This window comes from Chenopodium quinoa, unplaced genomic scaffold (genome assembly GCF_001683475.1).
Source record: "Chenopodium quinoa cultivar QQ74 unplaced genomic scaffold, ASM168347v1, whole genome shotgun sequence".
NCBI classification, from domain to species: Eukaryota; Viridiplantae; Streptophyta; class Magnoliopsida; order Caryophyllales; family Amaranthaceae; genus Chenopodium; species Chenopodium quinoa.
In genome coordinates, this window is record NW_018744092.1 from 3860967 (window position 1) to 3971732 (window position 110766).

The 110766-nt window shown below is 36.3% G+C and overlaps 8 protein-coding genes across 11 annotated transcripts; 4 read left to right on the forward strand and 4 right to left on the reverse strand.

Moving 5' to 3' along the window:
• Positions 1-4958: 4958 nt before the first annotated feature.
• LOC110692034 lies at positions 4959-5571 on the reverse strand. The gene is made up of 2 exons (XM_021869027.1): positions 5352-5571; positions 4959-5308 (listed from the first exon to the last, which is right to left on the reverse strand). Exons 1-2 carry the CDS (start codon positions 5569-5571, stop codon positions 4959-4961), a joined length of 570 nt encoding a protein of 189 aa, XP_021724719.1.
• Positions 5572-33777: 28206 nt separating this feature from the next.
• On the forward strand, positions 33778-58108 carry LOC110691919 (callose synthase 7-like). 2 transcript variants are annotated; one of them, XM_021868900.1, is made up of 42 exons: positions 33778-34415; positions 35189-35289; positions 36115-36224; positions 36479-36566; positions 36686-36796; positions 36880-37035; positions 38923-39012; positions 39095-39186; positions 39316-39439; positions 40524-40658; positions 40742-40818; positions 40890-41010; positions 42573-42704; positions 42821-42938; positions 43610-43941; positions 44065-44117; positions 44257-44317; positions 45094-45175; positions 45269-45318; positions 45413-45499; positions 46079-46183; positions 46296-46393; positions 46498-46579; positions 46684-46847; positions 46967-47090; positions 47349-47458; positions 47800-47920; positions 47987-48138; positions 48948-49057; positions 49731-49850; positions 49933-50001; positions 50101-50287; positions 50369-50480; positions 51109-51231; positions 52529-52647; positions 52737-52820; positions 55064-55176; positions 55250-55479; positions 55953-56750; positions 56837-56887; positions 57198-57383; positions 57736-58108. In XM_021868900.1, exons 1-42 carry the CDS (start codon positions 34211-34213, stop codon positions 58006-58008), a joined length of 5856 nt encoding a protein of 1951 aa, XP_021724592.1. In that variant the 5' UTR covers positions 33778-34210; the 3' UTR covers positions 58009-58108. The 2 variants fall into 2 exon arrangements, with proteins under 2 accessions (XP_021724592.1, XP_021724593.1); XM_021868901.1 differs by lacking the exons at positions 33778-34415; positions 35189-35289 and having other exon boundaries at positions 36132-36224; positions 36484-36566.
• Positions 58109-59243: 1135 nt separating this feature from the next.
• Positions 59244-63119, reverse strand: LOC110691921. 3 transcript variants are annotated; one of them, XM_021868903.1, is made up of 5 exons: positions 62935-63119; positions 61402-61601; positions 60577-61022; positions 60384-60464; positions 59244-59908 (listed from the first exon to the last, which is right to left on the reverse strand). In XM_021868903.1, exons 1-4 carry the CDS (start codon positions 63032-63034, stop codon positions 60425-60427), a joined length of 786 nt encoding a protein of 261 aa, XP_021724595.1. In that variant the 5' UTR covers positions 63035-63119; the 3' UTR covers positions 59244-59908; positions 60384-60424. The 3 variants fall into 3 exon arrangements, with proteins under 3 accessions (XP_021724595.1, XP_021724597.1, XP_021724596.1); XM_021868905.1 differs by having other exon boundaries at positions 61402-61582; positions 62935-63067; XM_021868904.1 differs by having other exon boundaries at positions 61402-61629; positions 62935-63067.
• Positions 63120-65315: 2196 nt separating this feature from the next.
• Positions 65316-71169, reverse strand: LOC110691920 (peroxisome biogenesis protein 7-like). The gene is made up of 2 exons (XM_021868902.1): positions 69984-71169; positions 65316-65554 (listed from the first exon to the last, which is right to left on the reverse strand). Exon 1 carries the CDS (start codon positions 70975-70977, stop codon positions 70018-70020), a length of 960 nt encoding a protein of 319 aa, XP_021724594.1. The 5' UTR covers positions 70978-71169; the 3' UTR covers positions 65316-65554; positions 69984-70017.
• A 3391-nt stretch (positions 71170-74560) lies between these two features.
• Positions 74561-81915, forward strand: LOC110691923 (50S ribosomal protein L7/L12-like). The gene is made up of 2 exons (XM_021868907.1): positions 74561-75444; positions 81551-81915. The coding sequence occupies exon 1, from the start codon at positions 74859-74861 to the stop codon at positions 75441-75443; it is 585 nt and encodes a 194-aa protein (XP_021724599.1). The 5' UTR covers positions 74561-74858; the 3' UTR covers position 75444; positions 81551-81915.
• Positions 81916-82133: 218 nt separating this feature from the next.
• LOC110691922 (two-pore potassium channel 5-like) lies at positions 82134-85206 on the reverse strand. Its single transcript, XM_021868906.1, has 2 exons — positions 83728-85206; positions 82134-82665 (listed from the first exon to the last, which is right to left on the reverse strand). The coding sequence occupies exons 1-2, from the start codon at positions 84834-84836 to the stop codon at positions 82470-82472; spliced, it is 1305 nt and encodes a 434-aa protein (XP_021724598.1). The 5' UTR covers positions 84837-85206; the 3' UTR covers positions 82134-82469.
• An 8329-nt stretch (positions 85207-93535) lies between these two features.
• LOC110692069 (taxadiene 5-alpha hydroxylase-like) lies at positions 93536-95957 on the forward strand. Its single transcript, XM_021869058.1, has 3 exons — positions 93536-94667; positions 94889-95079; positions 95449-95957. Exons 1-3 carry the CDS (start codon positions 93674-93676, stop codon positions 95743-95745), a joined length of 1482 nt encoding a protein of 493 aa, XP_021724750.1. The 5' UTR covers positions 93536-93673; the 3' UTR covers positions 95746-95957.
• An 11526-nt stretch (positions 95958-107483) lies between these two features.
• Positions 107484-110452, forward strand: LOC110691925 (protodermal factor 1-like). Its single transcript, XM_021868908.1, has 3 exons — positions 107484-107863; positions 108756-109278; positions 109870-110452. The coding sequence occupies exons 1-3, from the start codon at positions 107686-107688 to the stop codon at positions 110213-110215; spliced, it is 1047 nt and encodes a 348-aa protein (XP_021724600.1). The 5' UTR covers positions 107484-107685; the 3' UTR covers positions 110216-110452.
• The last annotated feature ends 314 nt before the right edge of the window (positions 110453-110766 follow it).

A 110766-nucleotide genomic window follows, 5' to 3' on the forward strand; every position in this document is an offset into this window, starting at 1 on the left:
ATAAGATTTTAAAGGTTTGTTTAAGTAGGTTTGAATAAAGAATTAATTTGTTGATTATATCGGCTCTTTTTTATTTGTTCCGTTTAAAATATTATGGAGTATGATATACCGGTAATTTTTTGTTTGTTCTGGTTATATTTATGTGCAATATTAGATGAAAACTCGTTGTACGATTTATTTGTATTTATGTGATAAAATTTGTTATTTTTTTCTTTTAGCGTAGTATATTGTTTTAATATTTTTATTTTAAAATATATTGTAAATTTCCTCTCATTCGTTAGTATATCATTAACTATTTTTACTTTAAAATAAACTAGATGAAGCGGTTTATTTGTAATTTTTCAAATTAAATATTTTACTAAATATATATTTATCTAATAAATTTTGTGATACTCGCTTTCTTACTACTTGAATTTTTTATTATAAAATGAATTATTAACTTTGTTTCTCATATTTAGATAAAATTCATAATATAAAAAAGATAATATTTTTTTTCACAAAGTTTCATATGTGGCTGGTCACACCGTGTGGTCGGGATTGCTTGGTCAGGAGTTACTTGGTTGGTCAAGGGTTACTCAATCGATCAAAGGTTACTCAATCGATCAGTGTTTGGGTGTGTCTCAACTGGCCACACGATATGGCCAACCACACAAAAAAACGTGCTGATTTTATTTTTTATAATTAATACTAGTATAATATGCTTGATCTAAAATAAATTGCAGTTCTTTTCTTTTTTTTTTTTGCTAAAATATAACATTTTCCTATGTGATTCTCTAAAATTAATCTTATGTGACATAATCCTATTGTAGCGGTTTAAAATTATTAATCCTACGTGGCGTTTTTTATTATTATTATAATCCTACGTAGCGCTTTAAAAAAAAAAAACCTAATCTTACGTGGCATAATCTAATTGTAGCGTTTTAAAAGTATTAATCATAAGTGGCGCTCTAATATTTTTTTTTAAATTGAAATCCTACGTGGCGCTCTAAAAACTCGGGAAAAAACTCCCCTTTATATATATTAGATTGTGAATTTCCTCTCATTTGTTATATATTTAAAAAAAAATTCCTAATTTCAAAAGATAATATATTGTATTTAAAATAATTTAAACTTTAAAATTTCATTTGCCAATTTTGCTTATGTGGCATTTTACAAATCTCTTATTTGATTGGCTATCACTAAAAACTTATAATCTATCTTAAATTCAACTCTTTTATCCTAAAAAATATATCTCACATTCAACTCTTTTATCCTAAAGAATTTATCTTAAATTCGTCTATCTAGTGTTAGAGGTGTCTTATTAAATCTTAGATGTCGCCTACGTGGCACGACACTTGGCGAAAAATTAAAACGCCAAGTGTCACTGTCTTGTGACCTGGCTAAAAGTTTAGCTTTATATTTATTAGATTGTTAACTCCATCTCAATGTGTAGCTTTAGTTCTTGTCAAAAAAAAAAAAAATGTTTGGCTTTAGCTTTCTTTTTTTTTGACAAAAGCTTTAGTTTTCTATATTACAGTACATACTAGAAAATAATACTCCATATTGTCATAATATAAATGAAGACGAAGTAATGTAATTTTAAAAATATGTATTGAAAATTGTACAAAAAAACAAGTAGATCGAAAAAAAAAAAAAAAACTATGAAAATTGTAGTACTCCGTGTTATACAAATATACAATTTCTTTAATCCTAAGGGATTACTTAAAAAATATACAATTTCTTTAATCCTAAGGGATTACTTAAAAAAAATTGAGTTGAGTTTGGGTGACTCTGGCAATGGAGGTTACTTTATACTTGTATAATAAATTTCCCACCACACTGCAATGATGATAATTCTTTCTGAAAAGCATTTCATTTCACCAAGCTAGATCTGTACATTTTATAATACTAATTTAATTTAATATTCCTGGCATTTATTATCAATGTAATTAAAGTATAATTCCTGACATTTAGTCATCCTAGTCAAAAAGCTATTTAAGTCATTCTAATATAGCCGTTGTGTTCAATTAAATTCATGGTTTGGTCAAACATTAAACATTAACATTTGTTATTCGTATAACTCCTAACTTTTAAGCTACTGAATTACGTACTCTATCGTTTCTTATTTACATGTTTACTTTTCTTTTTAGGTTTTTAAAATTACATACTTTTTTTTTATTTTAAGAATGTACTTTTTGACAATATTCCCTCTTTTTGATAAGTTAACATTTTTTTTTTTTTTTTTTTTTGTACTTTTGACATTATTTTTCAACACTTTTTCTCTCCATCTTTTCAATAATTATCAATTACCTTTTCTTTCTCTCTATCTCTCTCTAACTCCATATGCATATTTGTACTTCCCAATCATGGCTTTGAAGTTCCTTAATTCCCGTGTAAAATGAAAAGTAGACATGTAAATAAGGGACGGAGGGAGTACGTAGTATTTGTTGGAGCCTTTTCAAACAAATATCCTTGATTAATTAGTAAAGAGTGAATCAAATGACATTTTATGAAAAATACAAGTATAGCTTAAGAACTATGAATAAGGAGTCAAAAAAAATATTTATAATTCGTATTAAGGATAGATAAACATTAATTACACCGATTTGTGTTTAATTTTGTCATGAATTTCCAACTTTATTCCATTTTAGAAAATCGATTTAATGTTTTTATGTAGCCTTAAGAGTTATTGTTGAAGTAGGTTTTCCAAACATCACATGTAAGCATCCCACATCGAGAAAAAAAGAGAGAGATACACACTTTATAAAGCTAAGGGATTACTCCTCATAAGGCTCCTATTAACATATAGTTTTGGAATGAATTTTCCTTGGACTTGTGAGGTGGACTCTCTCTCTTAGTTGGTAGCGGGTGCGACTCCGACCCGTATTTAACAGCTATACATATCATTACCTACAATTTAGACTTCTTGCATTGTACGATTTTATGAAGGATAGATGATACAGCTCGTCAAAATAAATTTGAGTTATAAGCATATCACATTGGGAAATCCTAGATAGTGCTTGTTTTGGGGTTTTTCGGATGTCTCTTGAGAGACTACAAATTAAGATGCAACACCTTGTATGGATGACCACCTGCAAAACAATAAAATAGTGAGTACTCTATCATCGACATATTCACCTCCGACGATCAAATTAGTGATCGAAAGCGGAAGATTTAGAGAGGGAAGTTAGATGTTATGCCTATGTGTTTTTATAAGAATGAAGAAGATCTTATAAGAGCTGATTAACTACGGGCTAGTCCATTAGCTTGGCCCGATCCGGCCTAAAAAAAACAGGTTTTAGAAGAAAAAATATTGTTTTAGATATAAAACCCGAACCCGACTCGAAAAAAGCCCCGAAAACCCGCTTTGGCCAGGTAAGTCCGCCACTTTTTGTGGGTTTGGACCTAAGATTTGATGTTAAGACTCGGCCTAACCTGAATTTTTTTATCTCCTTTAGATCTTATGTATGTGGTACCATGTCATGCCGACATAAGAACAACACATATCATCATAGCATGTAATGTCTTGGGTTTTAATAATATCATAAATTATAAATTATAAATGAATGTACGAATTTTTATATACACCGTCAATATGTATTGACCTTCATATTTGTACATTGACTTCCATACCAATGTTTTGAACATTATTCTTGGCACATCTTTGCTTAATGGTGTTACTCTATATTGCGGTGTTTCTTTATTAACTGACGCCTCTGTGATTTTATAGTCAACTAAACCACATATTATCTAAATGTTCAAAGTTAAACATTGAATAATACAATGTGTTTATGTTAGGGGTGTGCCACCTAGTAGCAGATTAAGCACCCGTTCAAGCCTTTTCATCTTATTTAGGTCATTTACCAGGTGTTACCTAACTAAGCATGGATGCTAAATCTCTAATGCATGTCGATTCACCCATTTTCGTTGATTATCTAAGGGTGCTCGATGTCTATTCCTATCATGTCTATTCTCAAAGGTGGAGCATCATATTCTTCCATGGACCCATGCTTGAGAATACCTGCATTTTTTCAAGTGAAAAGTAAAAATCCATAGGCAAAAATCCTAATAATTAATTATTTAAGGATAGTGTAGGTTCTCAAGAAACTCGATAAATTTTTAAGAAAACCCATATTGGACTATATTGCTCCCACTTAATAAATTAATAAGTACCTTTAGGCTTTATCTGCTTCGAATTGTTGAGTTTGTGCTTCTTAATTTCTTATGATGAATAGTGCCTTGTTATGTTGGTGCATTTTCATGAGCCGGTCCCCCATTAATATCCAATATATATTAACAACTTTTGTTAATATAGTGACATTCTTGAAATTATATGCCTTGAAATTTGTTATTTATTCTTTTTATATTACTAGTGTAGTAGTGTTAATTAATGTTAGTGAGGTGGACTAACTTTGACGGTGTTAATAAGAGCATCCTTATTCATGAAAAAAAAAATTGTTCTTGTTACTATTTATAAAAAAAAAAAAAAAAAAAAAAAAACTTTCTCTATCATATACATCAACCAAACAAATAATTTCCAACCTCCTCATAATAATGAACCAAAAAAAATTGTTCATGCTACTATTTACCTACCCCACCTCAATTTATCTTTTACTAAAAATTAAAATACATACATAATTTACAATATATTAATCTCATGTGATATGTAATTGATTATTATTACCGAAACTAGTTACGCTTAGTATTAGGTAATTTCGATTAGCGTTATTTGTGTGCAAAATTAGCTACAACTATCGTACTTAGCGTTGTTAATTGTTTACAATTAGCATAATTAGCGTTATTAATTAATTTGTTAATTTAAATGAGGAATACAATTTTATTTTATTTTATTAATTGCCAAAAAAAAAAACAACCCATGTGCATTAGACATAACACATACTTAACCGTTAATAGAATTGAAATCTAATTGTTATTGTTCTCGTTATGCCTAAATTTCCTCCAAATGTGCAAATCGTGTTTTAATTGCAAGTGAGCTTGTTGTCTTCAATCTCTGTTCTTCGCTGTAAGTATATGTGGATGTCTACCACAAGCTCATTACGATACTTGAAAGCATCTTCGTAGGAACCACTTTGGCTGTCAATGAAGTGAAATGTGTCAGAGTTGTTCAAATACATATCTCGCTCATCTTCAACGATCATGCTGTGTAATATGATGCACGATAACATAATCTTGTGAAGTAATTGAACATCCCAATCTAGAGACGGTTTTCGAATTATAACGAATCGAGATTGTAGAACTCCAAAAGCTCGCTCAACATCTTTCCTCGCTGCTTCTTGATGCCGTGCAAACATGTTTCTGAGTCTACGGACTAGTGATAGACTTCACAAAAGTAGCCCATTTGGGATAAATACCGTCAATAAGGTAATACCCCTTGTTGTATTGATGACCATTAACAACAAAGCTCACAGGAAGAGTACGCCCCTCCAACACATCCTCAAACACAAGAGATCGGTGTAGCACGTTTAAGTCATTGTAAGTACCCAACATCCCGAAGAAAGAATGCCAAATCCACCAGTCTCGATCAGCAACAAGCTCTAGTATAAGAGCGGTGATAAGTGCATAATATACCATATTTTTAGCCCCTAATATTAGTCTTATAAGTGTCTTTTAGTTATTATTTCATAAGTTTAACTAACTTTTAATATTTTATTCGTATATTTATCTTCTATTAATTTTATTATTAAGTTGGTATAAATATTACTTAATATGTTTATTTTGTTAATTAGGATTTTTGTGGAGAAGCAAAAGAAAATAAATAAAAGGGCACGTGACTTAGCAACAAGCTACAACAAGCAACATCAAACAATCAGAAACAATAAGATAGAAATCCATCTTGCGTGATAATCGAGGCCTCCAAAACTCCATGTTTATCTTCAAACAACCTCTCCGAAATTCAAGCAAAAACAAGAAGATGAAGATTTATCCTAATTCAAGATTCTATCTTTTCATACCCAGAAAACCTAGGATGGTTTTGGGGTTATAAAAATTCCCAATCAACCATCCCAAAAGGACAAGTTTTACCACGGGACTAACATCGGGAATTTGTGAGGCTTGGTGGAGTACGATTAGGGGTGGGACTTTTCAAACCGAATCGCGAAACCGCCCGTTACCGAACCGAACCATCACGGACCGATCCGTTTATAAACCGATAAATATAAACCGAAAACCGAACTGAACCGTTCAATATCAAACCGAAACCGAATTGAACCGCTCAATGTCAACCCGTTACGGACCGTAAACCGATAACAAACCAAACTGCGCAAATCCGAACCGAAACGAAACCGAACCGAATGGTTTATAAACCCGTTAATGACCCGAACCGTTTATAAACCGAAACCGTTTAAACCGAAAAAAACCCGTTTAAACCGAACCATTTGTAACCCGCTAACCGTTTAAACCGACCCGTTTATGAACCAAAACCGTTAAAACCGCACATATAAACCGAACCGTTATAATCCGCTAACCGTCTAAACTGAACTGCCATAACCCGTTAAACCGTTAAAATCGAACTGTTTTCGAATCGCAACCTGTTTAAACTGATCCGATTACAAACTGCTTAACTCAAATTGAATTATTTACAACCTAAATGGCTAAATAGTAAATAAAATTAATGTTAATAAATGTAGATCTAATCAAACGGCTTAGGTTTATACAAAGGTTTATATCACCTAGATCTAGGCCAACGACACTATTAATATCGTTTTAGATTACTTATTTATTTTAATTACAAGATATATCATTTGTATCATTTTCATTCCAGTAATAATGCTAGTCCACCCAAATTATCTTCATTGTTCCTTGATATTCATGATCATCCAATAACACTCAAAGCCTCAAAGGTAACATAAGATTGGAGATGTATGAGATTGCGTTACACAAGTGGCATAAGCATTAGAATATTACTGTACTAGTCAATAAGGCGTACAATCATTCACATTATCACTTTATAAAACTTTCTTATACAAGTATTTTGTAAAGGGGAGGACTAAAATGTTTATAAAACACATTTTTTTAGCTTTTCTTATATTAAACCAGATATTAAGTAAAAGAATTTTAATAAATACGGAGGCATCCCAAATCTGTAGCCACAATTATTTCATAACATTACCACAAATCCAGCAGATAAATAGCATTGAAATTAGAGTAATATCAACAAGCAATTAAAAAAAGTCACCATTTTCATTGATTAAAATTCACAATACATATACCAATACATAATGAAACTACTATCACTACTACCCAGATTAGATTTCAGATTTATCAACTGAAACATCATCAAGTTTAGGGTTGCAAAAAAATGATACATTATAAGATGAAGGGAGGAGTGAGAATGTGAGTGATTTGGGAGCAGAATCTTGAAGCAGAATCTTGAAGCAGCAGCACAACACCCAAGAGCAGAGGAAATAGCAGCAACAAGCAGGAACCAGCACACGGAATAACAGATCAGCAACTTATCAGAAGCAAGGAATAATATAAGCAGAAGGGACTCAGCAGGAACTTATTTTTGTTTTTCAAAATTGCTCTCAGATTTACGTTTATCGTATCATCACTGAGCAATGGCTGTTTTAACTTAAAACTTGAAAAATGCTGCCAGCAAGTACATATACATTGAAGTCTCAACATAAATGACAAGGGCAACGATGATTCAAGAAAAATTAAAACAGCAAGCATAAGAAACAGCAACAACAAAACTTATCATAAATTCATAACACAAAAGGCAGCAACACAGCACCTCAAGCTGGCAGGAGGCAGGAACCAGCTCATGCAGGCAACAATATAGGCAATAACAACTCAACAGAGACAACAACCAAAAGGAAAAAGCGCTACCAGCAGGCAACAACTCATAACAAGTTCAAGCAACTTCAAAATTATAGCTTTTGTTTTTTTAAAATTGCTCTCAGATTTACATCACTGAGCAATGGTTGTTTTAACAAAAACTTAAGAAATGCTGCCAGCAAGTACCAAAATACATTTAACTATTTAAGTCTCAACATAAATGACAAGGGAAACGATTTTAAAAGTCTTGAAAAATGCTGTCAGCAAGTCTGAAAATAAATGACAAGGGCAACGATTTTAAAAGTCTTGAAAAATGCTACCAGCAAGTCTGAAAATAAATGACAAGGGCAACGATTTTTCAAGATAAAATAAACCACAATGAGACACAAATACCAGTTATGCAGATGAAGCACTTTCGGCTTCAATTTCTTTACCAATAAGGAGGACGTCTTCCTCAACATCCGCGGCACCAATTTTGGGTGGTAACCAATGCCTCAACATTCTTTGGCAAAAGTTTACCCTTATATTCTCAAAAAGAAAAAAGCATACATAAGAAAAGCTTAAACTTTTCCAAAAGTTTCCAATGAAATTATGAACCTATAAATAAACATGAGATGTTTATTTTACTAGCCCTAAACTAGCATTTATTTTATGCACATAACTGCAGAAAGTGACACAATTTGGTCTTTTCTTAGGTAAAAAAGCCAATAACCACATAATCTGAACAACCCATCATCATTACTTTTAAATCGAGCATAATAAACAACAAAACAGCACAAATCTACCATTTTCCCGTAAAAAACAAAAATACAATCAACAACAAATTTTAGGCATATTTCGACTATATTCAAGCAAGAACAACAACAATAATCAAATACAAAAAACAGAAAAACTGTATTAAAAAAACGAAAAGGAAAAAGTAATTACCTTTGACGACTTGAAGGAGATTTGAAGATGGAGAACTGCCTGAACTGGAGATCAAAAGAAAAAATCAAGAATGTAGATTATTAGAACTTGAAATAAAAAAAAAACCGAAACGAAAACGAAAAAAATCGAAAAAATTAACAAAAAAATTACCTTGAGGTTTGACGGCTTGAAGGAGAGGAAGATTTGAAAAAAAAAAAAAAAAAAACGAGAATGGAAAAGTTAGAAATCAGAACTTTGGATCCAAAACAAAAATGAAACGAAAACAAAAACCCTAAATAAAAAAAGTAAAAAATCAAAACGAAAACGAAAAAAATCAAAACGAAAACAACAAAAATTAACAAATAATTACCTTGAGGTTTGACGGCTTGAAGGAGATGAAGATTTGGAAAAAAAAAACGAGAATGGAAAAGTCAGAAATCAGAACTTAGATCCAAAACAAAAATGAAACGAAAACAAAAACCTTAAATAAACAAACCAAAACAAAAACGAAAAAAATCAAAACGAAAACAACAAAAATTAACAAAAAATTACCTTGAGTTTTGAACTTTTGACGGCTTGAAGCCTTCAAATTGAAGGAGTGGAAGATTTGAAAAAACAAAAAAACGAGAATGTAAAGCGAGAAATCAGAAATGTAGATCCAAAACACAAATGAAACGAAAACAAAAACCCTAATTAGGATTTTTAAAAGTTGAGAAGTTGAGCTTGAGATTCTTGAGAATTTCAGAACGAAAGAGTGAGAAACTAAGAAGTTAGAGAGAGAAACTATGAGGGAGTAAAACGGCTGAATGGCTGATAGAGTGGGTTTTTTTTTTCTAGGTTTAGGTTTTACTTGTTCAGTTGATCTAACCGTCCATATTCAATCTCAACATCTAACCATTCATTTTTTTTTGTAGATTCCAGAATATTCATCTAGATCTAACGGTCTAGATTTTTCTTTGTGCTTTTCTAGGTCTTTTTGACCGTTTTTTTAATTATTTATTATTATTATTATTTTGAGGGATTATTATTATTATTATTATTATTATTATTATTATTGTTAGTATAATTATTTGTTAATATTATTATTATTACTAGTTTACTACTACTATTATTATAATATTATTATAATAATTATTATTATTACTATTATTACTATTATTATTATTATTATTTATTATTATTATTATTATTATTATTATTACTATTATTATTATTATTTTATTACTTATAAGTTATAAATTGTAAGAAACGCAAATGTTTCAAAATTGAAATTGATTCAATACGACATAGTTAATGACTTAATGAGTTAATGCACATCAATATCTGACATCTCTATATGTATATTATATATATCTGTGAGTCTGTGACTGTATATCAGTATATATATATATAATAAACTAATAATAACTTAATAAGTAATACTAATAACTAATAAAGTAATGAAAATTTAACCATTGTTTTTCATGGGCATTCAATCTAACCGTTGTATATTTGACTATTCGTACATTAGTATTGCATAATGATTTCATCACCACTTTAATTAGTGATTTCGTGATTTCGTCCATTTAACTTATTAAGTTGTTTGAGTTAGTAATCTAAATAAAGTAACAAACTAAATAACGAATCCATTTAATCTCGTGTAAGTTATAATTTATAAGAAATGCAATGTTTGGAAATGGAAATTGATTCAATACGATATTGTTAATGTATATGTAATTATAGATTAATTATTATGTATATCATATCGTACGAATGTACGGTTGGTATCATTATCATACTATCATAAGTATCATTGCCTCATTGAATTATTGGTATGTACTATAATCGATAAACATATTTACATATCTGATCATTAAAACTTAAAAGTTTAAAACACTTGTTGATCAATCTAATTGAATACTTGTACATTCTTAATTATCGATTTATCGTATTATAAGTATCAACTCATTAAATCATGGTCATGACGCGATCTTTAAAACAATCATGAATTCATGACCCAAACCGATTATAAACCGAATCGACATGATCCAAACCGTTCATAAACCGAACCAATTGAACAGTGTAAACCCTCCACTAAACCGGCCCATTTCAAACTGAACCGACATGATTCGCACCGTTTATAAACCGAACCGATATTGACCCGGGTAAACTCGCCCCTAAACCGACCCATTTCAAACCAAACTGGCTTGATCCAAACCGTTTGTAAACCGAACTGACATTGACCCGGGTAAACCCGCCCCCTTAACCGACCCGTATCAAACCGAACCGACATAATCCGAATCGTTTATAAACCGACCCGCTTATGACCCAAACCGAATTTAAACCGCAAAGAAATAAACCGAAACCAAACCGAGCCGTGACTAACCCAAACCGAACCAAACCGACCCGCCAGCTAAACTAAACCGTTTCAATCCGAACCGCTTCAAACCGAAACCGACTCAAACCGAGGTCATACCGAACCGCCAGACCGAAGTCCCACCCCTAAGTACGATTGATCCAAGGTTGATAGACCGAACATACCGGAAGGTGAAGGGACGAGTGACGGTGACGATCTAGCGGCGACCGTTCGATCGTGGCTCATCAGTTATGAGTTCCCTTCACCCACTCTTAAACTCTTTCAATCTTGTGATTCATATTGTTGCTTAAACTAAGTTAATTTGATGTAATTTAGTCTTTAATTTTCTGATTTGTCGTTTCACCTTTTACACGCTGAGTTTAATGGGATTTCAATGCTAAGTTTTATGCTTAATGAATTTACATGATTATTTGTTCTTACATGCATGTTTAATTAAGCTATACTTGTGGTAGTGCACGATTGCTTGTATGGAGTAATGAAACTATACTAAATTATTACTTGACGCGGCGTTACTTGATAATTTAGAGGAAATAACTTAGTAATACTAGTTTGAGCCGGTCAAGTTTAGTATTGTTGAGTTTGTGAATTAATCTAATAAAACCAATTTATTGGGGTAGAAAGTGTATTTGCAAGATTCTAATTTCTAGTGAGCAATATATGTCAAATAGACCGCGGCGGTAATTTGTCTACCTGAACACTAAACTGAGTATTGAAGGAAACTAAAAGGAATAAAGTTTGGAATTAAATTACATCGCTTTATACTATGATCAAATTAATATATTAAAGGTGGTTTGCTTGTCGTCTACTGTAAATAGTAGGTTAATATTTTCTTTAGTCTCGTTAGTTTGGTTATCACGATTTAAACCCCCCCATTCTCTTGTACATAATGTAAATAGTCTATTTTTCTGAGTTAACCTTGAGTTTAAAAAGTTCAAATTCTCCTCGTGGGATCGACCCTTGCTTACCCTTTTACTAGTTGTTAATATTTTTGGAGGATAAGTTAGGTAAATAAATAATTAATTTTATACGGTAAACGACACATATCAAGCGGCTACCCCTTTTCTGCCTTGATATCGTCCTTTCCATGTTGTCGGAAATTTTTTTCACTCCTAGTGCACACAATCAATGCTTTCGATCATGCCTGGAAATCCATGCTCCTATCCGATTCGTTGCAGCCTTTCCATATCATTACCATTTGGTTGTCTCAAGTACTGATCACCGAATTGGTTGATGACACCTTCAGTAAAATTTTCTAATGCCAACTTCGTAGTACTTGTTTTGGGGTTTTCTGATGTCCTGCGGGAGAGCTACAATTCCGAGACTGGAACCGGACGCCTGTACCTGCAAAATAACGGAGACTCCTGAGAGCTCCGCCTCCAACGGTCAAGTTAGTACCTGATTAAGGAGTAATTAATACAGAAATTAAAGTAATAAGGTCTCTCTAGGTGAGAGTATTTAATGTAGGTAATCTGCTTTGCTAGCGAGATCAGCCGGTTATTAGTGTGTTCCGTAATGTTTCTCCTCCGTTCCGTTAATTATTCGGTCCCCTGATTAATGAGGATTAATCGAGTATTTATAGCCTTGGGAAGCGTGCAACTCTCTAGGTTTAAGGTAAACCTAGGGCCGATCGGGCTTCTAGACTGAAATGGGCCTTGATGGCCGGTTGTCCCATTTGGCATGGGTGGACACGTGGCGTGTCTTAAGTGGTCCACTTGTCAAACGGCGCTTGGTGGATAAAAATCCCCTAATCATTTGCCCCTCACAGGTGGCACGCGACTGGTCACGTGTCGCCTGTGACAGGTGTCGCACGGTGACAGGCGACGGCCCGTTACAGGTGTCACCTTGCAGACGGCCGGGAGATTCTTCCGCCCAAATTTGAATTCGGAAGCGACCCTCCGCCTTCTCATTTTGCCTATAAAAGGAAGTGCTGACTTCGGTCATTTTCACATTTGAGAATTTTTGCGAGAACATTCGGACCCCTGAACTTGATCTGACATTTTCGGACTTTTTCTGCCTACCGCCTGTTCTGACAAGCCGACTGACCCGAACTTTCAGGACTTCATCAACTGTCATCCGTTCAGGTAACTCAGTTCTCTTACTCTTAATTTTCTTTTTATTTTTTGAAATGGCACCATGGAAGCACACGACACGCCCTAAGTTAGTGATCAGCCGGTCACCGGGGACGGCTGAATCTAGGACTAGGAGTGCCGCCTGCCCTTTTCTGGACCCATCTTTGCCCTTTATACAAAGTCCGACTGAATCTGTGTCTATGCAGAACGTGATGGCCAGAACAAAAAAGACTGCTAGAATATCAAACTCAGACGGCTCCTCCCAAAGGGTACTCCTTAGCGAAACATCTGACCAGGCGCCAGATGTGGAACGAGGCGACTGTCAAGCTGACAGTTCTGAGAGAGGGACCAAGGTGTTCCCTTCTCATCTAACCGTGGACATGTCTAATTTACCTTCTGCTCCTTCTAAGGGAGAGGAGGCGGGCCCCTCTAGGAGAGGGGAGGAGTCGTCCTCTTCGGACTCATCAGGGGACGAGTCCGATTCCAGCTCTTCTGACCATAGTTCTTCTGACCATAGTTCTTCTGACTCAGAAGAAAAACATAACCGCCTACAAGAGGCGAGAAGTTCCCATGCAGTGGAGAAGGGGGATAATTGGGCAGAGCCGTCCGCCTCTTACAGAGAGGAAAACACCCCCTACTACTGCAGGGTGCCCCGGGGCCGGATCGCAACCATGCGAGACAACGTGGCGAGCTTTATTGCTAACCACAAAATGAGCCCGGAGTATTTACTGTTTGTGCCGGATCCAGAAGATACTGTCGTCTGGCCGGCTGGTACCAGCTATGGTGACGGCTGTTTTGGCTGCTATGTGGCGGCCATCAAAGCTGGTCTGCGCTTCCCATTACATCCGGCTGTTCAGCGGATTTTAGATGGGTATGATCTGGGGTTATGGCAGTTAGCCCCCAACTCTTGGGTAAACGTACTCGGCTATGTGGCCGGGTGCGAACTGAACGGGGTGGAGCCAAGTTTTGAGGCTTTCGCCCACATGAACTATCTCAGCCGGACCCCTAAGTCGGGAGGTACCGGCTGGTATCAACTAACAAGCCACAGGGGTTACCTCATGACGAGAGGTAAGGCAAACAAATGGAAGGATTGGCGGAACACCTTCCTTATTATCGAGAGTTCAGACACGGAGCTGAACAAACGTTTTAACAAGTGGAACAGGGATCCGCCTCTTCTTGCAGGCGGCCGCAGCATGCCGCCTGTTCCCCCAAAGGCTAAAAGAGAGATCCTAGACAAAGGACTCTTCAAAGTAGAGACTAGGGTGAACTCTACTTCAGGGGTACGAGAGCAAGTACCCCTACACTGCGTCCCGAGCTTCAAGTGGCTCTATGATGAGTACTTCTTGGCCGCCTGTGGCCTCGGCAGTCGGTGCTCTAGAGGTAGCCGGCCTGACGAATACTCTGTTTTCTCACGCCTTGTTTACTTGGGATTTTTACTAACTTTGCTGTTTATTTCTTTCAGCCGACGCCATGAGTAAAATAACAGCATCTAAGACTGCGGCGGCCATGCTGCGGGTTTCGCTAATGAAGCAGTCGTACGCCGACTCCCCCAGCAAGGAGGCACCCTTGGTAAGCTTTGAAAACTCTTCCCCTTTAAGTTGTATTATGCATATACTAACTCTTTTTGTTTTCAGTCTGGCACTCCAAGGGCTTCTTCCTCGCAACAGCCGGACCCCAAGGCCCGGAGAACGACTGTTGCAAGCTCTCCTGGGTCTTCCAGGAAAACAGTGGCGGCTGAGAAGCAGCCGGCCACTTCTTCAAAAACCCAGGCGGGGCCGCCTAGATGTATGGACACTTGCTTGTAAAAACTCACTCTTGCTTCCTTCTTGATTAGGTCTAACTTGTTTTTCCTTTTGCTTAATGCAGCCGGCCCCCAGGGACTTGACTTGGTTGAGATAGCCAAGTCAATGGTTAAAGTAGTTCCTCCCTCTGACAGGGAGGCGGTCAAGGGTGCCGGCACCCTTGACCTCGATGGAATTTCGGGGATCCTAGCTGAGGTATACCCTTTTGAAGTCCCAGGACGCCTGTTAACCCTTATGATTGGAAACTGACGCCTGTTTTTCTTTGTACTTAGGCCCTGCTCCGAGTCAACAGCCTTCGCAAGCCGATTGATCGGAAAAACAAAGAGGTAAAGGCCGCAAAGGCTATGGCCGCCTCCAGCTGTGATAAAGCAATGTTTCAAATTGCCCAAAATGAAGTACTGACCATTGATCTTCTTTATTATCAGGCGCAGGCGACCGCCGCTGTTCGGGCTCAGCTAGAGGCGGCCCAAAAGAAGGTTGACGAGCTGGAGGGGACCGTCACCAAATTTAAAGCCGAGCTGAAACCCCTTCGCCAGAAAATGCACTCTTACGAAGCCATGGAGAAATCTTTGGCTAACGTAAAAGAACGCCTGGTGAACCAGGAGAAGAGTCTTACCCAAGAGCTCTCGGACAAGGCCGAGCAAGAAAAACAAGAGCTCGTCCGGGAGATGGTGGAAGACTCCGCCCAAATCCAACGCATGACCTGGGAACGACTGTTCCCCAGTGCCGACTTTGCCTCATGGGAAAGAACGTACCGCCAGTGTTCGGAAATATATAATCAACAGATCCTGGCGGCTGCTGAAGAAGAGGCGATGGACGTTGCGTTGGAGGAGGAAGAGCCTGTTGTGGCGCTTGTGCCACTTGGGGGAAAGGCATCAAAAGATGATGCAGCGAAGGCCGAGTCCAGCAAGAAGAGTGCTGACCAGGCGGCTGCTGCTGATACTGAACTGCCCCCTTCTTAAGCTTTAAGTATATTTTTTCTTTTCACGGCCTGCGTGCCGTTTGCTTTGTAATTACCCGGCCAGGGGGCCGGGGTTTTGAATATTCTGCTGGTCTTTTATGGCCGGCTCATTTTAATCAAATTTTTTGTTTTTGTTCAAATTTGTCTAAGTATTTGAAATTTGCTCACTAGACAGACTGTTGTGTATGGCCGAACGTTAAGACAGGTACAAATAGTAAGTATGCCGCCTATGCCCCTGGACGACTGGTTGTCTGTTTCCAGGATAGATGATCAGTCGGCCATTTAATCAATCGGTATTCGAACTCTTTATTCAATTTGACCAAGTAAATAGAATTACCAAGTAGCCAAGGAATTTAAGTAGGAAAACAAGCGGCGGGTACCGGTTGTTTCCCTTCATTGCCAATGTTGGCCTCTAATTTGTTATTTGTTAACCTAGCAAGAGTATTGGTTGAGAGCCTTTGTTTATTAAAAACAAGTGGACGACTCGTACCTTTTAGGCTCAGTACTAAGTTTGAGTGACTATTAAGTTAACATAGGAGTTACTTAGTCTTCGTCACAATCTTGATTGAGTAGTAAAGGTATCAGGCGGCGTAGGCCGGCTAGACCCCTTGATTTACCAATGTTTGTTGGCTATTTACTCAATAGGTTATCCAGTAGGAATAGGGGTTCGAGTGCCCTTGTTTGTATAAAACAGGCGGACGACTCAAACTTTTTAGGTTCCATACCAAATTTGAAGGAGTGACTATGAGTTAACTTTGGAGTTACTCAGTCGCCGTCACTTTTGTTTGAGAAGTAGAGGTACCAGGCGGCGTAGGCCGGCTAGACCCCTTGATTCGCCAATGTTTGTTGGCTATTAACTCAATAGGTACCCCCTGCATTTATCCCAAGTAATACAGGCGGTCATCTGACTCAGATGTCAACTGCTACCACTGGTTTGGTTAGTGATAGAGTTATCCTTGTCTCAAAAACGGCTACGTGGTTGCCCTTTGGGACAGTCGTATAGGTGCCGTGTAATTAGTTTATAGAACAATGTTCCACCCAAAAGGGAGCTGCTCTCTGCGACGAATTTCATCCGAATGGATGCCGCCGGACGCCTGCTATAATGTTGGGACAGGTCGGATTAGTTTTTAAAAGTTAGATCAGTTGACTAGGCGCCTGGTCTGATCATTCGGCCAGTGGCCTTGGTACGTTTTTGGTGAACGTATGTGCTAAGTAAAAGAAGGGTAGCCGCCTGTTAGTTACAGGATCGGCCAGGCCCTAAACTTTTTAGCTAAGTATTGTGAGTAAAATACTCGAGGGAGAGTAGCCGACTGTAATGGAACAGACGGCATGCCCCTGTAAAGATAAAGAGTGAAACTCAATGGAGAGTAGCCGACTGTAAAGGTACAAACGGCATGCCCCTCGTAATACAAAATTGAATAGTAAGTGCCAACTTTATTAAGTAGCTCTTTACTTTACATCATTCAAAAGAAATATTTCTTAAGGTTATCTACATTCCAAGTTCGAGGCAACGGTTGTCCGTCTGGTGTTTCCAGACGGTAGGTACCGTCCCTGACTTCCGCATAGATTCGGTAGGGTCCTTCCCAGTTGGGAGTTAGTTTGCCAGACTCGTTAGCCCTACCAACTGCTTCCATTTTTCTAAGTACAAAGTCCCCTACTTTGAGTGGGCGCCTGTGCACTTTTTTGTTGTATGATCTAGTCATTCTCAGGCGGTAGATTTCATGGCGCAAAACAGCATTGCCCCTCTTTTCAGGAAGTGAGTCTAATGCCAGGCGCATAGCTTCCCAGTTTGCCTCTTCGTCATATAGCATTACTCGAAGAGTCGGCTCGTAGTGTTCTATTGGAAGAACAGCTTCTGCACCATAAGTTAGGAGGAATGGAGTTTCTCCAGTCGCCCCTTTTTCAGTCGTCCTAATGGCCCAAAGAACATGTGGTAGTTCATCTGCCCATAGGCCGCCTGCTCGTTCAATTTTTTTCTTGAGACCGTCTGAGATGATTTTATTAAAGGCTTCTACCTGGCCGTTTGCTTGTGGACGGCCGACAGATGCAAAGTAATGTCCAATTCCTTGGTCTCCCAACCAGCTTTTGAGAACAGGCGTCTCAAATTGGGGACCATTATCAAAAACCATAGACATGGGAACCCCGAACCGAGTGATGACGTTTTTCCAAATGAATGAAATTACATCTTTCGTCTTGATTCCCTTTACAGCCTCCGCCTCTACCCATTTAGTGAAGTAGTCAACGGCAACAAGTATATACCTTCTGCCGCCTGTAGCAGGCGTATATGGACCCAGAATGTCCATGCCCCACTTAGCAAACGGTAGTGGGCTGTGAATGGTAGTGAGGTCAGTAGCCGGACGGTGAATTAATTTGCCAAACCTTTGGCACTTGTCACATTTTTTCACCATCTCCATTGCATCTGCTTCCAAAGTAGGCCAAAAGTAGCCCTGCCGCCTTGCCCTTTGAGCAAGCATCCTACCACCTATATGGGAAGCACAGAAACCAGAGTGAAGATCATCTAGTATCTCTCGTCCCTTTTCAGGAGTAACACACTTTAAGAAGGGTTGAAGGTGCCCCCTCTTGTGCAGTTCCCCCTGTATCATTTCAAAACAGGAGGCTCGTTTTTTCAGTGATGCCGCCTGTTGAGGATCATCCGGCAGTGTACCGTTTGTTAGATATGCCCTGATTGAATCCATCCAGGTTGAGCTTCTGTCTAGAATTCCAATAGGATTTTCCTCGATGCTTCTCTTCTCCATTACTTCCCAAAACACAGTTCGAGGAGTATCGGAGGAGGCGGATGATGCTAATTTCGAGAGTGCATCTGCCTGGTTGTTTTCTGATCTCGGCACTTGGATCAGATGGAAATCCTCAAGGGAGCCGACTGCTTGTCGGACCGCCTGTAAATATTTGATCATGGCCGGATGTGTTGCTTCGTATTCGCCATTGTACTGACTCACTATCAGTTGTGAATCAGAACAGGCGTCTATTTTCCTTGCCCCGGCCGCCTTACACATGCGGATCCCGGCTAGTAAAGCTTCATATTCTGCCTCATTGTTTGAAGCCTGGAAACTGAAGCGTAGAGCATACTCGAACCTGTCGCCCTCTGGAGATTGACATACGACGCCTGCTCCACAACCGTTTGAAGTAGAGCTTCCGTCCACATATACCTTCCAGACTTGGTCTGGAACTTGAGAGTCAGGAGGACGAGTCATCTCTACAATAAAGTCAGCAAAGGCTTGCCCCTTCACTGCTTTTCTAGGCTCGAAAGTAACTTCGAGACTCTGCATTTCTATGGCCCATTTGATCATTCGTCCGGAGGACTCCATGGTGGTAAGGGGCCGTTTGATCGGTTGGTCGGTATACACGACGACTGCATGTGCCAGAAAGTAGGGCTTCAATTTTTTAACAGCCATGAAGAGTGCAAGACCAAATTTCTCCACTAGGGGATACCTCAACTCGGCATTTTTCAGTACGTGACTGACAAAGTAGACCGGAAGTTGACAGCCGTCCCTTTCAGCAAGGAGCACCGCGCTTAACGCATGATCAGAGACGGCCAGGTACATGTAGAGATTTTCTTTGGGCAAAGGGCTGACCAGCCTTGGCAAGGAATGCAAGTGAACCTTTAATTTCTGGAAGGCGGCCTCAGCATCCGGCCCCCATTCAAACCTTGCCTTTTTCTTAATTGCCTGGAAAAAGTATAGGCATTTGTCGCCTGATCGGCTTAGAAATCTTCCCAAGGCCGCCAGACAACCTGTTAACTTCTGAACCTCTCGGACGGTACGAGGCGACTGCATGTCAATGACCGCCTGTACCTTCTCAGGGTTCGCCTCTATTCCTCTCTGGTTGATAAGGAATCCGAGAAATTTCCCAGACTCAACTCCAAATACACATTTCTTGGGATTGAGCATGACATGGTGCCGCCTGAGTGTGGCGAAAGTTTCTCGGAGGTCCGTCAGATGATCTTTCTGAAGTTTAGTCTTAACAATCATATCATCAATGTATGCCTCGACGTTTCTCCCAATCTGATCAAAGAACACTGTGTTTATCATTCGTTGGAATGTAGCCGGGGCATTCTTAAGACCAAACGGCATGACCGTATAACAGTATAATCCCTGATCAGTGACGAAGGCCGTCTTCTCCTGATCTTTCTTCCACAAAGGAATTTGATGAAAACCAGAATAGGCGTCCATAAAACTCATCAAGGCATGGCCGGCTGTTGAGTCGACCAGGTTATCAATTTTGGGCAGAGGGTAACTGTCTTTGGGGCACGCCTTGTTCAAGTCTGTGTAGTCTACACACATTCGCCAGGTGCCATTCGGCTTTTTAACAAGTACCACATTTGCAACCCAATCTGGGAAGTAACATTGCCGAATGAACCCTGCATCAAGTAATTTTTTGACTTCGGCGGCGGCCGCCTGAGCTCTTTCTTCACCATGGTTCCGCTTCTTTTGCCGTACCGGCTTCTTTTTCGGATCCACAGCGAGTTTGTGTACTGCCAGATCAGGACTAATGCCTGGCATTTCATGGACTTCAAATGCAAAGATGTCCTTGTATTCTTTCAACAGGTTGTGAAAGTCATCACCAAGGTTTCTCAGAGCAGTCGTCCCAACTTTGACTGTTCGGTCAGGGCGGGAGTCGTCTAATATCAGGTCCGTATGCTCACCAGCCGGCTGAGGGCGGAACTCATCCGGCCGGTCCTCTGCCAATGATTGCTATTTTCTTGCCTTTCTGGCGGACTCTGTCTGGGACGCCTTTCTTTTTCTGTCGCCTGTTTCTTGAACAGGCGCACTTTCCTTGACATTGTCAAGGTCTGTTTTTTCTCCACTTGACCCAGTGGCCTTAGCAGTGGGTTTGACATCCGAGAGATAGCACTCTCGGGCCATCCTCTGATCTCCCCTTAGGGAGCCGACTGTTCCATTGTCCCTTTCAAACTTAAGCAGCATAAGTGACGGGATTATAACAGCCTTGGCACTATTCAGGGTTGGGCGACCCAGAATCATGTTGTAGGCAGAGAGTTCCTCTACAACTAGGAATCGGACTACCATGTGTCGTCCTTCCCCTTTTTCGCCCAGGCGGACGGGTAGATCAACTCGTCCCAGTGGGTGGACGACTCCTCCTCCAAACCCTATTAAAGGGTGGGAGGCCGGATGTATGCAGTCCGTCTGATATTTCAGTTTTGACAGACATTTGCTGCTGATGAGATCTGAAGAGCTCCCAGTATCTATGAGGATTCGACCAACTCTCTGGTTGGCCACTTTACATTCAATAACGAGAGGGTCGTCATGCGGCCCCCTTATTCCTCCTAGATCCTCTTCAGTGATGACAATCTCAGGAAATGTATATTTGGACGGTCGTTCTTGGTGAACGGAATTTACATCTAACCGCCTTATATTATCTTTGTTGCCCCTAATAGTGGGGCCGCCTCCTGAGAAGCCGCCTGCAATGGTGTAGACGACTGCATCATCTGTATCGGAACTGTCGGCCTGTTGATTCTTTTTGGCCGACTGCTTTTTTGAGGAAGTATTCCCCGTAGATTTCTTGACATAAGTGTCAAGATCACCTTGATCAGCCAAGCGGTCTAGGTACCGCATGAGACTAATGCAGTCGTTGGTGTGATGACCAATGTCATCATGATAAGCACAGATTTTGTCTTGGTTCCGGTTGCTCGCAGAACCCTTCATGGGGAGCGGTTTCTCAATTGAGAGCTGTCCCTTTATTTCTTTTAGGATAAACTGGTTATCCTTGTTAAACACATACTTTGGGGAGTATGGTTTGAATTCCTTTTTCTTCTTGGCCGGCTGTTTAGAGGAATCAGCCGCCCAGACCCCTTTTCTTTTTTCATCTTTGTTGGACGACTGTTTCTGTCGTCCTTCTCTATTGTCGAACCTCTTCCCGTCCGACTGTTTCATTGTACACAGATCAGTCGCCTGTATATAGGCTTCTGCTTCAATCAAGGCCTCTTGAAGAGTCGCCACCCTTTTTCGAACTAAATCAAATTTGAAGGTAGACCCGTCTTTGAGACCTCTAAAAAAGTCAGTATAAGCTACCTCATCCGGTAACCCTTGAATCTGTATTCTCATCAGGTTGAACCGCCTGATGTAGGAACGAAGCCCCTCCTTTTCACCCTGCTGAATTGTTCCCAAATCAAGGGTCGTTTTCTTCGCAGGGATGTTCATTGCAAAGTTGGAGGCAAATAAGTAAGCAAGCGTCCTGAAACTGTTTACACAACCAGTCGGCAGGTTGCCGAACCATTGCTGTGCAATTCCCTTGAGAGTTGCTGGGAAACACTTGCACCAAGTGGGATCATCCAACCCTTGAAGGTACATCAGGTTGGTGAATGCCATCAGATGGTCTTCCGGGTTAGTAGTGCCATCATAGGCGCCTACTAAAACATTTTTTACTTTGGCCGGCTGAGCGGCTTCAGTAATTTCCTTGGAGAAGGCCGACGGCTGTTCACCAAGTCTAAGCAGCCGTAGCTGCCAGTCCATAGGTTGGACGTTTTTTGCTGCAGGTCCACCAAATGGAGGTGGCTGCATAAAATATTGTTGTTGCGGCACAAATGGCAAATTTGGTACCGCCTGCGCACTATGAAAGCCAGACTGTCGGGAGGTGCCGCCTGACTGACTCTCATGGTACGACTGAGTTGGCCTCATCGAGGCATTTCGCAAACTGTCCTGAAAATTTGAAGTAGAAGCCGACTCTGATAATCGGTCACTCTTCTTCTGCTCTAGCAGGTGCCGAGCATCTGTGAACGTTTGCTTTGACCCGTCCGCCTGAATATGACGAACCGGTTTCCTATTTCCCGTAGGATAACGGAGTTTTGTGAAATCAAGAGCAGACGGCTCCCGCTTCTTAGATTTAGGATGGGGAGTCGCCTCTCGCCCTTGAACTGGCTTCCTCTTCAGTGAAGTGGAAGGTTTTTTGGCCGCCTGCTCTTTGACTGAAGCAGGCGGTTTTTTGTTGATCAACTCTTGGATCTCTCCCTTGAATCCCCTCATGAAGGTCATGAGTTCGTTCCTTGTGATGGGAGCAGACCCATCAGTCGGCTGTTGCCGAGCAAGCGGTGCGCCTGCTGGCTCGCTTCCTGTTTGAAGATACTCCCGTTCCCTTATTTCAGTATGACGGGTACGGCGGGCCCTTAGGGTCCCGTCTGGAGCTGTATGAGTTTCAACTTCAAATTCACTTTCGGTATCATGGTCCGACTGAACTTGAGGGTCGTCTAGGGGACGCCTCTCTTCTGGGGTCGGTACAGACTTGGATGCCATCTCTGAAGTACTCTCCCCACAGACGGCGCCAAATGTTTTGGGGTTTTCTGATGTCCTGCGGGAGAGCTACAATTCCGAGACTGGAACCGGACGCCTGTACCTGCAAAATAACGGAGACTCCTGAGAGCTCCGCCTCCAACGGTCAAGTTAGTACCTGATTAAGGAGTAATTAATACAGAAATTAAAGTAATAAGGTCTCTCTAGGTGAGAGTATTTAATGTAGGTAATCTGCTTTGCTAGCGAGATCAGCCGGTTATTAGTGTGTTCCGTAATGTTTCTCCTCCGTTCCGTTAATTATTCGGTCCCCTGATTAATGAGGATTAATCGAGTATTTATAGCCTTGGGAAGCGTGCAACTCTCTAGGTTTAAGGTAAACCTAGGGCCGATCGGGCTTCTAGACTGAAATGGGCCTTGATGGCCGGTTGTCCCATTTGGCATGGGTGGACACGTGGCGTGTCTTAAGTGGTCCACTTGTCAAACGGCGCTTGGTGGATAAAAATCCCCTAATCAGTACTTTCGCTTATTCTTATGTACTCGTCACAAGCGTTGGTGGCTAAACCGTAAGACAGCTGCCTAATTGATGTAGTGCACTTTTATAGTGGAGACAAGCCTAGACGCCCAGTAGCATCTCTCCTTTGTTGGAACCATGTATCATTTTCTGTTACTACATACATAACATGTTCAAACACATGTTTGTGCATTCGGAATCTACGTCGGAAAAGGTCACTTGGGTAGACTGGAACTTCAGCAAAGTAATCATTGTACAACCGCACATAACCTTCTTCATGCCGTCTATCACCGCGAGGAACAGATTTGCGCAAGCGCCGTGCTGGAGGGGATGCCATCGAGGCTAGGATTGGGAGGTAAGTGAAGGTGACTGTGTCAATCATCTCATCTATTTCCTTCTCTTCTCGAGCTAGCGCTACCCATCTATCCTTATCTGAGCTATTAGTGGAGCTTATATTAATTTTGTAGGAATCCATTATCTTCGTTTGTTATTTGAAAGAGTAAAAGTTGTTTCAGAATAGAATTATGGTTTTGATGAAGAGCGATTGCACTTCCGTAGCCGTAGTTTGTATTTATATAAAAAAGATCGATTATGTGAATGCACTAGTGCGCATCACATGAAAATTAAATAAAATTTTATGTAAATTTGATAACTCAATGGATTCTGAAAAGTCATCACATGGAAGGCCATCACATGTAATAAATGGATTATGAAAAGCCATCAAATTAAGTCTGAAAAGTATTAATAGACTCTGGAAAACTATTAAAATAGAGTCATCAAATCAAGTGGACTCTGAAGAGTATTTACTATTGGATTTTGAAAAGTTAGTAGTATGGTAAGATTCTAAAAAGGAGTTGACTAAGCACAAGAACAATGTTTCACACATAAAACGACAAATATTTAAAATTTTATTACATGGTTGCAATACTATTCATTACACAAACATTACTGATTAGAAGGATAGACACATTAAACTAAACATAACATAACTAAAACCTAACATGAAACTAAAATAATGAATGAAAAAAGTACTTAAAACACAACACTAACACAATGCAACCTATTCCATAACATACCATTAAAATTTCCTAAATTTGTTGAGGTATTCTAGGAGTTCGGTGATCATCTGATCTTCCCACGGGGCACGAAGTTCTTTGGCAAGCAATTGTTGGAGCATGTCCCAATTCATTTTATATTGCTGCATCCGAATGTTTCACTCCTCTAGGTCGATTTGATTTTGCTTTGTAGCTTCTTTGTTCTTCTCCAATTCGAGCCTCTCCAAATCTCTATCAACGACCTTATCCCCCTTCTCGGTGTACAGTTTAAGTTTGTCACCAAATGATTTGAAAGTATCAAGTGCTTGAGTTGTTACTTCTTTTCCCTTCAACCTGGACTTAGCCTTCTTCGCACCATCAGGATGTGGTAAAAACTCATCAGCAAGAACGTCTCCACTTGTTGGTGTATTTGGTGTTGATCCACCATCTTCATCCCTTGATCTCTTTTCGCTGCTACCGCTCTCTTGGGTGTCAAACTGTCGCGAGCTTCTTTGATGGACGACCACGTCCTAACACATGAACTTTTTTACTTTAGAATAGAGCGATATCTGTCCCACTTCTTAAGTTGGAGCTGATAAGTGGTTTATTTGACCACTTATTGTGGTAACTTTAACCCGATTTTGTAATCTTTTCCCTTCTTTCTAACACCATTTTGTATATAAATGTTGTATCTTGGCTTTTCCACCTCTTTGTATGATTGTCATGATTGCAGGTAAAAGACTAGCTTTGACAAGCAAACAAAGCTCGTGGAAGAACGCTAGAGGAAGCAAACAATGAAGGGAGAGGCCGCTCCTGAAGGAGCAGGCGTGCACCTCTCCAGGAGCAGGCGCTGTTATAAGAATACAACAATCTGCCCAAATCTGAGAGTTAAAGAAGCGGGCGTGCACTCACAAAGGAGCGGGCGCTCCTAGTCGCTTTGCTACAATCTGTCATTATCCTAAAGCAAGGAGAGCGGGCGTGCACCACCTCTAAAGCAGGCTCTCCTCCCTATCAAGCTGAATTCTTCCTCCATTTGAGGATATTTGAGAGGGAACACATTTCTTATGGAGTGGGCGCTCTGGCTTGTGGAGCGGGCGCTCCTATTTCTGGAGTGGGCGGTCCTAACTGGGAAACCGATTACCTTTTTACGGATTAAATTATGTAATTCGGGGAGTATAAATGCTACCCCTTTGGTTCATATTGAGGACAACAATTTTTAGAATAGTTTTCATCAACTTCCTCTTAGTTAGCAACAATCATCTTTAATTTAGTTGGTAATTTTAGTTTAGAAACTCTCAAATTAATCATTGTAGAAGCAAGTTTCAAGGATTATTCTCAGATTTTCAGCATTTGTACTCAACATTTGAAGCTTCAATTAGTAACTTCTTTCACTTACCTCTACTTATTTTCTGATTTTATTTTGATATTGCAAAACTCTTTGAATCTCTCTTGAACTTGTTAATTTGTTGTTGCATGTTAGTTTTATCTTTGATAAATCACTTTTCCCCAATTTTAGAATTACTTAGAACGCAAACTTGGAACTTTGCATGCTACTCACAATGAGTTGTGAGTAGTCCTCTTTGCTAGGGGTTGAGTGAAGCTCAACTTAATGGTTAATTAAGTGAAATTGGGAGAAGCACTGATGATTGAATTGTGATTAAATTGATTATATGAGATTGCTTGTTAGTTCATTTTGATAGGAGTAGCTACCCTTGATTTAGGGATTGATGGCATGATATGCTTGATTTGACATGGGAATGTAGATTAAGTTTATCATTACTTATTGCAATTTGATTATGTATCTCCGATCCTATTGCTAAGCTAATGAAGGATCTAAGTTTAGGAGTGTGAGTTGTACTCTTAATTGCATGAGGTTGCATTGGTCTTACATGTAGTCCTTGCTATCTCTTATCTCTATTTGCTCCGAATATGCTTGATTACCATGGTTGAGTGGATCCCATTCCCTAGTGCTTTTAATTACTTGATTTAGAATAATAGTTTGTTTGTCTACTTCACGAACCTCCAATCAACAAAAGTCTTCGAACTAGCTTGCGTATTAAGATCTTTAGCGATTATATCCCGTTCCTTGTGGACCGAACTCTTACTTATCATTGGGCTTGGTTTGTGAGATGTTTGCTTATAAATGTGTTTGAATGAGTGTGGAATGTGCGACCGTTCTAACGCCCATTAGGAGCCACTTTTTATAGAACTGGAACTTCCCAAAGGAGTTCTTATGGATCTTGTGGGCCTCAGCAATCACATCATCAACATTTTGCCCGCTATGCATCTTTGCCTTGTCGACGCTACCACACCACTTGACAACCGCGGGAGCAATTCTTAACCACCGTCCCTTCAGACTACCAACGGTTCTGATGGAGATCTCCTCCGGGTTTGCTTTTCTTGCTTGGTCTTAGGACACTAGAATCTTCTGCCAAAATAATATACATTCGACTTCTGACTTGTTTCGGTAATTTGATCATTGGTTGTGTTCATGTACGCAGAGATTAAAGCGGTTAGCATCATCCTAATTTCTTTTTATCGAGCTCTTCAGTGGGTTTAGTAGTGGGATGAGCTGCAGATTGGAAGGTCGGCTGTGTTAGGAGTTCGGTGAAGTTCCTTTGGTGCATGGAACATCCAATTCCTCCTCCTCATCATCGTCTTCTTCCTCGTCATCAAATGCATAATTTTCGCCTATGCTCTCGCCTCCTCCGGGTGTTAACTGATGAGAAATATTGAAACCACTCCTTGGACCATATTCACCGTAATTTTGTTGGTAAATTGGTTCAGTTGAGAAGTTTGATTGACTTGGTTGAGCATAGTTGAAGCTTGGTGGGTAATTTTGACAATTTCCCTCGAAGTTCAGGGTGAAACTTTGAGGGATGACTTGTGGATAATTTTGTGGGTGATTAGGGGGAGTTTGAAGACAATTTTCTTGATGTGTAGGATAATTGGGTGGAATTTGTTGAGGATTTTTTTCGGTTTTGCACTTTCTTTGAGGCTTTGGATTATTAAAAGCATAATTAGGAATATTTGGATTCATAATTTTTAATTTTTTTGTCTAGATTTGTGGAAGAAATTAAATTAAGACACTAACTGTTTTTTTTTTCAAGAGAAAATATGGTATCAAAAAGAGGTAATTTTTGAGGTTGTCGAAACTATATCAATATATAGGTGCCTATTTATAGAGAATGAATAAATATGACCCTTGGTAATTTTTTTTTAAAAAAATAATATGTTTCAAGTTATAAACGCTACAAAAATTGTAATGTTTATAACCGTTGGAGATCCAAGGGTATGCATGAGGACACTTGGCGAGCTGTGGCATGCTGCCTGTGCCAGCGATTTACCCATTCACTTTTGGAGCAAAAAAATCAACAAAAGAGAGTTTTAGTCAAACAAATAAATTCACAAACGGTTTGGTTTTCCAAACCATTCACATTTGTTCATGCCACTATTCATCATTCATTCATTTTTTAAACATTATTCTATTCAAATAGTAACACATACTACTAGAAATAGGCATGTTATGTGAAAGAAATGGTTCATTTGGTAAGTAATGTAGAAAATGGGCAAAGAATAGGTCATACAGGCCTCACTTGGTTGAATTTGGTCCAAATGGTTCCCAAAACTTCGGGAGTTGGTTTTTTTGTTTTTTTGTTTTTTTTTTTTTTGTGATTTCAAGGCATGTACACCTAAAACTACCAATAATAGACATGTTATGAGAAAGAAATGGTTCATTTGGTAATAAATGTAGAAAATGGCCAAAGAATAGGTCATATAGGCCTTACTTGGTTGAATTTGGTCTAAATGGTTCCCAAAACTTAGGGAGTTGGTTTTTTTTTGTGATTTCAAGGCATGTACACTTAAAACTACCTATAATAGACATGTTATGAGAAAGAAATGGTTCATTTGGTAAGAAATGTAGAAAATGGGCAAAGAATAGGTCATATAGGCCTCACTTGATTCTATTTTGTTCAGAAAGCTTATTTTAACTTACATCTGTGTGCACCTTTTCATATGTGTATCTTGTAGGAGGTCTACCAGAAGAAAGTTGAAAAAGCAAGCACCCAAGGGATTTGGAAGAGTCCAAATGAGTTGTACTGGGAAACTGTAGGTGGTCGCAACAAGAAGGATCGTGTGAAGGGACTTGGCCAAAGTGCAGAGCTGTATTATGGCAACAGGAAGGGTCCAGGTTCCAAGTCTTCCCAGCAGTACACGCCTTCCATTCTTTCCCAGATGCAGGATCAGATGGAACAGAGGGTGGAGGAGAGGGTGCAAGCTCTTTGGAGTCAAATAGAAGTCGAGATGGAGGCTCAATTGGCCGAAATAGAAAGGAGAAACCAAGAGAGGTATGATGAGATGATGCGTCGATTCTCCAGCAACGACCCATGTTCCAACATTCCACATTAGCGTCGAGACCCCACGAACGACCCGGGTAATGGCGGTGCAGGGCAAGGCACTCCGGCTGTAGATTAGAATTTGTGTATATAGTATGAACATTTACTTAGATTTGGATTATGTTGTATAGTTGCACACAATGTATACATTATTATAAATAAATATATAAAAATATTTCCGTAATTAAATCATAAATTCAAATTTATCTTAAATTAGGTGCAGAAGATATAGGTTTCGAATAGTGGTAAATCCAAATTAAATCCTTTAATTTGCTAAATTAACAGGACTAATTCCGACGGAATTATCCATCGGAATCTACTCCCCTTCCGACGGAATTATTCATCAGAATCTACTCCCCTTCCGACGGAATTTTTCGTCGGAATCTTCTCTTTTTCCGACGGAAAATTTCGTTGGAACCTTCTATCCTTCCGATGGATTTTTCCGTCGGAACATATCCTTTTCCGACGGATTTTTCCGTCGGAACATGTACTTTTCGACGGAATATTCCGTCGGAAGGGTAGAAGATTCTGACGGAAAATTCCGTCGGAACGTGTTTTTTCTGACGGAAACATTTTCGTCGGAAAATTGCGATGGAATCTCGTTTAAAGTCGAAACCAGCTTCGAGAGAATTTATTCCGACGGAAAATTGGCTTCCGACGGAATTTCCCTCGGAAAACGTCGAATTTCCTACAAAGGGTTTTGCGACAAATTGGTTCCGACGGAATTGGCTGTTTTCCGAAGGATTTTTCTTTGTTTCCGACGGAAAATTTCCGTCGGAATCTAGCTGTTTTCTTGTAGTGACAAATAATTTTATTTGTTCACTTGTATGTTAGAGAAACCTTAACCGTGAATAAATAAAATTGTTTGGGTTACTATTTAAATAAAATAATGTAAAAAAAAGGTAGGTGATGGTGAATAATGGGGTGAACAAGTATGAATGGTTTGGTAATTCATGAAAATTATTTGTCCGACAAAACTCACTTTTGTTGCTTATTTTAATGACGAATATTGTAAATTATGTATGTATTTTAATTTTTAGTAAAAGATAAATTGAGGTGAGGTTGGTGAATAGTAACATGAACAATTTTTTTTTAAAATTTTTTTTTTTGTTTTATTTTGTTCATTGTTAAGAGAAGGATGTTGGAAATTATTTGTTTGGTTGATGTATATGAGAGAGAGAGTATTTTTTTTTGTGAATAGTAACATGAACGATTTTTCTTTTGTTCATGAATAAGGATGCTCTTAGAGTATCCTTAACAATGAACAATTAAAATTATTTGTGTTGTTATTTGAATAAAATAATATTTAAAAAATGAGAGAATGATGAACAGTGGCATGAACAAATGTGAATGGTTTGGTTTTCCAAACTGTATGTGAAATTTATTTGTCTGAAAAAAACTCACTTTTGTTGATTTATTTTGTCCAAAAGTGACTTTTTTTAAACTCACTTTTGTTGATTTATTTTGTCCAAAAGTGACTTTTTTTTTTTAAAAAAAAAAAATAGGGGTATTGATTCGCTGACACAGGCAACATGCATCAGCTCGCCAAGTGTCATGATGCATGCCCTTGGATCTCCAATGGTTAACTTATTAACGTTACAATTTTTTGTAACATTAATAACTTTAAACATATTTTTTTTTTAAAAAAAAAATTAACAACGGTCATATTTTTCCATTCTCTATAAATAAACACCCATATTGATATAGTTTCGACAACCTCAAAAATTGAGGTGGGGTAGGGGAATAGTAACATGAACAATTTTTTTTTTTGGTTCATTGTTAAGAGAAGGATGTCGGAAATTATTTATTTGGTTGACGCATATGAGAGAGAAAGTATGTTTTTTTGTGAATAGTAACATGAACAACTTTTTTGGTTCATGAATAAGGATCAGTCTTGAACTTAGGAGAGAGAAAACATACTTCAGATGGAGAAAAGTACTGTATTATAGTGGGAGAAACTTAATTAGGTCTCGTGTCATGCACGGTAATTTAACTACATTTAATCAATAAAAGAAAAAAAATGTATTAAAAATAAGATAGATAAAATACAACTACAACATATTTATTATCTTTTAGCAAATATGATGAAAAAATGAAACATGAAATATAACGAAATAGTCAATTATAAATAGATACAAATGAGTATATTAAAACATGTTAGACCATATAAATTAATATCAATTTTCTTTTTATTAACCCAAATAAGTATTTAAAATTATGTATTACACCTAACAGGCAGAAATAATAATAACCCTAATTTAATAATATTTGGTCAATTTTTTTTTTCTAAAATATGATAATATATGAAAGTATTGGAGCTATATACAAATAAAGTAAAATTTTACTTAATCAAATTTCCTTACATGATTACATGCATAGATAAATTATAATGTTATGCTACGTTGTTAAACTCCTTTCCTTCAATTTGTTATGTTATTCTTATTATAATTAGGCGAGAAACCAATTAAAGTATTTTAAAAAAAAAAAAATCAAAATTCCCGTCTTGTCCCCCTCGCCTTTTTGAAGCGGCCCAGCTTTATTTTGATGTGGCCCTTCGGGCTTCTTTAGAGCGCATTGTAACTGCTTCGGGGCCTGGTTGTGGTGATTAGCAATGACGACTTGCCACCTTACCTTTTGCTTATGGAGGACTGGGTGTTTATTCAGCGGGTGATGTTCAACACTATACTTTCCTTGTGTTGCGTTTGCAGTCTATTGGATTTCAGGCTACGCTTCTTCGCAATTCTGGTATTATTGTTAGTCCGGGACCGGCCTTCGATGATGCTCTTAGTCTTTTTAATAGGACAGTGGAGAATGACCTTATGAGTAACCCTAATGAGATCGCTTCCCCCAAACTCATGAAGAAATTGGCAGATATATATTTCACGAAGGTTACTGCATCTGCAAAATCCACTTTCTCCTTATCTCAGCGTCAGGTTGCTTTATGGAAGTCCTAACAGGGAGATCATACTTCTGCCTGGTTGTGGGCGTCCCAATATCGAGTTTGGGTCAGACTATGAATGGTAAGGCTTACCGTTGTGTTCTTTGCTACCGGTTGCGTGTTCCTTTGTTATTTGTTTAGACACCGTGTTCTGCTTGCTCAAGGGTTTTTGATGAGGATATTTTTGGGGATCATGCAGTATCTTGGGCTGGGATGGTGGGTATTAAACATCGGTATAATGTTGTTCGTGATACCCTTGTCGACATTTGTTTTCGATCTGGGATTTCTGCAAGAAAGGAGGTTAACGTTGGGTTGACTGGAGGGAACGATGGGACTCTTCAACCTGCATATGTGTTACTTTATTCCTGGGACAGAGGCCTTGATGTGTGTGTTGACTTGAAGAGGTCTTCTCTTTTAACACAATGTGGGTTGTCTGATGACTTCGTTCCTGGTCATGTTGTATCGGTTACGACTCAGCGGAAGCGGGAAAAGTATGGGGCGCGTTGCAGGCTATTGACTATGGTTTTCTTCCTTTCTCCTTTTCTTCATTGGGGGAATTAGAGAAGGATGTTGTTGCGTTGCTGAAGCGGGTTCAGGCGTTCGCTATGACTCAGGATATTGGTGCTCGTGCAGCTGCTTACATTTTCAGCAGGATCGGGTTCGCTATAGTTAGAGGGGTGGGGGGCCAAATTGTATCACGACTCCCCACTAATTTCTTGTAATTTGGTTAACTTTGTAGGTTTTTGTTGTTTTTCATAATAATAATAATGATAATAATAATAAAAGCATTGATCCACTTATATTTCTATGAATATTTGTGATACAAATTGTTAATATACTAATTTTCGGGGCTTTTTTTTTTGGGGGCCCTGAGCTGTCGCCCACCCTGCACTGGCGCCTCTGGTTAGTTATCAATCTTTATACTTTGCCTCAATTAGATGAAAAGGTAAGTTATTGGTTGTTTATGTACTTAGTCGATTCATCTATATATTTATGTACCTTCTTTCACTTAATCATATTTATTTTATTTTAAAAAACAATTTAAGATTTTTCCTTAAAAAGACGTTAAAATATGATTTGTATACTTTGTAAGTGAAAGAAGGAATATATATTCACTTTAATTATTCCTATGCATAAAACAAACGCAACAACTAAAAAGGAAAGGAGGTAATATAATGATATTATACGAATATTAATTTAACATGATTTACATAATTACACTATGTTATTTATAGACACTATTATTTACCTAAGCTAAATGTCTGACACACTGCTTTAGTTGGAACGAAGGGTGGATGCACGCTCAAATAAGGGTAAAAAAAAATCCACAGACAAGGGTTTGGGGAAGTCCCTTGGTAAATATATCATTGTATTGAAAAGATGATGGCATGTGGAAAACTCAAATATGGCCTAGAGCAACCATCATGCTTTGTGTGTTAATGGTGTACAAGATTATGAGGCATATAAACTACGCTAATTTACTTAATTATTCCATTTTCAGGTGTTTAGAGAGCCTCAAGGGCGGGTTGAGAATTGATCTCAGGATATCCTGGAATTGAAAGGGAAGCTCTAACCATTTGAGGTATCCCTCACTCTCAAAAACAGTGCAATGTTAAGTTGTTAATGTTGTTATCGACCTAACGTATTTATTAACAACCGTTAAAAATAAGCTGATTAAGTGCGGCAAACATTGGGATGGAGGAAGGACTACATCACGATAACTTACCAAACTAAGAATACTAAAATAGAATAGGAGTAGATTAGACTAGAGTAGTGAATAATGGGATAGTCGTTAGTTGTAAACATCAAAACCCACTTTTCCTTTCCCGCCCCAACTTTATGTAATTCATCAAGTTCCAAACCATTATAAATAACAAATAAATTCAAAAAAGAAACCCAGAAAACATCCCCTTTTTTCCATTAAAGTTGATGGAGCTCTTAACAAAGACAAAAACCAAAACAAATAAAAATTCCAGCAATCCTTTACTTGCTCAAAGAGAAAAGCGATAAAGAAAAAGCACTACTTTGGATTCATTGCCCCACTTCCTACACAAAGTATCTTCATCATTCTCTAAATCATTCAACAATGTTGTTTCCTTCTTTATTCGCAATCTCGAGCCCAAAAACCAAGAGACTGAAATTGTGGATACTACATACGGTGGCGGTGGCGGAGGCGGTGCTGGTACTGGTGGTGCGATATGGCGAGTTCCAGTGGAAGCAAAGCCGATTTAGGGTCAAGAGCGCCGTCGAGGCGGATGACTCGAGCTCTTACTATGATTGATCCGACTAAAGATGAGATTCCGATTGATAGTGAACTTGTTCCTTCTTCTCTTGCTGTTATTGCTCCTATTCTTAGGGTTGCTAATGAAGTCGAAGCCGATAACCCTAGGGTTGCTTATTTATGTAATCTCATCTCTTTTTCCTCTATTTTTTTTTGTTCAATTTTGGAATTTATTGAATTTTTTTAATTTAATTTTAATTTTGTGTTTCAATTGAATTTTAGGGTATAATGCTTATTTGTTTTTGGTTTGTGTTCACTGATTGAGATAATGGTAAAACATAAATTAGTATATGTGAGATTTGTGAATTTTATTTTATAAATTAATTTTTACATTTTTTTTCCTATTTGATTTTATTTTATAGTAGAAAGTAGACATTGTATGATAATGATTTCGCGAAAATGCTGCTTAAGATAAGTTTAGAAGTATATACGAGTAGCAGTATATCACATTATAGGATTATGATAGCTCAATACAATCTCTGACAAATTTATGACCAAATTTAGTGAGTTTGAGCACCAAAATCAGGTGATTTGTTGTTTCGCGGCAGTGGTATTATTCCGTCTTCTGAAGTTATGGTATACGGAGTAATACCGAATCATAAGGAACTGATAGTTTACTATATTGACCTTAAAATGGGAATCTGTTCATAGAATTCAAAGTTAATCAGGCATAATCCGTTTGTCTAGTTGCTTATTTTACAGAATATTACTGCATTAACAGTTCACTTCTGCTTGTCTTGGTCTTTCTTTTATGGAACAATGGCTGTTTTTATCATCAGTTCCAGACTCAGAAGTTATATTGTTCTATTGATTGGAAAAGGATACAAGTATATGGTACCAATAATCTTCTTTTTGTGATGTTCCTTTTTCTCAATTGATGCTGTTGATCACCTAGGTCGCTTTCATGCATTTGAGAAGGCTCACAAGATGGACCCAACATCAAGCGGGCGAGGTGTCCGTCAATTCAAAACGTATCTATTACATAGACTTGAAAAGGTGGGATCTTCTCTTTACCAGATCTCTATGCTGAACAATTTTTCCCCTTGTTTTTTTGGGTAAGCTAGCAGTTGATTTCTAGGAGGTTTTGCAACTTGAATACCAGAATGTTGGGGGGTGGGTAGCGTCCATGTATCGACTTGATTAAGAAATACCATCTCATTTAGCTATGGATTTGCTGTTTCTTGTTCCAAGAGTTTAAATGAGACACGGAGAATAACGGGAATTATGTTTTATACCTTTTGACTCAGATTAATTCCATAATGCCTATTGCATTGCTTACTTTCTGAAGTCTCAATTTAGGCTTAATAATTATAGGTATAATTATTGACTTATCTTTATGTTTTTATCGACAGAAAAGATATTATATGCTGTTCACAATTTTTTTTGCTGAATTTGCATTATAAGTGAAATGCTTTAACAGTTGCCTTGCTACAGGATAGGATCCTTTTTTACAGAGACTAAGTCAATTATTAATTCTCTTGGGTTGCTAACATATCGAATGAATATTTGAGCCTAAATCTAGAAGATGGTTTATTCTTAATGTTTTTTTATATTGATGTGGAAAACGAGCATGAAAAGAAATAAGAAAGAGAAGGAGAGTTTACTTGCTTGTTGTTGCTGTTTCATATATGGCACTGGTGCTGTATTCATTAAACTAAAGCCTATCGGTCATTTAAGTGGTCAAATGGGGTTATGGGAAGATATAATGTCACTGATTCTTATGTGATTCTCCTAGTGATATATAGACAAATGTTCTCCTTTAATATGTCCAGTAGTGTGGAAGGTTTTTGTTAAGAGTTTAGTGCGTCCTCTTTATTACAGGAGGAGGTGGAAACTCACCCAAGGACTAAAAGTGATCCAAGAGAAATTCAGGAGTTCTACCAGGACTTTTGTGAGAAGAACATTAGGCAGGGTCCACAAACAAAGACACTGTAAGCCAACCCTCTTGCCCTCTCCTCTCATATCAATGATTGTTACAATGGGTAACAATACTCCTAAAACTTTATATAGTGTTAAGTGTTCCAACTAATGTGAGACAGAGGAAGTACTTATCATTGTTTGTTGATCCTGTCTAAAGTGAAATAGAGAAGCGCACAAAATATGTTATAGGGTGTTATTATGTCCCAGTAGTACCCAAAATGAATTCTGTTGTTCATTAGATTCTGAATTATGTTGCTTTCTTAAGGGAAGAAATGGCCAAGGTTTATCAGATAGCGACTGTGCTGTACGACGTTTTAAGGACAGTGGTACCCTATGCAAAAGTTGATGAAAAGGTTTGATTCATGCATTTTTTTTTATTTTTTTTTTATTTTTTAATGTTTTATTATATTATTGACATTACCTTTCATATCAATAGTATCAGGTTAAATCTTAACATTCAAGTTTATTGCAGACAGAAAGTTATGCCAAGGAAGTGGAAAGGAATAGAGAGCAATATGAGCATTATAATATTCTTCCTCTCTTTGATATTGGAGTTAAGCCAGCAATTATGGAACTTCCTGAGGTCACTTACATTTTCCATCTGTGCTTTTGCATTGTCCGTAACCATGTAAATTTAATGACGACATGTTTGTCTGAAACATCCAGATAAAAGCTGCAATTCGGGCTATACGCAATACAGACAATCTTCCCATGCCTCGATTAGCGTCTAGTACACAAGGTGATAATATTATTATGCCGGAGTACAAGGACAAGTCTATCAATGATATACTCGACTGGCTAGCATCCATCTTTGGGTTTCAGGTAAACATTGTCGATGAGGGTCTTTTCCATATCTGCTCTGGGCTTGAGGGAGGGTAGGCTTATTAATTTAGTTGGTATACAGCTTTTAGGCCTTTTTGAGTAGTTTAACCTTTTCAATTTTAGCTCCAAAATGTTCTTTCCTCCAACCTTGAGAAGCAAGGCTTTTTCTGATGAGTGTTTGCAAGAGAAAAGCTTGTATTCTGATCAACTACATTCCTCGAAATCACTAATCAAGATCATATTTTTTTGATGTACCCTCAGTCAATTTAGTTTTGTTTACTCAGTGGAAGTCTCATTTTATACTGAGATATCAAATTGGTATCCTGTTTTTCCTGAAATTCATCTTATACTTTTTTATTGTTCCACATGAAATCACTACTTGGCTGCATAGTTTTTGTGAATCATATGGTAATTTTGAAACAAGAAACTATGTTTTCTGTATGAGTATCTTTTCCATTATACCGTAGGTAACAGGATCTGCTTTTTTTTTTTTTTTTTTTCCTTTTCTGATAAAATCTAATAGTCTGAAAGGCAGGATTGGTTGATTGGATTTCCAATATTTGTTTCCATTTTTTTGTTTGACAAGAAAAAAGTATAAAAGCTCAGAAAAAGGAGTTCAAGCAAAAGAGGGAACACTGTCCTCTAAAATCAACGCATGGATTATCCCAATTTCTTTGAATTTCACAGTCTAGTGATCCTTGAAATCCCTCGTTGTCTTAGCCCATAACAGCACCAGTTAAGTGACTGCCCCATTACGATCTAGTCCAATATCCTGTTATTTGTATTATCCCACTGGTCCTGTTATGAAGAATTGTATAGTATCACCATGGAAATGTTACTCTTTGTGTCATACCTTCCAATTTGAAAGAGTTAAATTTGGTGACAAATGCGATAAATCAGGGTTTGGTCTTGATGATATAAATGAACTAGAATGATTGCATGAGTAATACCGTGTGGCTAATCATCTGTCTATTTTAGAATGGGTAGTATTGAGTATATCATTCATCCTCCTAGTGAGCCACAATTTGGAATGTGCGAATTGGTTTGTGTATGTAGTTTTGTACACTGGTTAAGTTATGAACTAGTTTGGCTTCTTAACATATACCACGTATGTACTAGAACATACTGTTGTTGAGGTAACACAAACGGCTTGCTTCTTCGGCCTAATAAGGAACTTCTATATATAGCAGTATCTATTTGGCCTTTTGGCTCTGGTAATTTCTGCTCAGTCAATTTTGCTAGGGAGGGTGTCGTTTTTTGCCTTAAATAGCCGAGATGATACTCAATCCGTTTTTTTTTTTTGAAGTGCCCCATTGGAACTTTTTGCACTATCCACTTTGACCAATGTTTGTGATTTATACATAAGAAAAAAAATAGTCTTGTGGGTACTTGTTGGAATCATCTCAATGACTAGATTATTAATATTCACTTGTTATTATTTATACTAATTAATAATTAAAGATATTATTGATCAAAGTTTTGCATCGTCATATGTGCCTAGTCAACATGGGGTACTTAAAAAAAAACGGAGGGAGTAATAGAAAATCAGATTTAATCATGTGCCAGTGGTGTACCATTCATATAGAAAATTCTTTTAAATTTAGATAGCAAGGTGGTTTGATGACTTTGATCATCAGAATATGTGTTTTGTGGTTCTGTCTATATGCAATCATGCATACATAATCTTTTCCTTTTTTCTGTTTATGTATGTTGAATAATCTATAGATTTCATTCAATGCTTTTATTTATTGAGATTACACAATCTGATAGTTGCCAATATCTGATGTTTCATTTGTTTTTTCCTTTCTTTCATTCTTTCCACTTTTTTTTTTTTTTTTTTTTTTTTTTTTTTTTTTTTTTTTTTTTCCCCTTTCTCTGCGGTAAAAGAAAGGAAATGTTGCAAATCAGAGGGAGCACCTAATATTGATACTTGCAAACATGGATGTCAGGGTTAGGAGGCCCGGGGACTATGAAATGGTAGGTTAACATTTATTATTTTAACTATTTTTAAGGTTTTGATGCATATGATTAATTAGTACTTAATGATTGAGGGATGCAGCTTGACCCTCAAACTGTCCACCAGCTAAAGGATAAGATTTTTAAAAATTATGAAAGATGGTGTGACTATCTTCATTGCAAATCAAATCTCAAGTAAGTTCTCTTGTCCTGTAAAATGGAAGAAATATAGTTTATCTAATGTACAGCCAGAATGTACTACCCATTCTCAAGAATAAGGCATATAGGTCACTTGTTGACTTGGTTTTACGTGGAATTTTCAAGGTTTCCTCCTGATGCTGATCATCAGCAATCGGAACTTTTGTATATTGCACTTTATCTCCTTATCTGGGGTGAAGCTTCAAATGTTCGCTTCATGCCCGAGTGCCTATGCTACATCTTCCATAATGTAAGTAACTGGTGATCACATCTGAAAGTGTTTGGTTTAAATTTCTTTCTTCGGTTGAAATTCTCTATATAATAACAAAAATCCAATAGAGAATTTCCCAGAACCAACCCCCCCCCCCCCCTCCCCCAAAGCTTATTCATCCTTCTACTTTTCATGGGTTCATGTTATTTTCATAAATTTCAAGTGTTCAACTGGTATGGAAGGGAGTATCTCTTGGTGCTTAACAAGTGATTTTCTATTTGTTTGCATGAAAGTACTAAGCAATAATAATGTTTTCAGGTCAATTGAACACTATGGTTTATCTCTAGTTCAGCAAAGATAAAATTATTATAACCTGAGATCACAACCTATATAAATCTTTGTTAAAAAGCTTCCTTTACAACTATTATAAACAGCCAAAAACCATGGGCCCCAAAAATATTACTATTCTCATTTTGTCTCTATGATTGTTTTTCTATATATATAAGGAAGGTCATGGAAAAGTATGGGAGGTCTGCTCAATTACACACACCACACATTTGCCATGAACAATAACGAAAAACTTCGTTAAATAATTTGATTTAATTTTTATGGAAAACAGTGAAATAATTGACGAAGGGGCATAGTGTGAAAATTCTCAATAATAAAAGATAAGGGTAATATGTACATTTCAAAAAATTGTTGTCCACCAAATAGAATTGTCAAAAGTACTAGGGACCAACAAATAGAATTGAGTATGGGAATAACACCTAATAAAACTGTTAAAATATTTTCTGTTGAGGCTGTTTATTGCATATATAACCCTGACTTGACTTTTTAATCTATAAAGAAAATTCTCTTTAGAACTGTGTTCTGTCACTGGAAGCCCATATATATGATCAGCAAAAATGCTATACTGCTGATGCTTGGTCTGGAGGAAAATGTTCCATGCTTGTGTGTTGTGAGATTATATGGTATGTAAACCTTGAAAAGAAATTGAGTGATTTGTGATAATCACATTTTCCATTGAAAATCTTATCAATCTTTAACGCAATTCACGATCAACATTTTTTGGTTACCTCACCTTCCCTAAATTACGTGTGCTATGTATTTCTAATGCATGTAGATGGCTAGTGAAATTCATGGAGTTTTGTATAGCAACGTATATCCAATTACGGGAGAGCCTTATCAAACTATGGAGCATAGAGAAAATTTTTTTCTAAAGGAAATTATAACTCCAATATATGATGTTGTTCGTAAGGTATGTTTTTCTCGCATGCATGTAATCTGTACTGTCCATATGCAAAATTTTCCCCAACGAATGACAGCCAATTGTTCAAAAAGGAAGCAAGAAGAAACAAAGGAGGCACGGCAAGCCACTCAGCTTGGAGAAATTATGATGATCTGAATGAATATTTTTGGTAAGATTGAAGGGCATATAGCAGTTTCTGTGCCATATTTGATATTTCTTATAAACGGAGTTCTTTTATAGGTCTAAGAAATGTTTCAAGTTAGGGTGGCCAATGGATCGCACTGCTGACTTTTTTCCGAAAGAGAAAGAGACACATCCTCCAAGGACGGAGACACAGCCTAACAGAATGGAGAAACAGCTGGTAAAATAATACTTACTAATATTGTTTTAATTCTGTGATTGTGATAATGAATTGCAATGTTATCATCCTGGAACTGTGTTCTTCCAAGTATTTGTCAATGGCCGAGACGGTTGCTATTACATTTATTGTAACCAAGAGAACATGGTGTGCAACAAGAGTGACAAGCAGATTGCTGAAGCCAGAAACATAAGGATTGTTGATAAACAAATTTTCGAATCTCTTTTCTGTCATGTCTTATTTTCTGCATAGAATATCTGAATGTCTTTGTTGCTAAAATGATATTAAGTGATAAAAAAGAAGTCCGATAAAGCATGGCACTGAAGTCATAGTGAACAACTACTATTCCAAGATTCTAACTTGTAGATTTTGAAGCAACAATTATGTACATCCGGTCTCGATGGAATTTTTCTGTTTTTTGTTGTCATGTTGATTTTTTAGTTCACTTCAGGGCATCTGCTATCCTGTTTCAATTGAAAATTTTCTTGTTTTGTTTTAGTTCCCAAGAGTGTGGCTGTGAAAATAAGAACATGATTGTGGAGTACTGGAGTTAGGTTTTTTAAGTACTGGAAGCAATCGTTGGACAACTTCTCAAAGAGGAATCTTATTTTAGGCATTGACGCATTGTCCTTTCTAACTAACATCTGATTAGAACATTAGATTGATGTATGAAGATTAAAACTGTTTTGTGGACAGGGTTATATGCACGCTACTAACGTTATATTATTGTGGACCTGATGATTATACACACGCTACTAACGTTATATTATTGTGGACCTGATTCCATAAGAATCAACCTGCTTGGAGTCTTTCTTACTCAAACCAATTTTTTCCAAACTTAACACCCAATTTTGCATTGCAATATCCGTTTTCCCACTCAAAATCGACCACTTTTCCACTTGCATCCCCCACTTCATGGATGTCTATATTTTCTTTAAATAGTTGTTGTTGTTGTGTTTTTTTTTTTTTTTTTTTTTTTTTTTTTTTTTTTTTTTTTTTTTTAATAAGTCCAAGAGAATAGGCCTTACTTGCCCAAGGAACAAGGGATTCTTGGAGTTTTTTTCGTTTGGTGTCTAAAAAGATTTCAGATTTCTCAACTGAAAGCTTCCAGATTGGATGAAGGCATTTGTAATTTTGTATTGACTTTTATTTTGAAGAAGCTCAATACTCGTGAGGATATATAGGATACACATCATGGTTATGGGTTCATGACATAATAATTGGTTTCATGTAATATATCTTTTCCTGATCAAACTTGTAATTGAGACTTTTCTATGCCTATGTTTTGTATTACCTGTAACTCTTTGTATTGGATTTTTCTATTTTCACCTCAATTTTTTTATACAAGCTAATATTGTAATTAACTTGTTCTCCATACATATTGACTATTGAGTCCTGTAGATTTGATTTTTTTAATTTGGGGGTAATATATTAATGTTACTTAGTGGCAGAAATTCCAAATTTTTATGTCAAGACACAAACTATCATGTAAAGGGTCTTCCGCTCTTGCATTTAATCATGTACAAGATGCAAATTTGTAATGAAATACATGTCTTCTTTTGCAGAGGCATGAGCATGACCATCAGGATGCTATTGGTAAGAGGAAGCCTAAGACAAATTTTGTCGAAATGCGTACTTTTTGGCACCTTTATAGAAGCTTTGACCGCATGTGGATATTTTTCATACTTGCTTTTCAGGTAGCTTCTGAGTTTAGACTTTGTTATTTTTGATATTGACCATTTTTAGTATCTAGTAATCATGTAAATTGAAGATTCTGATAGTGTAGTTTTCTATTATTCTAATTTGTTTGCAGACTATGGTTATTGTTGCATGGAGTTCTTCTGGTTCAATTACCTCAATATTTGATCAGGATGTATTCGACACTGTTTTAAGCATATTCATTACTGCTGCTTTCCTCAATTTCATGGGAGGTACTTTATGAGCAATTTGTTAATTAAGTCTATATTATCTAAATTGATGATTGATTAATGTGATTATGTTTCAACATCTCTACTCTTTGAATTTTACCTGGGTTCAGATTGGCTGGTAATGTGTTTCTTGCTGGAGATGTAAGTGGCTGTGGGTATGGGATTTAAGTCCAAACTGGAAAATGACTTCTATTGTGAGGTTTGGATTATCATGGTAGTGTGCATGTGGATGCATTCTCCCTCGATTTATCTCAATGATCCCTTACACAAGCTTTCCTTCCCTATATATGGTCACAGAAGCTCCTCACCATTCTCAATTCTAACTAACATATCTATGATTTCCTTAAATTTTCTTCCCTGATTTTCTGTATCTTGCTTTTGTTAAGCTTTCTCCACTTAACCCTAAGCACTTTCCTAGTATACATGAGCAGGGGAGTGCTGGGAGGCTGATAATGCTCATTTGCAGAGTCATTTCTAAGTCAATGATAGGATCATAGTGATGGTTATTATCTGCGTTCTTTGTTTAATTGGCATTTTTCTTGATGAATTCTTGATGAATGATGGAAAATTATTGTGCAGAAAGTCTTTCCTTTTCACATGCTGGAGGGTTTTCTTCTAGGATTATGGTATGTTTAATGTTATAATAGTTAATATTCTTCACTTCTTATGTGCAGCCACGCTGGATATAGTTCTCAGTTGGAAGGCTTGGGGGAGCTTGAAGTTTTCTCAAATACTGCGATACCTCTTGAAATTTGTTGTTGCAGCTATGTGGGCTATAGTGTTGCCTATAGGCTATACCAGCTATGTGCAGAATCGAGCAGGGCTCGTAAACTTCCTCACAAGCTGGGCAGGAGATCTTAGGAGTCCTTTATATTTCAAAGTTGCCATTGCCTTATACATGGCTCCTAACATTTTGGCTGCTTTGTTATTTTTCTTTCCACCAGTACGAAAATTTGTGGAAAGATCGAATTCACGTATCATTATTCTCATTATGTGGTGGGCTCAGGTAAGCATATTCTGCATCTTTCATTCTTTCATTCTTGCATTGTTCATATTTTTTCTGCTAACCTCTTGCAAGCCACTGCTATTTTGCAACATTGTTGAACTTCATTTTTTTTTGCTGGTGCAGCCGAAATTGTATATCGCAAGAGGCATGCATGAAGACACATTTTCCCTTCTAAAGTAAGGTCACTTTGTATTGATGTATTTAGGGGAGATTAAATGCTCCATGATTTCTCTAGTTATTTGTACAATCTATATTGTGTTGTTAATTATTATGCTCTTGCTTGTGGTACACCATGGAAATATCAACAATTTTCAGGTATATGCTGTTCTGGATCTTGCTGTTGATGTGCAAGCTGGCATTTAGTTACTATGTGGAGGTAAGTTTGGCTCAGTATGAATGTGGTATTGCATTTTTGCCAATAAAGTTTTCTTGGTTGTTTAATGCATGAGGATTCATTGAGCTGTACAGTATTATTTCTAGATTCTCTAAATATTCTCTGCTATTCTGATGTGGAACTTTGTCCCTGCACTAAACTGCATTCCCTTGAATAAATTTCTTTATCATTGATAATTTTATATCTCTTTACTATAATATTTATTAACTAGTCTTGTGATCCATGCAACACATAAGCTGTCTCAGTAGAAGAAGGGGACAAAGACAGTGACAACGAGAGAGGGAAGGGTAAGGGGAGGAGAAAATTAATTTTAGTTAAGGGGATGAAATAGGAGAAGGAAAACTAAATTACAACTATTAATGATCCTCACTACTTGTTATATATAAAAAAAGAATTCCAAAAAAGTGGGAGAATTTAGTAGGAAATACACATATGACTTTGGGTTTGTGTTTTTATATAATAGGGCTGGGATCTTAATTAAAACCTCTAGATTAGATCAATATAAAATCTTGGAATCTACTTCAGTCATGTTTTTAATAAATAATGGGTACAAAGAAATCGTGTCTGCTCTACCCCCGAGCCTCCCTCAATCATCCCTTCCAAAAAATTATAAAAATTACTTTCTTGCTATGATAATGTTGTAGGAAGTTTAGATACCCTGGAATTTGTTGAAGGATCGGAAAAAAATCTACTTTTATTGTGCTCAAATTTTCAAGTAAGGTTCAATCGAATTCTAATACTTCATAATTGGTGCATAGATCTTGCCATTAGTCGGGCCAACAAAACTAATATGGGGGATGAGAGTTGATAACTACGAATGGCATGAGTTCTTTCCTAATGGTAAGCTTTTTCTCGATTTTTGTGAACACCATGATTTCTTGTTTCAGATGGTTCACAATAAACTGACTTCAATTATATTTGTTGTACATGCAGCGACACACAATTTTGGTATTATCATTGCTATATGGGCTCCAGTTGTTCTTGTAAGTGGTTCAGAAACAGATGAAATGTTTTACTTTGTTACATTTTGGTAGTTTCTGTGGTACCTTAATATTATACCCTTATTTTCATGTTTAGGTCTATCTTATGGATGCACAAATATGGTATGCTATATTTTCTACTATTGTTGGTGGCATCCTTGGAGCTTTCAGTCACTTGGGCGAGGTTTGTGCTTTTATTGTCAATATTGTAATGCAACATTTAATAGATGTTTTGTCCATGCTCTATATTGGTGAATCTATCTTATGAAAGAGATAAATTAAAGCGGAAATTGCTGTAGTGAAACCTTCGCTTACTAAACTGGTGCCTAGATTTGAACCCATGAGCCCTCAGTTGAAGTACTCCCTCCATTTTTTTAAGTGCCCTGGTTTGACTTTTCGCACTATATACATACTCAACTTTGACCAGTGTTGCATAAGAAAAAAAGGTAGTCATATGGTCGCTTGTTAGAATCGTCTCATTGTTTAACTTCAAAAGAATTTACTATTTATAATTTATACTCGTTGACAATATAAGATATAATTGTTCAAAGTTCCGCATTGGCATAAGTGCCTAGTCAAATTGGGGCATTTAAATCTAGAAAACAAAAGGAAGTATCTCCATCCTCTGATAAGACCAGCACATGTCAGTTGTTGAGTTGTGATTTGGGTTCTTCTATGGTTCTACTTATTCTTTAAAAAAATTTGAAGTGAAAACTAAAAAGATGAAATATTTGCTAATTTGACACTTTGTTTCCCTATATAGATACGCACTCTTGGGATGTTGCGCTCCAGATTTGAATCCGTGCCTATAGCTTTCAGGAAACGCCTTGTGCCAAGAATGAAAAGGGAAACTCATCATAGCCCAGAGGTAGTTCCATTTTATCAATGATATCTTAGTTGTTTACTCATGTATAATATAATCCATGTTTAATATCTTTCATCGTTATTATATTTTAAGCTAAAATACATATAATGTGTAGGAAGAAGATAAGGAGGCTCGGAAAAATGTTGCAAAATTCTCTCAAGTGTGGAATGAATTTATACATTATTTGCGGCTAGAAGATTTGATCAGCCACAGGTTGGTCATCTTGCTTGAGACCAGATAATTAACTTAATATGTCGAATCAGCCTAATTTCTTTTCATTTTCTTTATTCTTCTACTTAACTTTCTTTTCTACAAAGGGAGAGAGATTTGCTTCTTGTACCATACACATCAAGTCAGGTTTCAGTTGTTCAATGGCCTCCTTTCCTTCTTGCTAGCAAGGTGTGCCCTTTCACTAACTATTTGTGACCTTATTATCATATATGTATGCTGGTTCGACTTTGATGGTTGTACTGTTACCTTCTTTGTGATTCAATGTTTTACAGATTCCTATAGCACTAGATATGGCGAAAGATTTTAAGAAAAAGGACGATTCTGAGTTATTCAACAAGATCAAGGATGACGACTATATGTATTCAGCTGTGATTGAATGCTATGAAACCCTTAGGGAAATTCTCTTTGAGCTTTTGGATGATCGAGAGGATAAACTGTAAGCTAGTTGTTTCTATTCTACCATTGGCCTGTGTTATAACAGAGAGCAGCTTCCTATAGAGTTTTAAAATGTTACAAGAAGTGAACTTGATTACTAATTCTTTTCATTTGTTTCAGAGCAATTAGACAAATATGTGAAAAAGTAGAAACTAGCATACAGGAGCACAAATTTTTAGCTGATTTTCGTATGGCTGGGCTGCCTTTTCTTCATGCCAAGTTGGAGAGGTTTCTGAAATTACTGGTGAGATTTTTCATTAAGTTCATCTTCGCCTGACTCTCCCTCCCCTTTTCAGTATTTACTTTAGCAATTCTGTTAATATTTTCATGATGAGTGTCCTGTGTGGAATAGCCCGACAAAAAACTGCTCTCTGCCATGCAGTTGCAGGAGTTTGGTTGTGAACATCTGAGTCCTTGAGTTTTGTGCATTGAGTTGATGGTGATTTTTGATGTTGGTGATGTATTCTTTATGCTCTTTCTCACAAGATTGTATATTTTACAGCTGAGTGACAGTGATTATATGGATGAAGACCTATACCAGTCTCATATAATAAATGTTCTCCAGGATATTGTGGAGATCATTACACATGATGTCATTTATAATGACCTTGGGTAAGCTCTATGAAGTCCAGTATATATTATATATATACTACATCCATTTGTTTTAGTTAAAACATTTTGACTTTTACACTTGCCAATGCAAAATTTCAACCATTAATGACTAATCGTTAACAAGTAAGGTTTAAAAGAAGTTACTATTTTGAATATACATTGAGATGAAACTAACAAGATCTCACATGACTGTATATCTTAAGTATAAATTACCAAAGATTGTGCAAAATTCAAAGCGTTGCAATTAGATAAATAAAGAACTACGTTATTAGATCTAGCAGTCAGAAAAACTTTGGATCAATTGGTTAACCGGATTACTTATGTTGTTCTTGATGTTTTAGTATCTTTAAGAAGACTCAAGGCACTCAACAAGACCATCAAATCAATGATGATGGCAAAAGAGAGCAGAGGTTTGAAAGGATAAACATCTTACTCTTACGTAATAAATCGTGGAGGGAAAAGGTATTCACATCTTACTTTTTTCGTACCAGATATATTCAGATATAACCCTTTCTTCCATTACCTCAGGTTGTTCGGCTACATGTTCTCTTGAGTGAGAAGGAGTCTGCAATAAATGTTCCTACAAATCTGGAAGCACGCCGACGAATGACATTTTTTACTAATTCATTATTCATGACCATGCCATCAGCTCCCTATGTTCGCAATATGGTTTCCTTTAGGTGAGACCTTCAAAATAAGCTTGTAGTTCTTTCTGTACTTTAGTTGTTTGATTTTTAATGTTGTTTTTCTTCTTAAAATTTTAAGGGATGAGGGAGAGAATACTATACACTTCTTTCATTTTTACTTGCAACGTTGGGAGTTTCACCCTTGTCAATGCACGTTATATATGTATATATATATTTTTATTATATGCTAGTAAAAATTGTAAAAAGACTTTTTAAAGGAGAGTGTGTGAATAGTGTCAAATTCCAAATGTTACAATTATATCTTTGCAAGTAAGAGTGACTATGTAGAAATAATAAAGTGTGGATGTACACTGGGAATAAGATTATACAAAGTAGAACAATAACATTACACACAACTTTTATATTTTACTTTTAAGCCCGCTCAATGCATGGGTTTGAAAGTTACAAATCCAATATAAGTGTGATGATTTTGACTCCTTGAGAAGAAACTGAATCTTTTCTTCCTTGATTCTTCTTTGTATCTGGGCCTAATTTGCTAATACTTCACCATATGGCTTGTTTTTGGGTCAGAGTTTTTCTTTTCATTTTGTTAATCTTCTTCTTTTTTATTTTTTTATTTTTTATTTTTTTATTTTTTTTGCGGGTGGGAGTGGGGGGCCTGTGGACGGACGTGTTGGTCTGTTGGACCTCTTCCATATAGCTTAATTTATACAGCCTGTAATAATCAGGCGTATGATCCTAAACTGATTTCGGTTGTTTCCTTTGTTTTAAAAGTAACAATCCTTATCCATTCTATTTCTACAAATCAATTAATCATTACTATTTCTTTTCACATATTATAGTGTTTTGACCCCTTATTACAAAGAAGATGTTCTCTATTCATGGGATGAACTTCACGAAGAAAATGAGGATGGAATTTCAACCTTATTCTATCTGCAGAAGATATATCCAGGTTAGTCATAATATTGTCTCCTTAAGGAAAATGCACCACCTCTGTGTTTCGTTTTCTGTTGGCCTCTCTAACCTTGCCTTGGTTGGTGGAGTTGAGCCTGCATATTATTTATTTTGATCCTTCTAACTGTTCCAATGTTGGGAGATTTTGTGGTGAACTCAGATCAAATTTCTTAAATAAGAGAATTAATCTGCAGAATTAACAAGCAATTAAGGAAAAGAATTGTTTTCTTTGGTTTAAGAGAAAATTGCAGTAAAAGGGTTACATATACTGAGCATTTGAGAGGTACAACTCTCTCCCAAGCAACCAAATAACAACTTCCTGAATGAAATCCTTCTCCGTCTTCTCTCTCTCTCTCTCTCTCTCTCTCTCTCTCTCTCTCTCTCTCTCTCTTTTTTCCCTCACTACAGTGATCCCAACACACATAATTATTTCCTCACACCACTGCCACCTCATTCTTCTAACAGAATACAGGGTTCTCCCCTATTTGCCCTTATCCCTATATTCTGCATATGTCAGCCTCGCAGTTGCTGCATGCAAGTTCATGTCTGATTTTCTGGTTATTGTTTCTGTTGTTTTATTCATGTATGTTCATATTCTGTCTTCTGTTGTTTCTTCACTAAGTTCTGGCTTATGATGGTATTTCTATGTTGGGAACTTGGGATCACTCCAGATGAATGGAATAACTTCAGGGAAAGAGTAAATGATCCAAAACTCGGATATGCTAGCAAAGACACCAAGGAGTTGGTTCGTCATTGGGTATCTTATAGAGGGCAAACACTAGCTAGAACAGGTGTGCATAACATGCTGATGTTTATTTTTCTCTTTGTATGGGTTGTAGCTGTCACTCAAGCTTATCTGTTTGTGTGCTCTAGTTAGAGGAATAATGTATTATCGTCTGGCTTTGGAGCTTCAGTGCTTCTTGGAATATGCTGAAGATACGGGTATATCATATTTCTCATTAATTTTTCAATTAATTTTTGGAATTATTAGCACCGAGTATAATGTATAAATTATGACTCAATCTTTTTTTTACCTGACAGCTATCTTTACTGGCTACCGAACCATTGAGAAAAGTGAAACACATAAGAAGATTTTTGAATATTCTCAATCTCTCACTGATTTGAAGTTCACTTATGTTGTCTCTTGTCAAGTCTATGGTAATCAGAAAAAATCTAGTGATGCTCGGGAACGAAGCTGTGCAAATAACATACTAAATCTCATGATAACGTAAGTTTCTTTTAAAATTGAATTGTAGTTTAAATAGGGTATGAACTCAGCACATGTTTTAGTAATGTAGTAAGTTTGTAGGTACCCATCTTTGCGTGTTGCTTACATAGATGAGAGAGAGGAGAAAGTGGCTGAAAACAATGGGAAGGTCTATTACTCTGTTCTTGTCAAAGCCGGTCTCAAGTTGGATGAGGTATGGAGCTTTTAAAGATGTTTCTTTATGTACTTATCAATCTTTTTAGGTTATCTTAGCCCTGTTTCTGCATTTATTATGGCAGAAACAGATTTATGTCACCAGAAGCAAAAGATTAACCTGCACAATATTTCACAAGTTCTTTCTGCAAAGCCATACATTTTATTTTTATTTTAATAATAATACAATATTTTACATCCTACTTGCTTGATTATTCGTACTTTTGTCTTCTAAAAAAGATGAAAACCCTTCAAGTATGTGGCCAGGGATAAGATAATATTTCCTCGTTGTATTGGTATCTTAAACCGCTAGTATGATGCTCCTGTCATAACCATGTTTGCTGAATCTTTATTTTAGCATTATTGGCATTGCACAATGCCTTATAGTTCTATGTTTTTATTTGAGCTCTTGGAGTTTTTATATGCTTGGGAAAGAAATTAGATATTTGTACAGAGTAACTCAGTTCCCTGAGGGCTCTATATCTGACAAGTGGACTGCGCTATCTGGTTTGATCCCTGATAGCAATTTTAGTTTTCAAGTATCCTCTATTTCTGATGTTTCAGTATTGTGTGATTCATTTCCTAGTTTGTGACATAATCGTAATTTGACTAAGTTACATGTGTTTTAGGAAATATATCGGATCAAGCTTCCAGGTCCGCCTACAGAAATTGGTGAAGGCAAGCCTGAGAACCAAAATCATGCCATTATTTTCACACGTGGAGAGGCCCTACAAACAATAGACATGAACCAGGTAAGTCATCATTCACTTATCAGTTGATGTCCCCTTTCTGACCTCTGAAAGCAAGGTTCTTGTTAAGGGGCTGAGAGAGGATGGCTGGGTAGGGGGCTTGGGTTTATAGAGTCAAAAGACCCCAAAGTTACTATATAATCTAATGACAAAGGAAGACTTTGAATATATGTTCAGTTTTATATGTTATTTTTTGGTATTTGGTTGGATAAATTGGAAGCAGGAATTGAAGGGATAGGTTGATGTGATCAGGTGTGAGTGGGTACTGATAGCTACTAGAGTACAGAGGATGGTATAAAGAATAAGCATTGTATTGTATTGAACACAGGAGAATTGCTTATTATGATTAGATAGGATTCTAAGCTTAATTTTTTGCTCTTTTAGTTTTCCTCCTTGACCTTATGGAATTAAAAGAGAGCTTTAACTACTTACACACTTGAAAGGATAAAAAAGATGCTTTTCAGGAAACTGTGTATGTGTCCTATGTGGAGTACAAAATTACTACTATAACTTCTGCCAGAAGTAATTGTTACCTTAGAATTGTGATTCGAATCTTAGAATCTTACTATTATATGATCCAAAAAATATGTGGCTGGTCTCAATTTTAAGTAGGACATTTTATTCCTATCAAGATAAATATTTGAATCGTTACTACAAACTTATGATTCAGTGATACAATCCCTACATTGAAATGATAAAATCATTCTTACATGTTATTCACTAATTAATTTAATTAATGATTGTGTTTGTTTTATAATTTTGTTCATCACAACTTTAAAATCGATGAGATTGAGTTTGAGGATAATTTTTCAGTACTTTAGAATTCAAGTACGAATTGCTTATAATTTTTTGAGCAAATATGTAGAAGCTTACAATTTTACGACTCATTCCTACGATTTGATTCTAAGAAGCCCTAACTTGGGGCCATTATATTATAGAATTAGCCTTACATGACAAGTAATTTTGGAAGGGATAGTAAATCCATCAATTTTTTTTATTTGTGGTTTTTATTTTATTTTATTTTTTTTTTAATTTTATTTTTTTTTATTAATTTTTTTTTAATATATATATTTTTATCCATGGATAGGATTTAGCTGTGCCTTTTCAATTTACTGTGTAAGTATGCTGATTTTATTTTTTAAAAATAAATAAATATATATTCTATATTCATTAAAGGATAGGACACTTAACAATGCTGTTGGATTTATTTTTTATATTTTAATATTGTTTAAATACAAGATATGTCAAGACGGTAGCATTTTTGGGTTTTCATACCTCTCTTTCTTTATTTGTGTCACAGGATAATTATTTTGAAGAAGCTTTTAAAATGAGAAATGTTTTGGAAGAGTTTCAAAAATCACGTCGTAAGCGACGAAAACCTACAATATTGGGTTTGAGGGAGCATATTTTCACCGGAAGGTTGGCCTTTCATCCTTTCTCTACAACCATTTTATGTAAGAACATTAGATTATATCATGTTTGTGATTCTGTTTGTGTTCATATTTCAGTGTTTCATCTCTAGCGTGGTTCATGTCCAATCAGGAGACTAGCTTTGTTACCATTGGTCAGCGAGTCCTGGCCAACCCTCTGAGGTAGCACTGCTTTTGGTTGAACAAGGTTCCTTGTGCCAAGTTTGAACTATGTTATATATATATATATATATATATATATATATATATATATATATATATATATATATATATATATATATATATATATATATATATATATATATATATGAATCATCATTATACTTTCCTGTCATGTTTCAATATCGTCTGATATGCAATCCTTTGGCTGATACGTATTGGCTTTTCGACTTTTTGATTTTTCCTAAGGCTTTGTTCTCCTCAACTTATTTTCACTTATTTCAGATTTAGTAAGTTCAGATAAGCACACTTCCACTAAGTGCAACTAGTGCCACGATCTTGACCATAGTTAAAACCCTGATTCCCGCTTAAGATTAAGAGCCAATGAATCATTTTATATATGGGCTGAATGAGGTGATCGTTCCCTCTTTAAGATCTGTTTAATGAGATGTCCAGTGCCAATGGAAGCTGGAGCTACAAGCTATTACTGACCATGCTGGTGGAAGCAATGAAATTAAGCTTGCTTAACTTATATTTGATAAGCTGTAAAGGCCTTTAATATCAGTTGCCACCAAGACAACACTCGATGCTGTCTTCTGCAAGTTGATACAGGCTGGTACTCTGAAATTAAAATCACTAAAGTATCAACCGTGACCTCTTACATGACAATGCAAAAAAGTAGGCTCTCCGTCAATTGAATGTCTTCTTAGACTTTGTCACATATTCAGATTTAAGAGTAATTGTAAAAAAATTAAATTTTTTTAACTTTTTTTAAAATTGAGGGACATAGAGTTGGTGGGGGACATGACATGAGATATGAAGGGAGATAGCATGAGAGAGAAATATTCAGTGGAGGAGCCCACATCACACGAGTTGGGTGGGGTAAACCAGTAAATTTTCCATGCAAGGCAAGATGACAGTTATTTATGCAATGACCAAAGCAATATATTGGACAATTATTTGAGGATGGAGGGAGTACATATTTCAACATTTGACCTTATAGGCGATCATGACCTCCCATGATTTAGTTCCCTGAGCTAAAAAGTGGACCTAATATAAAATGGCTTAATAGATTATCATGCTTGTCACTTTTGGTGAAGCTGCAGGCATTCAACACTTTTCAATTGCAGGGTCTTAACTGGAATAGTGTTTCAGTATTTTCAAGGGTAAGGCTGAATACGTTTAACCCTCCCCTGCCTTTGCGGCAGCCACATGTGAAGCACTTGGGCATTGGTTATTATTTTGATTCATATTTTGATTATGATTCAATATATCCTTAGTTTATTGCTAAAAAGCATACACTTTGAAATATTTTGTATCACTGTATGGCACAAACCAGAGTGGGATATTTTTAGTAGAGCCTACAAGCATTTGGATGGGAATATTGCCTCCATAGACTATGAGTTTTGTGACCATACATTTTCTCATATCCATCAGTTGAAACCACCTCAATACCATTTGATAATGTCTTGGAAAGATTTTTGGGATGTATCTTCTTTGTGTAATGGCTACAGGTAGGCCTAATGTGATGGTTTAGGCATGTCTGACTGTGGCAACAACCTGCCAGCTTAGACTTATATCTGATTTTGTCACAAGTCTGCCAGGCTGACTCAAATTTGGAACTGTGGTCCTGAAGAGAAAAAAAGGTCAAAGTAACCAAGCCATAACCAATCATTGAAAAAGCCTTAAATCAGGAGCCGGTTTTTTTTTTTTTTTTTTTTTTTTTCCTGAAGTTTAATTTGAGGTCATCGCATTGAATGTTCTTGCAAAGGCAGTTACTGGTAAGAGACCTGATTTGATGAAATATGGATGTACATTTAAAAAAAAGCGACGTTCAGGATCTTTGGTCTTGTTAACAAACGATAGAAAACATCATAACACAACTGCTACATATTGAAGTGGTAAGTAACCCTGTTGTTCAATAGCCAAATAAGTGTGTTCAGTCTGCAGCTTAGCAGCTCAAATTCTGTGAAAGTATCCTAGAGGTGGATGCTTATTCAGATATGAGATTCTGTCACTGACAAATTTCTCTGTCGTGCTTTATTAAATTGTTACCATATCATTGCTTATGTCTCCAACCAAGGCCAAACCTTTTGTACTTACAAATTTACTTGCCGGTTCATTTCTCATGCCCACCTACGAGACTTACCTTTGGCTTTCGCCTCAATCATCTGCAATAAAACATAGAAAACATCTTTATGATTATATAACTTTCTTATGTTTGATTTTCTGTCATTTCTGAACAGGGTACGTTTCCATTATGGCCATCCTGATATATTTGACAGACTATTTCATATAACCAGGGGAGGAATTAGCAAAGCTTCGAAAATCATTAACCTGAGCGAAGATATATTCTCAGGTATGTCCTTTTACATCTCAAAAACAGAGATTTTATATCTGTAGCCTTTGCTAATTTCCTTTAATCTTCTTAGGTTATAATTCAACCTTACGTGGAGGTTTCATTACACACCATGAGTATATTCAGGTGGGAAAAGGCCGTGATGTTGGAATGAATCAAATATCTCTTTTTGAGGCTAAAGTTGCCAATGGCAATGGTGAGCAAACACTTAGCCGTGATGTTTATCGACTTGGCCGCCGATTTGACTTTTACAGGATGCTTTCATTCTACTACACCACAGTGGGCTTCTATTTTAGTAGCATGGTATGGATCCCTGACAATTATTGAAGTGCTTAATGGTAATCAATTTGTAAAATTGTGATTGTCTTATCTGAAATTTATATGTTGAATAGTGAGATGGAACCAGTCAACATACTATGGGTATTGTTCTTCAAATGCGGTAAGAAATATTAATATCAGGGAAGTCATTTTGAGAGAAAGTAGGTTAGTCTAACGCCAACGAAGTTAAAACGAAATAATACACATCCTCAAAGTCATTTGCTCGTCATTCTTTGCTCAAACTGTATTTTACCCTGATAATGGGCATTTAGCTAGACTTGACATGCTTGTACTTTTCTAGCAGTTTCTGTATTCTCTTCCCATTTGTTTAATTAGTGAAAACTGTTGGAGAAATTGGTCTAGGTTGATGGAGTTTAGGAGGGACTTGTTTGATTTGCATTTTAAATTTATTGCTTTGGATATCTCTGTAATATATCTCATCTTGTTCCACATTTCAGGTCACTGTTTTGACTGTATACATATTTTTGTATGGACGTCTGTACATGGTATTGAGTGGGCTAGAGAAATCGATCATAGATAGTGCATCAATAAATCAAACCAAGGCCCTTGAAGAGGCTCTAGCACCACAAAGTATGTTTCAAATTGGTGTACTTTTAGTACTTCCAATGATTATGGAAATTGGCTTGGAAAGAGGCTTTCGAACAGCAATAGGGGATTTTGTAATCATGCAACTTCAGCTGGCTTCTGTGTTCTTTACCTTTCAGTTAGGGACAAAAGCACATTACTATGGAAGAACTATCTTACATGGAGGTTCCAAGTATCGAGCAACAGGGCGTGGTTTTGTTGTTTTCCATGCAAAATTTGCAGACAATTATAGGCGGTATTCACGAAGTCACTTTGTGAAAGCTCTGGAACTTTTTATTCTTTTAATTGTTTATGAAGCCTATGGGGACTCATACCGCAGCTCAAATCTATACCTTTTTGTTACGTGGTCCATGTGGTTTCTTGTCGTCTCTTGGCTGTTTGCTCCGTTCCTCTTTAATCCATCTGGATTTGACTGGCAAAAGACAGTTGATGACTGGACAGACTGGAAAAGGTGGATGGGAAATCGTGGTGGAATAGGTATACAGCCAGATAAAAGCTGGGAATCATGGTGGGATGGAGAACAAGAACACCTGAAGCATACAACTGTGAGGGGACGGTTCCTGGAAATAGTCCTCTCTCTTCGCTTCTTCCTTTACCAATACGGAATCGTGTACCATCTTGATATTGCTCATGGAAGCAGGAGTGTCTTGGTATTATTCTATCCCATGTATTTATTTTCGTTAATACATTGCTGCAGGTTACATCTTGACTTTTATCTGTGATTTTATTCTGATAGGTCTATGCACTTTCTTGGGTCGTCATGGCTACTGTTCTTCTTGTCTTGAAGGTAACATAAGCAAGTTATCACCTATTTTCCCTCTTGTGTTATGCCTAGGACATAGTTTCAATTATTTAAAATTTTGCAACTTAAAGCTCAAACACAATGAATGATAATTAAAAGGTGGTATTATGAGTTTTTTTTTTTTTATTAATTTCCTTGACCATGGGTTCTGAAGCAAATAACATTCAGTAAAGTACATGCTTTCTTCTACAAGCAAATATTATACTTTTACATGTATTTCTTTTTATTCTGCTAATGAATCTAAATATATACCGCCTATAGTAATTTTTCAATGGCTATTTGCTCTTGGCATCAGATGGTCTCGATGGGAAGGAGGAGATTTGGTACTGATTTTCAGCTAATGTTTAGAATTCTCAAAGGACTCCTGTTCCTTGGCTTTGTATCAGTTATGACAGTACTGTTTGTGGTCTGCAACCTCACCATAAAAGATCTATTTGCTTCTATCCTTGCTTTCTTGCCCACCGGGTGGGCTATGCTTCTAGTAAGTTATACGTTTATCCTTTCTTGTCTGTTTCATTTTATTGTTCTTCTGAATTTATGATACTATTGCATATGTGCCACACATACACACTACCTATGCACAATGCAATCCCAAGACAGTGCTGAATTGAATTTCTAAGTGTGGCAATCTAAATAACCTCTAGCTGATTGTACCGACTACTATATCCTCATGCCATCCAGATTGTCTATGGAAGTATTAATGCATGAATTCACGATATCAATCCGTTTTTAATTCATGCCCATTTGCTTTCTCAGTCCAATCTTGTCTTTTGACTATGAGTTTCTTACCATAAGCCTAACAAATGCGCCTACTTGTTCTTGCCCTCTTCAAGATTGGGCAAACTTGCAGGGGTTTGTTGAAAGCTTTGAAGTTCTGGGAATCAATTAAGGAGCTCGGCAGAGCCTATGAATATGTGATGGGACTGATAATCTTTATGCCCATTGCTGTATTGTCGTGGTTTCCATTTGTTTCCGAGTTCCAAACAAGGTTGCTGTTCAACCAAGCTTTTAGCAGAGGTCTGCAGATTTCGATGATTATTGCAGGGCGGAAAGAAAAGGATCATTCCACCTCAGATATGCAAGGCTTAAGGGTGATTGACTTGTAAATTGTAATGATTCTTGTAGTAAACAATTTTTATTTATACTTCTGTAATTTCTCCCTCTTTCTGTAATGCAGCCATTATTACTGGTTTATGTTTAACGTCATCAGTAAGGTCTTGCTCCGCGTTCTCTAACACAGTACTTACTAAGTTTAATTTGTTCTTTAACCTCGTCCACTCTGACCCTGGTCCTTAGACTCACCAAAGCTCTAGTCGGTCTCAAATATAACCTCATACAATTTACAACCAAATATCATCTTCCCTTTCTTGTGTGAAGATCAAAGATCATACGATGGGATACATACAAGGCCAAACCTGGCTAGCCCAGCATTATTGCACATCACTATCAAAAAACGCTGTATAATGTACTCTTCAGGGTGAAATCGTTTGAAAAATCCCTTGCCTGCATGAGCACCATTAATCTATGTATGTCTACAACTCTTAAATAATTGATTATTTTAAATCCAAAATCAACACTAATCCAAGTACCATCAAAAGTGAGGATTAAATCAAAATTTTGGTTTTTGTTGTAATGGAATACGTCACCATCCATGGCTCATTGTTAGTCAAATCAGATTTGTTCATATACTTATATAAATATAAAGAACACAAGTGCATATAAATAAAGATATTACATTTTAATAGAAAAACTTTTTTTAAAAAAAAAAGAAAGAGCCATGATAATTTAAATACTTTCTAGCTAGAACATATTGTTAATGGTGGTGATAGGGTGGGTTAGGTTGCGATAGAGGAGTGAGGAGGGAGATTAAGGAATAGGTGATGGTAAAAGTGATAAATTGGTAAAGGTGTTAGTTTGATTGGTAAAATCATTTAACCCATACTTCCATGTAAAAAAAAAAAAAAAAAAAAAACATAATTAGATTATAACTAGAATATATATATATATATATATATATATATATATATATATATATATAAAGTCTAAAAACATTTTTTAACACATTAACCAATAACACAAGACGATTTAAATGATTTACACTTTGCCATTTCTCATAATAAACAACATTATTTCTAAAAAATATATTATGAAAAAAATTATGGTCAAAATTAGTACAAAACATATGATTAAAATGAATTATAATTTATAAAAAGCGCAGAACCCGAACTACTTCAACCAAAAAATTAGCCTTTGCCATGACTAACATAAGCTTTTTTTATTTTTTCCAGTGACAGAATATGAAACCAGCACTAAAGCATTCAAATCACTAGCATACAAGTTATAAAAAACTACAACATGAATATCCTCTGATTTGACTCAATATGCATTCTTTGAAAACAATAATGTCACCTGGGTTGCTCTCAGAACAATCAACGACAACAGAAACCGTGCAAGTACAAAGATTTGAACTAAGGATGCTAACAGAAATCTGAACTAATACAAAGAGTGAAGTAAATTAATGCTTAGAAATTTTTAGTCCAGCAAATTGTAGGAAGATCCAGACGAAGACGATGAAACAAAGTGGCTAAGTGTAGATACATAGTTCTGCCCTACAACCATGCTATGTTCAATAGATATGTTCACAGTATGAATTAGTACTATAATTGCAGTATGTTCACAGCTTCATATATTGAAGCAAAACCTGTGAACACGACACTTATCTCTGAGTCAAGTTGGTCACTGCAACTTTGAACTGCTAAACAGCCACTAGGGTGCATGAAGTGGCCTGCTCTTTCTACACTACTTAGTGCAAGACTGATGTTTTCTTCTTTGATATTCATTTCTGGACTTCGACTTTTGATTCGAACCCTATCATGACTTGCACTACCGCTACATGTCTGGCTCCTGGTCCTTGAGTTGCTGTAGAGCCATGGATATGATCTCCCTCAAGTTACCCATAAACAAACACTCTCAATAACAGTCTTTCCATTATTTGTGAAAAGCGGCCTGATAAAAGAATATTGAAATGATGAGAAAAGCTGATGACACAGATACTTCAGTGCACTACAAACTAAATAAATAAGCAGAAGATGGGCATAAGAATTAAGAAATGGGCACAGCATGATACAGCTTCAGATACTTCAGTGCATTACCTAGTCTAAAGAATAATGAACATTCGTGATCCGAGAGAGAGAGAGAGAGAGAGAGAGGGGGGGGGGGGACATAGGGATGGTAGAAGCCACCACCATGGTAATGTTAGAATGCTCACAAATCAACTTTATTCCACCTTACAGCCCTCTGTTTAAATCCTTAAACAAAAATGTATCTCGTTTATGGTAGATAAATTGGCTCCATAAGGTATATGCAAGTGAATGGTTAGTACTCTCTAGTTCAAAAAAGGGTCTTACTGATTTGAGGATATACCTAAAAGTAGCTAATGTTTTTTTTAATGCTATTTCTTAGAAGGGTGAGTTCCACTAACCTCTTGTGAGGGACATCTCCTCTGGAAACCTAGACAAGCATCTACCTAGTCGCCGTGATTTCCTTGACATAATTGCGTATCCTGCAAAGACGACAATATAACAGATTTCAGATAGACCTATGAAGTATGAACAATGAAGCCTCGAAAGAGAAAAGGGAACTATGAGATGAATTCAATAAGAATAAAAAGATACCTCCCTCTAGCACTACGAATGTTTTCAAGAATTTTCAACTGTTGCACTTTGGTGTTATTGGGTATCTCCTCATTAACTAGTACCAAGGCCAAGTCACTTTCAATATTGTTTAATTGTTGGTCAAGATCCTCCAAAAAATCAATATAAGATGATGGACCTCCGAAGCTACTAAGCATGTTTGCTTCATTTTCACTGCTGAAGCTTCCAGGAACTTCTTCTGCTTGACTATAAGACGAAATATCTCCTTCCCTTTCAATATCGAGACTTAGTTCTTGGTCTTCACTAAATTCAGATCGGTTGAAGGTGGTGTGGCTTTCATTATCTAAAATCGTCCCGTTATCTTGTGTAGGAGAAACAATCCGTACAAGATCTCCAGCATCATCCCCATTAATATCAAGATCCGATGCTACATTTCTGACTAATTGCGCTTCTTTGATAGATATTGCCTAGAAAGCGATAAAACTGTCATTGGTATGGGAACACAGAGGGCTACATTTTTAAAACAAGAAACCAGAAAGAGCCATTAGGATCACGTGAGATAGCCCTAAACAGCTACTAAAGGAGAAAATCCTAAGCAGTCATAAAATGAAGGAAAGCCATAAACAGTTGCGACCAATAGGACAACTTTACTTTCCTCTGCATTTCAACAGTTGGCATGCCATAAATGCAGATGATATGAATTTTTCAGAACGCAAAAGCACAGACATAGAGGCTTTATATCAAACTAACTCTAGTGGATCCAAGAGAATTTTACATGACAAATGACTAGTTAACCAACTTTAACCAAATCATCGTAGACTGCATGTGTCTTGTTCTATTGCGTACCTCATTAAGTTTTGCTGCAAGCTCGTCAAGCAATTCTACGCGACCTTTTGACTTTTCTAAAGCTGACATAATTTTCTTCTTCTGGAAAAGAAGCTCCCTAGCATCATCATCTTTTCCCTTGCGTACACTTACAGCTGCTTGCCGGCATAAGTTTTCAGCTGCTTCTGACAGCCGTAGGAGCCTGAATCTTGCATTATTAGCTGGACAAACTCTAACAGATCCTTGTCACTGTATGTCATGTTTTGTTATTAACTAAATGCACTCCTAGATTCATAAATATATATGCTGAAACTTTTATATATATATATAAAAAAATAAAAAAATCAAACAGTTTTTTATTCTCATTTCATAGAAGCTTTCACCATTTTTGAACAGGTATATCTAAAACATAAATGTGGTTGTCATCGTTTCATTAAGATTTAACCAAAGCCAACATAAAAATGATCACGTTTGATGAGCTCATTATACAGTAATAATCCCTTAAATTTGCAATACTTTATGGCAACATGGTCACTATCCCATCAAAAGCATGTAGCATCTCCACCGTATTAACTTTTTCCCCCTTATGGTCTTCCAGTTTGATTCCGCTTTTGAAATTTAAAATCCAAAAATTGAAATTAAGATGACATGAATGGATCCAAAACAATCCTTATTAATAGAGTATCTTAAAGTCTTCCTAAAAATCAGTTTATTAGCCCACTTGAACTATCAAAGCTAATGATTTGAAAAAAAAAAAAAAAAAAAACCAAGAAAGACAAAGGAAAATTGAATCCAGCAGAATTTCTAGCACTTATTAGTTTCTACTCCGTTAAAAGTCATCAAAAGGATCTTGTCATCTCTTGTGCCCGAACATATCATCACTAAAGATTGTCTAAAGAATTTGCAGCGGCGAAGAACAAAAGCTTCCTCACTTAACACCTCTGAATGTACTAGACCCACATAATGGGGCTTACGATATTATATCCATTTCATCACTAGATTTCTATACAATTTCGTTCCTAGTTGCATCTCATTGAAATCAATTTCCAGCAAGTTCTCAAGTCAAATTAATTACCAGTACAAAGCTACAAATATGCCCAAAATCTTTACCCACTGACAAAATCCATCACAAAATTGTTAGCACACTCGTTTCTCGGGTATGTGCTTGCAATTCCCAGCAAGTTCTCAAGTCAAATTAACTACAAAGCTACAAATATGCTTCTATGCTAAAACACCCACAAAGAGCTCTCACAAGCACACACATACATTAAAAGCCTAATAAGTATAACCCATCATCAGCATATCCCACAAAAATAGAAACAGAAAAAAATAATTAAGTATGACAATCATCAATTATAGGATGAAAACCACAAATTTAAGGGTTTAAAGCTTCAGGGGAAAAAAAAAATCATATCTCATAAATTGCGTTGCTAACATAGAAATCCAACGAACAATTAAAAAACATGAATCAACAGATGATGAAAATTCTTCCAACAACGAAATTGAAGAAGGTAAAAAATCTAACAATGTGAAATTAAGGGAGAAAGGTGCGACCTTTTCTTCGAGTAATGTGAGCTTCGGAGTGAAGCTGATCGAGTTGAGAGCGTAAGTGGTCAGTGTTGACATTTGAAGCTGAGCACATTGCTATCATCATCGCTTCTCTCTCTAATCTCCTCCCCTCCTTTTTTTTTAAACAACGGATTAATAAATTGGGACGGAGGGAGTATATCGTTATGTCTACTAATGCTGAACTTTGTACTGTTTATTTATTTATTTATTTATTATATTCATGCTTACTGTTAATTAAAATTAAATAACCCTTTTTCTTTCAAAAAGAAAAAAAAAATTAAATAACCCTTTTAAAAGTAGATCAATGTCAGTTTGCTAACGTCTTTGCTAATACTCTCGTGTTTCGTAATAATCGCAACACTTTTCTTTTACATCTATTTTATAATACTCGAACTGTCTCTTTATTAAAGACCTATTTGAATTTTTTCACGAAAATTAAGAAAGTTGGTGGAATTACATAATTAGAGAGAGATAGAGAAAGAAAAAAAAAAGTGGTTGAGAATAATTGAATAGAGGGAGAGAGAAAGTATTGGAAATTGATGTAAAAAGTTATTATTAGTACAAAAAGTGATGACAACTCATCAAAAAGTGGAGAATATTTTTAAATAGTACTCGTACAACCTTAAAATAGAAATAAGTTTTTAATTTTGATTTACCAAAAGAGCATTTCTCAGGCTCTAGGAATTGAACTTTTGTCTTAGAGGCCTCTAGGGGAGGTTAAATTAGTAATTCTGTATTTTTTTAAGACAGAAGTTGTAGTGGTGGACCCCCTTCTTTTGAAATTGTCGGCTGAGCAAATTAAAGAATAAAATAAACAAAAAAAGGAAAAGGCAATTCGAAATTAAAAGGGACGAAAGAGAAAACAAAAAGGGCATTGAAATTAAAAGAAGAGAGAGAAAACAAAACCCTTTCAGAACAAAACCCTTTCAGTTCAAAGAAGAGAGAAGATAAAGCGAAGGGCGAATATAGAAGCTAAAGCGAACGACAATCTGAACTGGAGGGAAATCTTAGTACTTTTCTGGAAATCTTCCCCCTACGAGTAAGTTATTTCTATATGTTATTTTGAAGTTAGGGTTTTTATGCGATTTGGGTAATTAGGGAAAATTAGACTAATTTTGTCTTATTTACTTGTGTGAATATGCGTAATTGTATGGAAAATGATTACTAATTGATTCAATATAGTTTAAATGCTCTTCCAACTGACCTTAAAGGAGTTCCAGTTGATGCTACTTGTGGGTTTGTCCTCAGTCTAATAAAACGGTGTCTCATATTTTCCAGCACAGTGAGTTTATTCGTTATGTCTGGGCCTCCCATCCTTTGGATGCCTTTCGAGCTTTATCTATGGAGCGGAATTTTGAGACTTAGTTAAATGATACTATTAGCCGGTTTGCGGCCTCTAAGGATTAGAACAGGTCTGGATGGTGTTTTAGGCCTTCTGTGGGCTGTTTGGTTAGCAAGGAATAAACTTCGTTTCCGCTCGGAGGTTTATCCTCCAGCTGGGATTATTGCTATGGCTACTAATTGGGCTACTCAAAGCTCAGCAGCTCAAAACTTGTCCTGCTTTGTCAACCCTCGTGTCCTCCTGAGTTTTGCCTTACTAATTGGCTAACACATATGTTGAGTAAGTCTTTGGACATATATGAAATTTGCCTTACTTTTGATGGGGCTTGGAATGCTGGGGATCAACGTGCAGGCATGGGCTAGTATCTTTCCCCTGGTTTATCTTCCCCGTTTGTTGGGGGAGGGGCTCAGGCGGGTTTCACTACTTCGGGTCTTCAGTCTGAATTGATGGCTTGCTTACTAGGTTTGTGTCATGTGCGGGATAGGGGCTTCTCCAATGTTCGGATCTTCACTGATTGTTGTTCGGTTCCGACGCTGATTTGGGGTCAGACTTCAAACACTATTTCAGTTATTTGGATTATGCGGGAGATACGACAGATTATTTCCGCCTTCTATTACTTATGCTCATCTTTTGGCTGGTTTGGCGCGTCGTCATCAACTCCTTTGTTTACGCTTTTATTTTATTTTTTTGTAATACTTTTTGTCAAAAAAAAAAGAAAAAAAAAAGGCTCTTTTCATGAGGTATCAGAACAAAATAGGAGCAATGACATGCTGAGAGAGGGCATTGGCATTGCCTTTTCTTAACAGGTACACAGCCTTCAAAAAATAAAATAAAATGTATTGCTATGCACAATTGCTCATTGCTCCCCCATCTCATACTAATCTATACATCAAGGAGATGCATGAAGAATTGACGATCAAGGAAATTTAAAGATTAATAGGAGAGTGGGTGACTGGGTGCAGGGAACTAGAAGAAATAACACGTCCTGTACTCCTGTATCTGAAAAAGTTCCGACAGTTTATCCTTCGACGAGAACAATTTGATCTGGTAACATTCATTCAGTTAAAAATCTGCTCAAAGAAGAATCATACAAAATCTGATGGCATTGAGCCAAACATGGGCTGGAGCTGGCTCTAACAACGGATGGGCACTCGCCAAATTGAAGTTTCCCCAATGGAAGACAACTCCAGCAAACAGCTGTTCAACAATGGAGCAGCAACTACTACGAAAACACAACCTTTCCCGAGGAACAAGTTTCAAGACCTGTCATTTGGCAAAAAAGAGAGCTGCGGTTCAAATGAGGTACCTGTTCAGGTTGACTATTCACCAAATTCAAAGACAGAAGATAAGAGTGGCTGTCACCGCACTGACCCTTTGTTTCCACAAATTCAAGTAGTCTATCAATCATGCTAATCAAAGGTAAACACCTTAGTTGCATGAGTAGCTGACTAGCTAATAAGATGAACTTCAAAAGTCATGTACACCCACCTGAATTGAACAAGTGCAATATCCAGAAACTTTTTCCTTAATATGAAATTATCTGGTAATGAAAAAAACGGTACCTCCTAAACCACTTAGCAAGACCAAGCTAATTATAATTGATACAAAGTACGGAGTACTAGTTATACTACTCCCTCCATCCCATTCTTATTTTCAAGTTATTAGACTTCCCCAAACATATTAGAAAACTAGTGAAGACTGGTGAGTAACAATACAGGAGATGCCTCACAAAAGAAAACCAAAATAGAAACAAAAAATGAAGATAAGGGATTACAGCCTAGGTCAAGAACTCAAAACCAAGCAAATATAATTAATATTATACCAGGAGTTTGGAAAAAAATATAAAAAACAAACAAACAAAAACTGAATACTCAAGAATCAGCAGACAAGTTTATGGACTCAGTATGTATTTGCAAGGATGTATGATAAGCTGAAAGCTAAACTGCCCAAGGGGGTTTTCATGTAAGTCAGGAAAGAAACTATTTCACTAATCATCATTTAAGTCCATTAAGCTACCCAATCTCTTCATAGGTTAAGAAACATACTTGTAGGATCCAACTTCTTAATATACAAATAAATGATTGAAAACACCAAGTATGATAAACATAAAAGATAGAAACTAGGAGAAGAAAGACAATTGAGACCTCAAATTGGTTAACACTGAGCATCTTTTAAGCTCCATACCTATAATTCCATTAGTTCCTGTCCTCTTTCCTGACAATTAACAATAAGCCTTTAAGCTATCTTCCTTTACCTGACAATCTCTCCGATGTCATACACTCATACATGTTACTCTTACAACTAACTGAAAAACCTTAACTAACCTTAAGTCCTAGATATAACAATGTATCCTAATGGCCCTTTTACAACACCCCTCCCTCGTTTCAGTAAGAATTGAAAGCCTTTTTGGAGTGCCTTTATTATGTGCTGATGAATGCATTTAAAAGCAACTTCAAACTTTCATTTTCTAAACTTTTGACTGAGAATGGGTGTTATCAAACTTCTTCATAAACCTATCTTACACCTGATACAAGATACAAATGGCCAGATACTGGAACCAAACTTCAAAAATTGAATTTCATCCTTTTGTAATCAATGCAATAGTGTGGACCAAATCTATGTGAACTGGAAGCCAGACACCTAGACCAAGGTTTAAGACCCTATTACCCTGTGACAGTGGTGCTACAATGGGTCCCTAAAAACCAGTCAACATTTGTTACAGCTTACAAGCATTCAACAACCTCCAGCAGCTACTGCTACTCCTAAAGTAAGTTATTATATTTTAGCTTTCGTTTTTTTTTTTCAGGTAGGTTTACTATAACTGCCATCTCTATATTCAATTGAGCTAACAACAGCTACCTTCTTCCACTTTCCAAAGCCACATAATTCCATCTCTTCAACTCAAATACGGAAGAATAAACATACAATTTACTTCAACTGCCCAAACAAGCTTTACTTCTTCTGTTTAAAAAGGACAGAGATATCGGGGATGTGAGATGAAACAATCCTCCTCCATCCCTCCCCTGAATCTTTGCTATACATAATTTACCATTATTGATCCCATGCACGGTTCTTTACATTTCATTGGTAAATTAATGGATTTCCCCTAAGAGAAGGAGCTAGAGTTCACTTATGGGGAATATTCTATCAACCCTTGAGTCCTCAACTAGGGATATTCCTGAATCCTAATAATGTACACTGTGTGCACAATCTTAAATTATAAAGAAATATGGCGGGGATGTAGAATGTCCAAACTAGTTACTAAGGTAAAGCACGTCAAACATATACCTCAGCAACCCTGCATAAAAGTAAAGTTTCCCAACATTACATCAACGATTAGAAAACTAGTGGGGACTGGGGAGTAATAAAAAAGGAGAAGTCTCACAAAACAAAACTAGGAAAACAAACAAATAAAACGACGATCAGGGCTTACAGCCTCAGGTCAAAACCAAGCAAATATAATCAATATAATTCCAGGATTTTGAGGGAAAAAACAGTAACCAAGAACCAGCAGACAAATTCATCGACCCAGTATGTATTTGCAAGGATGTATGATAAGTTCAAAGCTGAACTTCCCAAGGAGTCTTTCATGTAAGTCAGGAAAGGAACTATTTCACCAACCACGATTTAAGTCAATTAAGCTAGCCAAATTCTATATAGGGTAAGAAACATACTACTGCGTAGTAGGTTCTAACTAATAAATATATAAAGGAAATTTTGTCTAAAACCACCCATTAAATCCACTTTTTGTCTAAAACCACCCACAATAAAATGCTGCCCAGGACCACCCAAATTAAAAATTTTGTTGTCAAACGCCACCTGACTCATCTTTCCGGCATTAACTCAAAACTCCGGCGTTCACTTGACCCACGTGACTTGCACGTGATGTTTAATGACCCTCCCTCCCTGTTCTTTCTTTTTTTTCCTTCGATTTGTTTTGGGTTCCCTCTCTTCTCTCTTCTCTCTCCTCTCTTCTCCCCTGTTCTCTCTTCAATCTCCATTGTTACTTCTTAAGTTCTGAAATTCTTATCACCCATTGTTGAATAGTAGCAACATCCTTCGAATTATCCCTAATTCGTATCCCACCTCGATAAAACCTATCACCCACACAAAATCAACCCCACCTACCCATTCCCATGCCACAGCCTAACCCGGAAATCAGCCCCACCCAGAAATAGAGGTGGCTTCAATGGAGAACTTAAAGCTTGAGGTACGCTCCAATGGAAAATCAATTACCCAATTATTGTACCCCTTGTTTTTTTCTCCCGGAATCGAACCACAACCCAAACCCTAGATCTACAAACAATCAGCAACGAACTACCCATGGCAGCCATGACCAACGACCAGCTGACCACTACCAGGTAGCTTCCTATTGAAATGGGGATGGTGGTGATGATGGCAGATTACGAATTCACTTGTTGCTTGTTTAAAGAATTGGGTTCCTTTAATTTGGGGCAAAAAGGAAACAAAGAACATGAAATTGATTAACAAATTAAAGACAAACAAGGGTGAGAGGAGTAGAAGATGAAGAAAGGTTAGGAGCCATGGAATGATGAAGATGAGAGGATGGGTATTAGAATATGGAGAGAGAAGAGAGGAAATATGAAAAGGAAAAAAAATAAAATAAATAAATAAAAAAAAAAGAAGAAGAAGAAGAAGAAGGGGAAGTCACGTGCAAGGCACGTACTAGGGTCAATGCCGGAAAATTTAGTCAAGGTCTTTTCGGTAATAGGTGGCATTTGACAACAAAAAATTTAATTTGGGTGGTCTTGGGCAACAATTTTTATTGTGGATGGTTTTGGACAAAAAAAAAGTGGATTTAATGGGTGGTTTTAGACAAAATTTCCATATATAAATGAATGAAAATACCAAGTACAATACCATCAAGCATAGAAACTTAGAGAAGAAAGAGGATTGAGACCTCAAATTGGCTTTGAAGTAGAAGGCACTGAACAACTTTAAAACTCCATATTCTCAATTCCATTAAGCTCCTTGCCTCCTTCCGACAATTAACAATAAACCTTCAAGATATCTTCCTTTACCTGACAAGCACTTCGATGTCATACATGTAACTTGCAATATGGACAGAAGTACCAGGTTGTCCAGGTATGTGAGATGAAACGGTCCTCCTCCGAATCTTTGCTATATACAATTTACTATTATTGATCCAGCTCTAAGTAAGTTGCAATATAATGAATTTCACTTAAGAGAGAGGGTGCAAGTCTACTTATGGGGAATATTCTATAAACCCTTGAATTCTTAGATAGAGATAATCTCAAAAAAAATAAAGTGATAAAGCCAAATCCCTGAATCCTAATAATGTACAGCATGTGCACATTCTTATGATAAAGAATATGGCAAGGATGAAGAGTGTCCAAACTAGTTCCTACTTCCTCAGGTTCAGCAAGTCAAACTTGTAACTCAGCGATTCAGCACAGCAGTAAAGACTACCAACATCATATAAACAATTACTAACATTTTCGGAACAATCACAATTTACGTTTCTATTTGCATCCATATACACAGCATTAAATATAAACTAAGGACATTGGACAACCCAAGAAGGGGTGATGCATAATCAACTCATTCCGATTACATTCAAAAAAAAAAAGTTGTGTTACATGATCTTATTAAATACTAAATATATCAACATTTAGACATAAATAACTCAACACAAGCAAGTACAACATACCTCCTCTCTCAAAACCCCCATTAAAAAAACAATGCTAAGTGGCTCTAGGATCAGTTCCATGTTGCCAAACATAAACCATCTCATCCCAACCAGTACTAGCCAACAACCCTTCAACAAGAACACTCATATCTATCCCAACCGCGAATTCAGTATGCTGATCATACTTCCCAATCAAAGCATCCTCCACCATAAAATCCCACATACAAACAGTCATATCATATGAACAACTCATAACCATATTCCGGCGATGCGGCGAACACTTAACCTTCCTTACAGCATACCCATGACCAGCAAGAACAGCAATGGGAGTCCTATAACTCCTCACATCCCAAACCCGAACCGTCTTATCAACGGACCCAGTAGCCAGCAAACACTCATCATACTTATTCCAATCACAAGACAAAATCTCATGTTCATGACCAGGTATGATCATAGTAGAGCCCGGCTCACGAACATCCCAAACCCGAACCGTGCAATCCCCGGAAGCCGAAGCGAAAACATCGGCATGCCGGGGATTCCAAGCAACGGAGTAAACACAATACGCATGTTCTTTAAAGGTGCGCACACTGGTGGGGCGATCGACGGTCCAAAGCTTGATTGTATCATCCCATGAACCAGAAACGAAGGAATCACGGCGAGTTGGGTTCCAATCGACGGAATGAACTTCACGGGTGTGTTCAGCGAGAGAGCGAGAAGGGTTTTGTTGAGGGGGTAAAGAGAGGTCGTAGAGCTTGAGGGAGCCGTCGGCAACGGCGGCGACGAGGAGGTTGTCGTGGGATTCAGACCAGGCGACGTCGTAGATTCCGTCGGCGGTGTCGAAGAAGGTGAGTTCGGAGATGGGGGTGGGAGATGGGATGGGGGAGAGGTCGAGGATGTGGAGGCGGCCATTGCCGAGGATGCCGAAGTTTTGGGAGGTTGCGACGGCTAAGCGGTGTTCGTAGAAGGGGCTGAATTTGACGGAGTAGCCATTGAAGGGGGTTTTGAACACCGGCATGATCGGAAGTTGGTGGTGGAGGTGGTTGGCTCTTGTGGATGTGTGGGGTTAGTCTACTAAAATGGTTGGTTTTGGGGATTAGGATGGTCGTTAATCAACAATTGATGAATAAGGATATACGGAGTTTGGTTTAAACCGTACCAAACCGCAAACTAAGGGTTCGTTTGGCATCGCTGTGGTTTTCTGTTTTTTTTTTTTTTTCAAAAATCATATGATATATGAAATATAATGAATAAAAAAATTAGTCAAATTTATTAAGATCATGATAATTTTGAAAACTGACAACAGAAAAGTGGAAACACCTTTTTCTTGTTTCCTTTTTTTGGTTTTTTTGTTTTCAAATGCTGAAAATTAAAAACAAAAAATGATGTCAAACAAGCCCTAAATTGTATCTTAGCGGTTTGATTTGGTTTACGATTTAAAGTTACGGTATATCTTGAGAAATTAAAGAGCAAATAAAAATAGTGATCAAGTTTTAGTTTTGTTAAATTTTGTTATTTCACAACATTATTATATAGGTGTAGATAAATGCCTCTTGGCATTGTTAAGAAGCTAATAATACAATTGTATCAAGTACAAGGAAAATGTGGTTTGGATGGATTAATTTTAAGATATATTCGCAGCCACAGGCCACAACCGTGCAGTTCTTGGCAGATCGATAATAATTTGTTGCAAGCTAATTAAATTTTGAAATTCAATTCTATATATGAACTATTGTTAAGTTTCGTGCGACGCACGATTTCTGATGTTATTTTTATTTTTAATGTTAATTCAAAAATAATTTACCAAAAAAAAAATAATTTTAAGATACACTACTCAAATATATCAAATTATTAAATTTGAGTGTATGTATTTGGAAAAATAAAGAGCAAGCCTCATTTTATAACCTTGATATCAAATGACATTTTCGTAAATAAGTTGCATTGAAAATTGTGTTTTTTGATTAAAAAATATATTTTTACTGTTTGTGCGCCACTATGACAAGTTGGACAGATTTTTGGAGTTAACACCATTAACTCACCGTTTGCTACTATTCATCTTCTTCTTCCTCTCACCTTCTTCTTCTTCTTCATGTTCATCTTCTTCCTCTTGTTCATATTTTTTCTTCTCACCCACCTTAATCTTCTTTTCCAATCTCTACTCACTTTCACCTCCTCTTCCAAGTCCGTTTGACACCAAGCCGGTGAAATTAAACGAAAACCCTATTAACAAAAGGAGAAATTAATGACATGGTTAACCCTAAAGGGTAGCTGAGTTTTCCTTCCTCCATTAAATACATCTTCATACCACCATTTCCGACAAGTTGAAGGAGGAGAGAGAAAACAACAGGTAACCAAAAGTTAAATGTAATTTACATATACACCTTTGATATACAATTTTTGTTTATCAAGGTTATAAACTTGTTTTCTAAAAAATAAATATAATTGTCAAAATGGAAAGAAAATATTTTGAGTTACAAACAAATTTAATGGAGATGTAGCATAAAAAAAGAAAAAAATTTAGAAAATAAAATAAAATGGAGGAAAAATTTTCAACCTAGAGAAGACATGTGTCACTCTAGGTTTCACTTTTAGTATAAAATTATTATTGATGATTATTAATTTAGTTGTTGATAATAATAATGTAAATGACCATTTTAATTCTGATCTTTTACAAGTTTAGTGATATCAAGTGGAATACTTTTATTCTACTAGGCCCTGGTGCACCTAACACAACTCACCTCCAAGTAAAAGTGGCCACAGACTTTTTACTCTTTTGGTTTAGATTTAAAGAATATTGTTGGGGTTTGTAACGTGCTTTTTTTTTTTTTTTTTTAATTTTACAACAGCAGAAAATCAAAATAGAAAAAAGAAACACCAGAAACCTAAACACATCAAAGATAATACAGAGAAACTAGTAAAAGTAATTCGACATTGGTTTGTTATGTGATGAGGACGACGGACTTCATCCCTGTCAACTTTGACGATTATGCAGTGTTGAAACGTCCTTCTAATTTGACGAATCTCCTTTAATGTTGCCAATGTTATATTCATTATTCAATTTCTCAATAACAAGTTAGAAAAATATGCCTATAAGAATGTGATTGGTGTAAGAAGGGCTTCTTGGAGGATCAATTCTTCAATTGAACAAAAAGGAGGAGGAAAGCAAGCGAAAAGTGGATCATGTTACTACTACCTTCAAGGAGTACAAATAGAGTTGTTAAAAGCTGATCCGACCCGAAATACCGACCCTAAATTGATTATTAACTAACCTGTTTGAACCCGGAAAAATGGTGACCCGAACCAGATATGACCTGAACTGAAACTAACCCTAGACCCAAGTTAACTAGATTATTTGAGACTCGAACCCGAACATGAACCGACCTGGAGATGACCCGACCTGAATATAACCCGTAAATTATTGACCTGAATCGAAACCGACCTGAACCGATATTGACCTAAACCCGTTTTAACCCATCAAAACCCGACCTATTACTAAATCGACCTAAATTTAACTCGACCTGTTACTAACCTAACCCGGATTGTACCCAACCTTTAATAACCCGACCCGAAATTCAACATGATCTATTACTAACCCGACTCAAAATCAACACAACTTGTTATTAACCCGACCCAAATTCAACCCGAATTGTTCCTGACCCATTTTGAACTCAACCTAACCTTTTATTGACCTGACCCGATTTCAAATCACCTTAAATTCAATTTAGACCACCTTATTAATATTGATCAAAGTATAGTTATATAGTTACGTTGTCACTTGTGTATTTGTGTGCTTGTGCAAACGAGTTACTATGATAAGTTCAATAGTTAATATTTCAAAACATACGACTTCTTACATAGACTAATTATAGCTATTTGCTCATATAGACCCGACTTGGAAATGACCCTACCTGATTGTAACCCGCAAATTATTGACTTGAACTGAACCCGACTTGAACCCGAGAAGGCGAGAATGACCCGACCTGATTGTAATCCGCAAATTATTGACTTGAACCGAACTCGAGAATGATCCGACTTGATTATAACCCGTAATTATTGACTTGAACCCAATGATCCTAACTCATTTTAACCCGTAAAAACCTGAATTAAACCCGACCTCTTATTCACCGACCCGAATGTAACCTGACTTGGTATTGACCAGACCTAAACCCGATAAGATAAATGACCTGACGTGACCCAACTCAAGCATGACCCAACTCGAACCCGACCCGCATAGGTTACGACATTAACCTGAATTAACTCGACCCGAGTTTACCCGACCCACACTTACTCGACCCAAACCCGACCCGTTTACCCGAATTGACAGCTCTAAGTACAAACAAGGGAAAGAAATTGAACTTGCTAGCAGGATATGTGATGGGATTTCAAACCTTCTACTAAGTCTAAGACTCACCCCTTCGCTTTCCTCTACGACTCTACTAAGTCTAAGATATTATACCAAATTACCAAAAGGTGAATGATGAGTGAGTATCACGTGCGTGTATCTTGTTGAGTTTAAGATGGAAGCTAAGCAGAAGGAGACTATTGAGAACACTATCTTTGCTTAAATGTTTGCTTAGATTAGTTTCATACTTTCATATTTATGGTGTTGATATATTTCCTTAGTATACAATAATCGGATATAGTTTAACATGCAAAAACTTTTGGTGTTTTATGCGGAGTATAATGCTACTAATTTTGTTATAATTTTTATTAACGTTTAATTAAAAATATTGATGGTCAAAAGACGAGTCATACTACAAAAAAAAAAAAAAAAAAAAAAAAAAACGCGAAATCATTCTTACAAAAAATCGAAATTGAAGGGTTTATGTTTATCTACGTTTTAATCTCTCCTCCCGACTCACTCACTCAGTCAACACCTATTTCAACTCGTTCTCAAAAATGAAGTATTTACGATTCATTTCACCCAAATTCTCAACTCTTCGACAAAACCCTAGCCTCGAGTTTTTAGGGTTTATCCAATCATCAAATGCAATCTCCTCGCGCAATCACAGCACCACTCCGGCTCACGAATCGTCGCCAAAACCACCGTTACCAGCGCCGAAGATCACAGAAATCGCCAACGAAATCTCGAATTTGACATTGCTAGAAGTGGCAGACTTGACAAGTTTGCTTGGGAAGAAATTGGAGGTTAAAGATTTGCCGATTGTTTCGTTGATGATGCCGGGAATGGGGTTCAGTCTCCGAGGAATGGGTGGCGCTGGCGGCGGTGCTGCGGCTGCGCCGGTGGAGGAGGTGAAGAAGGAGAAGACTGTGTTTGATTTGAAATTGGAAGCCGGGTTCGAGGCCGGGGCGAAGATTAAGATTATTAAGGAGGTTAGGAGTTTTACTGATTACGGTTTGAAGGAGGCTAAAGAGCTGGTGGAGAAGGCTCCGGCGGTGTTGAAGACCGGAGTTTCGAAGGAGGATGCGGAGAAGATTATTGAGAAGATGAAGGCAATTGGTGCGAAAGTGATCATGGAGTGAGGTAAGAATTGATATATAGTATGCTATCTATTATCTTTGTTGAAATTCATTTATATTGGTGAAACTTTGTATTGATTGTGATTATTATTTGTTTTTTTTTTTATTGAATTTGGGTTTTCTTATGTGTTTTTGGGAGGGTTAAGGTGGTTTTGTTGTTGGGTTTATGTTAAGATTACTTTTGCTACATTGTTGACTAGAAAGAATGCCATTTTTGCCAAGTTAAGCATTTAGAGTATGAATTTCTGCAGTCATTGGTTGGTTTATGTCATCGGGTAATTAACTTTATTAGCTATTGTTCTCTTTGAACTGATAACGTGGAAGTTTAATTTGGGTTGTTAAACGAATTTGGACATATATATGGGATTGGCGATGCTAGTGGATAGTGGCAACTCTGTGACTGGTTTCTCTTTTGAAGACAGGTGTGGCTGGAGAGTAGTTAATGCTGGAAAAATATGCTTCCTTTGCTCATGTTTAATTGTCACGGTAATAAAAGTTAGAAATTAAGAGCTGAAGTTAGGAATTAAGTGTGCTACTTACATGGATTGTGGGCACTAGCTTGTAATTGATAGTGTCTCTGTGATTGTTATTAAGGTCAATCATTGGTCATGGGTCTTGAGGTTCACAAATGTACCACACGGTTGGAAAAATCTGACTTAGAGCTGAAATGGAAATTTTTACTCATCATTAAGCGCTGATTTCTAATTTCTTCAGCCTTTTTTGGGGGAGATACTTACTGTTCTAGTGTTCTGAGGTGCACATATCTGTGCTGTATAAGAATTGATTTAGTACTTAAAAATTTTGAGCTCAGAGAATTCCTATCTTTGGTTCTTAAAATTTGAAAAATTCATATTCTAGCAATCTAGCTTATACATCCTTCAGTTAACTGGGTATTGATGAGAAAATGGAGTTGACTAATGCTCCATTCCTAATTAGTGTCCACTTAACCAACTTTTGTTATTCTATATTACCTAACCTTAACATATCTAAGCAATGTTACTTGCAAGTTTAAACTATCTATGCAATATTTCTGTCTATCAACTTCTCTCTCCCCCCCCCTCTCTCTCTCTCTCTGCCCACACACTACCCCTCCCTCTATCTTTCAGCATGCAATCCTAACCCCCCCCCCCCTCTCTCTCTCCTCCTTTTATTTCTTTTGAGCATGAGCACCATCAATCCTCACCTGTCTCTCTCCTTCCGTTCTCCTCTCCACCAGACATCAAATCACTCTACAAGAGCTTCCAGGCCAAATATTTCACCCCCCCCCAACACACACACACACACACACACTCCTCTCCTTTCTTATTTTGTTTTTCCTTTTGTTCCATTGGAATTTTCACCAGCATATCATCACCGTTGCCTGCAACATTCCTCATTTCCTTGCTGCCTTTTTTTGTTTCCAAACATTTAACGGGGAAAAAGGGTTGAAAGCTTTTGGGGACAGCTAGTAAATGGGATTCGATTCGTCGTGAGGATTTGTGGTGGAGCGGTGCTATGTTTTAAGCAGAAATAAAGCAAGAAAAAAAATGATTTCATTAGCTTGATCAACGTAATTAAATAGGTGGAATTTCTCTTTCAATGGTTGGGTGTTGGGGGGGTGGTGGTGGGTGGGGAGATGGTTTTATTGGAAAAGTTGATATAAATTAAGGGATAAGGGAAGACAGCTACTGTTATTTTCTAGAGAAAGGGAGCAGATTTGCATATTCTTCAGATTGTTGCTGGATAAGGTGGGTATTGTGATGAGTTGGGAGTAGGAATTAGGAAGGACTACCACTGTTTTCATTCAAACATGGGGTACAAATTTGCAAATTTTTCAGAAAATCTGTGGGGGTGTAGACTGAGAAATATGGAAGAGCAATTTTGTTATGCCCTATCACATATACTTTTTTTTAGTGGTGCTATCTTTAAATTTGCCTGTCCATGCATTTTTTTTCTAAAACATTGTGCCATTTTGAGGAAGGTAAACTAATTTGCAACTAAGGGAGTAAGGTAAGTACCACTAAGCTTGAAAAGGTCTAGATAATGGCTTCCAAGTTCGTTTTACTATTAATAAGTAATTAAGTATAGGCGGTAAGTGCACTAAATTAAGTTCCAATATGTTTATATAAGACTAAAGGGATATTTAGGTGAAAAAGAAGGAATTTTTCAGTAAGAGCACCTTATAGAAAATGGGTGGATGTCGACGTTGTATGTTTACTCCATATAAGCCTCTCATGTGTTTGTTTCACTAAATACATCTGTATTTTATCCTCTATTTATATATATATATGGTGCAAGTACTTTCAACTCAACCAGTTGTTTTTTTGTTCCAATTTTCCAATCTCTTACCCCCACATGAGTTAAAGGAAAAAAAGTAATTGGAATTCTAATTATGACAGTATATATGTTTCATGTGTAAAAGAATGGGCAAGGTATGAATCAATACAATTAATGATTTAATGTGAACTAAAACTAGTGTGGTAAAATTACTAAATAATACTCCATTTATTATAGTCACATTGCTTTAACCTCCCATTATCCAGGATACAATATATTTTATAAAACTACACTTATGCCTTATAGTAGTTTTGTGTTATCTATCCTTTGCCCTATGAGTCCTTGCGAGTGTATGCAAGTATATATTCTAGACGCGTAATCAATTTAGAGTTGGTTTTTAATCAATCAATCAATCAATCAAAGCCTTAATCCCATAAGTGAGGTCGGCTACATGAACTAAAAGTGATTATTTCGTATAGTAAAAAATCTTCCTCCTCCTCTATCCCTTACGATCATATACCTCATTCTCATGCAAATTCCTATGCTTCATATCCTTCTTAACTCCTTCCAACCAAGTCATTTTCGGTCTCCCTTTACCTTGTTTAACCTCTCCATGCTCCTACTCTTCCACTTTTCGTACCGGTGTACCCTGGTCAGTCTTACATGGCCGAACCAACGCAGGCGATTTTTCCTTGGTTTGTCTGCAATGCTTGTGACACCCACTTTCTTGCGACTAGCTTTATTTCTGATTCTATCTCTTAGAGTGTTCCCACACATCCATCTAAACATGCGCATTTCCGTATCCTTCATTTTTTTAATGTGCTCTTTTTTAGAAGCCCAACATTCTATACCATAAAGCAACACTGGTCTTAGAGTTGGTCTTTGATGTTCGTGGATAATATATATGATAGGCAGGTACAACCTTTCTCAGGTATATTGTTTATCTGTTTTAGATTTTTGAAAGGAGGTGAATTGAACTTGAAAACTTGCCTGCTGAATTGGGAGTAAAAATAGAGTACTTTACTGTATCAAGCAATGGAATCGGGTTCGTTTAGATGTTACAAATAGTATGTAGTGACTAATGAGTTCAGTGGCTAACCCCCTAAGTATATAAATGTTATGTAGGTTTAATGATTTATTGAAAGCGGGAAGGGTAATATAGGTTATGTTATAGCCTATCTATTTCTGTAAGACGTTAATTAGACTGTGTAAGTAATTTATAGGAGCAGAGATTTGGAAATGATAGGAAGCAACTGTTTGTGGGGTACAGGAGTTTAATTTTAGTTATACTTTTGGAGATTCAATAAAGGTTCTCAAGAGAATGAATTAATATGAGAGCAACTTCTATGATATTCTCCGTATCGCCTTGATACAATACAAAATACAGAATTTGTGAGGTGGAAAATCTCTTATTTTTGCTTGGCATGGTATATATCATTGTTTCAATGCCTTAATGTGTTAAAGATTCATGTGGGCATTTATTTGGTTCTTGGATTATGATTATTGCATTAATTATTTTTTTACACCTCTGTTTACATTCTGTCTCTACACTACCTGCCAATTGTTTTGAGTTGTGAACACACTGCACATTGCACACTGGCCAAAAGGAACATAGCCCAAATCCCCATTACTTGTACCTTTAACTTCGGTGATAAATCTGATAATTGTGTTTCTTGAGAAAAGAAAAATGCTTCTTGTAGCACAATGTAATCTGTCCCACAATCTTGGTTTTGCTTGAAGTATGATGGAAATATATTAGAGTCCTATGGTGAATTTTTGGCTACTTGGGGAGGTTGTATTAGAGTACTTGGTTTGGAAGCTTTCTATATAGATTAAGCCATATGACAATCTGATCATTGTGTACGAGGGAGCTATATATCTTTAGCAATGCCGACGATAAATTTTGTTAATATTTTATATTGGGATTATTGAAAACTCTTTTGTTTCCTCTTCTCTAAAAAGTTTTCAGTATTCTTGTTGGGACATCAATCAACTGTTTTCTGGTACTAATTGCCTAAGCCCATACTTTATCAATTTGTTTTAGCTTGTTTAAACTTTGCTTTATACTTTAAGTCATGGTAGTTTCTAGTTCTAAGAGTAATCCTCTTTTCAAGGGTTGCCTTTGGACTTGCCTATGATGTAAATTTTCTATCTGCCCCTTTGACTGATTTTGGTTAAATTTTGACATTTAAGGGCTATCAAATTGTTGAGCTGCAAGTTGATTTCTCATTCACTACAATTGTCACATGTAAAGTCTTCTATTCATAAAAACCTGATTATGGGAAGATAGAACGTATGGAGTTGAACCCAACTAAAAAAAAAAAAAAACAAAAAACAAAAAATCAAGTATAAATTTAAGGCAAAATTGGCCTCAATAGCACCAATTATAGGTTGGGTGCGAAGAATAGCACAACCTTAATCGGGTGTACTCTATATCACAAACTATTAACTTTGGTGCAGAAAATGTCATAAAAGACATAAGAGACTGAAGATTTTGCCGAAAAAGCACATTTTTAATATTTTTAACCAATTTTACCCTTTTTTATTTTCTCTCACCTATATAATTACTTTACTATACTAAGGACATGCCCCCTTTATTATAATTCACGCATTACCCCCCAATATATATAATTAATTTTACAAAAAACCAAAACATCAAGGCGAACGAGGAAGAAGACGAAGACCTATCCTAAAATCTTAGACAAATAATCAGACATTCTATAAATTGTACTTTGGTAAATTTTGAAACTCAATTTCTATTTATGTGCTCAATACCTGCATTTGGTTATTTGTCTTTTTTTTCATCATTTCATGAAATTATTGTATTAGTCAGTGTTATGATGATATGTTAAAATCGATGTAATTTATGACACTAGAAAACTTTATTATGCTAAACATAATCCAATTGTTGTATTCATCGTGAATGTCACTACAAAATAAGTTAAAGAAAAGTAATTAGGGAGCACGTGTACTAGGTATAATAAAGTAACTAAATACGTTTGAGAAAATTAAAAAAGCGGTAAAAATTGGTTAAAATTATCAAAATAATTTTTTAAAAAAAAAAAATCACTTTTTCGGCAAAATCTTCAGCCTCCAATGTCATTTATGACATTTTCTGCACCAAACTTAATAGTTTGTGATGTAAAGTGCACCCGATTAAGGTTTTGCTATTCTCTGCACCCAATTAAGGTTGTGCTATTCAATAGTTGGTGCTATTGAGGCCAATTTTGCCTAAATTTAATATATTATGCTTTGACTCATTCTCTGTTAGATCTACTTTGATATACATCAATTAATCAATCAAAGCCTTAATCCCATAAGTGGGGTCGACTGATCTACTTTGATATAGATTTATGTTTTTCCTAATTATAGAATTCTTATGACTTGTTACAAATGATGATTCTCTCTTTGCATGTCATAAACATCAAGGGTTTATATATCTGAACTATATATATTACTGGAATATTGGAGTTTTCGTCCTCCAAATTCTGTATGTGAATGATTTGATTTCTTTAGGAAATAGCGGACATCCTAATCATAATTTTTGTCAAGGATTTTGTTTTTTTGTGTGGGCATGTGAGTTTTCTGTTACAACTTTTTTCCACTCTTCTTTTTTATTTGCTCTATTTATTTAGAATCCTAGGTCGCCATTATGGTTGCCGGGTAAGATTATGATATCATACGACAGCTATAATCAGTTGTTTGGGATTTGGGTGAATTGGTGCTAGGATAATTGATGGATACACTTTTTTTTAAGAATAATTGTGTTAATTTCAATTTTTTAATTCTTGCTATGCTTTAATATTCTAATTCAATTTGTGAGTTTGTCTAATACATGCATTTGTTTTCGACAGGTTGGTCTCTGATTTAGTTAGATTTTTTGCCTGAGGAAGGTTGGCAGAATGAATAATTCCCCTCTCTAATTTGTGGTATCTCTAAGCCTGCCAACTCTTGCTGCATCATTTTCCATGCTTACAAAGGGCTGCGGTCGAGATAAATTAATATTTCAATGATATCTCTTGGAGTTTCCATCAAGCCTGAAGTGCTGGATAGAAACTTGTATGTTTTTTCATATATTCATGGTTTCACTGAGAGTAGGTGAAAATGTTAGAAAATTTTGCACTTCAATCACGCACTTTACAAATCTGTGATGGTTACTGGCTTACTGCAAAATAATAAACATCTCCATTCTTATATATGGTCGTATTGTTTTCATTAAGGATATTCTTGATTATTGCTACTCTGGACTGATTAGAATTCTTTTTTCATTTCGGGTGACTGTCAGAAGGCAGAAATGCTCTTATTTTGATATACTAAGTATTTCAAATTTTCAGCTGTATCATGCTTGTCCAATATATTTCTGTGGCAATTTGTACATATAGAAAAAAATTTAGAAACTTTTACCCCTCAAGTGATTAATGGACTGTAATCCTCAAGTTTGAGTGATAATTATTACAGTAAGCACAGTTTACTGCAACATAAAATGCTCAATTACATTTACTTCTGCTATTGCACTGAAGTCTGAAGTTTTGAGGAGTAAGTATTGTATTGCATCATATATTAACAAACAGTTTTTCTTCACTGACGGAACAAAATCGTGAAAATCACTTGATCAGGAAACAATCCCTTCATCATCTCTCACGACTCACGATACTAAACCTCACCCAGCAACAATTTCATGTATTACACAATCCTCGTGCCATTGGAAATGCATGCTAGTGCTATTAACCCCAAATGAGAAAGTGAGACGAGGCCTAAAAGCAGGAAGAATTTTCATGTTTTGCCATGGCTTCCCTCACCATGTTCATCTTCAGAGCTTGATACTGAATCACCTCCTGCGAGATCAGTGATTGCAATTCTTCGGCTGTGGGTGTAATCCAGAGCATTAAATTGCTTGCAGATCTCTTCTACATCGCTGTCTGTTATTTTCCCCATCTCTTTAAGCTTGAATATTACATACTCAGATTTACTGCAAACATCAAAACTTATTAGAAGCAGTGGCGGGTCTAGAAATTTAATATAGGTATGCAAATTCAATCCTTTCCAAACAATTAGTAACGCATCTATAGTAGCAACTGTTGCAAGTTTTCCTATCTTGTTAGACGAGAAAGTAGTGGGGACTTGTTTTAATTATTTTCTCATGGGGTGTACGAAATAAATCTTCCGTGGTGTACATAATACAATTAGTCGTTTTCATGACATAGCATTGGCATACTGTGGATGACCCTGTTTCCTGTTTGCCATCGTTTTCCAATAGTTGAAATTGGCGAACCTTGTTAAGGATTCACAGACCTCAGTTATGCCACAGAACTTGATTTGTTTTGCTGCTTGCTGACTGAAGGGATATGGCTGTGTATTGCAGGCATCGGACAGCAGCCAAATTGTGTTTCTTGCTGAAGTCCTAGAACATGCTGCTCTAGCTGATAGTCATTCTACCCCTATCGTAAGATTTTGATCATGTTATATGTATGTTGTTGAATACCTAGCCTAGCGTTGTTACCTGACTTATACCTCCTTTTATGACCAACAAGGTGCAACATAACTATTGAATTGTTGAAGCTTGATCTAGCAGTTCCGAGATCAAGATACACACCTAAATGGAAAGTCTACTGCTTCCAATTCTATAATGATACAGAGTATATTGCAATTACAGCTATGATTTTCTAGTTGTAATTGTTTGTTTCCAATCCTTGTAATAATTTCATTCGACCAAACCCAACCCGTAAACCCCTTCACAATCTCTTCTGGAATGTCTAGCATAAACCTTAGGTCACTTAACATTTTAAAACTCTTTGCATCTTATGAAAAGGAGGCGGCTTTTGTAGGGCAATAGGAAATATCTTACAAGACTGAGGATTATTAGTTATTTCTTTGCTGCATTTGTTAAGTTCACACACAAGTATAATATAATGGTGACCTATAATCAGAATGTTAAAGATAGACCAAATGTTAAAAATAGACCAAAAAAAAAAAAAAAAAAAAACAATACTGATTGTAGTTAGTATAAAGAAGAATTCTGAAGTTTAATTACCTGATACTTCCATCATGGTCTATATCAGCCTCCATCAGGTCTCCGAGAGTCATTCTTTTCTTAAGAACATCTTTCGCCATCCTTCTATTCCTCTTCTCGAGCCTATACTCAGTCAGATACAAGAACGCCTTAGCAACTGCCAATGTACTTGCGAGTAGCCAGATAATCGCGAAGCATCTCCCTCCTACAGTCTTAAAGGCATGGTCTCCATAACCGACTGTTGTAACAGATGTTACAGACAGATAAAAACTGTCTACCCAATTCAACTTTTCGAAGACATGCACTGTAAACGTCCCAATAGTAAGGAAAACAAAAACAGCACCCAAAGCCAAGCAAACCTTAATCCTTATCCTCATTCTACCTTTTGCTTTGTCAATCACATAATCTCTTATAATCTTATTAAACTTGGTATCGTCGAGGAGAACTTCCTCCTGTGATTCGAGCACATACGTGACTAAACCATTCAGCAGAACATCAATAAACCCAAACCCGACTAGGATGAAGATACATGTGAAGAGCTTAGTAAAATTAGAAGCCGGTATTATGTCACCATATCCTATGGTAGACAAAGTTACTACTGTAAAATACAAGGCATCAACCAGCTTATTATCTGTTCTATGACCTTTAAACGTGTCGTGGGTTAAAGTGAATACCGTCACCCCAACAGTTATATACAGCATCAACCCAACCAAAGCGAGCTGCAGGATCCGTGGAGCCTTCTTTGTTCGATGCCTGTGATCGAAGGAGTCGAGTGGAATAAGTCCTTTCTCATCAGTGAAAAGAGGAGGAGCAGAACATGACCTGTCGAAGTTGATAATAAGATCTTTGTCTAGGGGACTTGTAATAGGCGGAGGACACGGAAATGTGCTGTCATCTTTCAGAAGCCTAGCAGTAGATTGGCGTTCCAATAATTTTCTTCTGATGGAGTTAGCTCGTGGAGCTCCGAGGAGGGGATGGATTGCATCATTGCTTAGAAGAAGCGATCTTAGAGATTGCGACGACCTTGGTGAACCGCGATCAATGTAGGCGGAAGGGAATGGTTGCCTGGCTCGAGGCGAGCTTGTATCTTGAGACATCCTTTCATCTTGAGGGAGAAATGGTTCATTCATTGTCAAACTTTGCAAGAAATATTTGAGGCTTTTTTTTTTTTTTTTTTTTTTTTTTTTTTTTTTTTTTTTTTTAATAAAGTTGTACAATAAAATTGGATATTGATTGATATTAATTTAAATTTTTGGCTAAAGATTTTGTTAGCAGAAGATGTTCTGCTTTTTGTGCATAATAATGATCTGTAATCAAAGGTTCCTATGTTTGATAAATACACAATTTTTATTATAAATTTTATTAGTGATTGAAAAATAATAGAGACAACTGTCTAGATACTGGTCAAGGAAACGGACATCTTTGTTATGAAATTTATTAAATTGAAAACGATCTTTGTTGTTTGATTTATTTAGTCTATCAAACTTTGTAGACACGTACTAAAAATATTGTTAGTAGCACAATTAAATATGATGTATAATTGTCTATTTCAGCAAATAATTGTTTACTGATTTTATGATAGATGTATCAATAGGATAAAGGTGATCTATTTGATAAGTATTTGAAAAAGAAAGATATAGTGTACATTGTTATTGCTAGAGATATGAAATATATATTTGTGTGATATATTTTTCATACTAGGTTAGGTCCCGTGTCTTACACGGTATGTTATTTTAATTACTTTTGAACAAAATTGAAGTAACATGAAATATTTGATCAAGATCATTTTCATAAAAAATATTCTACCAAAAATACATCTTCTTGAAAAATATTATATATTTCCTTATTATTCCGTGATTAATTGAGTACCAACATAAAAATGGTAAATATTATTGCTAATAGTTGACAAAAATAAACTTGTTTTTTTTAAAAAAATAACTTCCTTAAATAAAATTTAGTAATTAATTATTTAAAAAATATACTAAGAACACACCAGAAATCGACACGTGTCATTGCTGGTGTGTCTTTTAGTATATAGTTATTGATTATTGATTGATAAAATAAGGTTTTTTTTTTTTTTTTTTTTTTTTTTTTTTTTTTTTTTTAATATGGAAAATATATCACTAATAAATTTTCCATTATCTAACAATAAGTTGGAAATAGGGAATTTTTTTTTTTTGATAAAGTAGCACTTCGTACTATTTATAAGAAAATGATAAAAGGTACAGTACAAATATTACGGCAATTATTATGAATTTGGAACAAACATACATTCCATGATTAATCATTAAGAAAAATCTAATTTAATAGTCCAATTAAATAATTAACTCAATTCAATAATTTTGTAAAAAAGAAAATAGAGTTATTATAACTCAAAATCAATTTCCTCCAATGTAAAATAAGAAAAAAGAAATTTTAACAAGTTTTAATATTACATCTTGTAAATTTGCGTGAATATGCTCAAGCTCTTAAAGTGTATATTTAAATACTACAGTATTATTTATAAGCTTTATTATACGATTAACATTATTTTGTTACCACTCGTCAAACAAGTCGTTTAGAGTGTGAATACTTTTAAGAAAAAACCGGAAGGATTGTAAATTTGTAATATCCACAAGTCAACAACACAACGGCATTTGAGACGGCCATTTGTTTGGATTCTTTGGAAATCTATAGTTCCACAGCAAAAATAGGCTTTTTCCTCAATGTCCAAAAAAAAAAAAAAAAAAAAAAAAAAAAAAAAAAAAAAAATTGATAAATATAATTAGTAGTCGTTTTCTTCAAGTTTGACACCTTTGTTTTTGTTGTCTTTATATATTAACTTGGTGACGTGCTTTACAAATTCTCATTCTCCTCATACTCTATATCCGATAATTAAGGATGAATTAACTTAATTAAAAAGGCCGACAACCTAGTTGGCAAAAAGGTAGGGAACAAACAAAAGCGTGTTAAGTTTAATTAGATTTAGACGGCTACACATCCATCATACATTCATACACATCCATTTCAACATCAACTTCTATCATTCACTACCCTGCATAGTCTAATATGTACTTCGTTTCTTAAAGATTGTCTCAGCGAAAATTAAAGGATTAAACTAATTAAAGTAATGAATGTAAGCGTAAAGCACGACTTCTTCGTGACCACGGAGCAAACTCAAAAAACAAATTAAAATAAAAATGAGGCAATTTTAGATAGACAAATGAGTATGTAGTTATATATCATTCTTACATGATCAAAGTTGACTTTTAACTTCAAACCCCTTTATGTTGTGTCTGGGTGAAAGTATGGATGGAAAATGGAAAAACAAAGAGGTACGAAATGAATTTTAAGGTTATACTTAATTACAATCCAATTATTGGTTTTTACACACTTGTGCATAGTGTGAAAGAGTATAAAGACTAAATTGAAATAGCGTGAATAAGATTCAAGAAACACTTATAAAGATGGGATATTATACCATGTAACATTGAAATAGCGTGAATAAGATTCAAGAAACATTTATAAAGATGGGATATTATACCATGTAACCATGTTATTTATGCGTTTTTCTAATATAACTCTGACTTTTACACTACTGCATGAGATAACATTGAACTTGTAAAAGCTCATTCAATTGGATGGAAAACATAACTCTAATATATTATTATTATTATTATTATTATTATTATTATTATTATTATTATTATTATTATTATTATTATTATTATCTCAAAAACAGACAAAGTTATACAACCTACAATAAATTAGTGGGAAGTTGAGATACAATCTGGGTCCCCACTCCTCTAGCTATAGCAAAGCCTACCCTAGTGAAGATATAAGCTGCAGCACGAGCTCCAATGTCTTGCGTCGTCGAGAACCTCTGAACCCGCTTCAGCAACGCAACAACCTCCTTCTCTAATTCCCCAAGCGAAGAAAAGGAGAAGGGAATGAAACCATATCCAATCAGCCGACAACTAGCTTCATACTTCACCCTCTTCCGATGAGCCGCATCAACCACAACCCGCCCAGGAACAAAGTCAGATAGCCCTGTCTGTGTCAAAGGAGAAGACCCTGTTAAGTCCACACAAACATCGCGACCACGATCCCATAAATAAAGTAACACATCAGCAGGTCTGAGGGCCCCGTCATTCCCTCCGGACAACCCTATGTCAACCTCCTTTCTTGCCGAAAGCCCAGATCTGTAGCAGATATCAACAAGAGTATCCCGGACAACATTATGCCGATGTTTAATACCCACAATACCAGCACACGACACCGCGTAATCACCGAAAATATCCCCACTAAAAACCCGAGAACAAGCAGAGCACGACGTCGAGATAGAGAACAATGGAACACCCATCTTGTAGCACAACACACATCGGTAGGTCTTTTGGTTCATCGTCTGACCCAACCCAGAAATAGGGACTGCCCGAAGCCAAGCAGAGGTGTGATCTCCCTGCTGCGATTTCCACAATGCTGATTGCCTAGGAGACAAAGAATAGGCGGATTCTGCAGAAGCGGTAACCTTTGTGAAATATATATCTGCCAATTTCTTCATGAGTTTAGGGGCATCGACCTCACTAGGATTACTCATAATGTCAAACTCCACTATTCCATTAAACAGACTAAACACATCTCCAAAGGCTCGTCCAAGACCAACAATGCCAGCATGCCGTAAAAGCTGTGTTTGCAATCCAGCAGACTGTAACCGAGAAGCAAGAAAAGCATAATGACGAACATCACCTGAGGAATATACCCCAAGCCCTCTAAACGCAAATGGTAAGGTGGCAAGTCGCCATTGCCAATCGCCAAACCCAGGCCCCGAAGCAGTAACAATACGCTCCAAGGAAGATCGAAGAGCCCCGTCAAATGTGCGCTGAGCCGTCTCAAAAGTACTAGAAGGATAAGTACGCAGTGCAAAGTAGAGTTTAGAAACTCCGGTACATGCCCTAAGTACAATAGCTCACACTGAGGATCATCAAGCAGAGCAACCTTATCCATAAGCGCAATGGTCTTGGTCACCCTCTGCATCACAAGCTCTCCACCAAAACCGGAATTGGAACTAGCAGGACCACCAAGCAACTTAACACCACGCAAAGGTCGAGCAATATTGGGCGGAAAAACACCCACAAGCTTGCTTTGAGGGTCTTCTGTTGGCCAGAAAATTTCAGTTTTTTCCACATTAAGATGTAACCCAAAACGAGGCCCTTCCTCCATAATCAACTGCAGAACCTTCCCCACCACCAAAGTTTCACCAATAACAGTGCCGTCATCCATATACCACGCATGAAGACATAAGTGAAAAGCATCTCTGATTTTACAAACCAGGGGCTGTAAAACCAAAGCAAAAAGTAGAGGACCAAGGGGATCACCCTGTTGCACTCCTTGACACGACCATAAGGATTGGTCCCCATAATACAATCTGGCTGGATTAGAATAGCAGAAGTCAACCCATCGCGAAATGCCCAGACAACGACGACGAACTTCACGTAACATGACCGTACGATCAACAAGATTGAAGGCATTTTGAAAATCCACCAACAACATAGAAAGACCAACATCAGAACCACGATCCTCAATCAATTGATTCACATCATGAAGAATTGCCTCACCACCTGAAGAAACCCCAACGCCAAATTGAAGACCATCAAAGTAACTTTCTAAAGATTGGCCAACCATAACAGCACCCACCTTCGAAACCAGACGCCGCCAAATAGTACCCACAGCTATAGGACGAATACCACCACCGGGCTTGACAAGTGGGGTAAGAGGAGCACTAGCAATATACTCTCCTAGTTCCATAGGACACTTTCCAGCTAGAAAGAGATTAACCACCGCGGAAATAGAGTCAACTAACTCATCTGATACAACCACAGCAGCACCACTCAAGCAATCCAGAAGGTGCTGAGCTCGTAAACATCCCTACCACATGATGTGCCACGTGGAAAACTCTTAATCCGATCCAAAACAACAGCAGAAGTAGTAACGAGATGAAGGCCATCAACAGGTATATCAGGCAAGGATGGAGTTGGAGAAGTAGGGTGTTTAGACTGTAAATCTGCGAGAGTGGCGTCATTATAAGGAGCAACGCCTGAAGAAGAAAGAACCCGGACTGCAGCAGTATAATGGCCGTCATAAATCTTCCTACGACATTGCTTGATATTACGCTCCTCCAAATCAAGGTCCTCATCACCAACCACTGAAAAGTAGGAGAATCCTCTGCCAAAATATCCCTCACAAGCTGCAAATTATCACCTGGTGCACTCCAAGAACAAATAGCACGGGAAATACTCTCTTCTTGATGCCGACATTTTACTATTATTATTATTATTATTATTATTATTGTTATTATTATTATTATTATTATTACTACTATTACTACTACTACTACTATTATTGTTGTTGTTGTTGTTGTTGTTGATTTTTGAAACAGACTCCTCCTAAGAGTGTTAGGGTATTTCAGGGTATATCAAGATGTCCTAAAGTTAATGCCCGATAGTCCGAATGTCCTTTAGCTCCGCCTTGCAAAGGTATGTCTGAGGGCTCGGCCTTGACGTCCGAGGGCTCGGCCTGCAAAAGAAAGAAGGTTAGCTGCCCCGCGGATGTGATCCGGGAAAACCCTTCCGATGCTTAAGTCAGTGAATTGTCCTTTGAAGAGAGAGAAAGAAGAAAAGTACTTTCTAGAGAGAGAAAGTAGAGAGAGAGTACTTTCTAGAGAGAGAAGGAGAGAACATTCGAAAAAATCCCTTTCATTAATGAATGATGAGATATTTATAGTGTACTTTTCAGATGACAGACTTGTACTTGAGTGGACAAATTAGGGGCAAATCCATACTTTGTAATGATTAATGATGGGCTGGATCATGGAGGGATATTTTCGTCACTTCAGGTGCATTGGGCTTAGGACATGGACTAGGCCGAAACAATTATTATTATTATTATTATTATTATTATTATTATTATTATTATTATTATTATTATTATTATTATTATTATTATTATTATTATTATTATAGATAGATTAGAAAAACCAATTCGACAAATAAAATTACTTCGAAAAATTCATAATTCACCATGACTTCTAAATGCTATCTCACAAATTCTTATATGTGGTTGACCAGCCGTTATGGAGGTTACTTCGTTGGTATTATAAGGGTTACTCGGTTAATGTTAAAGGGATTACTTCGTCAGTGTTGTAAGGGTTACTCGGTCAATGTTATAGGGGTTACTCGGTCAGTGTTATAGGGTTTATTTTGTTTTTTCACAAGCAGTCACATAGTATGGCCTGCCGCACACAAGACACGCTAATTAATTAAACGTTGTATATGTTAATAAACAAAAAAAAAATCTAAAGAAATTTTATTAATTAATAAAAAATAAAAAAAATGTTGTATATGTTAGTAACGTCATAAAAATACAAAATAAAACGAGTGGTTGCCCACGAATCAAGGATTACCATAGACTTGCCAATAATAGAAGGAATTATATGATTTAAGTTTACATTATTGTGGCTAAGCTAGTTGGCAGACAAGTCACTATGATCAGTTAATCTGTTCTTCGATTCCAAGGAAAGGGAATAAAATTGCTAATGTTTCTAGAAATTAAAATAAAAAATCAAAAAATATGACTAAAACCAACTAACTTCAACCATACATATAGTTGACTATATATTATGTGTGGAAGAGGGAGAAGTGGGATCCCATCTTTAGCATGTGATTAAGGATTGAAAATGTGAACTTTTTTCATTTGTTAAGCCACCATAATTGCCATATTTTAAGGAATAGTACTTAGCTTAGAGCAATAATTTAACAACAAAAGGATTTCAATGGAACTATGACTAAGTGAGATAGCGTTAAATTCAGATGAATTTTTATTTTATTTGAATTTATCTAAACTTAACAAGCTAACTTGAATTTATCGTTGCGTAAAGGGTTACTTCGCTCACCAAGTCATATTACTCATATGTTGTGTATACATGGACTCACAACTATTGACCCCTTCAATATACATGACCTTTTATACTCCTCGATCCCTTTTTGTTTGTATCATGGGCCCACTTTTTGTGAGAGTTTTTTAGGTTAAATGGTGCAAACAATAAGGGATGGAGGGAGTATTTCACATCACTAGTGTGCTTAGAGGCTAGGTGTCAATTTGGATAACTAGGTCGGATTTGATAAGATCGAGTCGAGTCAATTTCAAATGTGAGTTATGTTAAATTATTTTATCCATACAAGTCGAAATGTAAATTAAATTTTGTTCATATAGGCTCTGATCGAGTCAATTAAGTCACCTTTTGACACCTCTGTACTACAAAGTGACAATGTGACAACGTTAGTCTAAGAAGGGTCATTCATAAGAAGTTGGAAGTAATTAAGGGAGAAGCTTAAGAGATCATCACTCTCAAATAGCCGCAGGCTCGAGAAGGAATGTATTATATGGAATATAACCTTTTTGTAATTTTTCCATGGTAAACAAGACAATTACAAAAGAAATACTCTAACAACTTAACGAGTTTTAGGATAGGTTGTTCTAGATTTAACTATACGATATACTCTTAGTGACACAAACTTTAAATTAATTGCAATCATTAACAACTATTTGACTCTCTTACATACAAAACCACCTCGTTCAAACCTGGCAAATCTAGTTAGACAGCTAATAACACTTACTATGATCACTCGCAATAAATCGAATATTTAACAAGTGTAAAAAAAAAATGTTCAAATTGCCTTTTTGTTTAAATTAATGGTTGAACTGTAATATATGCAATATCTGTGAATGATCTTTACATTACTTGCGTGATACATAGTCATGAATTGGCTTATTGTCTATGGCTCGTACTTAAGCAACTAATATGGTTTAATTTTACGATGAAACCTCACTTAACTTGAATTTGATCGCCTCTAGAGGTGCTGAGGTGGTGTACGTCGTACATTTGTATAGTGTTCTATAAAGATGGGGTGACCCCAGTTAAAGCAAAAACATGTGATAGAGGAGTGATATGTACCACATACCCTTTTTGCAAGCAACGAAGCCAAAACATTTGTTTGTTGCTTAGCATGATTCGAAGACATGGTGCATTAACTAGATGTGAATGTACTGTGGTGGAAACAATTAAGTCTCTTGTGGTGGTGGAGGCTGTTGTCACGTAGAGGTGTTTCCCAATACTATAATTTGTGACAAAAAAAGCAAGCATGTATGATTAATGGGCTACATATTCTTCCTATTATCATATCATGTTAGGGTGAAACTTTACTCAACTTATGCATTGATTATCTTGATCTCCTTTTGTCGAGGGCCTAAACCTAGATCTTAACAAACGCTAATGACATGCTTGATAAGCCATCATAATTTGCGAGAGTGAATAATTTACATGTAAATTTGCAAGGAAATTCCATGTTCATTTTTAAGTTATTGAACATGACTCAAAATGACACGACACAAGTGAACCAAGCCACGCATGGACTCCATTTAAGAAAAATCAACGTGACACAACTTTTTCTTGGGTCATGTCAAACACGACTCACTTGAGTGCAAGACCTACTAGCACGACACTGCACATTGGCTTACACAACCCTGCATGTGCCCAACTCTATTTAATATTCATATGGAGTAGAGACTATGAGCATTATTATCATTTTGAGAATGTAGTACGTAATTAATAAAAGTAGATAGTTTAAGTGCAATTGTGCAAATGCATGTTTTGCAATGTCAAATTCTCTTTCATAACGAACAACCAACAAGAATCAAGAAACTATATAAAAGCTAAGCACTACGTAATCCCTTACATCCTTAATACCGTTATTTTTTCCACTTTGATTCCATTTGTTGACAAAGTGATTGATTTTATAAAGCTATATATATAAATTCCAGATCTCTGTTATCTAGCTGTATTTTTTATGCAATAGTTTATATTGCAGTATATTAGTAACAAACAGCTGAAAACAGAACCTCTTTCAAACATATTGCACCAGCTCCTGATTATATGGCTGACTATATCAATTTCGCCGTCACAGGCCTTCTGCATACATTTCTAGCTTCATTGATTGGCATTCTTGTTCTGTTTATACTACGGAAACATCGTAGGAATACGAGGGCTTATGAGAAACTGATGCCACCAGGGGAGATGGGGATCCCCTGGATCGGCGAGACCCTGGATTTCTACAGAGCCCTGCAGAAGAACAGGCTTTTCGAGGACTTCATTGCTCCAAGGATCAAAGCTCACGGAATGACCTTCAAGACGAGGTTGATGGGGAGTCCGACTGTCATAGTAAACGGCGCTGAAGCTAACAGATTTTTCCTGTCGAACGAGTTTAAGCTCGTTGTCAGTTCTTGGCCTGCATCATCAGTTCAGCTGATGGGAAAGAACTCTATCATGGAGAAGTCAGGAGAACAACACCGTGTTGTTCGATCGATTTTGACTAGCTGTCTAAGTAACAAGGGACTAGAAGGTTTGGTTCCTAAGATTTGTAAAGTTGTCAAGGCGCATTTGGTTAAGAATTGGGGTGATAAACCCCAAGAAGAAAGGATCATCTCATTATACAAAACCACGAAATTTTTGTCCTTCAGAATAATGTGTGAGTGTCAGTTGGAGATGGAAGCGGAGGAGGAGCTTTTCGAGTGCTTTGAGAAGGTCCTAGAAGGGATTTTCTCACCCCTTGTGAATCTTCCAGGAACGAGTTTTTGGAGAGCGAAGAGAGCAAGGGCTGAAATCGAGAAGATATTGGTTAAATTAGTGAGGCAAAAAAGGAAAGTCATAGAAGAAGAACAACCAGCAGGAGCTGCTGCAGCTGAAGAAACACGAACGTTGCTGTCGAGACTAGTGAGTGCCATGATTCGAGGCGAGATCACAGAGGTTGAAGTTGTTGATAACATAGTTCTGCTCATCTTTGCTGCTCATGATACTTCCTCTTTTGCAATTGCTATGACTTTCAAGATGTTGGCTCAACACCAAAGTTGCTATTCCTCATTGCTTCAAGGTATGTCACTAAGAAAATTTCATTGCTATTTTCTATTTTCATCACCCAAAATCACATAAAAGTATATAGCGGTTCAATCAATTAACATCATTGGTTATCTATTTATGTTTTTCTGTGCATTTTATGATTATTGTATAGCAATAAAATTGTCATATTGTCAAGAAGTATCATTACTCAAATAATTTAAGCTAATAACATTTTTGTATTCTTCTCAATGGCAGAGCATTCTAATATTAGCACCAACAAAACAAAGGAAGGTGAAGATTTGACAATGGAGGATGTTATGAAGATGAATTATACATGGCAAGTAGCCCGTGAAAGTGTACGCCTTTTCCCTCCAATTTTCGGGTCTTTCAGAAGAGCCACTTCGGATATAGAGTTCGATGGATTCACAATTCCTCAAGGATGGAAGGTTTGTTCTTTCTAACCAAACAAAACATTGTATCCACTTATAACCTTTATATTATTATCGCGTGTTAATAGTGTATGTACAACTCCATTTGAAATTTTAGAATCTTGAACACAATTTCAGGACCTCACCTCAAAACAATTCATGTACCTAAAACTTATTTTGAGCCAAATGGGAACGAAAAATCAATCGATACCACATCCAATTTAAATGTACCTGAATTAACTCATCAATTTGAGATGTTGATACCATTTATACCAAGTATTGCAACAAAGACTCTGACCCAATTTGACTCGACCTATGTATTTGACATGTTTAATAAGTATGGATTTGAAAAGTGAAACTAAAACTTCTCCTCATGATTTAATGTAGGTATTATGGACAGCTTACGGGACGCATTTCAGTGAAGATTATTTTAAAGATCCCATGAGATTTGATCCAAATAGATTCGAAGAGCCCATATCACCTTATATATTTGTTGCATTTGGAGGAGGTCCAAGGGTGTGTGCGGGCTACCAATTGGCTAAGATGAATATTCTCATCTTCGTGCATTTGGCTGTGACTAACTATAATTGGTCTTTGGTTCAACCACATGAACCTATTGTTATGGATCCGCTCCCGCTCCCTTCTCAAGGAATGCCCTTGCGAGTTTCTCCTAAAGTACAGTAGAATATACATATACGAATTACTTCTTATTTATTTATTTTCTCGAGGTGGGTACAAATTCGTACATATACCCGGATGCATCGAGATATATGTGCACCCTTAGAAGGGGGTGTAAAATGGGCATGTCCATATGATACCAATACCTTGTAAACACAATTATTTGATTAATTAATGTAATTAGATAATTAATTCACAAAGACGTGTTTGTTGCATTCATTCAGGCAGAATTCAACGACTTCCAAATTTCCTATATTCCTTTTGTCGTTACCCCTGGAATTTAGGGTATGCATAATAATTGAATAAATATCAATTATGTAGCCTATTAAGTCAACTAATACCCACATTCTTAATCTAATTAAGTTTGTAATCTATTAGTCTTATCACCACTTGGTACTAATAAAAAAGAATTTCAAGTCAATTAACCTAAGTAACTTCACCTAAGTCCTAAGATAGAGTCACAGAGGTGGGTCCCTTAAATTGAAAATGGAGCTAAGCAAATATTTAACCAACATAAGCCTACTAGATTATTAGTGAAAATCAATTGGTGCCATAGTAGGTATGTAAAGTTGCAAAAAATTTTATATACACTCAGGTGTACATAGATGTTGTGCACTGAAGGGTGATTTATTGTTCATTTGATTTTTTTTTTATTTTTTTCTCATTTTTTAAAATAAGCTGGAAAAGAAAAAAAAAAAAAAAGAGCAGAAATACTCTTGGATGCACCATGCATCCGGGTGTACATAAAGATTTTCAGAGAATGATTACAAAAGGCCCCTAAAATAGAAGGACCTTATATGAACTCACATTCTTGTATAATCTTATCGTAATACTTCCTCCATTTTTTATAGATACATCACTTTCTAAAAATGAAAGTTTCAATTTAGATGCATCACTTTCCCTTTTAATTAATAAATTCTCACATCTCTCTCCTATTACATGAGCCCCTTTTATTTTTCCTCTATCTTTCTCTACATAAAAAATTATCTAGGATTACGTAATTACAAAAATAATGGAACTAAAAAAAAACGAAATAATGGCTAACTTATATCCATGAAGGCCCATTTAATCAGCACCAAGTCCAAGTGTATGCAATACTGAATACTCCATATAACTTTCTCTCTTTTTCGTTATGCTCGTATCAAATTCTTGTCATATTAGATGTCAATAGATTTCTTATAAATGTCTTAACGATGTGGTTTTTAAATAAGAATTTTTATACTACTTCTATTTCTTATTATTCAAGGCAAAAGATATTAAACATAATTATTGAAAAATAAGGGCATATACTTAAGTATTAATCTAACCAAAAAAAAAAAAAAAAAATTTAACAAAAATTAAACTAAATAACCCCCACCTCCAGCAGCACCGAAACCACCCACCTCTACCAGCAGCAGCACCGAAACGACTCACCACCAAGCCCTCCCCGAAACCACCCAGCCAGCTCTCCATTTTGAAATCGTCTTCGCCATATTGCCGGAAATTAAACCTCCGTGAAGGAGGCGAAATCTAGCGAGGTGAACCTCGAAATCGACGTCATCGCAAGCGTGGATTGGGTCTCTGGAGGTTTAAGATGAGGTCGGAGTTGAGAATGTGGTGGTGTGTGATGAACGCCGCAAAATTGTTGGCAGAGGAAACGAGAGGGCTGGGGTTAGATGGGTTGTGTTGGTGGTTTTGGGGGTTGGGGAGGGCTGGGTGGGTGGTTTCGAGGGTCGGGGAGGGGTGGTAGAGGAAGACCGACTACTTTCGGTGGTTAAGTGGGGTTGGCCGGCCACTTTCCGGCGAGATTGAGGGTTGGGGTTAGGGTGCCGGCAAGGTTAGGGGGTGGGGAAAGGGTGGCTGGAATATTGGTTTTTTTTTATTTTTTGTGTTTTATATCTTTTTTTAATATTAATTTTGGACCATTCACGTATTGACACGTGGCAATTAAAACAAAAAAATTATAAAAAAAAAACTCGTCTAGCAGGTCACCGGTCATTGGGACCATTGGAGGCAAATTGACTTCATAGTTGAGATTATTTGAAAATAAACCTTAGTTGGGATTATTAGAAGTAAATCGTCCACAGTTGGGATTATTAAAGTGTATTTTTCCTTAATCTTATAATAAAAAAATAATATACTACCTCCGCTTCTTATTACTCGCAACATTTGCCTAAAATGGGTGCTTCACATTACTCGCAACAAATTTATTTCTTTCCTTTTTTAGTAAGTTTTTTTTGTGCAAAATGATAAAAATACCTTTATTTTTAAAAAAAAACATCCTAATTGAACTACAAATCTAATCTCATTACATTTAACCCCAAGGTTAATTAATTTCACCCTTACCACCAAATTTATTCCCCTCCTACATTCAACATCTTCCTTCATAGCATAATATTTTCTCTTTCTTCCTTCATAATTCAACATCTACATTCAACCATCACCTTCAATGGCAACCACCACCACCACCACTACCATCGTCCATCTATCACCACTACCACCGATCACCATTGTCCCTTTCTTGTCGTCGCCTCCGTTTTCTCTCTCTTCCTTTTTATGCTGTTTTCTCATTGCCGCTAAAGCTCAAATTTGGAGGTTTTATGGTCAAATTTAACTATAAAAACTATAGATCTAGAGTTTTGACGATTAAATTTAACCATTTAAAGCTTTAATTGATGATAGAGGGTTCGCGGGTTGTGGGTTCGTTGGGTTTTCATGGGTTAGTGGGTTCAAGGGTTTTCTAGATCTGTGGGTTTTCGTGGGTTGGTAGGTTCGTGGGTTTGTTCGGTGTTTTATGCGGCTGCTGGTGGTTACTTGGTTCGGTGTTTTGAGCGGCTTGGTGGTGGTTGGTTCGATGTTTTGTGCTGAGTGGTGGGTGGTGGTGCCAGGTTCGGTGTTTTGTGGTGGTGCTGGTGGTGGGTGGTTTCGGTGCTGGTGGTGGTGGTGGGGGTGGCTGGCTGGGTGGTTTTGGCGATTTTAATTTTGCTCTGTTCTTGCGAGTTATTAATTGTTGAGGCCGGCGTTGAAGAGAATGACGGGGCTGGTTTAGTTGGTGGGTGCAGGGTGGTTGTGCGGCGGTTTGGTGTAAGAGGTGCAAAAAAGAGTGCAGGAGCAGCAAGGTTAACGGGATATATGGTGGTTGAAACGGCGAGGGGTTGCTGACGTGCTGTAGTTGGTGGCTGCCGTTGCAATTGTGGCAAGAAGGTAGGCGCTGTAGTAGGTTGGAATTAGTGACAGTGTACAGGTGCGGTGTAGGTGTGGTGTGGCTGGCTGGGAATTTTGGGTTTTTTTTTTTGTTTTTTTTTAACTTTGGACCAATCACGTGTTGACACGTGTCATGGTAACCTGTTATAACAGGTTGTTGACTTGGTGTTGACCGATTGAGACCATTGGAGGCAAACACATAGCATAGTTGGGATTATTAGATAATAAACCTTAGTAGGGATTATTAAAAGTAAATCGCCCATAGTTGGGATTATTAAAGTGTATTTTTCCTAAGATTAAAGATGTTTAACAATTTGCAAATGCATTTTTTTCCTAATCCTATTTGGTCGGATCTAATATAATAATTGTTTCGGGGTTTTTTATATGTCCTGCGGGAGAGTTACAACACCAAGACTGGATCCACACGCCTGTACCTGCAAAACAACGGAGACTCCCAGGGGTGGGAGTTTCCGCCTTCAACGATCAAGTTAGAACGTGTTCGGATGTAAGAAAAGTGCGGAATTTAGATGGGATCAGGTTCCTCTTAGGAGAGGAGTGATCATCCGGCTATCTCAGACAGCCTCGAAATCCGAGCCTTAGCTCTCAAGAAGTGCAATTAAAGCTGGAGTTAATGCTTAGCCATTAATGTACATGTGTGTTTAATAATTTCTGAATGATGTTCCTCAGGGGGAACATCTCCCTTTTATAGGGTCTCGTAATGTGTACCAGTCCTAGGTTTACGGGAAACCTAGGTTTGACTGGGCTTCCTTGGAGTATGGGCCTTGGAAGGCTGCTTATCCAAGTTGGCAATCTATATGCCACGTGTCATGCCCTGATTGGTCCACTTTGGACTCTTCACTGAGTGACACGTGGCGGACTCTATCTAGTTGGTCCACGTGGACGACATGTGGAGGGTCCTGACTGGTCCATATGGAGAACATGTGGCAAAACCGGATTGGTCCACGTGGCGGGGTGAAAATCCCCTAATCAATAATCATTTTTCAAATAAACTTTAATACGAATTTAACTAGATTTACCTTATTCATACACTAACCCTTAAGAAAAAAAATTATTCCCTTAATTTCTTAAATTACCGTATTTCATATTTCTTCTATTTCAAATTAATTGCAATACTTTTTTATTGGGCAAGGATTCTTCATTATTTAATTATCTCACACTCCCATGAATACTGCTTTCACTAATTTTTTGTTATTTAAGTTCTCTCTCCCGCTTACAGTTATATAAAGTGTATACCACCATGGTCCCACCAACCATACTTTTATTACAAAGTTATCATTTTGGTTCTCACCCGATAATTTTTTCTTAAACTATGTGTATGACAAACTTAGTGTTACGATTAATTTAAAATGGAAAAGGCATATCGGATAATATGTTGTTAGATTCACATTTATATGTAACTTTCGGATCAAATAACTTTCATAACTTTTTTTTTTTATTAATATTGTCGGCGTCGTATGAATTGAAGTGTGATTACCTTAGCAAACGTTGGAAGTTGGAATTGACATAATATGATAAGGGACAATAAAGTACGGAGCCGCTAACACTTTTTTAAGGAATGAACTTGTAAACCACTCATGAATCATTTAACGCCGCAACCACGAAATGGGATAAATTGAAAGGCAACAAACGATTTGACCCATGAATTGAAGGTTATATCCCATTCAGAGTTCTTGAGATTGAATTGATAACTCCATGTGATCACGAAAAACGACTGGAAGGTGCGGGGATGATGGTACTACGTACGAAATTGAGTCTGGAAGACAATTCCTCCTGTATTGGCCTCTACTAAATTCTTATAGTGACATGTATATTTGCAACCCAAAAGACATATAAACAAATTGAAGGTTCAATTTGCTCCAAACTAACTATGCTAATTAGTCAATTTAATAGTAATGCACACAAAAATATTACTAATAAATCGTGATCACTTGAATTTAGCAAAAAGATTATCGAAAATCTAAACTGGTCGTCCAAATTATCTTATTAAGCGTAATTTCAATTACAAATCTTGATTAAAACCTGGGTGACCATAATAACAAAAATAACGTGCACAATGATATAGGAAGCAACGAACTTAACAAGCAAATCAAAGCATCTTAAACATGATATTACGCAATTATTAATAAAATCCTAATTTAAGCATAATACTATTAATATAATTAATACAACGCCTAACCATGATATTAATAATTAAAATAACCCTAAAAATGATATAGAGTACTAGCAAGGACTATTATTATAGAACAATTATTCTCATTGGTAGCCATCCAGTTTTACCAATTATCTATGGTGGCCAAAAACTTTTTAAATTATATAAATTAGCCATATAATACTGTAACTTTATTAATTATAACACTAATGACCATTATAAGCCACTTTTAAGACTAATAAATAACTATGGTTAACTTATGATTAATTTCGAATTAAAAAAATAATAAATAAATAAAATAAAATAAAAAGAAGAAGAAGAAGAAAAGTTACCATCATATTACGTATTAACTCTCCTTCTCTCCCTCCAACTACAAACACCAGTTCCATTAACTCATATTTAGAAACCATCCAGCTCCACAATTCGAAATTCGAACACCATCTACAACCTTTCAATTTTTCGACCTTAGAACTAGGATTTGAGATTAATTCTGAAATTTGCGACAAAGGTGGATCGGAGTAGAATTGGGTTTTTTTCAACCATTGGAGTTTACAAAATTCTGGGCTGCAATTGAATTCGACAGACGACGTCTAGGTTGTGGTTGAATTTGCACATAAAGATCCTATCTTTATTGCGTAAATATTTAGGTATGTACTCAAAGTTTTCAATTGAGTTAATTGATTTCGTGTTCTTGATTTTAATGTGCTCTATTTTGTGATAGCATGACGTGTTTTTCAATTGGAATGTAGGGTTTATTATAGTGTTTAATGAGTTTCTTCGTGGATTATATGTATAATTGGGGGGGGGGGGGGGGGGTTCATTATTAGCATATTTGATATATATTAACGTGTTGTGTTGTATTTGTTGCAGAACGAATGACCAAACAATGCTAAGCTTCAATACTGATGAACTACGAGAATGGAGGAGTATAAGAATGGCAGAGAAGATGAATGATTTTTTTTCTGATTTATTAGGGTTATATAAGGAAGGGGAAATGATTTTGGAAGGAAAAGGATGGTTACAGTTTGGAGGGAAAGTAATAAGTAAGGGTGTAATAGTAATTGTATTACTTAATTACACAATACACTTAAGTTAACCATAGTTACTTATTAGTCTTAAAAGTGGCTAATAATGATCATTAGTGTTATAACTAATAAAGTTACAATATTATATGGCTAATTTAGATAATTTAAAAAGTTTTTGGCCATCAAAGATAATTAGTAAAATTTGATGGCTACCAATAAGAATTTAGAGCGTCAATAAACTTCAATAAAAGTAATAAATTAAAGGAAAATAATTAAACTTCTATAAGAAGGGTTGGACACTTGGACGTACATACCCCTCAGCCCTCGCTCACATTGATTTAATTTACTAGCAAAATCAAAAACCTACACCAAGAGAAAACTACTCCTTACTTTTACCTCTATTAACTAGACTAATTGACTCTATAAGTTATGCATAAACAACTTAAAATACCGAGTAAATTTAAAGGCACTCTGATATGATAAGTATATCACAACTAGCTATCTTCATGTCTTCGAAGAAGAGCTTAGGAGAAAATTTATAACAGTCCCCAATTGATCACCTTCCTAAAAAAAATATTAAGTAACATTTTTATACTACTTCCGTTAATTATTATATGCAACTTTGGAGTATTATTTTCGAGATACAAAAATTTCCAAAGTGGCACATAATAATTAACGGAGGTAGTAAAAGAATAAAATGCCACAAGTTTATCACAATATAATTTTAATTACTGTACCAATGAAGTATTAACCTAGTGATTAACATTGATAGTCTGTATATGATATATCATAGGTCTAAATGCCGGCCACCCTCCATTTGTAAATTGTATTGATCTTGTGGCTAATTCAAAAAAAAAAAAAAAAATAGATAAATAAATTATACAAAGCACATATAAAGTTGATGAGATCTGAAGACCATGCTGCAAACCCAGTCTGTAACATTAAATAGTTTGACAAAAGTCCAAAGAAGAGTCAACATGAAAGCTGTACACATTTTCTCTGAGCCCTAATTTAAAGCACCAAAAATAAAGCCAAGAGCTAGAAGTATACAAGTACGTACTCACTTATTTTTCTTTCTTAACATATGCAACCAGCAAGTATAGTAAATTTGGAAATAATAAATATCAAAATGGGTAATAAGGGTATTCATATCCCCAATCTATTTGATTTTTTTTTTTATAAATCATAAGAGCTCCATTCGTTTTTACATGGTGATACTCCCTCTATCTCTACATTAGTGTTACAAATGTTTCCTAGGTCAAATTCGACAATTTTTTTTTATTAACAACTTTCATTTATTCATAAAGGAAAGAAAAAATAATGATGTGTTCTCTTAGTGAATTCATTACAAGTAGTTTATTTTTAACATATTACTTTTTATAAAGTTTTCATCAAGCAATATGCACTTTACGATGTTTGATGTCAAAAGTATGTCTTGTAAACTTTGCAAAAGCTTTTTGTGGCAATTAATTTAGGACTGCGGGAGTTTTAGCACCACACAGCTGCACCATGCACGGCATATGCATGACCCCTTTCTTTCTATACTTTAATGTTAAGATACACAAAAATTGATTAATATATACGGGGAGGTTCCGCTAAAAACAGAGCTTATGGTGAAAACTAAAAACAAGCAATCTTAGCCATTTATTACTAGCACAAAAGATCAGACGGTTCTAAAGCCCTAAGATCATTCCAACCTTACATATAATCAATTCAACTGTTTTAAAGGTTTTTTTTTTTTTTTTTTTTTTTTTTTGACAAACGCAACGTTTTAAAGGTCACTACATGCTAAAATAAGGTAACTTTATCTAAATTGACGATATTTACATAAAGTCACTATATATAAAAATAACGTAACTATATACAAAAATAGGATAGCTATATAAATTTTGATCATATTTACATAAAGGTCACTATATACAAAAATAAGGTAACTATATCAATTTTTAGAATATTTACTTAGAGGTCACTATATACAAAAATAGGGTAACTATATCAATTTTGAGCATATTTACATAAAGGTCACTATATACAAAAATAAGGTAACTATATCAATTTTGACCACATTTATACAGAGGCCACTATATATAAAAATAACGAAGGTCACTATATATAAAAATAAGGTAATTATATAAATTTTGACAACATTGACCACATTTATATAGATGTCACTATTTACAAAAGTAAGGTAACTATCATCAGATAACTTCTCCTTCTCCGGCCTCCTTGTCATCAGATAACTTCTCCTGCTGCTCCTTATCATAAGATAATTTCTGCTGCTCCTCCTTGTCACCACCAAAGGAGTAGTCCACTGGCTCCAAACCCGGCAGTCAAAGCTCATCAAATGGACAAACTTTCCTGCTTCACAGTCAGTCATCACCTGTTAGATAGCAGCCAGATTTTGGTAACATTGTAATAGTACCCTCCCTGCCACAGAACTTGCACTGAAATAATGAAAGGGTGATTGATTAGCAACAAGCCAAAAACACAATGTAACTATCACCATTACCAATGTAAGAAAATCCAAAATTTAGAAGGCAATAACACACAAAAAGCAACAGAATTTCAATAGCTGGAATGGAACAAAGTTTACAGCTCACAGAAAATTTATACATTGTAATATAATTCAGGCATCAAATGTCAATTAAGTGTAAACCAGAAAAATGCATAAATGCAACACGTGATTCATACATATCAAAGCATCAAACACATTCTATAAGCTGCAGGACATTATTCAAGGCTTAGTCAATACAGATATAGCAACAACGTAAGCCATATATCACTTGAACAGGCACACTATTATTGAAAAAGATGGAATCAGTACAGCAAATGACTAAACAATAGATAAAAAAAAGAATTCTAAGAGCCAGAGCAGAAGTACTAGTACAACATCAATACACTATCATAAACCATTCCCCAAGTGCCAATACAAGGCCATCAATTGACATCCGGAAGAAACATATTAAACAAGTCCTAATTCCTAAGCAAATAATCCTAAGATAACAGAATTGCAGAAATTTCATACCAAACTTAAACGCTATATCATGTTGAACAGTTCAATAAATCAGACATATATCAAAACAACGAGGAGAAATTTCCAGTTTGCAACCCTGGTGTTCATAATCCTTAATACATGTTCAATACTCCTGTAATGGATGAAGAAGCTTAAGGGGTATTCAACTCGCTTCTAGCAAATTGACGAAAGATCATCACTAAACATAAAAGATGAAAGTTCAAAGCTCCTAGAACCCACAAGTTCTCAAAAACTTTAAAACACTTTCCTTCACTATAAGATACGCTAGAAATAGACTTCATAAACACTGATCATCTTACAGATAACACACATTTTTGTAACATTCAGTAAGATAAATACAGCATATGATTCATTGATCAACACATAACTACAATCACTACAATAACCATGTAACATTTACAGTAAGATAAATGCAGCATATGATTCATTGATCAACACATAACTACAATCACTACAATAACCAAGAAATAGTCAATATAATGCTAAAACCCTCATGAAACTAAATGGCAAGAAATTAGTCCAGAAAAAGAAATTAACACTGACAAAACCAATCAATAGTGCCAAAATACTACCTCCATTCAAATATAATTGTAACATTACTCATTCAAATTACACTATCAATGCGACAACTAAATCTGAAATAGAGCGAGCACAATCAAAACAGAATAGAACAACAGATTATTAGAGAGTAATAGAGATAAACCTTCTGAACAAGATTAGCCTGGCCATGACTCTTAGGGATAGGAACAACTTCTCCCAACATCACATAACTCTCCTTCTCTGTCACCTCTCCACAATTCCCACATTTCACCTGCAAAAACCCACAAATCAAAAAAATTGAAAGCAAAAAATGAGTGAATAAAATTGAACAAAACTGAACAAAATCTACCAGGAAATCGAACAAAATTGAACAAAGTCGAACAGGAAATCGCAAAATCAAACAATATCGAACAAAATTGATGAAAAAAATTCGAAAAAATTGATGAGCAAAAGTCGCAAAATCGCAATGGAAATCGAACAAAATTGATGAACGAAACACGCAAAATCTCGTCATAATCAAACATGCATGTTACTAAAATTACCCAAACTTAATTTACTAAAATCAGAAACACAAAAATCGTGTTACTAAGAAGGTGAAGAACAACAACAAAAGTAGAAATTCGAGCAAAAATACTCCTACTAAAACGAACTTAAGTTGAAAATCAAAAAATCAAATCAAATTGAAAAAATAAATAAAAAAACTTGCAAAATTACAAAATTAAACAAAAAGCATACACGAAAAATACAATAGACATTAAATTTCCGGTTGAATCTACAAAAAAATACTCATGAAATTCCAGCAACCAAAATTTCAGAAACCTAATAACCTCAAATCGTGCAAAAATAGCGAAATTACCACAAAGAACTCACCTGATAATAGATCGTAGAGCTGAGAAATTGCTAAAAATCAAAATAATTGAAGCGGTGTTTGAAAAAGTAGCGTGAAAATTGGGGAAAAATGTCGAGAAATTAGGAGAGAGAAGGAAGAGGAGGAAGAAAATAACAGAGGAGAGAGAAGGTGTTTTCGCGGGAGGAGAGAGAAAATTAGGTTATATACATTAGATGTCATCCGCTAGATTATAATCTACGGCTAGGATTAATTATTTTCAGTTTTTACCCTAAGACTTGTTTTTACATGATCCTAATCCTATATATATATATATATATATATATATATATATATATATATATATATATATATATATATATATATATATATATATATATATAAGTGATACACGTTGATATGGATATTAATTTTGGAACTTTTGTGAAATATATAAAGAGTAGTGTTTTAAATTAATGAACTCATGAGATTATTGGATTTGGATTACCTTAATAAAACATTTTATAGCTAGACGGACGGATTATCATCATAATTTTAATAATGCTCCCATCCAAATAAATACATTTGCTCAGGTCAAAAAACACATCCAATCCTGTATAGATGAATCGAAGGTAGATAATAATGTAATATAAAGTTATTTAAATCTTCATATTCCGTATATCATAACAAACATTTTTTCATCACACAATTAAAGATTTAATACCATAGTAGAACATGTACAAACACGTATGATGTGACAATTAAATTTGTACGGACTTGAGATTATCGGATTCCCATACCTATCACATAAACGAGGTTATCATCATAATTTCAATATTATATCTAAGATATATACATAAATTGCAGGTAGATAAAGATTGTATTATTTGTATAAAATGCATGCAAAAAGATGAAAGCAAGAGATATCAATAAATGAGAAATATAAATGCAACCTGCAACACATCAACTAACCATACATAATACTCACTCTTCTACCTGCTTGTATTTATTCACCATAACCCTAGCTAGCTCAATGCACACCCCCTCCTTTTTTCTTTAAAATCTTCCATTTTTTCTTACTTCTGTCATTCAATTCACATCTTCTATACTTCTCAAAAATCTCCTCTCTTTTTTTGAATTTTTTTAGGGATAGAAAAAAAAAAATTCAATGGGGAGGAGCAAAGAAAAAAGTACGATTTTGTGGGTGGTTTTGATAATGGTTTCCACTAATAACCTAGTAATTCCTGTTTATTCAAGTATTATTAATAATAATGATAATAATTTTGGAAATGAAAAAAATTACTACACTCCTAATGACCCACATGTGCCAACAACCCCTTCTTCAGGTACCTTCATCCTATATATCTTTTTAATTTATTTTTTTTTAAATTTGTTCATGTGTATGTCTTTACTATACTAGGTTTTATGTATGTTTGATAGAGATGGGCAATTTTAATTCAAGTGTTTTTAAGGAACATGCATGATTTTACTTTACAATATAGTGGTATTACTAATTAGAGGTTGATATAAGTTGTTTGCCAATTATAAGTTCTCATTTGATTTATTTTTATCCAAAGAAATAATAACACCGTTTGAAATAATAAGTTACCTCGTACTAGCTTAAATTACACTCCATCCATCTACGTTGTTAATGAGAAAATTAATTCCGAACAAAGAGTGTATATAATTTCAAACACTTTTCTAAATGACTAGTCTAAACATTTGGCCTGGGCTGAAAATGGAATTAGCCAAAAATAAATTAAAATAGAAGGGTTTGACTTTCATTTTTCAGTAGGTCCAAAAAAGTTGAATGACTTGATTATTTTGCTATGTTTTGGTTGGATTCCTCACATTATTTAATGAACTATCCATAATTTTAAAAAGGTTGCAAACTTCTTTCTATTAGAATCTCCTTTGAAATGAAGTAATATATATGTTGGTTAGCTTTTTGTAATAAAGTCACTTCTATACATAAATCTAGCTTTAGAATTAAGCTGCATGCTTTGGTTAAGATTTTGATCTTTATTTTGAAAATAACGATATAAAATTAAACAATGCATGATTCATATGACTACTAATACTCCTTTCATGTGTCTAAAAGTTTTTTTTGTTTGGATGGTCACGGTTTTCTCTATTACAAAAAAAGTCAAACAAAAAGAAATTTTAGAAACAAAAGCGAGTAACAATTATGCACGTGAAAATGTGTAATTGATGGTCATGATTATTGTATATATGTAGGTGTTCATAGCAACCCTAGCCACCATGGATCATCCCATAATCACAAATCCCATGGATCACCCTCTTCCGGCAGTCAAAGCAACTGCCGTACCCCACCATCACACGGTGGCAGTGGCGGAAGCGGTGGCTACTACCCATCACCAACACCGACACCGATAACACCTCCAAGCAAAGGAGGAAGTGGAGGATCATATCATCCACCAAGACACACACCCTCTAACCCTCCTAGCGGAGGCGGGTGCGCATGTCCGTCACCACCGCCTACAAGCGGTGGTAGCGGAGGATACTACCCGCCAACTCCAAGGACTCCAACACCTGTCATAGTCACTCCGCCTTCGCCTTTGGTGCCAACTACACCTCCTAGAAGTGGTGGACATGGAGGGTATTATCCTCCAACAACTCCAAGCTCTCCTTTGGTGCCTTCGCCTCCGGTAACGCCAATCGTTCCGACGCCACCTTATCTTCCTGATCCAAACACTCCTCCTATGCCTTTTGATCCTACCACGCCACCCTTCCCATGCACGTAAGTCCCCTTAAGTTGACCTTAATTTGAACATTTTTGTATAATCCCTTTTTAATTTTATTGCATATTAATGAGGAAAGTGTGATTTATTAACTAATGCCCTAAATATAATACGGAGCTAGTTAATATACAATTTAAATTCATTGAAGCGTACATTATCAGTGTATCATATATACCACGTAGATTTATTAGTTACCTATAGAAATGTTTGTACATAAAAATTATATAGCTTACAGTAAATAGTGGTAGTCGTGCATTCATAAATGCAACATAATGGAGACACGTAGCCACAGCCGTGCCCACACTTAATAAGCGAGAGTTATAAAATAAAGTAACCTAATGTAATTAATTACATTGATCGATTGATTATTGTAGGTGAAAATGTATCACAAACATTATTATTATTATTATTATTATTATTATTATTATTATTATTATTATTATTATTATTATTATTTTATTTTTTATTTTTTTATTTTTTTTTTATAAGAAAATATTATTATTAGTATTATTACTATATATACTTTGTAAATACTATAATATCTATGTAATATTACTTGTTAATTAATTAAAAATGTAACGATGACACAGTTATTGGGGAAGTCACCCAGGGTTGATATTTGGGGTACTAGGATGGTGGGCAACAGTAGGAGGAGTATTTGGTGTGACAACATTACCAGGACTAAGCTCAGCAACAAGTCTTCAAGAAATGCTAAACAACCCTAGAAATGATGGGTATGGTTCCCTTTACAGGGAGGGCACTGCCTCCTTCCTTAACTCCATGGCGTCAAAAAATTTCGCCCTCTCCACCAAGCAAGTCAAGGACTCCTTCCTTGCTTCCCTTTCCTCCGATAAGGTTGCCGCCGCTCAAGCCAAGCTCTTCAAGCTTGCCAATGAGAAGAAGCTCAAGCCTACTACTACCACGTCCAAACCTTGATTAAATTATTGTTGCATGCATGTGTGTTCTATAGTTAATCAAATGGTCGATGACATACTTTATTATTAATTACTAGTTATATATTATATCCATATCATCATTATGTTAAATTGTCATAGTTTCAAGGAGTGATATGTAAGCATGTGTTGTTTTGTTGTTTTGAGATCGATTAATCAAAAGACTTGGTGTAACGTTAGCACTATGAATCTATGATGAGTTTGATGCTTCAATTTGAAATTGTTGTTTTGTTGTTTATTAATTTTATTGTTTAGTTTCAACATCAGCAAACTTAATTATAAAATTGCATTACCATCATTTTGAATTAATAAATTTAGAAAAAGTTTGAAGTTGTACTTGAGTTATTATAGTAATTTAATATATTGAAATACATACTTCAATTGGTACATTTTATATTCTATATGTGACTATCATTTTTAAATATTTACAGTAATTAAAATGAAACATGGAAATAATAGCTAGAGTTTGGTAGTGCAAATCAGAAATTTTTAACCACTCTTTTGAACTCAAACATTATTTTAATTTTTTTTTAA

Excerpts from the sequence above, each read along its gene's own strand:
- LOC110692034 (XM_021869027.1), bottom strand. The coding sequence starts at position 5,571 with ATGGTATATTATGCACTTATCACCGCTCTTATACTAGAGCTTGTTGCT. Across the intron at positions 5,309-5,351 it reads GGGGTATTACCTTATTGACG|TCCGTAGACTCAGAAACATG; the intron begins GTATTTATCCCA and ends GTCTATCACTAG.
- LOC110691919 (XM_021868900.1), top strand. The coding sequence starts at position 34,211 with ATGGCGAGTTCCAGTGGAAGCAAAGCCGATTTAGGGTCAAGAGCGCCG. Across the intron at positions 40,659-40,741 it reads TATATGATGTTGTTCGTAAG|GAAGCAAGAAGAAACAAAGG; the intron begins GTATGTTTTTCT and ends TTGTTCAAAAAG. Across the intron at positions 57,384-57,735 it reads CCGGGTGGGCTATGCTTCTA|ATTGGGCAAACTTGCAGGGG; the intron begins GTAAGTTATACG and ends GCCCTCTTCAAG.
- LOC110691921 (XM_021868903.1), bottom strand. The coding sequence starts at position 63,034 with ATGATGATAGCAATGTGCTCAGCTTCAAATGTCAACACTGACCACTTA. Across the intron at positions 61,602-62,934 it reads TCACATTACTCGAAGAAAAG|CTAATAATGCAAGATTCAGG; the intron begins GTCGCACCTTTC and ends GAGTTTGTCCAG. Across the intron at positions 61,023-61,401 it reads TTGCAGCAAAACTTAATGAG|GCAATATCTATCAAAGAAGC; the intron begins GTACGCAATAGA and ends ATCGCTTTCTAG.
- LOC110691920 (XM_021868902.1), bottom strand. The coding sequence starts at position 70,977 with ATGCCGGTGTTCAAAACCCCCTTCAATGGCTACTCCGTCAAATTCAGC.
- LOC110691923 (XM_021868907.1), top strand. The coding sequence starts at position 74,859 with ATGAAGTATTTACGATTCATTTCACCCAAATTCTCAACTCTTCGACAA.
- LOC110691922 (XM_021868906.1), bottom strand. The coding sequence starts at position 84,836 with ATGAATGAACCATTTCTCCCTCAAGATGAAAGGATGTCTCAAGATACA. Across the intron at positions 82,666-83,727 it reads GACCATGATGGAAGTATCAG|TAAATCTGAGTATGTAATAT; the intron begins GTAATTAAACTT and ends TGATGTTTGCAG.
- LOC110692069 (XM_021869058.1), top strand. The coding sequence starts at position 93,674 with ATGGCTGACTATATCAATTTCGCCGTCACAGGCCTTCTGCATACATTT. Across the intron at positions 94,668-94,888 it reads CTATTCCTCATTGCTTCAAG|AGCATTCTAATATTAGCACC; the intron begins GTATGTCACTAA and ends TCTCAATGGCAG. Across the intron at positions 95,080-95,448 it reads CAATTCCTCAAGGATGGAAG|GTATTATGGACAGCTTACGG; the intron begins GTTTGTTCTTTC and ends GATTTAATGTAG.
- LOC110691925 (XM_021868908.1), top strand. The coding sequence starts at position 107,686 with ATGGGGAGGAGCAAAGAAAAAAGTACGATTTTGTGGGTGGTTTTGATA. Across the intron at positions 107,864-108,755 it reads GCCAACAACCCCTTCTTCAG|GTGTTCATAGCAACCCTAGC; the intron begins GTACCTTCATCC and ends GTATATATGTAG. Across the intron at positions 109,279-109,869 it reads ACGCCACCCTTCCCATGCAC|TTATTGGGGAAGTCACCCAG; the intron begins GTAAGTCCCCTT and ends ACGATGACACAG.